Source organism: Polistes fuscatus, unplaced genomic scaffold (assembly GCF_010416935.1).
Source record: "Polistes fuscatus isolate 324 unplaced genomic scaffold, CU_Pfus_HIC Scaffold26, whole genome shotgun sequence".
NCBI lineage: Eukaryota > Metazoa > Arthropoda > Insecta > Hymenoptera > Vespidae > Polistes > Polistes fuscatus.
Genome location: NW_025113103.1, coordinates 1207544 through 1350773, shown reverse-complemented (window position 1 = coordinate 1350773; position 143230 = coordinate 1207544). Strand labels below are relative to the sequence as shown.

Here is a 143230-nt window from a genome sequence, read left to right as displayed (position 1 = left end):
TTATAGATAAAATAATAGAAGGAAATATAAAAATTGAAGAGAAGACAAGAGAAAAAAAGAAGAACAAAAAAAGAAAAGGAAACCAAAAATAGACGAAAAAGAATTTTAGAAGAAACAAGATGCATTGCACCCAAGGTGTGGCAATGGTATTCGAAGACGCGTTCGTCGTCTTTTCACGTTTTTTGTCGCTCAAGTCGCGGGGCTGCGCACTTTTGGAAACACATCGGCAGCGCGAGACAACCGGCATCAAGAAACTGTACAACAGCTTCTTCGTGATGTTCTAAGGGAAAGTTATACAAATTTTCTTGAAAATATAATAATACTCGCAGCGCAAACATCATCACCACCACCATCACCACCATTATCACCACCACCACCATCAAAAGTTTTACGAGTTTGTCGGGTGATGCGTTTCCGTTCGCTTCCAAAGGAGTGTCCTAAGACCCGGAGGAAGAAAAAATCAAAGATACTCGAAATAATAAACGGAAGTTAAATCAAATACTCGATGTAATCAAAGTTGTAAGTAACTTTTGATCAAACGTAGAAAGACAGGAATAAAAAAGTAGAGAGAGAGAGATGCGACTTGGATTAATAATCGCAACTATATCAAAATTCATCTTCCTGGCCCCAACCTCGTTCGCAATAAATATCGTTGTGATGATAATCGATTATGTTGATTAAAAGAAAATACAACAAGACCAACGGATTTCTGCATTTTCTTCCGACTTATTCTTACTCTTCTTCTTCTTCTTTCAACTAAGTTTATTATATATCCTAGAGGATAAGCTAGATAAAATTTGAAATCTCGGGTATATTATCACGGTAGCATTGATATAATAATCCCTGAGGCCGCTTAATGGAGCTCCAAATCATAATGGATGGCGGTACGGAAACCCTGAACGAAGCCATGTGGTTTACCGGCACTCCATCGCCGTCTTACGAACAATTATCATCGCCTAATCACCCGAACAGATGCGATGGAGGAATCGTTGCTCAACAAGTAAGTCAACAACATCAAAATATTCTCGAAAAATATTATTTTTCTTAATTTGATATATCATCATTCTGTTATTTGTGATTAGACATCGGTCGGTTATAACGATTCACGGGATACCACGTTGTGGCAAGATAAGCAAAACGCGATGAAAAATTGTTCGGATGAGGGTGATCAAATAGACTCGAACAACGTAACACCACGTCGTCACGTGTCTTCGTCTTCCGAGCAAACTAACAATCGTCCATCACAACATAACAATTTAAAACGTCGAGCTGCTGCTGCTGCTGGTGCTGGTGCTACCGAGGAGTCTGCTGTTGCTGGTGTACAGCACGTTTCTGAGCTCGATAGGAAACACGCTAGAAGAGACGGTCAGTATGCTCAGAAAAGATTATTTTTATTTTTATTCTATCTAGAATGAAATCACCTGTATTGGCTTTATTGTACCTCCTCATCCTCCTCCTCCTCCTCCTCCTTCTTGAGCCTCATCAAACGGCTCAACATTGTTGAAGCATTTACGATGATGCTATCTTCCACAGGTCAATTATCAATTTACCGAATGACGATGACTACGACTACGTCTTAGCGTCATAACGTTCCAGTAATTCTACTCGCATCTATGAATTTACCAACGACCAGACGCTAACGTGTTGCATATGTATGCATGCATGTATATATGTTGTACGTATGTATGTGGGAACGTTTATCGACGTATCCCTGTGTATGTGTGTGTTTGTATACGTATACACGAGTACACGTGAAATCTCGTTTCGCATAATGGAAATTGGCATCTTCCTCCCCAACGCAATGCGATGCAACGCGACGAAACTAGGATGAAACATCTTCCTAAAATCCTCGAGATAGGATCATCGATTTTGACAATACGAATAATTATATTTCCTTTATAGAAAATCATTATATTACATTATTCATTTCTTACCAACTAATGTTCCATACAATAGCTTCGAGTCATTCGTCATTATCTTTAAGTTGTTATAGATACATCATCTTAAAGGTCGTGGCCAAACGACCCCAATTGCATTGTCGTAGCAACAGTCAATATTTTATAATCACTTCTTTGCATTATAACAGTTAATCGGTATCTCAGATACACGAGATACGTACGAATTCCAGTTACAATTTGCAAAAACTTATGCGAAATTGAATAAATGTATTAACGTGTTAGTATAACTGTTTGTCCATGCTCGAAGCTTTAATCTCTTTGAACTGTTTGAAAAGTATCGCAGTACTTTTTGGTATAAATCCGACGCCTTTTCGCCCACGTGGTCAGTCGTAATGATAACTCTTGCTTCGAGTACATAGTGTATCGAGCAGATTAGTTCACTGTTGAAAGGAGAAAGAGAAAATCCAACGGGCAGTTTATATTTTCTAATTGTGATCAAATTTCTCCCAAAGGGTTTAAAAATTATAAGAAAAATTAAGTACATTATTTTGGTGTTGTTGTTGTTGTTGTTGTTATATTATTATCTTGCTATACGGTGTCAAGTAGAATGAAGTGGAGTGAAGTTGAAAGATCAAGGGTGCCGTATTTCGATAGTCGACGTTATTCCCCGATAACATTAAAAAACAGACGTCGTTACCCCCCCACTCAAGATATCAAAGAGAGAATCGGTTCAATGCATCATCAATATCATGCTCCTAATTGCGATAATAATATTCAAATCGGTATGATTCGAGTTATAATATTTGGACAGATGCTCGTTAACTTTTTCATTTGCGTGATCATTTTTTATTTTTATTTTCCCTTAGATTATTTAGGCTGAGAAAACAAGACGAAGAAAAAAGAGAAGAAAATATTCAAATAAACCTTTCTACTTGTAGGATCTATCGGAAGCAATGGTTCCGGTCAAGGTTGGTCCACACAGGTGGAAGAACTCGCGGAACATCTGGCTGACTTTGACGGATCATTGTCCGCTCTTGCTGCCTCGGATCTGGCTACAGCTGTTGCCTCCTATAACATGAGGTAATATCATCTAACTTTTCGAAACGTTTCGAATTTCATTGATAAGATTAATTGATAAAAGATTTCAAAATTCGCGCGATCGTTTCTTCCGCGGTCGATATGTTACCGACGATGGATAAGTAATACTGTAGGTCGATAAGGTAGATTTCTGACATATAATCAAGGTGGAATCGAATCTTGATCGAACCGTGTGCACAGAGAGACGTCAAAACTAGCTTTGAGCAAGAAATCCGGTTTAAACCAGACGCAGTCGTTGGCATTACGTCGTACCGGCGACATAGTCACCAAATTTTTTAATCAGGATACAGCAGCCATTATCGGAATGAGTATATTATCATTTTATAGACAATCGAGCGTATAGAAAAGAAAAAGATAAACGAATGGGGGGTATATATATACATATTTATGATAATAAAATATTTATATTACGTCGAAGAAGACACGTGGAAAATTCTTTTATTTTATTTTTTTTATTTTTTTGTTTTATTTCGTTAACAAATAAAATGTGTTTTGTATGCATATGCACCTTATACACGTTTCTCATGAACACTTAATAAAAATCATTTGATTAAATATTTATATAATTTTTTGAAAAATATTTACGTACGTAGAAAAAATGAAACTCGAATCAAAGTCCTCGTATATAACTTTTGTTATTTAAACAAATCATAAATCGTCTGAGTATACAGAGAGAGAGAGAAATAGAACGAGTGTAAGAAAGAAAATGTGTGCTGTGTACGAAAGAAGAACTGTCAGTGAGATCAGCTGATGTGATGATAGAGAGTGCACGTGGAAATCTAACATTTCCAAACGTTTCCCATTATTTCGATAATATTCGATAATAATATCGATTTATTATTAATTGTCACGTATTTTTAGTGACATAAATAATGATCATCTTCGTATAAATAAATTTTCGGAAAAAACACTACATGTGTGTATGTATATGTGCGCGTGTGCGTGATTCTGATTACAAAACGATGAGATCTCGTGAAAGAAACTACTATTAAAAGTGAAAACAAAAAAAAAGGTCTAATCGATTGGAAATAATTGTTCATAAATACGATAATAATCAATCAATCAATCAATCAATCAATCGAGAAAGATAAGATAAAACGAGAATTCGTTTTAATTGTTTAGGGGTGGGGGTGGGATAGGATGCATCAATATATAAAAAATGGGTAAGTAATGGAAATAAGAAAGAAAAAAAAACAATCGATTCGTTTGTTATAATTCATTCAGATTAAAATTATCATCGAGAAACATGCGCGTCAACTTTTGTTTTTAACACTAAATTTATGGGCTGGGCAAATTTGACTCGTTTGTGAAATTTTTATTAAAAACCAATATGTTGATTTTTAGTATAAGTAAATATTAATAATAATTTAGTATAATTAATATTAATTTCTCTTTAATTTACTCAACCCTTTATTCAAGCAATATTTGTAAGTCATTAAAAAATAATGAACAAAATCATCCTGTAAATCTAGTGTTAAAGGGTTTTTTATTTTATTTACATTTCGTCGTAGAAACTCACGCGGGTAGAAAATAAATTTTCCTATTTTTACCTGATTCGCAAATTATATTTATCTTCGTTACGTTAGCATTGTTTGCTATAAAAAATCTTTTACAGGGTTTGCGATACCAAAGACGGTAAAACACACCGGTGAACTAGTGCGTTCCAGTTTTGACTGACCTTACTGATTCCAGTTTTTATCACATCGATTCCTTTCTCTCTCTCTCTCTCTTTCTCTCTCTCTCTCTCTCTGATTTTGTTACTGACAATTCTTTTTTTTTATCTACATTCTATCGAACTAAGGATAAAAACGTTAAGAGAATTTTAATTGATGAATTTTCTAAGGTGACTCGCTTAAATCAAGTTCATTTCCATTTACAACGAGTTAAATTATGAAAAAAAAAGAAATATACGGATAAAGAGAGAGAGGGAAGGGGAGGGGTGATAGATTTACGATCATTAGTCGATAGTTAAAGTCATTTAAAACTAAAAAACCATATATATATATATAAAATAATCGTTAATTTTTTATTAGAACGATTTTTAATCCGCCATTATCGACTTTCGACTTCGCACCTTGTTCTTATTTTCCGATCACGCGACTGCAAATATACGCGTTCCCTCGTAATTTCTTTTAATTACGCCATTTTACTTCTTCTATAAGAGATAAAGAAAAAAAATGATAAAAATAGAAAAATATTATTAATATTTTCAGCGAAGCTTTACTCGCCTTTCCATCGGTCTTCAAACAGGAAGCACCGTCACCGGAAAATCAACACAACAATTCTAAGTAAGTAATCAAAATACTCGTTGGCAAAATATGAAAATGATTATGATAAGATTAAGAAAAGAAAATAGTTTACTGAAAGAGAGAGAGAGAGATAGAGTGAGAGAAAAAAAAATCAGAGAAAAAATCTAACGGAATTTACCAAGAGCGCGAGCTCCCCTGCAAAGTAAAAAGAAACTGATAAATAATTTGATAAATACTCGAACGAACTAACCCGTTCGTTGTTATCATCGTCGTATATTTCTGACTCCTTCGGGTCAACTCTTTATTCCTCCCCTCTGTCCCCCTCGCCATTCCACGCCTCGTCTTATGAAATTATCTGCGCTTCGAGAAAATGAGTTAACTGTCATTAACTTTAAGTACTGTTAGTAGTAGTAATGTTAAAAGGAAAAATTTTCCCCTAGAATTCTTCCTAAATCATCTAACTTGCCAAAATCCTAAATTAATCAACTTCCAAATATAATTTTGCTACGTTATATTATCTGAACGAGATAACTGATAATCAGAACAAATCGTTTTAAAGATTAATTGTATATAGGATCCTGTGTAAAATGTGAAAGAGAAACTATGAAAACAAATTTTTTGAATTTATAGTGAGTTGGTGTGTTAGTTGATAGAGATCGTGACAAATTGTTGTCTTGGATGATTATAGTAATTAACAGGAAATGTCTGTTGTTGCAGTTTAAATCACGTGACTCAGAGAGCAATAAACGCAGGAGGACCAGTTACGAACAATGTTGCGAACAACAACGTCGGTGCAATCAAAACGGATAATAACAACAGCAACAATGGACAAACAACATCAGCAGAAGCAGCGGCTAGTCTTCATCAGTTGCTTTATTCGAGTAACGAGGAATATCCGGCGACTTCGACCTCCGGAAATCACGTTTCTTCATCCTCCCAACAAGGGAACGAATTTAACGAGGATTGTCGGTAAGGAAATCAAATGTCAAAGCTAAGAAAAATAATCAACATTAAAAGAGGAATGAGAAGAAATATTTGTTCTTCGTTGACACGTGATAACGAATAAAAAATTGTCTTTTTGTCAGATTCCAATACGTCCTGGCAGCGGCCACTAGCATTGCAACGAAGGTTAACGAGGAAACGCTTACTTATTTAAACCAAGGTCAGTCGTATGAAGTCAAATTGAAGAAACTGGGGGACCTATCGGCCTATCGTGGAAAAATTTTGAAGGTACTCGGTCGCGAGTTTATTTGATTAAAAACCCATTAGGTACATACACTTATGTTTGGGTAGCGGCATCTTCAAAAACGATTCGGTGATATGCTTAAGAGATCGGCTGGTTTTGTACCTGTACCATATTTTATAATTTTAGCTAGCTTATTCGTTCTATCATAAGATATATATTTGTCATTACGTTTCGTTAAGTGAATTTAACGGCGTGTCATCGACGTTCGAAAGATGTGAGTCTCCCAAACGGTACTACAACGCCTCTGAAGGGACATACGAACTTTCTGTTTCAGTCGACAATTCGTATTTGTTTTCACGAGAGGCGTCTTCAATACACCGAGCGTGAACAAATGCTCGCCTGGCAACGTGCTAGACCAGGTGAAAGATTACTCGAGGTAGACGTACCACTTAGTTATGGTATGGTAGACGTTTGTCAACCATCTCCGTCCAGTAATAGCGTTGAATTCATGTGGGATCCTACCAAAGAGGTTGGCGTTTATATCAAGGTAAGATGAGACAACGTATACGGGAATCCTATTATATTTATCCCTATACTTTATATCGCAGATTTTGTTTCCCTTCCTTTTCTTCTATCCAGGTTAATTGTATTAGCACGGAATTTACACCAAAGAAACACGGTGGCGAGAAAGGTGTACCGTTTCGAATTCAAGTTGAAACACGATTACCGGGTGGACCCAGATTGCATGCCGCCTCTTGCCAAGTCAAAGTTTTTAAATTAAAGGGAGCCGATCGTAAACACAAACAAGATCGGGATAAAATTCTACGACGACCACCCCACGAACAGGACAAATATCAACCTGGTTACGATTGCACTATTTTATCCGACGTAAGTTTTGTTTTCGTCTTTGCACCCCTATAACTGTGTACAAAGAAAACCATCAAAAAGTTCGGTATCCTGTCAACTTTGATTATCTCTACCTACTTTTCGCACAACAAGTATTGGCAAATGTTTAAAATTAAAGTATTTACATACTTTAAATAATATTATTTACATACAGTGAGACTCACTAACTGTATATCATAATCTCTGACCATTCTCATAGAGATAAAATCTTTATTCAATTTCTGTTTAAAGATTCCATTAGAAGCCCTATCGTCATCGTCATCGTCGTCGTCAAATTTGATAATGCAAAATGGAACAAGTCCCTATTCGTCGACCGAGGCAATGTAAGTGTACTGTTTTTCTTGTCCTATTTTATCTTTGCATCTATAATAATTGTAACTACGTTAAAAGTAAATTTGTCCTCGTTAATCGTACGTGTCTTGCTGCGAACGTTTAATATATATAAGACCGACGATGAAGTTAATTCAATCTGCAAAAATTACGAAACCAGAAAAAGTCATATGAATATATAAAACTGGCTACGATCTTACATTTCCATAATTCTTGCTTTGACGAAATCAATCTTATTTCTATCTTTCTTTTTTTTTATTCTTTTTTGTTTTATCAAGATTGCGAAACAATATGCTAACTATCCAATGTAAAACGATTTCGTATTTGCTCATGGAAAATAATCTTTAAAGAGAATCATCATCGTCATTTCGGTATTCCCAAGCAAACCCTATAATAATATACAGATGAAAATAAACGGAAATTGGTCTTGCATACCAATCCGATAAACCACAACCGAAATACCTAAGTCATACTTTACGTAAGTCTCTTTTAAACATAACGCGAATTATACTTATATAAATTATAATCTAACACAAATTGAAACCGAGATATATCATTTCCTGACGATCTTTATCAGAAATACAATGGGGAAGAAAAAAGAATACAAAAAATTCGATTATTTTTTCGTCGAGATCGCAACATATTCGCGTTTCGCAAAGTATTCCTTTCGGAACCGTTAAATTCGAATTCAAAATAATACGAAAGCTATGATTGGATACTCGTATAAAATGATTGACCAATCGGTAATGGAGAAAAAAAATAGTTTTTATCGCACTGGCATTAAAATTTGCGTGTAAATATAGACTACGTGGTGGGGGGGGGGAGTAGGGACGCATAGAAACGTGTTTTTGAAAAATCTGTTTAACATCATCTAGAAGCTAATAAAAACGCAGTAGCAGCAGCAGCAGCAGCAGCCACCACCGGGTGTCGAATAGGAAAAATAAAAAGAAAAAGAAAAAACAAGTATGTTTTGGTAAGGAAGCGCTATAAAACAAAACTTGGCATACAATATAGCGCATTAGAGAATAGGGTGGGGGGAAACAAGAGGGGAGTAAAAAAGCGAACATGCAAGCAAGCAAGCAAGCAAGCGCGCCTCCTCCCCTCTCCTTCTGTCTTTCCCTCCCTCCCACCGCATGCACTCGAGCATGATAAAATAAGGCGAATGCGCACAGCGTTGCCGGATCATTTAGAACCGTTTGTGATGGTGGTGGTGGTGATGGTGTGTGGTAGTGGTAGTGGTAATAGTCAGAGAGAGAGAGTATAGCAACAGAACAGAGACTGAGGAGTCAAACGGAAGGAAGAGAGGTGGTGAGGTTACCAACCACACAACAAGCCAAGAAGCAGCAACAGCAACACGGGAACGTTGTATTCAGTAACTGTGGCTAATAAACTGGCTCGAACTGGCGCAAGCCGGCATCTGGTAGAGCCGGCAGCGACGCAACCAACATCGTCGTCGTTACATAGAAAGGAGAGGGATGTGGAGAAAGACAGACAGAAAGAGAAAGAAAGAGAGTGAGAGAGAGAAAGAGAAAAATCGCACCGCACCGCACGACGGACAAATAAATTCAGAACGTCGCGTCGTCGTACGACCCAAGCACGCGTACCGTCCGATATCTGCTCTCCTCTGCTTTGCTCTGGCCTGTTCTGATCTTTTCTGATCTGTTCTGATCTGTTCCGATCAGCTCTAGCCTAGCCAGTTCGTTTTCTTGCTGTTTTTTCAATTTTTAAAAGGAAATATTCAGCTGTTTTCTTTTTGGCACCAAGTCCTTGGTTGAGAAAGTCTTGTTGTTTGCTACGATTGAGAGGGTACCCCCCGCCTTTGAGGAGACCGTGTTGAGGAGACATTGGTTGACTGACTGACTGACTTTAATTAATCGTGGGAGAGGAAAGAATCTAAGAAGAATCTAGCCAAATTGTAAAGATGATCTATCGTTGAGAAATTAAGAAAATAAATCAATGTCTCCCATTGGTGGTGGTATCGGTGCGTATACCAATCGGAAGTAGTGGTGTTACCAACGAAGTTCAACGTTGGTGGTGGTGGTGTGCGCTGTTATCATCATCATCATCGTTATCTTTCAAGGAACCTCGAAGCAAATCAATAGACGGTGAATTTCTATTGTGTTTTGTATTCCATTTGCAATTTTTGTCCATCAAATTGATTTGAAATATTTTACACAACGAATAATAATTATCTTGGAACGGTGGTGCGCGTGTGAAGAAGTCGAGTTGCGAAAAGTAGAAACGAGAGAGGAGTTTAGGAGTAGATAGTGTAGTAAGAGGAGGAGGAGGAGGAGCAGGAGGAGGAGTAGGAGGACAAAGAGTATATAGGAATAATCGCGAATGGTCGTACGTGCTAAAAGTTCTCTTACGTAAGCCAGCGAGAAACAGCAACACAGAGAAAGAGAAAGAGATAGAAGAGGAGCAGTTACGAGGGGGAGGAGGAAGAGGAGGAGAAGGAGGAGAAGAGGGAGATACGGAAAAAGTATCTCGTGCGTGTCTCACCAAGTGAAGTGGTGAAGTATTGTTGCAGTGCGGGGTGTACGTTATATTGTGCATCATTCTAATGTTGTGACCAAACACGAAGCTCTAATCATATTATCGTTATCGTTAATCGTAAAAGTTTGATATATTTTTAAACGCCTACTTTCGTCATTACGAAAATATTAATAAAAAGGAAAGAAGAGGAATAAGAAATAAATAAATTTAGACTTTAGTCGAGAAACGCAAGGATAAAAAAAAAGAAGGCAACAAAATCAAAAGAAAGAAGCTTCAGCAAGCACAGGCCTTTGGAATGCCCCCGTTCGTTGTTTCAGCGGCACGATCACCGCTATTATCCTTGTCCTTAGGATCGATCGATTATACTAACTTCATCCCAAGGGTCAACAACATAGATCTATCCTCCTCACCTACTCTAGCTATCGTTGATAGAAAAATATTATTTTTGTCCCGAGAAATCGTGATTATCGGTAACGACGATAGATCTTTGTCAGGAAAAGATCATCTTTTGAGATGACGAGCGGCCTGACCGCCGGAAAGCTAATGCCAGGGCGGTTAAAAACGCTCCACCACCACCACTACCACCATCACCACCACTACCATCATCTACTTCTTCACCTGGTTTTATGAACATAATTAAATAGGATTTATCAGCACCCCTTCTTCTTCTTCTTCTTCTATTTTTTGTATGGCGAAATTCGTTGGAATCAAGTGGATCTTTAGAAACAGGGAGATGATCCTACGAAGAATGGACGATCGATAAAGATAATAATTAATAACCATCAACTTAAGAAGAGATTCGAGAGGAACAAAATAAAAACACGAGTTCAAAATCTTATCCCAAAGATATTATTGCAATTTCTTTTTTCTTATTCTGAAGTATCGATATATATATATATATTTATATATCTATAAAAAGATAAAGCAAGAGAAGACAACGACTAGGGAGAAACCAGGACGACTGCTCGACCCGATGATGATATATTTTTTTTATATTCATATTTTGATAAATAGGAAACGCGATTCGCGGCAGACATAACGAAGGCCAAAGAAAACGATCGCGCCGGTAAAGACAAGGCCGGTGATATCCGGTTTGGGGCAAACATGCGTGAATCTGAGAACGATCGTTCGATTCAAACCGATCGGGACAGCTGCCACGACGAAAGCTGACGTTCGTTTCCCTTTTTTTCTTTTCTTTTCTTTTTCTTATTCCTATTTGTTTTTTTTCTTTTTTTTTTTTAAATAAAACGCCTAATTTCGAGAAACAAACAGGCGTGTGTCGCCCGTTGTCTTCGTTCTTTCTTCCTTCTTCTCACAAGATTTTGTGATATATATTCGATAACATCATCGTTTGCTGCTCGGTAAAGATTTTGTATTTTTTTGAGTGCCAGAGGAGGAGGAGGAGGAGGAAGAAGACCCTAAAGAATTTGTTAGAAATTTGAAAATCAAATAATAGGACACTCTATCTGAGATACTCGCGAAATGTCCAAGAGCTTCTCGAATTGGGACTTGAAGAGTTGTTGGACTGTTAGATCGTCGATTAATAATCCTCGTGAAAGATCATCCTCAACGATATTGATTTTTGAACACGAGGTTACAATCAAGGGTGGTCCTTTAGGGATAGAGATCGTAGCCAAATTCATACACGGTCTTACCGATCCTCGTGCTAGAAGGAATCATCATCTTTTTCGAGGTGGATTGACGAGTCTTACTTTGAAAAGATGTCAAAACGATAACAAGAGGATTGCTGCTGCTGCTGCTGCAAGCAAAGCGTCCAAGCTAATTTTTCGTCTGAAAGCACCACCTATCATGTAAGAAATAGAGAAATAATATCAGACTGAATCAAAAGTTCGTGCACTTGTTAACATTAAATATTTCCAAAAAGTACATTTTACAATAACAATCCCGTTATACAGTTTATAACAACACAATTTGATTAACACAACGCAAGAATATTTGGTTCACTCTAATAGAGAATTGCATTTCAACTATTTCCCAAGTCCAATCATTTTGTTTTTGTTATTTATTTATATTCCCTACTTTATCTTACTTCCTAAGAATGTAAACGAACACTGACTAATCGTTGTTATATCGTTTACCTCTTTCTCAAGAACCACTGTTGAGGTTCAATTAGTTAACTGCATATCAACAAATGTCTTCTTTTCGTTCGAATCCTTGATGAGCTAGTTTCCCTTTAATTGTTCCTAATAAAGTTGATTTGCTCGAAACATGAGATTATAAATCTCTCTCTCTCTTTCTTTCTCGTTCGTTCTCGTTTACTCTCCTTTATCATTCTAATTGAGAATCATATAAATAGAAATGTAGAAAGAGAAGTTATGTTGCAAGTGTGTCCAGTATTGTAAAAATTGTCTTAACAAAATGTTTCTAGATCACCGCAAACTCGAGCAAGCGTAGGTGGAGACGCATCGCCCATTAGAGCACCCTCGGCCCTATCAGTTTCCGCATTCGATGGCGTTGTCCCTTTGGTAGCAGCGACGGATGCTGCTAAAGAAAACGTTGGGACAACTGCACCGGCTCTTCCATCACCAGCCGCTGCCGCCGCCATTTTGCCGGATCAATCTTGCATCGTTGAGAACGACAATGTTGTTGGTTTTCCTAGAAAAATTACAACTAATTCTCCGAAGCAACAATTGGAATCTATGAAAATTGTAATTGTTTCCTTCTGTCTGTATTACGTTTCATAGAATAAGTTATTTACGTTAAGTTTAATCCTTATTAATATTTATTGGATTTCGTTTTCCTTATATTTTTTGTCTCGATCGTACACAGGGAACATCTTATTTCACCGAATTGGCACCTGACGCAAACACTGCTCAAACCAGTGCCTGGCTCAGGGCGAACAGATTCAACGCATTCGAATCAACATTCGCTAACTTCTCAGCTTCCGACATTCTACGGCTTTCAAGAGACGATTTGATACAAATTTGTGGTCTTGCCGATGGAATACGATTGTTCAATGCTTTACACTCTAAACCACCTACGCCAAAACTCACCCTTTATTTTTCCGTGGAAGGTAACGGGTTACTTTGGAGAGTAGCTTATCTCGATAATTTAACCAGCAACGCTTTAACGAACAAATTGATGAATACTTTGAGCCTACCTCAGGATCGTTTGCATTCCGTGCTTTTTCTTGGTCCTCAAGGAATTCATGTTTTGGTTACCGACGAATTGGTTGCCAATATGAAGGACGATAGCATGTACTTTGTGGAAACTATCAAAGGTAATTTATTTTCTCAATGTACACGTGTTTTCTAATATCATACTATAATACGATACTTTTTATCTTATCACAATCGGTTTAGATTTTTTTTCTAAGTTTTTCATTTTTTTCTCTCTCTCTCTCTTTTCTTTATATAGATACAACCAGCGATCGGTACAAATTACTCTTGAAATCATCGTCACGTTGAACATCACGTTTATTTAGTATACTTATCGATCTTCTTTTAAATCATTATAAGAAAATAATCAAATGTGTGTGTGGGGAGGGGGGCACGTTAATGCTTCGATTATTCCTCTTACTCTCTTCGTACAATATAGTTTATATTTATATATATATTGTTGTACGAAAAAAATGCGACTGGGGAGAGGGGGAATTTACAATAAAATTCTCATATTATATTACACATCGATAAATAATATTATTATTTTGTGCATTAAAAGTCACACACGATTCTATCTTTTGTGACAATAATTAACGACAATACGGAGAAAAATTGTGCTCGAGTCTTTTTAAACGAATTTGTTGTTGGTTTTTTTCTTTTTTTTTTTTTTTTTGCCATATTAATTTATATCATCGAGATTATTTAAAGAATATAATGTGGATCTCGAAAATAATATAGGTGCCAGAAATATTCAAAAGATGGTCTCATAATAGAAATAATAATCTTGTTTAATTTATAATTAGTTTATTTGCTTGTTTCTTTCGATAAAAGAAAAAGAACAACAAAATTACATGTATTATTATTAAAAATGTTGTATTTTTTTTTTCGATTACGTCAGAGTTTTTCGTTCTAATATTTTCTTATTTATTATCAGAGTTAACCTACTATTATAAATTTAGTTAGACACTGATTATTTTTAATAAACCATCAAATAATCAACGATTATTACACGTTGGACAAAAATATACACCGAGGATAGATAAATAGAATGAAATTCGAGATGAATGAAATCATTTCTTCTTCGTTTTTTCTTCGCGCAAACAACGGAAAATATTTATCATAATTGGGACGATTAAATCGTGTTAATGTGCCTTAATGGTCTGCCAAGCATCAAAATCTAAATGCTTCCAAGAAAAATGAATGATACGATAAGCGTGTAAACTAATTTGAATTGTAACTATTTTCCACAATTTTACGTATTTCCTGTATATTAAAAACTTATACAAATGTTATTCAGTCTTACATTAGATATGTTTCATGGACAACTACAAAACAAACAAAAAACTTATCTCAAGTATTATATCTTTCTGTTATTTGTTATATTGTAAGAGTTTATACAAACTATCATTGTTAATAGGATAACAAATTAGAAGCTTATAAGTATAATGATATATTATTGTTATATATTTACAATGAAGCGTACCTGTGCGTTGAAATGGCATCTATTTCGTGCCGTATTCATTCTTATCGCGTATGATACAATTAATAACTTTAATAATTTACATCGATACGTACAAGTAAAGGATACCTAATAAGAAATTGTAATGAGAGTGTATGAATATCATTATCTGTTATTACATATAACGCGCTATTATAAATCGATTATTTTTTCACTAGCGTATGTTAAGTGCCACGTAGAATTATTATTATTGACTATTACTAATTTTTATGATAATATTACACACTTACTAATTGTACATCATCATTTGATTGTGATACATCATCATTAATGTAATTACAGTCTTCGCAAAATGAAATAACGAATCGATATATAAAGATTAGTAAAAACAAATAGTAATAATCGTTAAAAATTTGTTTGTATCAAAAAAAAGAAAAAGAAAACGTCGAATTTTTGTATAAGATTAATATTTAATCTGGCGGAGGAATACTGGTGTACGCTCGTAAATGATCTACGCGTCTATATAAAAATTATTGTGTGCGTGTGCGTAGTCGCAATTTGCGTACAATCACTCTGAATAAAACGTAATAAATATTTTTCAATGAAATCTTGAACAGACATTTTCAACACAGTCAAAATATCAATTTACCAAGGTGATAATAACTGCATATTTATTTTGTTGGAAAGAACAAAACCAAATGATATATTATATATTCATAAATATATTACTTTATTTAGCAAAAAACATAATAATGACAATAAAATTTCAATTGACTTGATCATTTGACACGTTAAAGATCAAATATGATCATTCGTAAAGCAACGTACACGTAACATTATATTTTGTTTTGTTTTTTTTTTTTCCTTATAAATCATCACTTTAATTCGAGTAGAAAGCAGGATTTTTGTACTCTTTCATTCCAGTCATAAAATTTAATGATTATTTTCCTATACGCTACTTTTTCTTCTTCAACTGTTTGTTCTTCTTTTTCTCTTCCTTTTTCTGCTCGCGTTCCTTCAAGCACTTGAAGAGTTTATAGACGAAGAATACTGAAAATATATATTACACCGATTTGTTATCAAATAAATCTATCGTGTACGAGTTTTAAACGAAATTCATGTTATTAAAACGAATGATTATATGACGCATGTTGTGTTATGGACAAGAAGTGGACAAAGAATAACGTGGAATTGGATTATTGCAAAATTGTGTTCTACATTCACCACACTTATGTTCGCATACGAGTTTGAATCATTTTCGTCGTCATTGAAGTTTGCGAAATTGCGCTGTACCCATTAAAAAAAAAAGAATGAAACATGTCGAAAAATAAAATATGTAACGTTCGATATATCATCGATGAAGAAAACAAAAAAACTGTAGTGGTCTAATTTGTTAAAGATTTTCTTCGAAAAGTTCATCAGCATCTTAAGTGAAATCTTGTTTCTCGTCTTTGCTTAGAATTTTTCAATCGTAGAAACAACTAGATATCACTTTTCCTATCTCTTGTTACCGCAAATATTCTACAAATGATTGAAAAAAGAAAAATGCAATCGTTTGATCAGAATTTGTCAACGAAGAGAGAATTGAAAAGTCAAAAAAAGACTCGAGATGATTTGATAAATGATGATCGAATAATTTAGCTTTGCGTTTCACGATATTTACCAAAAATTAGTGCCACGATGGCGAGCAAGGACAACAAAATGAGAGTTTGACCGGTTAGATCGCGAGTAGCGGACATTTGTTGAAAATCCGTGCCACGACCTTCGATAGTCTTCATCAATTCTTCCCTTAAGTTGTTTTTTTCTTCCTCGGAGATGCCGGTCATCGAGTCGAGCATTTCTAGCAGCTGTTGAGGACTAGGAAGTTTTCCCCCAGGGAAACCTCCCTGATTTGTCTCCATATTGTCAACATTTTCGGATTCAACTTTATTATCAGCAGCATAAGCGCTAACGAGCATCTCAAGCCCGCTAATTATCGACATCCACATCCTAATTATTGAACATCAATGATTAATATACTCTAAACTCTTTTTTCTATCTAATTAATTAATTAATCATTCAACGAGGTTTTCGTTAAATCCCCCTACAACGCTGATTTTGTTATCGTTATTGTATTTATCTAATATATTTATAGATAATTCGTGTAATATTTTAGACACCGATCTCGATAGTTATAAAAATAATTAGACTTTTTATTGCTCATTTATTGTTCTAACAAATTGTTATTAACGTACCTGTGATTTTAAATGGGAGAGATTACTTTGTTGAGAAAATTAACGATTAATGAACAGCTTTTCGAGAAGCAGCATGTGCTTAAAAAACAGAACGATTATTACTGATTACTGATATTATAAATGAGATCGGTAGCGCTTTAGTGGGAAGATATAGTCGACTCATAAAGACTTCTCGTCTTATGATTGGTAGAATCTGGATAACAGGGAGCCAACGTGGCTTCCAACCGACGACGCGTCGTCTGTCTTTCAACCTTGCACACGAACTACTTGACCTTTTCCAAGGCTCCGATAAAGAGGAAGCTTCGTGAAAATTCTCTCTCTCTCTCTTTCTTTCTCTTTTTTATAATACATGCATATGCGTGAGAGAAAAAAATATCGATAGACGGAAAAAAAGACGGAGACAAGGGAGAATCCCTTATCACGAGCTACTGAGCGACTCATCAAATTGACCTTTTTCCCCGATCCCGTCTGTATCGGTCAGTTATTTTTATTACAAATAAAATAAAAACCTATTGCATCAATTTCATAATGTATAATAGAATAAATATATACGAGGAAAAATGTTGACCATCCCAAATAAGACTTAAGTTTCTTAAAAAAGAAACTTTGTCAAAGATATTTACATAGACATACACTTGATGATTAACTTATTATCCACGTGAACGTGTACGTCTTGTCTATTAACAGCTGTTCAAATTTCTCCTGTCGTTCTCACATTAAAATATTTTTATTATGAAACAAACGTACGAAAAAAATTAATTAATTTTTATAATGAGAATTTTTTAAAAAAATCGAGCATTGAAATAAATTACAATATGATGATCTAAACGTATATTCCTAAAAATCACTGAAGAGTACAACAGATCGAACGGATAAGAGCACAAGCCGGTCATCGACACTTGCATTATGCATTTTCCATTATCTTTCCAGGATAAAGACAAAATTGAATTGACATCGAAGATGTATTAAGTATAGAAAAAGTTTCGGAAGAATGGAACAGATTTGAAGGAACATGTGTGACTCGTAGAAAGGCATATGTTTCTTTTCTTTCATAATAAGGTTGAAAGGAGAAAATGAAATATATAAAAAGGAGGGGGTAAAAAGTATACAGGATATGTAACGGCGCTTAAAAGTAACAATATTCTTACCGGATAATCCGACGATTATTATCCCTGGAATAACAAAGACGACGTTGTTGAAGCCGTGTTGATACGGCGTGTCTGGTCCACTCAATTCCACCATCCTTTTGCTTTCTTTCTCTTTCGAATAAATGAAAGAATCTTCAAGAAAATTTCATTGCACTCGCGGCGACCGTGCTGGGTGAGAACAGGTGTCACCGAAACGCCATCTGCAGAACGATTAGAGAAATAATAATGAACACGCGTCCCCTTTTTATCCCTACTTCTTTAATTATTTCTTATTCTTTTTTATTTCGACACACTCTATATGTTATGCATAATAAAATATATGACTCTAATAAAGACGTGTTCAATTTACCGATTAAAAATAATAATAAGAACACGAGAAGAGGTGGTTAAAGCAAGGTATTCCAAGTTCACGAACGATAGTATCGATTTTTTGATATTTTTGATGTCTGCGCATATTATTTTATAAAACATTTCAAATTTTTCTTCTCTCCTTTTACTAACATTATATTTAATTATTTATTAAGGATTGTTATAAATTAATGGATATTTTATATCATAAAAATGATATTTTTCTATCTCGTGAAAAGGTGTATCCCCTCCTTCCCATTTATAATGTAATGATACAATATTTAAATTTCCCGGGTTAATTTTTATAGGGGTTACTACTTTAGTCAATAAAGTATTTATAATCAAAGTAGTAAACTAAAGACGGTAAAATAGCCGATAAAATGTCTTGTTTAGTTTCACAAAGATAATTTAATATAATTTAACGAAGAAGAAAGGATGAACAAAATTTTCTTATCGACGGATAATAAAAACAACGGTTTAGGCGGGCTTGAAGTACTACTAGAAACAAATTACGCTGGCAAGAATAGGTTTTAAATCTCATTCAATTGAAAAACGTTGAAGGGAGCACTAAATTTTCATCATGGCTGCTACAAAGAATAGATGCATTTTAAAATTCGCTAAATTATCAGACAAAGCATTCGCACCTACGAAGGGTTCTGAATTTGCGGCTGGATTTGATTTACGAAGGTAACAATTATTGTTTATCATTACAAAATAATCAATGCAACAAATTATTTAACATTTTTGTTGTCATCCTTAGTGCCTATGAGTGCACTGTACCGGCTCGAGGCAAAGAATTAGTGAAAACTGATATACAAGTCCAGGTTCCCCCTGGTACTTATGGCAGAATAGCTCCTAGATCTGGTCTAGCATGGAAAAATTTCATAGATGTTGGCGCAGGCGTCATAGATGCGGATTATCGGTAAAATACTTTTACTCTTATTCAAAATTTAAATAAGAATTTAATTGACCCATTTTTATCCTGCTAAGTAATTTGCTTCGCTTGCAGTGGGAATCTACAAATATTAATGTTCAATCACAGCGAAGAAGATTTTAAAGTAGCACCTGGAGATCGCATTGCTCAAATAATTTGCGAAAAGATAGAATATCCTGAATTAGAAGAATTGGATACCTTGGATGAGACAGCAAGAGGTGAAGGTGGATTTGGTTCTACGGGGAAAAATTAAAATAAGAAAGTTAAGACTTCCAACCGATAGATGAAACAAACTGATTAAAAACTTGTTCCTAAGGAAAGTACAATATTTTTATATTACCACAGAATACTTTTATATTCATTGTGTGTTTTTCTACTATAATATGTGTGTGTTACTATTTTTATAAAATATTAATATAAAATACAATTGAATGTGTGATATATTTAGATTTAACTCTTTTTTAACAAAATTATATACTTCATATCTTTGATACTGGTACAAGTCCTGTATAAAATGTAGGCGTTTTTATAAGTTTTTGAATATTCTTAAATTCTTGATGATTAGCATCCTTTAGTAATTTAAAAATAACAGTCTCTGAAGTAGACACGTGACATCCTATTGCTTTCATTCTCTTTAAAAATGATTAACTTCATTAATATATATTATATTTTAATAAGCTACAAGTATCACAATTTACTACCTCCAATGCCAATAATCTATCTTCTTGTGTACGTGATGTACAACAATCTGCCACAGTATGAACTTCATATCCATTCATTCTTAAATCAATTGCGGTATTCTCGACGCAAACATGAGTTTCAAGTCCAATAAGTATAATGGACTCTGGACGAGATCCACAACAAATGGTGGAAAGAACTTCAGTAACCTATGTGCATATCATTTTATAAATAATTGAGAATTCTTGCTACAAGTTAAGTGTTTAAAAAAGAATTACTTACATTAGGAGTACACATACTAAATTGAGTTTTTTCATAAGGCCCTTTAGCACAAGATATTTCTAGTTGTGATACAGTTTTTCCTAAAGCTTTTGGATTTTGTTCTGTTACAAGCATAGGAATTTGTAAAAGTTTCATGGAATTTACCTACATCATAATATATATACACACATACTTTAATAATAATATTTATATTTTATATATGTGATATAATGAGTATAAGATTACGATAAATGTAATTACCAGTTTAACAGAATTTTGAAGAACTTTATCAAATTCAAACATAACCTTAGCGAACCTTTCTTGGAAATCACATATGAATAATACAGTTTTTCCTTGTTTAAGAACCGCTTTTGCTGCATTTACTGCCATTATGTTAAAATATTTATTAAGGAAAATAAGTGAAAGTATAAAAATAGTTCTAGACAATGTAATAATATACTCCAAAGATAACTGTTACATGTGAATATTACAAGATGAACGCTTGTAATGATAAAAGCTCAGGGACGTCATTGTATTTCCGGTTATCTGATATTCATTATTGCAAGTTACTGCATTTCAGTAATACCAAATGTCTTCATGATCCAGTATACAATTTCAAAATTATTCAACGTTGCATTATCTCTTTACAATAAGAAATTGCAAAAAGTTTTTGTAAAAAATATTGCACACGTGTAATTTTAAATATTTTTATTTTATGAATAAAAGATCAAAGGATAAAGCATTTATTATAACCACTCCCACGAGTCTAGATAGGAAAAAAAAGGAAAGGTAAAAAGTTTTGCATCAGTTGCATGGTAGGATTTAAATCGTATTGACGTGAAAGAGAAAAGAAAAAGAAAACTCTGTCATACTGTTTGATGAACGTGAAAAATAAATAAAAAAAAAAACAGAAAAAGAAGCAGAAGGCGTTCAATAGAAAACATCATCATCGATGCAAGTATTTTCTTTTTTATCGTTTCTCTTTAATAAAAAATAAAATAAAAAAGAGAAAAAGAAGATGAGAACGCAAGAGTAATATATATATATACACACACATACACATTTCTATCGGATAAGCAAGGAAGGTCGCATTATACTCGCGTAAATTCTCACGGATCGATCATTGGAGAATATATCCGAGAACATCATCGGTTTTGTAGTAGGAAAATGTATATTTACGAAGGGTTGGGACGCGCGTGTCTGATAGAATAGAAGAGATAAATAATAGAACTAAAGGGGTAAAGATACCCCTCGCAAACATCGCTTAATTGATAGTTTAGTTTTACTAACAAAATTAATATGTGCATGTACATTTATTAGGATGAAGCAAAAGTTCATTGCGTTTATTGTTGCAGTTTCTCTATTGTAAAATTTACTTTAGAAGTATTAATTGAATATTTGTATCGGTTCTAATCTAATTATTAATTGGCATTTGTAATATCGATCGCAAATAGATTGGTATAACAATTAAAGAGAACAATCCAAAATGAATCATCGAATCGGCGAGTAGAAAAATATTAGCGCATAAGAAAAACATTGATAAGATTTAGCGGTTGATATTGTCGGATATCATTGATATCTCTTTAACATCAGGTTCTATCCTAGTAACGTACTTTTTCTATCTATTACTTTCCTTCTCTTTTTATTCTTTTTACAATTTATTTTTTCATCCGTGTAAAATAGGCTTTATTAATAGTACAATGATAACGCGCGCTCGGCCTTACAAACGCTCGTCGGTGTATGGATGGAAAGAAAGAAAAAGAGAGGGGATAGTCAGAAAAGGGAAGGGAGAAAGATGTAAAAGGGTGGGAGATAAGCAAATCGGCGAAGGGGAAGGGGGAAAAGCACAGCACGCAGTCGCAGTGTTGTGACACCCCTGGCGCGGGTCGGATGTCAAGAGAACGTAGTTACATTCCCGAGTGAGACGCAGTGACGGAAGAATGTTCAGGATCGTAGGTTGCACTTTAAATACACAAGTTTAGTCGAATTTTGACCGAAACCGAAAGAAAGGGTAAAATAAATACGAGGACGACGACAACGACGAAGACGATGATGATGAAGTTTGCGCGAAACGAATTTGTGTTGGTAACTATGTAGTACTTTGAAAGAAATAAAAACAAAAAAATAATATTCACTCGCGAATTTAATCGAAGTGTGAATAAGAGAAGTTTGAAAGAAGAGAGAGGAAAGGAGAGAGAGGAAGATCAACGAGAGTTTCGAATTATACGAAGAGTTTGTAAACAAAGAATGGCAGTGGAACCTCGTGTCCCGGGAAACACCAAACCCCTGGTGCCGCTCTTTACCAAGTCAACCGATTGCATTTACACCAGCTGCTATTGGTAAGAATAAAGACAATTCGTAATATTAATTTATATTTATTATTGTTCGTCTTAAGAATGCGGAGGGGAGATCGATTTGAAGGAATAAATGTGTCGTATTGCGGTATATTCCGCGCGCCTGGATCGATACGTGTTGCGGTGGTGGAACATGAACGCTGCTGATACGAAGCGCCGCCATTATCGAGAAAACAAAAGCGAAAAAGAAAAAGGGAGAGGGTAAAGCGTGCTACCAATCAGGAATGTCTACAGGAGGGTATTCAAAAATTCGCGCATCGTCAGTTACACGATTATTGGCCGGAATTCTTCTATTTCATATTTTTCCCTATTTTTTGTTCGTTTTTCTCGAATGCATTCATGCACAGTAACGTCTTATTTACGTCTTCCCTCTCTCTCTCTTTCTTTCTTTTATTTTTTAATGCTTCGCGAATTAATGATTTCTTTATTATAAAACAACTTCTTAACGTGGTTATCTCGTTACAATCTTCCAAGTTACATCTGATAAATCTAAAGGTTACTCGTATCGCGTGCACGCAAATATATAACGCTGTTATAGATTATATTTATTTATTATTAGGGTAAAACATTAACGGGGGATATTTTGGATGTATGTTTTCAGCGAAGAAAATGTATGGAAGTTGTGCCAGGACGTCGCTACTAAACACGGATCGGAATTGCAACATTGTCACGTTGCTTTTATAAGTAATTCTCGACGTAGCGTACCACTTTGGCGTCAACGTGCAGGAAAGGACGAAGACAAACTCGTAGTTTGGGTTAGTTGTTTGTTAAATTGAAGCGTCATCAATAATTTCATTGGTAATCAATTTCTTCTTCCTTTTTTTTGGTTCGTTTTATATTCCTTCAGGATTATCACGTTATACTGATCTACGCGCCCGACGAGAGAGCCGTGGTTTACGATTTGGACAGCGCGTTACCTTTTCCAACTCATTTCTGGAAATACGCTACGGAAACGTTCAGATCTGACGAAGCTTTGCGACCGGAATATCACAGAAGATTCCGATTGGTACCGGCTAGTATTTATTTGCAACAATTTGCGTCGAATCGTCAACACATGAAACGCGAGGACGGCACATGGATCAAAACGCCGCCCGATTATCCGCCAATTTCAACGCCAAGTACGTATATCTTTTGATATTTAACCGTAACATTGATCTAGATCACGAATACGTACGTTTTAGCGTGCAAAGACAATTTGGATTCGTTTATCAACATGGACCCGGGTACCGGATTAGGAAATGTCATGAGCCTGAAACAATTAGTGAACAGATTCTATAGGCCAAATGTTAACACCCCGGCATCACCCTCACCTCAGACGCAAGCAACTCCGACTTAAATTAAAATTACGAACTTACGAACTTACGAACTTACGAACGAACGAACGAATCTCGATAAACGAGTATTTACTAGGCGTGCTCGCTTTTTAATTTCCCTCGGAATAAAATGAACCAAATTTTACTATCGTGTGGCCTAAGAAAGAAAAGAAAGAAAGAGAGAATCGATAGGTGCTTGTTTGTCTCCTCGTATGTGTCGTATATCTAAAAAATATTTAACTCTCCAGCTATGGCAAACTTTGATCGCAAATTTGCGTGTAAACGAAAATATAGATCAAATTCAAAAATCTATTAGGGGGATGAAAAAGTAATCTTATCATTTAATCACTGATTTTTCGCTTTTTAATATATAAATACAATGTTGAGGATAAATTTGTGGCTTTTGAAAAGCAATGAAAAGGAAAACAATGCTAAGACAAATTTAAACAATATGGCGTACGATTAGTAGACAAAATTATTCTAGTTTAATAGCTAGAGAATTAAATAATGATTCTTTATCCCGACGAGGGCTCGATGATGATAAACCTTTCGAGATTCATACATACCCCCCTCAACCCTCTTCCAAAATGTCTCGTTGTATATAAAACTGTCTCTGTCGTTTAAGTTTTTGTTCATCTTCTTGTAAACTTTCTAATGTCCTCGATTAAAAAAAACATATAGTAAGTCAAATCAAAAATACGAGATTACTGTTGATCGAAAGGATAAAATAAAAGAAAAGAAAAGAAATAAAGAAGAATAAGAATAAGGAGCATTATACTAATCGTTGGCTCCTTTATAACGCACATACATTTTATCACTGATGATTATTCGTCGGTAAGTATAAATAAACTCCGACCATCGTACAATTTTACGAAAAAAAATACCTTCGAAACATATTTCTTCTATCACCATCCTTTTTTCATGAAAATATATATATATACCTTTTTTCATCTTTCTCTTTAATAAAAATATTTCTATTCGAGCCTTCTAAATCCCGCTATCTATCGCGCACAACGTTACCAACGTATTTGACCACGCATCCAAACAAAACAAACAAAAAATACTTAAAGTCGCCTTTTATAAGTGTTCTCTCGTCTACGGTGAATAAAATGAAAAATGAAAAATGAAAAATGAAAAACATTTAAAAAATTATTATATAAATAAATTAAAATAAATATATACATATACATATCGTACGTATACACACACACATATTAACAAACATAGATATACCATACAAAAAACACATACGTGTGTATATGTATATGTACATATATATAAATTTATATAAATAAATTAAAATAAATATATATATATATATATATCGTACATATACACACACACATATTAACAAACATAGATATACCATAAAAAACACATACGTGTGTATATGTATATGTATATATATATATAAATATAAATATAAAAGATGATCTTTCAAGCTCAGCTTTACTCTCTCTCTCTCTCACTCTCTCTCTCACTCTCTCTATCTCTTTCTATCTCTTTCTATCACTCTATCTCTATCTCTCTCTCTCTCTCTATACTATATCAGTGGTATTATTATAAATTATTGTGTCAAAGACTGATGTATTTACGGGAGAATCCCAAACACACGAAGATAGAAAAATTCCCCTTTGGTGATACTCGTTGGCGCGTATGTTCTCTCTCTCGCGTATAACGAACGCGATAATTAAAGCGCTTATAATTAATGTGTGATCGATAATGTTAAGAAAAAGTAATGGTCTCGCTCTCTTGCGAGATTATTCTTACTATTATTATTATTATTATTATTATAATTAGAATTATTATTATTATTATTATCATTATTATTATTATTATTATTATAACGATTATTATATTATAATCCTTGTGATACTTTACACTTTCTACTTTGAATACTTACGCTGGTATTTAAACGTCGTTTGTACTATTAATCACTGAGAAATTTCTTAAGATTCTTACGAACCACATTTATTACGTTCGCTTGCCGATGAAAATAAATCCTATTTTTTTTTGTTTTTTTGTTTTTATATATATATATATATAAAATGTTTATGGATTAATTATATCGGATATAATGAAAGAAATCAACGAATTTCGAAACGTTTTTCAAATGATCGTTATTAACGTTAGTTTTTATCGATTATTGGTGAAGCAATTTGTCTCATTCGAAGTTTGATTATTTTTTAATAACGTATGTGTTGGTTTTTAGTATAAATAAATATTAATTTCTTCCCCGTCTATTCGAATCATTTCGTTTAAACAATGTTTTCGTATGTCATTGAAAAATATAACGAACAAAATCATCCGTAAATCTCGCGTTAATTATTTTCACGCTACGGAGATATTTAATTCGGAAAAAAAAAATATCTCTTTCCATGTATACAATTAAATCGTATTCGATTCCAGTCAGAATTTTATTTCCCTTTTTAATTAATAATTGGAATCCAATTAGTGGACAATTAAAGATATATTTAATCGTGAAAAAAAATCAACGTACTTTAAATAAATGGGATATACATATAAATAAAAAAATAGGATTAAAAATTGTGTTCGTCGGCAAACTGCGGATTAAAGAAAGAAAGAAAGAAAAAAAAAAAAAAAAAAAAATCAAAGTACACAAAAAAAAAGAAAAAGAAAAAGAAGTATTCATTTTCTCGTGTAATAATAATCGCGAGTCGGCAATCTTTGATATAAAAAAAAGAAAAAAAAGAAAAAAAAAAAGTTCGTAGATCAGCCACTCTTTGCCTTCCAAAACTTCTTACTCGCTCGCTTTATTATCCTCTCCTTCATCTAAACAATGTTTTTTAATCTCTTCGAATCTTTTTACATTACGTAATATACATATATATATATAAATAATATATCATGTTATAAAATACGACCAAAACGAGCAGGAGAACAAAAATTTAGTGTATCACTGCTTATCAAAAACATATTCTTGATGTAGTCAAAGAATATTTCTAATATAAATATAAATATATATATATACACATATATAATATAATTTTATATATGTGTGTATATATATATATATATTAAAAATTATTAAAAAAAAAAAAAAAAAAACAGAAAAAAAAAGAAGTAAATTCCTTTTCTCTTCTTCTTGTTATTACATACCAAAAGAATTTATTGCCTTTATACGAAATGTCGGGGAACCATGCTACGCATGATTCAGTGATAGTAGTATCGTGTTTCCTTTATATATACATTATAATAAACATTGTTACACTTATCAAAAGAAACAAGACGAGAAAATCTAGAAAAAATTAATACATTATCTCTTTTATCGTTCAGGTTTGATATGTGCGTGTGTGTGTGGGTGTGTGTGTGTGTGGTATTGTTACGTATATCGAAAGAAAGAAAGAAAGAAAGAATTATTATTATTGATTACTATTATAATATGATAATGTTACAGGATGTTCCTAGTTCTTTTTAACTCACTCCCTTTCTTTCCCCATTTACCACAAATTTTGATCAGTATACTTTATGGCTATTAGTAAATTAAAATAAGATGTTACAATTGAATACTTTTTTTTTGTTTTAAGTCACGAAAGAATAGATTGTTGAATCTAATTATAATTTGTTAATCTTTGAGGATTAAAAAGTTGGTTCTCCAGGACACCTGTTCAGGTAATAGTTAATTAACCATTAAATTTATGTATAATAATAATTAATGAACATTGAAATAGATGTCAATGAACTATTAAATCCCATTATAATTTTATATTTTTATTATACCCTTTTAAAGTATTTAAGAGCCTGTTTTATAATATAACATCCTTCTTTTTTTTCTTTTTTTAATTTTACCCATATCATGTGCCGATAAAATTTTGCGGAATAAAACTGGAACACCCTGTATCTATATAAATATATAATATTTATACATTACAACAGTACGCATATACATACATATAACTTAATGCATATATATATGTATATCTGTCGCGTGATATATATTTCATATTTATTATATTGATATATTGTAATTACATAATTTTTTCTATATGTATATATATATATATATATATATATATATATATATACGTCAACGTTCGGTAAAACGTATTCTATCAATCTCATTATCAATTTACGATTTAAATACAAAAGACCGTGGATTCAAAAATAAAAAAGAGAAAAGAAGAAAAAAAAATATTTTCTCCCTCTAACTCTCTCTCTCTCTCTCTCTCTCTCTCTTTATATCTCTCTCGTCACGATTTTACGCATGTTTGCAGAAAAATAATAAAAAAAAAAGAAATCTTATATAAGAAGAACTTATTTCAAATAAAATGTTCTCTCTTTTTTCGAATATCAATATGTTATATTTAAAAAATATTAATAATAAATGGGATGCTTTTCTCTCTCCGTTTTTATTTTAGCTTGAACAACCCAATTATAAATGTAATTGTAATTCTACGCGAATCGTCGCGTGCCTCAACCCCCCCTCCTTTTTTTCTCCCCTCGACGACCCTTTTTTCTTTTCTTCTTCCTTCCTATCCCTTTTCGAATATATATTTTTAATCGTAATTAAGTATTCGTCGCAATTAGAAATAATTTGAAGGAAATTTATACCGATGTTTGTTATTCTCCGAAATATAATTATTTTCAACGGCCGTAAGTTTTTATTTATTTTTCCATAACGACGATATAATCTTAGAAATTGTTTAAATAATCATATATAATAATAATTTGTATAACGAACGAGTAAGCAACGATTGACGCGTGTTTAACATTTTTATTTTCATTTTTACGACAAATATTACAAATATTAACAAAAAACATTGTGCGTTACGGCCGAGAAAATCAATAATTATATCAACGTTTAAAAAGCTTTTCACAATGTAATTTCTTTAACTCGTTCGAGAGAAAAATTCAAACGCATATACGAAATGTTTATAAAAACCATTAATTCGACAATTATGATTATTATTTAATGCACAGGGGGCAAATGAAAATGTGTGATGACGACGACAACTTGATTGATACTTTTTCAAATGTATTATTGTATTCAACTTGAAAAAAGAAACAAAAATTAAAAACAAAACAAAAATAAAACATATATATGTATGATATGTAATTACAAAAAAAAAACAAAAAAAAAAAGAAAATAATTACATAAATGGATGATTATAACAATTAATTATTCCAATAGTTTTGGAACTTTAGTGTATCATACTATAGTCATTTAAACTTAATCGAAATAAGATTTGTAAGTTAATCATTTTCCCAAAGGGGATGACAATTTAAATAATCTTACTATGTATAAATAGTCTCCTTTTTTCGTTTTACCCCACGTTATTTGTTTTTTTCTCTCTCTCTCTCTCTCTCTTTTCATTTCTTTTTTATTTTACAGTTGTCTTCATTTTTATGCAGAGAAAGAAAGGACACTTGTCACGAGCCACAACCGATTCTTACGTTTCTTTTCTTTTCTTTTCTTTTTCTTCTTCTTCTTCTTCCATTTTTTAAAGACTATATTAACTTGACATTTTAAACAAAAAAAAGGAAAAGTCATTTTCCAAATTTCACGTTCTATAATACGGTCTATAGGTTGACATTGGTATATTATTTTTGGACAGGTGCTGAACGTCGCCTTGATCGTATTCAACGTCGTTGTAAATTCCACTTTGATTCTAAAAATTCGAACATTAGAACAATTACTAGGTATGCAATGTGTTATTGTGAAAGATCGAAATTGGATAATGTCAAGATTCGCACGTATATCCGAAATATTATATTGTATAAGAATAAAATCAGATATTCGGTCTTTCACCATGTGAGTCTTGACATTATCCAATTTCGATCTTTCACAGTATATACATATATTTAATATTATAACGTAAATGAATGATGTTGTCATACTAACCGCCAAAGACGACCTGGATTTTGGCCTGGGCACGTGGAACCCGTTGCTGTGTGGTATCAAATCGGCTCTATCCTTATCCTGGGGTTCTGAATCAGAACTGTCTGGATCCGGTTGGTGTCTTTGTCTTGGTCTCGGTGGAGCTTGTAATCGTGGCAGAGGAACCGGTGGTAAAGTTCCGTGAACGTTGATTGGTGGATAACCGAACATTGCTGAGCTGGGTCTTGTTGGGCCCATAGGTTCGGTCTGTTTATGGGGAAAATTTGTAGTAATAATATCTTTATCGTTTTTTTACGTTTTACGATCGGATGTATAATACTTACGGCATAGATATTGGCTGTTGCCATGTGATCACCAAAGTGTGCCAACATGTAGGGTGGCAGGTTAGGTGGTGGCCCTTGTTTTACCGATGCCAAAGTCCCAACCGAGCCAACTCTGGCCAATGTACCTATGATATATCATAATTATATAAAATACGTATATAAAAATGAGAATGATGTCTAAAGATTATATTTTACCAGGAAGCGTTCCAGGTATTCCACCTTGAATGTAACCATAAACGGGTGATCCTACTGATTTTTGTTCGCGTGACCATCTACGACTAGAATATAAATAAATGAATATCAAAGTAATTCTTATATACAATTAAACTAATTGTTCATTAATCAAATGTTTTACCTCCACATCACGAGACAAACGAGTGTTAATACTATGATTATTAAAGCAGCGACAGATGCACCTATAGCAACGCCTAAAACTTCACCGTCAACTTCGCATTGGGTGCCATAGTAATTGCCGGTACATCTATTGAATAAAAATATATATCTTATATATATATATATATATAAAATCAATCACGAATAAAACCAATGACGTTTCAACATACGCGCATTGCATCTGGTCGTTTTGATAGGAACACGTCCCACGATTATTGCAATGAGTCGATGGACAAGACAAACACGATCTACCAGACTCGTTGGAATCATCCTTATGAGGATCTTTTAATCCCGAATTGCAGGTACAGGTAAAACCACCCCATGAGTTCGTACAGGTTGCATAAGAATGACAATCGTTTAATTCCGAGGATGCGCACTCGTCCAAGTCTAGAAGAAAAGAAGTTTAGTTTCATAAAAAGAGAAGAACCGTCTGTTTTCTTTTTCTTTTTTTTTTATATCTAACCTTGCAAATTGGATATCGATCCACGAGGACTGTCCACGTATAACGCGCTGTTTCCAATATTATTGTTTCTCCTATGAATGACACCGAGCAGTTGTTTCTGCAACTCGCCAGCCAAACTGGGTCGCACAGTTCTCGGTTCATAGATGAGCTTCAGGGTTGCGTTAACAAATACTCCACCTTGTCCTTGACTGACGTCACCTTGATATACAGAATTAATAGACGATCCCATATACTCGTCCGAGAATGGCGTCATAGACATCGCAGACTCAATCTGTGAATCAATACACACACACACATGGGTATTACTTTATTATTAATCGAGATAGAATATAAAACATATGAAGTATCAATAAAAGATCCTTACAGCTCTGTTAGCTTCGAAAGACAACGTTTGATAAGATTCTGTATCCTTGTCAGCTAATCCACGATCCCATACAACCTTCCTATCATAAAATCTGTCTATCCTAATGGATACCACGATACTGACGATTTCTATAGGAAAAACAAACAAATAATATTCAGTTTTAAAGTAGATTGATTTTAAAGATATTCAACTTATATTAGAGTGAATCAAAAATTCTTTTAATATTAACACCTTAACTACGGATTGAATACTGTTATTTAACATACAATAAACCCATGAACCTTGGATTCATCCTAATAGAAAATCTTTCGATTACGTACTTTTACACGGTAAGGAGTGTTGTAATCTAGCAAATCCTGGTTTGCAATGACATGCTGATACACCTTGAATCGTGGCACAGGCTTCGTGTTGACTCGCATCGCAGGTACTACTATCCCCAACTATACAAGTATCAATCCTAACGGGAGGCTGAGTTGGTCGTTTGGGATAATTTGGTCTCGGTGATAATAAGCTAGGACGTTGATTGATGTTCGGAGTATCCGGTTGTGGTATTGCTAATCTAAACGTATTCGAATTGATATTTATTTAACTGTACTTCGTGTAATTAATGCTGTACATTGGTGGTATATTTAAAAAGAAGAAAATTACTAACCCGGTGCCAACGACATGAGGAGGCTGAGTTCTGGTTGGTTGAGGTATTGCTTGGGTTGATGTCGAAGTTCGATCAGTATTATCGAATAAATTTAAGTAGGTCCTTTTACCATCGATACTCACAAATCCTTGACCTTCAACTGCAGAAGTTAGAATGACATCAGCACTTCCACCGTTAATGGATACCCTAACACCGTCACCTGATTTATCACGGTAGATCAAATTAGATTTTCTTTTTGTTCGCATCAGTTATATGATTAGTACAGAGATAAAAGGTATACTTCTTACCAGAACTTCCACCTGGACCTTGAACAGCGGAAACCGTGACGTCGAATATATCGACCAAGGATGTGGGTCTTGGTGGAGGGTAAGGTCTTTGCGTAGCCAATCCTGGTGTTCCCGTGTAATCCAAGGTATCATCGAGTACTATTCCAGGCCGAGGTCGATAGGAATATCGATCGGTAGGTACTACAAAAATAAATGAAAAACTTTGTTAAATATAAAAGTTAACAACGCTTAGTTTATCATTGCTTTTAGCAACGTCTTACCTGTATTTTTCGAAAAGGTGCTGCTACTCATCGAAGTATGACTCGTAGTTTTCTGAGTGTTAATCAAAGTTTTTGAATACGTTGTAGTTGGTAAGCTTTCAGTTGGCATCATAGATGATGATGTTGATGTTGTTGATGTTGATGTCGTACGAATTTCTATGATTTCTGATTCGGTAAACGTACTACTTGGTTCCAATTCCATCCTCGTCGTTGTAGTTTCGAAAATTTGACTCGCATGGTCCTTCGTAGGGACAAAAGTGGGCTGAACGTTCGTCTTGGTTGATGTAGGTTCGATCACGCGTACGGAAGAACTCGTTTCTATGTTTAGAGTACTCGTTGAAAATGATTTCGTAGGTTTGACGTTACTCGAAAACGTGACGTCGAGTTTGCTGCTGTCTTCCATCTTCGAATTGATAATCGAAGATTCGACAACCTGATTGGTTTTCGTAATCTTCGTATCCTTTGTTTGACTGTTCAAAGGTATTACAGGTTTAGGTGAATCCGTGTATCGTATCACACTGCTAGCTTGATTATCGTTCTCATCAGATTCGGCACCTAACACTAGTGTATTCTCATTATTTATTTTATCCTTCATATGTGATTGATACTTGTGAATCTTTTTCGTAAAATCTTCGTGTTCACCTTTCTTCATAGGATTATCCTGATCCTCCTGATTATGATTATTTCCTATTTTATTTTCTACAGTTTTGTGATTAGTCGCAACTTCCTCGTTCACGTTCAAAGATTCGTTAGTGGTGTTGAATTCTATTTGTTGTTGATCGGGTTTCAAATCAAAATGTGGCTTTTCGATATGTTTATCGTTGCTTAGATGATCTTTGTCCCGATGAAAGCTAGAATCCAAGTTAGGTGGTAAAGGTTTGTAAGCTGGAATCGGTCGTCTATGAATACCTGGATCGCAAGGAATAATACAATATTTATTTAAATATAAAATCACGAGAGAAATATATGTATAATTAAAATATATACCGGGCCTGTTCCAGGACCAAGGACGATTTCCCGAAGGTACAATTTGTTCCGGCAAAGGTACACCATTTAAGAAAGGCCTGACCGGTCTTTCCGGTGGTAATTGATTAACCAAAGGCCTATCAAGACTTGGTGGCTTATCAAACGGATAAGGTGTATCAGGTGGGGGTGGGGGATTCATTCCAGGTGTATCAAAGTCCGGTGGCAAAGGTGGAACGTCAGAAATTCTCGGTGGTCCCCTATTGTTGATCCTAAAATATCAAATTTGTCGTACGTGTACCATGAGTTTATCGTATATCCTTATACAATTACTAACCTCGTAGCTTGGATTGGTCTCAAAGGTCTTACAGTATTAGCAGCAACATTGACGTTGCCGTTCAACAGTTTAACTATACCCGTAATGATGTCCTGAATATCAGGATTGGCTTGTCTACCAGGCAAGGCAGTTTGTAGAATAGGCGGTGGCGCATGTTCGCTATAAATCTTCTCTTGGCGTGGTTGTCTTGCTTGGTCTATTCCTTGCAAATAGTGTACTGGTTGGTCTTGGATTCCAACCGGCAGCTGTTGGGGCTCCGTCAAGAGATTCCGTCGTCCCTGCGGAGCCCCCTGTCCTTCCCCCGAAATCGAACGACTTGTCGTTGGTATTATATTGCTAAAAAGTAATTCCAATTGGGATTTAACAGATGATACATTATTATTATTATTATTATTATTATTATTTATTACTCGTAAATGTTTAATCTTCCTAACGTGAGATAACGATCATTACCGATAATATTCTCCAGATTTCACTTCGATGTTATTACCGTCTATGTGATCGACGTGTTTAGAAGAAGTTAACTGATCTATAGATTCATCGAGATAAGATTCTCCCAAATCATTTTTGTTATCGTAACTATAGACACTCTTAGAAGTTTCCAATCGAAATGCTGGTGAGGTTCGTTGAAATGTCAAAGATTCTTCTCTCCGATCTAAACCCAAAGTGGTCCTTTGAGGGGTCCTGTACGAGCTGGCGCTTAGTATCAGATCATCTTGCGACGATTTGGAAGATGTTCGATCGTTTTCTATGGCCAAGGTTGCTGAAAGTATCAATAAGATATCATTCCTAAGTAATGAATGTGATAACGGAAACGTGTAAGCGAGTCAGAACACCAAGAAGAGAAAACCTGATCCTCCTGCCCCCCCCCTTCCCCCTATATATCTTTCCGTCAAAGGGCAAACGTGGACGAGAATCAATCTAAAGGTGGTGGTGGTGGTGGTGGGAGCAAAAAATCGATGAGATCGAGGAACGATTACCGAAACGAACGGTACTCGAGCGGTTGACATTCTCGAGGCCGGTGTATCGAACTCTTCGAACTACCGCTTTGACGTTCTGACGTCTTTGAAAGTACGACTACTCTGGATTCTTTCTTCTTTCTCTCTACGTCTTCCTTTTTTCCTTTTTATTTAACCCTTTTACGGTTCTTTCTTTCGTTCATTCGTACGTTCATTGGTTCATTTTTACAACAATGCATATACTGTATCAAAAATATGTCGGTCGAATATATATATTGTATATTGTATATTATAATTTATAATATATACTTTTCGTGTGAAATTGTCGTTATTTTTATACTTTTAATTAGAAAGATAAAAAGAAATGTTATTTAATTATTTTAATTGATTACAAATTTAGTATTCTCTATTGTACTTTTAGTAATTAAATATATCAAAATAATGTGGAGGTTAGGAAATTTTGTTAAATACGACTGAGTCGATAAAATATCGGTCAAGTTATATTATCTATGATCATTTACAGATAGTTATTTTACCGACAGTTATATTTATTCAATCTGTCGGTAATATTTAATCCAATCAGTGATCAACAAATAAAATGATTTATTTTAATTAACTTCCTATATATATATATATGAAATAAATTTTACAGAGAAACTCATAATTGCAGTCCCTGGAAAGTGTGAATATAAGGATAAGAAATTTTAGAGAACAGGCCTGTCTCATCATTTTTCTTAAGTTCTCTCTTCCATTCCATTCAACGAAGCGCAACGCAATTTAAGTGAAACTAAAACTTTGCTATAGGATCCGTTGCACATACGTATACAAGATATGGTTGTATACCGCATGCATATATTGCGATCTTGTCGATAACATCCAATCCTCGACCTGAATTCCACCTTTGAATCTATTTAATCCATTCAACCCCGTTTAATTAACCGTTTCTACGATACACCTTGCCAACAAATTTGTTTTTTTCTCTTTCTTTATTTTTACAAAGACAGATATAGAATGAATCAAATACCGAGATTAGGAATCTAATCTAATTTATTTATTAATACTAATTGAATCAAATTTTAATTCGAACAAAATCACGAAGCGTTCGTTTCTTTTTCAGTTCTGATTCCCTCAGAGGTTAGGTTGCTACGATCTAACTCTAATTGGTCATTAAGATCCAATCATAGTCCGCGAATTAAACTTACCGTATATAATCCCGTTTTTTATTTAAACAAAATATTACGTAACTATTTATTTCAATCAATAATTTAATATTTTTCTTTTGTCAAACGTAATCGATCCTACGTAGAAAATTTATTCCTATTTATATAGATATATAATTAAAATTTTAATTCATTATAATATTAAGTGTAACACCGAGAAATATAACGGTTAGCTACGTAGAGTATTAAACATTCTTTCTATGTTTCTTAAGACATATATATATATATAGTAGAACCGTGAGAATGTTAAGCAAATTGCAAAGCAGACTGTCTTCTTGTGTCTTCTTAGAACTGCATTCCATTATCTAGTACTTCAAACTTTACGTAATAGATACTTGCATGCAAACCTAATTTACAGATATATTATTCTATACTCGATAATTATTACAATCATTATGTTGTTGATCTCGTACAAATCCTACTATAAATATATATTACTCATGTTAGATTATAAAAATTGAATGAATTTATAAACTATATTATTTTATACTCGATAATTATTGCATTCATACATGTTGTTTATCTTACAAGAATCTTACAATATATATTACTCGTGTTAGATCGTAAAGATTCAATGAATTTATAAATATATGATTGATTTCTTATTGTTGTTACTGTCGAAAGGGTTTTATCCGTGGAAACGTAGACAAGGTAGTATGTACCGTGTCTCTCGAGGCGGTAACGGCAGAGTTAACGGTACACCCCATTCTCCAACCTAATATTTATTCTTTTCATTGGTAAACGCGACATTTCGTTTGCCCCGTGTCAGATAACTTCGTCAACTCAATCTTGTATTGACAGATTCGTCACGAAGATCTAGAAGTAAACTCAAACAAAGATATACTATACTTTGATATTCGGTGACTATTTTTACTTCATTTTATCTTCCCTACAAACAAAATATTACTTTCCATTGATTATGTTTCTAAAATTCAATACTATTCATCTACTTCATCTATTCTTTCTCTGTTCAACTACATAGAAAATTGAATATATGTAAATTAGTATACAGGTGTGCGTTGATGCTTTGTAATAATAAATATAATATAAATAATTTGATTATTAATAATAAATTATTAATAATAAATTATTAATAATAAATAATATAAATTATTAATAATAAATAATTTGATTATTATTCATTTAATTTAATCTTCCCTAAAAAAGAAAAATACTACTTTCCATTGATTATTCGTCGAAAGTTTAATATTATCGATTTATACATTTCTGTTCAACTACGTAGAAAACTTGATGCATATAAGTGTATACAGGTATATTTGTCAGGTGCGTTATTGTCGCGCGATTTCGTGACACTTTCATGGTTTAATGCGGTTGAGCGAAAGTCGAGAAATGACGAAACCCTATTCCGGATATACCTTCTTGGTGTCGTTGATCTCACATCCTTGTATATTATGACGTTGAAAACGTTCATTTATGCTAATTTATCTCGGAATGTTCTAACGTTATCTATCGATCTTTCGATCGTACGAAAATATCTCGAATGAAACAACGTTGACGAGATAAAACCGTTTCTTTTTTATTTTCCATACGGGCTTGGGAAAAAAACGGTAACGTTGCAAGCATGCACGCACGTTGTTAGAATCCTACAAGTTTCCTAAATGTTTTTTTTTTCATATTTAAGTATTCTACGAAGAGATGAGTAAATCAGTCAGTCAGGTATAGTGAAGAAAAAATAAAAAAAAAAAAAAAGGATCCTCAGAGAAACACGGTTTACGTTCTATGCAGCTTTCACCTCGTCGTTTAAAGAGACTCTTTTAAAACCATTGATTTCCTTTCTAACATACCTTTTGTTCCTATAAAACAATCAACTATTTTGCATATCTCATGCAGTTGTTTTTTTTTTCTTACAGAGATATTAATCAACTTTGTCGAAGAACGATTATTATTCAATTTGATTTTTCTCGATTAATATTCTCGTTACATATTATATTATTATCTATTTTCAAATCCTATTTTAAATATGATTCGTTTGACGTAAGATGATCATCATTACGAATAGAAAGTGTTTGTCTTTTTGAAGCGGTACGCACCATTGTGCCAGATTATCCGGATGCGGATACGATCCACTTACGGGTTTGAATTTCGCCTCGTATTTTATACTACCTTGCATATAAATGATTAATTAAGGATTTTTTTTGGAAATTTTCACGAATGATTTACATTTATATATATTATATATAAATTTTGTTGATTTCTTTTATAGAATTCTCTATTAGAGTCCAATAAAATGAGTAAACTATAATATATTATATGTATAATAAAATATAATACATTATACACAACATATTACAACAAATTAATTAAAATTTAAATGAAATTCATATTCCCTACTATTTCCCTATAAGATCCATGGCTTTCGATCAGCCGTTCAACCGCAACGATTGCTATAACTTACCGGTAGTTACGAAGAGAATGGTCAAGGCCGATAAGGCCTTGGGCCCGGTCAATCCCGACATGTTAGTTCTTCGTCGTCCTGTTAGTTGATACACTCGAGACATCAAAAAAGAAAAAACAAAAAGGAAAGAAAGGGAGAAAGAAAAAAGGAACAGGTAAACGGGGTTCCTTCTATCGAAGGTCGTTCTTAGGTATATCAAGGTCAACTGAATGATAGTATATTTTCTTGAAATATTAAGTAGCTTTATCAAATCCAATGAAATTGTCTATGCGAAAGGAATCGTGTAATCGGTATAGGGTCGCCATTTTGAATCACGAGCCTTAAACTCGTCATCAACAATCAGCTACTACCGCAACTTCACAGGCATCGTCCGCCATTTTATTTTTCCTTCTTCTTCTTCTTCTTTCTTTCTCTCACTCTCTCTCCCCCTCCCTTTCTCTTGGTGTATCCTTATTCTTCCACCTCTTCTTCTTCTTCTTCTTCTTCTTTTTTTCCCTCTCTCTTTTTTTCTTACGTATTTTGTTCTTTCTCAGTCCTTGCACTCTCGCAACACACACACACAAACACACACAGACACAACACAACGTTTGACCTACTTGCCGAGGAACAGTCTGGTGTAAAGAACCAAGTTTTCGGCCAAGACACCGAAGACGTCCTTTGCTCTTCTTTCTCTTTTTCTCTTTATTTCTTTTTTATTTCTTGCTTTCTTTCCTTTTCTTTCCCTTTTTATCTTCTTCGTCCTTACACTATCAATAACTTCTTGGATATTCTTCTTCTTCTTCTTCTTCTTCTTCTTCTACTTCTTTTTTACATCCTGCTACAAGTTTGAAGGATCCGATAATTATTATATTATTTTATGATCCTCTTTGAAACGCAAACTATTTCTTTTCTTTTTTATTAATAATAAAATTACGAATTATTTTAAACACAAATTACAACAAAAATTATCAATGATTTTCACTAAATTATTTTTAAATGTGTGATTTAGATTTTAGTTTCTTTTTTTTTATTTAAATAATATTTTAAACTGTTATAGAATCAAATGAACACCGTTTCTGTTGAAGATACTATTCTAGTTTGTAATTTGTTTTTTATTTTTGAATAAATAAAATATTATCCATCAGGCGCGAGGTGAGAAATGTTAAGGTCGGATTCACGTTTAGTTCGAGGTTTACTTCACGGTCGTTCACACGGTACTGGCCGACGAAGATGAGGACGGTCATACACGGTTTCTCCCACCATGACTATTCCAGGGCCGCGCCATGGTGTTCCATAGGTTTATAATACTCCCGTAAAACACCAACGTCATTTCTTCTTCTTTTTCTTTTTCTTTTTCTTCGCGAGTCTTTTCTAATTTTCTTCTTTTCTAATTTCTGATGTTGGTTCTAACCAACATCAAAGTTTACTATGCTTTACCTGGACTCCTCTCTTTTTGTCTTTCTTTTTTATTATCCTTATCTCATTATCTTTATCTTCTTTCTGGAGATTCTCCATTGTACCTTTTGTCTCCTTGCGATATGCAAAACATAAGCGATATGAAATTAACAGGATGAAGTTTGTTGATATTTACGATGCGCGCGCACAGCGATATGAAATTAACGGCATGAAGTTAGTCGCGTCATAGCCAGCTTGGTGCTCAGGCTGAAAGAAAGAAAGCCGGTCGCCCGCATAATTCGATATAGCAGAATTATCTTATAACAAATTCATTGATCGACCTCACGTATCATCCTAGAAACACACCCAATTCTTATACGAATTGTCTTTAAAGAACTTTGACGAGGAATTGTCCTCGTTACAACCAACAACTTGTAACTGCGCGCGACGCGAATTAAAATCGCATTACTATTGGGTTGACAAATAAGTGGGTGCGGTTATGTTAATCCAAAAAATCCGCAATTACTTAGTTGCCAAGAGTTGCCGAGCTAAGGCAAGGATCGGTAACCGATAGTTGTGCTATTTAAAATAAGCTGTTAGCCCTGACTGATTAACATCTTTTTATTCGCTTTATTTTTTATGTATATCTTCTTCAGAAGGATTATGCAACTGTCGTGATATAATAAAAATAAAATATAATAGTAGTTAATGCGCGAAGTCAGTTATTAAACAGTTACCCTATATAAAAAAAAGTTCGTATGTTTTACGTAAAGATTCCTTAATGATTAAAATATAATTTTTCTTAAAAATATATCATACATATATATACTTAAACATTAACATTTCACTTAAATATGAATAACTATGAAGACGATTATTTAATCCAAACAGTGAGTAAGCAAGCTACTCCAGTGAGCCACTATAGTGGCTCATGGACCTGAAAAAAATAATCGCTAAAGCCACTTTAGTGGCAGGCCGGCTAAGGACCATATCGGTAATTGCAGTGCTCTACCTTTATCTTATCGAGCGTCGGTAATAGTAGGTTCCTATTTTTAAAATATCAACCGATGTTAATGAAAATTTGTAGTTTAATAATATTGACCGTCAGGAACCTAAATACAAAATATTAACGACGTAGAGAAAAAAAATTTTTAAGTCTACTATTACCGACGGTGGCAGTTACCGACGGTGGCATTTACCTACAGTGGTAGTTACCGACGGTGGTAGTTACCGACGCTCGAAAAGATAAAGAAAGCGCACTGCAATTACCGATATGGTCCTTAGCCGGCCTGCCACTAAAGTGGCTTTTGCGATTATTTTTTCCAGGTCGATGAGCCACTATAGTGGCTCACTCGAATAGCTTACTTATTTACCGTTTAAATTAAATAATCGTCTTCATAGTCATTCATATTTAAGTGAAATAATAAAGTTTAAGTATGTACAATATATTTTTGAGAATAATTATAATTTAATCATTAAGGAATCTTTACGTTACGTCAATTAAACGATGATTTTCTTTTTAATTATCTTTATAGATATTAAATATTACACCTGAATTTAGGTAATACACCAGACAATTGTCATTATCTATCGTGTTATACATTACTGGTACATTATCAGCAGTTTGGTAAAGAAGTACTCTGCTCTTTAAGTCCCTGATTATTAATTATTCCTCAATTATTAATTCGAAAGAATGCCAATGCAAAATAAAGTTAAACGTAATTATATTTGAAAGGATAGTTTTATAATATATTTATTTATAGAACACTATGATGTTTTCCTATTCAACTCGATCACTAAAAATATGATTTTTTTTGTTCTATTTTCATTCTAAAGCAGATTGAACATCATGGTGAAGGATGATGGTGTAGTGAGGTATGGCAACTAAATTGGGCAGAAACCAGTCTGACGTCTACCTCGTTGAGGTCGAAGATATATCTAACGAAACAGCAGCAGCAGCAGCATCAGCAGCAGCAACTGGTTCAAGGAACGCATAAGCTATCAAAAGGGTGGAAGGGAGGAAGGAAGGAAGGGAATGAAGGGAAGCCAGTTGTGTTGAACTCGACATAATGCCTAAAGTTGATGCTTGCGAAAGGAAGCTTCGATACGACGAGGCCCTTCGACAATCCTAAACTCCTTTTCCATCTGACGCCAATTCCGTCAGTTCGGTTTTTTGTAAGCCATTAAAAAGAAACAATGCGTGAAAACGAAATACTAATTAATCGCTAGACATTAAAAAAAACGGTGAGAATAATTTTATAGATCATACATTTATAGGTCAGTTAACATTTATTTGTAATATACACGGTAAATGAATATTTTCGATGAAATCATAAACGTATGCAACAACAACAACTGATCCCTTAGACAGATTAATATGGTGAAAACGTTTATGATGTAGTCTAAAAAGTCAAGACTATTTTTAGCAATTCGAATCGGGATTGTAAAACTGTTTTTTTCTTTATTCTTTACGAAGGATGTAGAGCACAGATCCAACGAGGGAACACGCGACGAGTGCATCTTTCCGCCATATTACGAGAAACATATGTGCACGTAAACATATGCGTGCAGAGAGAATCGATTATAATCCATTTGTCATGGCTTCACGAGTCATTAGATGACTAACATAAGAACAGGTAAAATTACATCGTATAAATTGTTCTCATTTTTTTATAAAATAATATTTTTATAATAGGAGTGAAATAGAGAGAAAAGGAAAGGAATCAATCCTATTCGTCGAACGAATCATAATATGACTATCTAACGGATAATTTACCGACGATTCATAGTTCTGTTGTATTTTAGCACGTTCGATAAAATCCATGAATCAGCCAGCGAGTTGTTGTATTATGTGTTCTCAAGAAATTTGACTAAACTCGTGTACAAATAGGTATACTCTATACAAAGTAAACCTAAATAAAAGGAAACGTTTATACGGTATAACATATGTACATATATAAATATTTTTTCTAGAATTCGCGATTTAAATTACATTTTGTCTCTTGGAAAAATACGTAAATGGGAAGACCAAGAAAAAGATAGAAAAGAAAAGAAAAAACACGCACCCATAAGGAAATAATGAAAAACATTGTAGAAAGAGCAGTTGTTTACGAAGATAAACGTTCTATTTTCTACTCTTCTTAGATACTTTTGTAAGCAGTTATACTAGTTCGAAATAGAGCAAAATTTATCTTTGTCCCTTCGAGTCAACATGCATGCGTCGACTCTTCTCAAAACGATAAGAATTGCGTTCTACCACGATAACGATCGATATATATCTCACGTTTCTCTACTTTGTTCACTGAGAAAATCTATCTTTAACATTACTTCTTACTTCTTACTACCCTTTTGCTTCTTCCCTCTCGTTCGTTCCTTTTTATCCCACGTTCCTTACACTTAAAAAATCACACACAGATGCTACGAACATTGTTCATTCGCTGTAAGAAATTTTCTACGAATTTAAAAATCGTTCATTCGTGATCTATTAACTCGATTCCAAATTACCCGCCCATAGTCAAAGAATAAATCCGATTGGTTATAGGGAATACATTCCAAATCCTGTTATCTATTTCTCAATACTAGAAAAATTTCGAGTGGGGTTTTATTTATAATACGAAATAATATGAAAGGGAGTTAGAAATGGCGACGATATAAGTAAGAGAGAGGCCCTTAAAGAAGCCCTTGAAAGGGCCCTACGATCGATAGCCCCAGCCCTGATCTGACCGACAAATTTCTCCTACCCAATTCCAGAACAGTCTTCTTCTGTGCTTCTTTCCTTACTCTTCTATTTCCTTCTCCACTCCTCTCACGTTTCCGTATGTATATGTGTGCGTAAGTTTTGTGTAAGCAATACAAACAAATACACACACACACACGCGCGCACACTTGTGCGCGACGAATCGAAATAAGAGAGAAGCATTTCCATTCATGTTTCGAGACGTGAGATACGAAACACCGTCAATCGTTTGTAAGTGGTAAGAAAAGGAATTTCAAAAGCACGAGACTTCGGGGAAAGAAAAGTAATAGGAAAGTAGAAAACTAAAGTTGTTCGGTGTAAGACAGAGAGAAAGAAAGAAAGAGAGACCTTTAAATAATAGCGTCATCATGTTTTACTAGCGCCGCGGGATATAATATTCGTCTAGACTCGTCATCGATGCGTGTCCAGTTAGCTCTATTCGTGATCAGCAAACAACAGCAGCAGCAGCAGCAGCAGCAGCAGCAGTAGCAGTAGCAGCAGCTAGCAGATGCCACGTAACAACAGAAGGACACAGAACATCAGATACCAGCTCTTCTTGGGTTAGAAATAACACGTGGCTTCCTTCATTGTTGACTGGTGAATTTTTTCCTTCATTCCTTTTTATTATATTTACTTGACATTTCTTACAAAAGTAACCGATACAAATCGGACGATCGTCTGATAAATATTTCAAAAAGAAAATCTTCGATCGAATGTAAACTTGTTGGGTTAGAAATAACACGTGGCTTGCGATTGTTATTGACCGATGATGAATATTTTCTCTTCCTTTCATACACCACTTTCTCTGACATTTCTTACAACAGAATTAATACAAATGGGAATCCTAATAAATGTTAAAAATACAAATGTTCAATTTGATGTAAGTAAATGTATCGTTGAAAAGATACAAAGATAAGAAAAAAAGGATGAAGGTTATCGAATAGGAAAAATAATACGAGGAGAAGAGGGCCCTTAAAGTCTAACGTCAGTGCTAACGAATAAGCACCTTCTACGGGCCCGAGACTAACGTATCGGTCCTGTTCCCCCCACTCCCTTCCATTCCGTGCTCCGCCCTCGGGAAGAACGTCGTCCTCGTCGTCTCGTCTCTCAAACAAACCTCTTTGCTTTTACACGATCGAGTCGTCGTCGCCACGTCGAGAGAGTCCGTCTCTCTTTCTCTCTCTCTCTCTCTTTTCTCTCTCTCTTTCTCTCTGTCTGTCTCTCTCTTTTGCGATTCTATCAACAAAACCAAAAGATTTGCCAACCGAGAGATCATCAACGCGGAATATCCTCGCTCAGTCACGAATCGTGTAAGCTCGGTAAAGTGTCAAAGGTTCTACGTTTGTCTCTCTGCCTCTTCTGCCTATTTTGTGTGTATATACTTGTGTGCGTTGTGTGTGTGTGTGTTTTGTGTATCTCCGTGTGCGTGTTTCCCTTTCTCTCTCACTTTGTCTTTCTCACTCTTTCTTTCTATCATTCTATCTCTTTCTTTCTTTCTCTGTCTGCTGGTGTATATCTTTTTCTATTTAAGTATGGCTGCCTACGATCCTAAGAAGTACAATAATCGTGCTACTAACGCGAGTAGGAACGAGGGCTTCGAAGGGAATGCCAGTGGATAAATAAAAATCGGTGAGGTATTCAATTCTTTAACGTATATATGTATATATTTTTTTTTTTTAATTTTTAATAGACCCCTCCCCTCCCTCAACGGGGAAGAGACTAAGTTTCGTTCTAAGAAAAGGTTTGGGATCTACGAGAAAGTACCGGATAGCATGTGTGTGGCCACAGCTGATCGTTTGATGTGAATCATTCTCTCTCTCTCTCTTTCTATCTTTTATAAGAAAATGACGAGTATTATAGAAAATAAGTTAAAATCGTTTCCACGTAAGACGCGTCGTCGTTCGTCATCTGATGATTCGTAATAGTCATCGCGTGCATGGCTTATTCCTCTTATAAAACTCGATCACGAAAACCGGTGGCGTAGTTTCAAGTTCGACGTCCCGTCGAGCACGCGGCCGGCCCATGGCCGGCACCTCTTCTCTCTCTTTCTTTCTTTCTCTCTTTCTTTCTTTCTCAAGTTCTCAAGTTCTCAAGTTCTCTGAATTTCACGAGCCGACAGTAACTTTGTACCTCGAACATCGTAGACTATTTAGTATAGCAAACATTTCGTCGTTAAGTTATTATTTATAATCGTTATTTCGTGTTTTCGAATTGTTCGTCATACTCTTGAAATAATTTGAAGTATCATTTTTGAAAGGATTGGGAAGAAAAAAAAGAAAGGTGTCATCCTAAGTGTGTTTTATTATTCAACATTAAATTCCATCGTGTATCGTTCCGGATCTTTAAACGATATATTCAGAATCCTATTACCTTAGTTTCTAATTTCGTGTGATCTCTTTTGAAAGAGAGAAAGTGAAAGAAAGAAAGAAAGAAAGAAAGAAAGAAAGAAAGAAAGAGAACGACGATACCGTTTCCGGTGGTACGCTGTGCTCGTTTTGTCGCGGCTGGGTTGCCTAGTTTCGTTCTTTCGTCCCCTCTAATTGTAAGTGCTTCGTAGCCTCAAGAGAGAAAGAAGAAAAGAAAAGAAAAGAAAAGAAAATAAAAGAACAGAGAACCTCGACAACAACGTATAAGTTCTTCTTTTTTCGTGGGAGACACCCGAGGTATTTTGGAATAACCGCTTTGTTACGGTAACCCACGCGTAACATCGGCACTTAAATTTATTTTACATAGAAAAAAAAACTTACCACACTTATACGTAGAATCGTATTTAGTATGTGTCAATGATGGGAAAGAATTACTTTCGTAATAAATAAAAAAAAAAGTAGGGAATAAACTTTGAAGAGAAAAGTAATTTTACTTTTTTTGTTTTTGATTTTCAAAATTCCCGCTAGGTGCGATTGAGAAACTCGACGCCATATTTTTTTGTTGTCATTCCACGATTATCGTTATTCGATGATAACGTTTTGTCGTTCGCACGTCGGTAATTAGAACTAAACAACACGCATTTGGAATTTAACGATCTATTCGATAAAGGGATAAGATATTTTATATACCCTTTGTTAAAAAAATATTTGTGGAACGAATGATGCCAATCAAATCGAGTCAAGTGAAAGACTATATTTCTATCTCTCGAAGTAATCATACACATATACATATATATATATTTTATTCGTTCTCTTTTCGGTATTTGTTTCCTTCAAACTTACGAACTTGGAAGAAGGATCATAATCAAGGGTAGAAAACCTTTGTCGAACGTTTATACATCCCTTTAATTTTCAAATGTTGATGATGATGATGATGATGACGATTCTTAAAAGTTTATCTACTAAAATCTAATATAATGAAGATTTTATCGTTGTCATATCGATTTATGTCGTATATTTAACTTAATTATCACGTTGGAAAGATTATAAAACGATGGGATGTAAAAAAAGACATTTTTACGCAAATTGTCACTCGCCGCGAGAGTATGCATATGTGTGTGTATATATATTCATTAACGATACAAATCTCTTATTTGTTTCTTCGGTAGTTGGGGGGAGGGGAGAGTAAAAGAGTGAAAGAGGGTGGGGCAGGTGCTGCAGGGACAGGGGAATCTACGGTGAACGGCTTTTGTTTTGATAACAGTATGAATTTCGGTCTACGTTAAACAGGAACGAATTTAACAAATGTTCTTCGCAACTGTGTGCGTGTGTATGTGGGTGGGTGTAATAGTCAGTCGATATTCCTTAAACTACATTTCGTATTTTACTGATCTCGTAATTTTTGTTGTTTTTTTCTAGTATATATAATTATCGTTTGATACGATAGCAAGAAGAGTATCCAATGTCCCTTGTGCCACTACTATCTATTTTTCTTTTTCATTCATCGTTGCGGTATATTTTTTCAGGTTGTATTGCACAACGAGTGAACGCTCGCGCGTGTTACTGGTTGATCATCTCATCCATACAAGTATATATATATATGTGTATTGTAGATAGATTAATCTTTTGATGACTATCAATCAAACGCGCGAGATTCGAACGATTTAAACGGGAATTATATTTTGTTTAAATCGATATCCTTGTTACGAATATAATAAAATAATTCCTTGTTACATATTACATATATATATTTGTATATAGTGTGATGTTATCGATTGAACATTGCATTAATAATTAATATGACGTTTGAATCAATAAGCAGAGTCTGTTTTTCCTTTCGTAGTGATGCAATACTTTTTCATTCGAAAGAACAATAGGATCATAACCTATAAAAATGATGCGACATTTTAATTAAATGATAAAAGAAAAAGATGAATAAGAAAAAATAAGAAAATTGGAACGTCGTTTATCGTAAAACGTATACAGCTTCTTCTTCTTTTTCTTTTACTACTGCTCTGTCACTCGAGATACCAAATAACTCCGTTGCGCAACTTTTCAACATTTAGTTTTGTCACAGTTATATTATATCGATATATATACTTCTTTTACTTTAACATTTCCCCCGTTTGTCCCTTAAAAAAAGTTACATAGAAAAGTATCGTTTCTTTTGTGTGTATCCTAAGTACAAAAACAAAAAGAACAAAAAAGAGAAAGAGTAGGGGAAGAAAGTATTTGAATAGGGACGCCATTTTCTTTTACCGCTGTAGGATCAACGAACAAAAAAATGCATTCCACGTATATATTCATTATTTTTCTCGTCTATTACGATCTTTACCGAATAATTCTTATTTCCATTAGTACAGAATATCGAAAACTAACATCGTTTGTCAAGAAAAATCGATATCACGATAATGACACGCGAGAAAAATCGTATTTTTGTGTATCCTGCATAAACTCGTTAGCTTTACCGGACGCTTCTCTTTAGGTTTCAAACACTTTTCCATTCTTCTTTTTTTTTTCTCTCTACCTCCTACCAAGCAACCTTTCCTCCTTCCCCCCCTTCGTTCTTCTCTTTTACTCCCACTGCATCTTTTCTCTCGCACTCCGAGTAGAAAAAGTCCCGGATGCCCGGATACTGTTCTCAGAAGGCGCTATCCCCACTCCTTCTTCTTCTTCTTCTTCTTTCATTCTTCCTTTTTTTATTGAAATTGTTCCACGTTTTTCCTCTCTCTCTCCCTCTTTCTGTTTTTTTCTTAACACCTTTTTTCCCCCTTGCGCCTGCATTTTCGTTGCGACCAGAAACGCGGATGATATTCTCTTCTAAGATTATCCCCTACCACTCGTAGCGAGTTATTTTATTTCTTACTTTTTTCTTTTTTTTTTTTTTTTATGTTCTTTTTTGATCACATTATGACTTCTTGTTTTCTTTCTCTCTTTTTCTCTCTCTCTTTTTATTTTTTGTCCTCCATGTTTTATCACGAGAGGAAGTTGATAAAAAAAAAACATATATATATTTTAATCGAGTCAAACGAACAAACTTTGTGGACCGCAAGAAACACTTCATTCTAATTATAACATCACTTTGTAACATTGTATCGTATTATCGTAGTATCGTTAACAACCCCCCTACCCCACTCACCTCTCCCTACCACTCGTCACGATACTTTTTCATTAATAAAAATCACGTATACGTCGAGTAAGCTCAATGAATTTACACATACACATCTATGTGTGTTATAACAGAGAAAAAAAAAGACACAAAAAATAAAAAAGAATTAAAAGAAATCATCCGAGATGCGATTACGTTGTTCAGAAATTTGGTTATATGTATTTTTTTTATTTCCGTGCCAAGAGATGGTAAAGGTCTCTCTCTCTCTTTTTTTTTCTTTTTTTGGATATCAATTTCTATTTCTATTAAAAAAGAAGTGTAACTTCAAAAATATTTACCATCGTTATCCTACTTATTTATTCAACTTTTCTTGACCTTAGATAAAAATTAAAGGAACATTGTATATCTACTTTTCATTTTTATTGCATTATCGCATACGAATTAGAAAAAGTTTCTTTTTTTATTTCTTTTCTTTTCTCCTCCAACTGTTTTTTAATTGATTTTTTCCATACAAAGAAATTCCTCTCCTTAGAGGAGGTAAAAATACTAATATAAAATTTCTCATACGTGTTAGACAAAGGAATAAAATTTCGTAGGGTATAATATAAGGGCTTCATTACGTTTTACAAGATGTGTTTCGTAAAGATGGTGAAGGGCGACGAGGGTTCTTCCATTATACGAACGCAGGTGTTCGTGCAGATGTCACGAAACAGACGGTGTGTGCCAACGTATATACTCACGCATACATGCATAAGTGTATACATATATGCAAGCAACATTTTCACTGTTCCAGCTTGAAAGAAAAAAAGAGAGGACAAATTTTTGTTGAAAGAAGAGTTCTAGAAAACTATATTTACTTTCCCACTTAGAATAAAAAGTTACTGTATCATCAGGGAGCATCTTCTATTTTTGTAATTTGTAATTTTTCAAAGTACATATTTTATTCTTAAACACCTTATAGATTTTACAATTAATCAGAAAGGTAGTAGGACAGGGTGAGAATGAACTTCGTATTTTTCTTTTTAACAATTTGTTCAAATATATTCTGTGGTTTCCTAACGAAGGAAAAAATGAGTAACTTGTAATGGTAACTCTGGGAATGTAAAAAGATATATGTTATGTATAAAATAAATAAAATGTATTATTGGTGTTTCAGAAAATTGGCAAAATGTGGTGATGGCGGAAAGATCTAGACGTCCGAGCTCTGAGCTCGGACCGGATCTCTCATCTCCTACGAATTCGAAAAAGTCTAGATTGTTGGAACCAACCGAAGAGGTTGCATCTTTCGTCACGGTCGAGGAGGAAGAAAGTTTGGAAAGTAGCGAAAGAATAGACTCACCTAAGGACGCTGAAGAAGAATCAACTAAATCTATCGAAGGTAGTAGTTCAAATTCATTTTGAGATACAATACAATTGTTACAATTGTATTTTATTTACAGAACATACAAATCCAACAGAGGAAGAAGCAATAGCAGGACCATCCAGAATAAGAGACATTTCTGAATTAAATTCAGACGAAGATAATACCAATCAAGAAACATCCGACATGAAAGCCATCGAATTAGATTCCACTGTAAATATGCAATCATCTTTAATGGGTGAACGCGCGTTATACATACAATTAATTTATATTGGTAATGGTGCCTATGGTACTGTTTACAAAGCAAGAGATTCAAATACCGGTCAAGTTGTTGCACTTAAAAAAGTTAGAGTACCATTGACTACTGATGGATTACCCATGTCTACAGTAAGAGAAATTTCAACATTGAAACAACTTGACAAATTTGATTATCCACATATTGTAAGTATTTCTCAATTAGATCACAGCTGCCCCTTTTATTGAATTTATTTGATTAATGTCTTCCAAACGTATCTCTTTAAATCAGGTCAGATTATTGGACGTTTGTCAAGGCAAACGTCAAAAATTACCCTTTAGTGAAGTAATATCAAATGCATTAGATGAAAGCTTAACTCTCTGGTTAGTCTTTGAACATGTGGAACAAGACTTGGCATCTTATATATCATCATGTTCAGAGACAGGTATACCTTCCGAAATTGTTAGACAAATGTTCAAGGAGATTCTTCATGGCATTGAATTTTTACATAGTCACAGAATTATACACAGGGACTTGAAGCCACAAAATTTATTAGTCACGGCAGAACGAAGAATCAAAATTGCAGATTTTGGTTTAGCAAAAACCTATGCCTTTGAAATGAGATTAACATCTGTGGTAATTTCAATATTTCTTATATATATATTTTGTTTTTTTTTTATTGTAGTTAAATAATTACTTTACTTTCTATAGATTTTATATTGTTATATAGGTTGTAACTCAATGGTATCGAGCACCAGAAGTTTTATTAGGTTGCTCATATGCAACTCCTGTAGATATGTGGTCAGCTGCTTGTATACTAGCTGAGATTAGTAAGTTGAAACCATTATTTCCAGGTACTAGCGAGGGAGACCAATTGGATAGAATTTTTCAGTAAGCCTAATTATAATTATTATTTTTAATTATTAAGAATATGACTTATATATAGATGCAATCATATATTTATATACATTTTTGCACGTGATATTTTAGAATTATTGGTACACCAAAATTAGAAGAGTGGCCTGATAACGTATCCCTTAGTTGGAATGCATTTCCTTATAGACGATCAAAACCTTTGAGCGAAGTAGTACCTAATCTCGTTGAAAGTGGATTAGATCTCTTACAAAAGTTGCTTACGTTTAATCCACATTATCGTTTAACCGCTGCTCAAGCTTTAAGGCACAGATACTTCACTGGAAACTTAACTGGAAATCAAACATAAATTTATGTTTTATCATTTATCAAAGCAGAGAAGTATGTTTAGACTGATAGAATTATTTCTATGGAATCTTATTTATCTATCTATCCAAAATTATTTGTACATATAGAAAATTTTGGATAATATCATAATTATTATTTTTAATCCTATATTATAAACGGAGTTTAAATAATTTTACAATGTATACAACAAATCTGAGCTTAGCTATTATATATTATTTTAATCTATTCTTTATATATATACATATATATATATCAATTTATTATGCAGTAGTTATAACGTATAGTATTTAAAAAGGTATTTTATTAGTAACTCATATAATGTTTAAGCTGTTTAAGATATATTCTAAGAAAAAAAAAACAACAATACAAAGGCACACTTGATTTTGTATTTTCAATGAAGTGACAAATTTTTAAAGATAAGTTATTAAATGAATTATATACTTATATATATTAGAATAGAATAACTTTGATAAGACTGGGGCCTTTTAGACCTATTAGAATCATTGGAAGATTTAGGATCTTCCTAAAAGACCAGAAAAGACACTGCCATATCATGTAATTGTAAATAAGAAGTTAGATATTAATATTATAATTGAATTTTATATAAGTTATCCGCTATTAATGTATACAAATCAGCGATATATATATATACATATGTATATGCACATCTAAGATTAAATATTGTAATGTTTTATTACAAAAGTTAAAAAAAAGACTGTATAATAATAGAATAAAAAAACATTTTATAATTTTGTAAACTATTAAACTTAATATTAATAACAATTTATTTATATTTATTTAAAAAACTTCAATTCTAAATGAATTTATGATATTTTGTTAAACATTTCTAATGAGAGTATGTCAAATTTCGCGCCCAAGTTTGAAATCGGCCATTTATTTTATATTTACGACCTTGTTGATAAGTTAAAATCTAAAGCGATATCTTAAAACTAATTACGCAAATTTCATAGCTAGTAAATGGGCATTTCATTGAAAACATATCTTGAAAAATGTTATTCCTAAACCTTGCATTGAATTCGTCTAAACGTATCGTATATTCGAGTGTCAAATTATCGATAAACTCAACGTTAAAAAGAAAAATGGCGACCGAAGTGGAAAAAGCACAAACCGCAACTCCCGGTGGTGATACAATATTTGGAAAAATATTGCGTAAAGAAATTCCATGCAATTTTATTTACGAAGACGATAAAGTAAGCTATTAATAATTGATAAAATAAATGAGTATATTTATTTATTATCTATATATATCATCCTTCATTATTCGGCATGATTCTCATTGATTTGTATTTTTTGTTATTAGTGTGTTGCATTTAATGATATTAATGGACAAGCTCCTGTACACTTTTTGGTAATACCAAGAAAACCAATTCCCCAATTGTCCAAAGCTGATGACGAGGATGAAGCTTTGTTGGGACATTTAATGTTAGTAGCACGAAAAGTGGCGAAACAAGAAGGTCTGGATAATGGTTTTCGTTTGGTTGTTAATGACGGAAAGGATGGTGCACAATCGGTGTTTCATTTGCACCTGCACGTACTCGGTGGTAGGCAGATGCAATGGCCTCCAGGCTAAAAATTCCAATTATTTGATCTGATCTTATATTTTGAATTATTTGAGATCAATAGATTATAACCATTTCTTTTTTTGACTCCTAATAAACGAGTGAGATCATCAAATATTTATTACAAGTGAACAATTTATTTCTATGATATAAAAATATATATATATATATAATGTTAGATGCATTATAATGAATTTTTATCTTATTCTTATGGAAAATGACAGTAGTATTTGTACTTTAATATCTTTTTTTTTACCCTCAGTAGCTTGCTGAAAATTACAGACTTTTATTTGTAATTCTGTTTTTCGTAAACTTTATACTCGAATTGAATTCCATTTTCTTCCTGAATTCCATCAGGAACATTGGGATCCCTAAATGAAAGATTATAATTATAAATTTCACGATACGATAAGATTATAATTATAAATTTGACGAAACTTACTTGACCGATACGAGATCAGTTGGAAGTTCCGGGAAAAATACGTCGCAATCGAAATGTTTCTTTATTTTGGTGAGATATAAACGATGAAAATGCGGTGATTCCAATGCGGCCTGTGATTAAAATATGAATTTGGTAGGGAGAAAAAAAAGAAAGTAATTTAATGAAGAATGTAAATGTACTTTGTAAACAGAACTTCCACCTATGACCCATATTTTGTCCACCTGTTTATACAATGGTGATTGAGATATAATGTCCAGTGCATCTGTAATACTTTTGCAAGAGATCGCATCGGATCCAAAGTTTCTAGAAATGTTGTTTAAAACATTTATGAATTCTTCGTTAAAAGTTTCGTTTTAAATTGGAATTATTTATGCTCGAAATAATTACAGAGATTGTCTCGTCAAAACCATGTTAATACGATTGCTCAAAGGTTTATACTTTGGTGGTATAGAATCCCAAGTTTTTCTACCCATTAATACAACATTTCTTTTATTTTCATTGTTTGTTTTTGACGTCATACGAGAAAAATATGCCATTTCGGTTCTAAATATAAAATATGATAGGAGATAATGGTATTAAAAGAACGTGAAAGTTACCATAAGATATAAGAATGAAACTTACTTCAATTTCCAAGGCAAATTTCCATTCATACCAATTCCTAAGTCCTCGCATGCAGCTGCGATTAAATACAATTTTAACTGCATCTTTTAAACAAAATACAAACTTTTGAAAATATTCGAATAGCACGCAGACGCTTTTAGTAAACCATAAACCCACGTATATATGATTCGAGAGTTATTCATAAAAATACCTAGCCAAAAGTGAATTTGCTTGGTTAGTCACTAGGTGGTGATAAATATACACAGTCGAAATGATTACCTAAAACGTAATTCAGGTATTTCCATGTCAATTGTATTATATTACATGTAACGTACAGTTTCCTTTTATATTTATAATAATAATGTCTTTTTTTAATTAGGAGATAAATAATATACTATATTATAAAACAATATATATAATTATATAATAATATTCATTATATATATATATATACTTTTACATAAAACAAAATACATCTATTTCCATATTTTAAATAATAATTTTCTTATAGATATTTACACACAGAATACTATTATTACTTTTAATTAAAATTTATTTATGATTTCTGTTTCTTATTACTCGGACCGCTATCTTGTTCATCAGTTTGAAAAATAGTTTTTGGTTGAGTCTTTTTATAAGCTGGTGCTATCCAGTATGGATTTTCCTCAGCAACTTTCGCATATTTCAAAATTGCCTCTCTAGGATCCTGATCATCCTCTATTCTCTTACTGAGTCCAAGATTACGAATAACATAAGAACTTAATGTACCACCGGATGATGCTACTCTTCCACCTTGACCAGAAGTAATTGGTAAATCTGGACGTCGGGATTTAACAGGATCAAGACGATCCTTTTCCATTTGTTTTCTAACAGATTTAGGTCTGTCTTGTCTAAAGAGTGGTAGAGCGTGCGGTGTAATAATTTGTTGAGTAGACATTACTTCCATGTGCTTATGCTTGAAATGAGATTTGACAACGCACAATTTAGCACCTCTCATACTTCTGTTGATATCGTAATAAGCTTTAACAGTACCATTTCCACAACCAACGAATAATTGATTTAATTTAGGATGCCATAGAGTTTTAATAACGTGCGAATTGGTCACGGGTATTTCATTAACGAGTTCAAACGTTTTAGTATCGAAGAATAAAATTTTACCCATTTCTTGACCTTTCCTTAAAGATTCTCCAGTAACCACCATAGAATCGTCCGGACTAAACATACAATCGGTTGTTTCATATCGAGAAAATAAATCTTTAACTTCAAATATTGGTACTTTGAATGCCCTCAAGTCCCATAATTTCAAAGTGTCATCGCAACTTCTCGTTGCCAAGGTTTGCCCAAGGTAAGAAAAACTTAAACTGGATATTTCATTATTAGAACCATGGGCATTTCTTAATGTCAAGGATGGATTGACAAAGTTTTTTCTATGATCCCACATTTGTATGGAACCATCTATACATCCGCATGCCACAACAGTTCCCTCTCGACTATAACTACATGTAGTTGGAATTGTTTTAACGCCGTTCTGCGCTCTACATTTGATAACATTTTTATGACCGCGTGGCCTATGTAACAACCAAATTCTACAAGTGCTGTCTTGCGAACAGGTCAAATATTCCTCTTTATTAAATGGATGCCAACATCCACAATTTAATCCTGCAGTGTGACCCTTTGTACGTGCCATGTCAGTTATGTATTGGTCACCTTTTACGGTTTCACACTTTTCAAAACCATCTCTATCTAATACTTTAGCTTGCGCTGCTCCTGATATAACTAATATTACATCTCCGGTAGTAGAGTATTGTAAACATTTGACAGGATGATTTTCACATGGTTGCAAAGTTCGGAAACTTCTTAAGGACGAATCCATACCAGCGAAATCCCAGAAACAAACATCGTAATCGATAGACCCTGATGCAAGCCGTGCACCGGATGGATCTGCAGCAATAGCTATAACTGCTTTAGTACCATGGGTCATAGTTACCTCGTGTGTGCAAGGAATTTTATCTTTTAATAACATTTCCTCTATCTCGGATTCATCGTCTTCGTCTTCCTCTTCCTCTTCCACTTCTCGTTTTTCTTGTTCTTCTTCTTCTTCTTCTTCCTCTTCTTCATCTTCTTCCCTTTTGTCCTCCACAATATTTTTGGAAGAGAGTATTTGAGACTCATTAGCCATCTTATCCATGGTTCTTATTTTTTAATAACGAAAATAAAATTATAAAACTGAAAACGTCATAGATGTTATTTGTTTATTTTTTAATCGTACGAAATAGCCAAGAATATTGACTTGTGAAAGTATACAATGCAACTATGATTACATACCTTAACAAAGAATAGAAACTACGAGTTCATGCAACTCAGTGCAATGCATCCAAATACTAACGAATAGATTTGCAGATAAGATTAGCAATGTAAAACTTTGAAATAGATTTTACTTATTTATTATAGAAAAAGGATTATGTCAAGAACATGCAATATTTTTATTGCATGAATAATATATTTAATGAATAAACTTTTAATGGTCGTTATAGATTCTTTTTACTAACTATCTATGTTTATGTGTTGACTAGATTGGAAACTTCGAGTCGTCTTGTAGATAAGAGCTTCGTAGTTTTGCCGTTGGCGCTTCGATCGCGTCAGCTGTTTAATCGGTAAAGAAGGTAACTTATCTTCGGATAACGCAAAGTTTAGTGTATCATTTGAACGTAAGAGGGTGTTAGTATCTTTTCGAAAATTTAAAAAAGATTTAAATATTGAAATGATCAAATTGCATACTATTAAATTAATACGATATTTACGAAAATAATTTGTCAAATATATCTTCGTTAGAAAAAATGGTGTCTCTAATGTTATCTCAAAAGAAAATAAAAAGAAATGTAACGTTCTAAAAGAATAATGAATGCGTATGAATGAATTTTATATGGAAAATATTATAAAAAAAAGAAAAAAGAAAACTATGGAACGTTTTATTTGCAAATATAAGTATGTGTGCGACCGTATGTGATCCACGTTGGCATGCGTTCCTTCCCGAGAAGGGTGGAAGAGGAAGGGGGTAAAGAGGGAAAGGGGGAAGGAAAAGGACACGCCGCGTGTGCACGGCCGACTGCCTGCGAGTGGCTGCTTTATTATTAGCAGTTCTTGCTGGTTCCTTTGATGTTAGCCGACTCGAAGCACTCTACGCCACTCACACCTGTCCGACTGCCGTTTCTACTTCAATCAGGAAAGCAGAAAAATGTCTCTATCTTCTTACTTATTCGAGAAACAGAGAGAGAGAGAGAGACTTACGAATAAAAAAAAAGGAAAAAAGATAGTTTGTTTCAAGTTTTAAACTTATACATTTACATTAAAGTTAAAAATAAACGAATCAATTTCTTTATTTCCATATTAGTAGATTTCTTTTAATCATTTCGTTGAACGTGTTCAAAAAAAATGTGTTCATTTAAAAAAGTATTTACATGGATTATTATAATAAATATTATAGTTGACACATATTTCATTAAAAACGTTGTTAATAAATGTTTTGAGTATTTAAATCGAGAATCACTGGCGAGTCGGCTGGAAATCTTAAGAAGTTGAGTACCACCGGAGATCATTACGTTATGGCGTAGGGCCCGCAAGGGTGGGACTAGTGGGTCAGCCAAGCGAACCGAATCTCCCCTTCACGCCTTAAAAAGGTCAGTCGAAGCCACTACCCTCTTCTCTCTCTCTCTCTCTCTCTTTCTATATATATATATATATACGCTTAACTTACATTTCATTTTCATTTTTCTTTTATATTCTCCTTTAAATTATCTTTTATATTTTATACGTTGTAATATATTTCTACGTTTGTAATACTTTTGTTGAAAAAAAAGAAAAGAAAGAACAAAATGAAAAGTAATATAAAAAAGAAATTATTTGTCATCGAAATAATTTGCTCGACGATCCTTAAAGCAAAAGAAGACAAAAAAAAAAAAGAAAAAAAGAAACTGTTAGACTGTTAAGGTTGCGTCTTTCTCTCGGTATATAAGCTTAATTAAAATGAGAGAAATATAATAGGTACACGTTCGGATTAAAACGAAGGAAAAAGAAAGTTACGTGATCGTTACAGGAAATCGCGATGTGGAATGCCGTGTAACCACATGTCGCGCAGATGCCCAAGCGTAGTAGTACGAGGGGCGGAGGGAGGGGTGGGGGGGGCAGGGAGGGGGCCTTAATAATCGTTGCTTTCGTCAATTAGCACATTTGCGGTGTAATTGACATGGAAGAGAGAAGAGACGTATAAAAGATCTTGTTCCTTTTCTTTTCTTTCGTTTATTTTTTTCTTTTTTTGACGGCGGCGACGGCGGCGAAATTATTTTTGATCGTGTTTTCTACGACGGGTCGGTCAAAAGGATACGTCTCGTTTCTTAAAGTTAAAATAATACAAAAAAGTATTTCGTTTTAAAATACGAGCCTAATTGCTAACGATTTTATTAACAAAAAGTTTCAGAATATTTCTCGAAGAGAAATTTATTAATTGATCTTGAAACTAACGAATGAAATTTCATTGCACGAAGTTAGAAGATAGGAAAACAGAAGAGAGGAGAGAAAGTGAGTGAAAAAAAATGTTGTTGTATTTATTATTATTATTATTGTTATTATTATTATTCTTTAATATAAAGAATATTCTTCAAGGTGCAATTCCCATATTCATTTTTTTCTCGTTCCTTTTTTTTTATTTCAGACCGCAGACTTTGATAGTACATAAAATCGCAAAGAATTAAAGGCCCCGATGTCGGATCACACCTTCGGGATACGTGAGTGCAGAACACCCGTTATTACGTTACAGAAATGAGTATCTTGGGGGCCTGTAAACTTCTTCTACGTGTAAGAGAACGTGGACGAAGAATAAGAAGAATAAGAAGAAGAAGAAGAATAAAAGAAAGAAGAAGAAAAAAAAAGGATAACAGATATAGGAAAAGAGATAAGATGATTCTTGGAAGGAGAACCTCTTTCGAGCCCTTCAAATATAGCCACCTACTTATATAGCATCTACATTATCCATACTTCCAAATGGGCAACTGGTGGGGAAGGAAATCATTCCCTTTAATTTGATCCTACCAGATCTTGCGCTACCCCTTTTGAACTTAAGAAATGCTGCTTCTGGCCTTTGAAGATGTAATAAACTTTGTAATAATCCACATACATATCTCTACTTTGAAATAAATAAATATATATATATATATATAAAAGAACGTTATATAAATTCAAAACCAACAGATTGAATATTGTCTTATAAAAGTAATATCACTTAATATCAATTAACTGTAAATAATACAATTTACATATATAATACATTACAATTACATATATATACAATAATACAATTAACTGTAAACAATAAACAATAAATCAAATCACTATATAATATCAATATGTAATACATTACAGTTACATATATACAATAATACAATTAACTGTAAACAATAAATCAAATCACTATATAATATCAATATGTAATACATTACAATTACGTATATACAATAATACAATTAACTGTAAACAATAAACAATAAATCAAATCACTATATAATATCAATATGTAATACATTACAATTACATATATACAATAATACAATTAACTGTAAACAATAAACAATAAATCAAATCACTATATAATATCAATATGTAATACATTACAATTACATATATACAATAATACAATTAACTGTAAACAATAAACAATAAATCAAATCACTATATAATATCAATATGTAATACATTACAATTACATATATACAATAATACAATTAACTGTAAACAATAAACAATAAATCAAATCACTATATTATCAATATGTAATACATTACAATTACATATACAATAATACAATTAACTGTAAACAATAAACAATAAATCAAATCACTATATAATATCAATATGTAATACATTAAAATTACATATATACAATAATACAATTAACTGTAAACAATAAACAATAAATCAAATCACAATATAATATCAATATGTAATACATTACAATTACATATATACAATAATACAATTAACTGTAAACAATAAACAATAAATCAAATCACTATATAATATCAATATGTAATACATTACAATTACATATATACAATAATACAATTAACTGTAAACAATAAACAATAAATCAAATCACTGTATAATATCAATATGTAATACATTACAATTACATATACAATAATACAATTAACTGTAAACAATAAACAATAATCAAATCACTATATAATATCAATATGTAATACATTACAATTACGTATATACAATAATACAATTAACTGTAAACAATAAACAATAAATCAAATCACTATATATATCAATATGTAATACATTACAATTACATATATACAATAATACAATTAATTGTAAACAATAAACAATAAATCAAATCACTATATAATATCAATAATAAAATACATATAATATCACTAATATTATATCATATAATAAATTATTAAATAATAAAATCACACATTTAATAATAATAATAATAATAATAATAAATGTTAAAGCTAAAAAGAGGTAAATAAGATTGGAATACGAAGATACACGGGTTTCGAGTTTGCAAGCTTACGGATAGGTGTCAAAGTTGCTACAGATGAGATCAAATATCGGAGAGAAGAAAACGGGATTTCATTTGAAACGGGAGGAGAGAGATATGTAGGGTTTGCCAGACAGAAGGGAAGAGTTGGTGAGAGAGAAGAGAGATACTGGCGGATACGTAAATGGTGCAAGGGAGCCTCTCATTACTCCGGTAATAGCCAGTAATAACATGGATTTAATGCGCAGGCTTCAAGTAGAGGCTATAAGCTATAAGCAATCGTTCGCCGCCTTCGGCACTTTTAATGAATAGTCCCCCACTCCCCTACCACCTCCCCACCACCTCCCCGCCACCTCCCCACTACTCCTTTCCCGGATGTTCATTGGTTCTTTCTTTCATCATCATTTTCTATCTTCTCTAACGAAATCTTTTATTCAATTATTCCAGCTGATAATTGATTGTTATATTCTCTTATTGATAAAAAGAAGAAAAAGAGAGAAAAAGAGATTTGATGAAAAGGACAAGTTTCTTTTTTATAAACAAATGACAACTATAGTCATATTCGAATCACCAAGTATATATATATATATGCATATGTGTTCGAAGGCATAAAATTGCGGTGAGGATGAAACTTTGAAGAGGAAACCCAAGGGCTAAGAATGGTTGGTTGGTTGGTTGGTGGGCGATCGAGGGTCCTGAAGGCAACTGCAACAGCAAGCATTTGCCGTGGCGGCAGCGGCAAATCATCAAAGGGAACTGTAATTAGCTGCGCATGTGCCGTCCGGCCAAGCGGAGCACCGGACGCGGGAATTCCCCGCTTTTTGCTCGCGATCTTCATTGCTCGGACGCTCTGCTCTTGCTGGGGACTAAAACCCCTTTCGCCGATCTTCTTCTTCTTCTTCTTCTTTTCATCTTTATCTTCTTCTTCTTCTTCTTGACTTCCTTTTCACGAAGAAATTCACAGCGATTATAATCTTACCGTAAACGATGCGACCCTCTTTCTATCTTTTTCTCTGTTTTCAGACGATGATTCGAATGAAAATGTATGGAATATATTTGAAAAAGTATGATTACGAGTTTACATTTATATTAAATATACGGGCAAAATATCTATACGTTTTTCAATGAAAATATATATAAAAGAAGTAGGAAAACAATAATAAATAAAATAATTCATATTTTCAATGTAACGAATCTCACTGAACAAATATCGTTTGATAGTTTTGAACATGACACGCCACAGTAGTGTCAGCAACGTTAGCTCAATTTTTTTGAGCACGATACCAATGTGTATATCGTCATAATGTTAAAATTTTGGTACGTTAACCTTCGTCATCATCGGGCCCGGTTCTTTGAGTAGAAAATTCGCAATGCTCGAGTGAAAGTAAAAAGCGAGAGGATACACGAGGCATTTGTTGGGAGTTTGAGAAAGCACCTAAAGAACCGAGAAAGATTGGCCGGCCACCGCACCGTTCCCAAGAAGACACGCCAAGATTTGAAACTTTTTCTACGTCTGTCGCTTGGAAATCACGATTCGATTCACTGGGATCGTTCGAGGGAACGAACGGGGACGAGTTCTTATGTTAGTCGTCGTCGTCGTCGTCGTGGTCATCTTCTTCGACGTTAGGGCCCTTTCCACAATCTCTTCCACCTTTTCTTCTTTTATTCCCCCTTTAAACTCGTGTCTTTCCTTTCCTTTAGCATCAGGGATCATTTCTCTTTTTCGTTTCTTTTGTTATACGTTGAAAGGATCGAAATCAAAGAAATATGCGACAGAGAGATTCCGCTATATACGTGGAACATAATTATACGGGGATTATCGTTAAAAAGAAACTTTGTTTAAAAACTTAACCTATTCGAGATTTAATATATATCTTATTCTTACCGTGAATGGTCAAATGACCGCTTTAGAAAAAAACAGATATTTTTATATAGAAATTTCTTCAACAGTGAACAACGTATCTTATTTTATTTAGAAATACGTTTCCATCGAAATTGTTTTTTACAAATTATCACATCTTTGCAAATTACAGGACGTAATTGTCATTTGAGGTTAGGTTAATGGTTTAGTGTTAAATTGATTCTACCTAAATAAAGAGACACCCTTTTTCTTCTTTTTAAACAGGTAAACGTTTTAAAGACAATTTTTCTTTACTTTTTCCATACACACATCGTCGAAGTATATTAAAAAGTAAATTATAACCTTAGCATAGGAATCGGGCAACTTGATACAAGTTTTTCTACAGGACGGTTTAATAAATGCAGAAAAGTAGCTTGGGTTTGTTCGAAATATCCAAGGCACGTTCTTCTCCAAGGAGGAACCGCCGATGGATCTCTTCACATCCATCTTTCTTTTGTTTCTCCATTTTTCTTTTTTTTTCTTTCGCGTGGCTACTATTGGCCACGGCCATTTCTTCTACCGTCTATTGTTTCTACCTCTCATCGTTGCGTCCATTCTTTCATTCATGAACGACGAATCAAATCGACGTTGATGAGGCCCCCGATGTGAGAAGAGGCCCCCTCAAAGAATCTCACATATATAGTTTAGTTATAGTTACATATTATAATATAGAAATAGTTTATTATTAATACGATTGTTTCCATTGATTTATGATATTATTTATAACCAAATTCTAATAATAAATTATATATTTAATAATTTAAAATAATTAAATTAAATAATTTAATAATTTAAAAGAATTAAATTAAATAATATAATAATTAAAATGTTTTTATTGTTTTCTTAATATAATTTGCAAACCAACATTACGTTATTTTACACGTATAACCGCGCCGGGCAATTTGTAAATAAAATTTTCATTTAATTCGTTTATATAAACTACCTATACCAGAAATTAACGACAGTTGTTCTTATATATATATAGGGAGATAACAATTATTTCGAAATAATAGCCGACGCAGGAGTTCATTAAGATCTCGTATGCAACATTTTCTCATCCCCCCCGGTCCCCGGAGGAAGACAGTGCCGTAAATCTTTTCAGACGCGACCGGTCGAGTGCACAGAGAGAGAAAGAGAGATGCATGAAACATTGCTGCTGCTACCCACCATGAATCATATCGATTCGTTCCTATCTTTTTTGTTTTTCCTTTTTATTCGTAAAAAAGGGGAGCAGAAGGGGAGAAAGAGAAAGAGAAAGAAAAAAAAAGACAAAATATATATATGGTGGTATATACGAAATTTTATATGTATGGTGGACAATATATGATGGTATATACGAAATTTTATATATATGGTGGACAATATATATATATGTGGTGGTATATGTGAAATTTTATATATATGGTGGACAATATATATATATATGTGGTGGTATATACGAAATTTTATATGTATGGTGGACAATATATGGTGGTATATACGAAATTTTATATATATGGTGAACAATATATATATATATATATATTACAATACAATACAATACAATACAATATATATATATATATGGTGGTTATGTGAAATTTTATATATATGGTGGTATATATGAAATTTTATATATATGGTGAACAATATATATATATGGTGGTATATATGAAATTTTATATATATGGTGGACAAATATATATATATATATATATATGGTGGACAATATATATATATATATATATGGTGGTATATAAAGTGCATTAAAAGTGCACACTTAGGTATACGCCCTTATGGGAGGAAATGGATTTATAATCGCATTTGATAATACCGTTGGTGGCCGCCAAGAAACGTAGACGGTGAAATGCGGACGCGATATTATGGTGTATCATCGATCATTATCTTTTACAAGAAGGAACATTAACGTACATTAACTTTCCCTTCTTCGATGTGAATTTAATACGTCGTGATGTACAAGCGCGTCTAGGTTTGATTAAAGAGAGAACAACAATCTAAAAGGAAGTCCGGCAATAATTTATATGTATCCCCCCCCTTCACTCCCGTATCAATTATTTTATTAAATCTATCGATAATTATGACAATGGGGATTAACGATAAGACAAAATTGAGAATACAAAAAGAACTTGCGTGAGATGATCTTATGATTTATTTAATCAATTATTTATCTTATTAGATAAATCATATTATAAATTATGAAACTTTATAATATTATTTAAAATAAAAAAAATATATTGAATGATTTTGTCCATTATCATAATTACCCATACAAATATTAGCTACCGTATCATTTAATGATTAACCCGAAGAGAAGCACGCGCTCGATTAGAATAAAAGAAAAAAAAAAAGAAAAAAAGAAGAATAAAAAAAGACCGCAAGAATATAAAATGAAAAAAAAAAACCGGAGTCAGGAGGAAAAAGTATGAGAGTGCGGGGTTTATTGAAGATCTTCGTTACGGGCCGGGTTCCACCGCATTAACACGATTTTCAAGTTTCTCGACCCCATACTCGGAGCCGCGTGTGCTCGGGGCCTCTTTTCATGTCTGTCGGGGCCAGTCGCAACGGTCTGTTACGCCCATCGAAGGACGACCAAAGGGAATAACAACGATAGAGCTTCCAAGCGGTCCCGGGGAGCTTTCAAAGCCAGAAAAATAAAGAAACCGGTGAGACAGGTCGTGTCGTCCCCCATGCTTTTCTTTGATGTAATCCGAAACGAAGACTCTCATTTTCTTTTAAACGCGAAAGTACTAATTATGTTTCTCTTATACCTTAAATGCATTCCGTACCATACTCGATTCTTCCTTTCTATCGACGATTTAAAAAAACCGGGGTGTATATTATCTATTTTTTCTGAATTTTAATAAATATCAATTTCTTAAAGTTAATTTGCTTCGGTTATTTTCTATTGAAATTCTTAGAAAATAAATTAATGTATCTATATGAAATAATAATCATATATATATATATTAGAATACACTATTACATGTTTACAAATGTTTAACAAATGTATTATTTTTTTATATATTTATATGTAAATATATTTGTTAGAACAAAACCGTGTTGTATGAAGAAAACTATCTGAATATGAAATATCTGAGATACGATTAGTAAAGATAGACACGTATGTTTTAAAGGATACACGAAATAAGTTATAAAAAAATATATTATTGGTAAAGCAACGAATAATGGTGGCGTAGAAAATTAGTATTTCGGTGCTCGAACGGCAAAGGCTTAAAGTCCATTGTAATGCAGTAATGAAATCATACAAAAGGGTTGTTGGCCGTGGATACTGGAGGAGGGTCCCTGTTGGAGGGAGAGAGATAGTAAGAGTCGGTATCATGAAAAGAAAGTAAAAAAACTGAGAAGTGGCGAACTGAGAGAAGGGCGAAAGAACAATGAAGAAAAAAACAAAGGGCACCCTTCCTCCAGTTTGCGGGGGGAAATATGAATCCCACATCCCATGGTCAGTTGGGCTAATCAAAATCTACTTTGTAAAAAAAAGCTTCTATATAATATTCCTACCGATCTATAATACGTTATTATAATACCACTTTGTGAGGCCTTAGAAAACTGTCTGTGTATTTCGTGGAATCGATTATTTCTTCAACGTTTTATCTTTCACCTCGGTAAGAGTTATTCTTGTCTCTCAGTTAAAAAAAGAAACTGAGAAGAGAGAACGAGGAAGTTAAGCGGAACGAGGGATTTCAAGATTTCTTCCTAATCTGGATGATTTAAAAATAGAAAAAAAAAAAAAACAGTATTCAAAGTTGTTCGACCGATCATCCTGTTAGAAAAGAAAGGAAAATAAAAGCATTCTTTGAATACATAGATATTTATATGTATATATATATATATATATATACCTGTTCATCCCGTTCATGTCACAAAGCATCGACGTAACCGTTTCCGGGAATTCGGATTGAAATTCATTGCTACGGGGATTAGTACGGGACGTACTTCGTTCGTAAATCCCCTCTCCTTTTTCCCTTTGTTCCTAATTGTGCTTGTGGGATTGGTTCGATGACTAGCGGCGGTAGAGCCAAAATAATAGGTACTCGTGTAGCCGTAAGGGTCGAGGCGAGGCGTGGAAAAGGGAAAAGAATCCTTTAGCAAGAAGAAAAAAGAAATAAATAAAATAGAGAAAGAGAAGAAGCAAAGAGATGTTTGAAAGAGGAAAGCCGACCCAGGTATGTGATCTGATGCCTATAGCATGTAGTTAAGTATACGTATATAGAAAGGCCCAATCTCATATTGCCGAGTATGACCGAACGTTGCCGAATATAAAACGAGCGGAGTGGGGAGGCGTTTAACGAACGGTCCGAGCTGTTCCGACGATGCACGAGAGTTTGTTGTGAATCCCACGAGTTCTATTATAGGCCCAGTCTCGCGTTGCCGAGCACGACCGAACGTTGCCGAGTATCAACGAACGGAGTGGGGCAGCGTTTGACGAACGGTCCGAGCTGTTCCGACAATGCACGAGAGTTTGTTGTGAATTCAACCAGTTCGAGTATCGACGCTCGACTGTTCGGTTCGATTCCTTGCGACGCGCGATATATTTTATCTATCAACGTGTTACTTTTTTATATACTATATAATATTATAATTATTATTTCTTTTGTTATGAGACAAAGGTGATTTAATTTTACGTCAAGGAATATTATCTCGATCGAAGAAGAATCAATGATTTTTTCGAATTTCATTCAAATTTTCGAGAAGGAGCGCGCCGAATTTGAATTTAAAATGAATCATCGACATTGTTCTTGTGTAACGTGAGATTGAAATATTATTTCAAGAGAAGAAGAAGAAGAAGAAGAAGAAGTCATCTCTCTGTGTGATTTACGATATAAGAATATATTTTCTTACGAATCCTAAGAAGATAAAAGGATAATGAAATATCTTTGGAGACAGATCTCCTTGTTATTGGCAATTTTTGGCCTCGCAAAATCGTGGGGCATTAATCACGCTGGTCAAACTGGACAGAATAAGAAATGCGAAAGATTAAACGTTTCATTTTGCCATGGATTGCGTTACAATCTTACCGCAATGCCGAATTTTATGGGACACGAGGATCAGTTGCAAGCTGAACGTGGCGTGAGTGTTTCTTAATTAATCTTTACTTTCATTTTCATATTTATATATTAAATTTGCGTTCCATTAAATATATTACTTATTGAGAAACAATATAATTCTTCAAAAAATAATTGCCAATCCCTGAAAAACGTTTGACATCTGTAAACGTGCTGAGCTATTAAAACAATAATAATAATAATAATAATAACGCGTTAACATTTATCTATCTTTATAAAAGATTTGTAAAAAAAAAAGAAAGAAATAAAATGATTAGAGCACGATGTCGCAATCGGTCAGATTAACGAATCTATGGCACGAAGTTAGGGGGCTTTGCTCTGGTGTAGATAGCAACACGTTCAAACCCTGATGTGTAAGAGAGAGAGAAAGAGAGAGGTAGAAAATCCATATACGTGTGTATGTGTTTCTACGACGCAGGTGGCTTTTATAGTCCTGTCGATAAGATCAAAGGGAAGCCGACTACTTCAGCCTTTTACTCGCGTCGCGTCTTAGCGTCTCTGTAAATCATTTTCACGATAAGCCAGCCGGCTTCGCGATAAACGCCGTTACCACCAGCTATATTCATGGACATCGTTTTGCGCCAACTCGCCCCCCACCACCACCACCCACCCCACCCCATCCCCATCCCATCCCCATCCCCCGACTACCATCATTCCCCATTCCCATCTTCTCTCATTCGCCGAGAGATATAATATCGAATTCCTTCGCGTGCATTCGTTCGTCGGTATCCTTTTAATATTTAAGAAAAAAAAAAGACGAACTTTCGAGGACTCCAATTATAAATTTTACGATTAAAACTCGAATTCCTCCTCCCCCTTCCCTACAATTTTCTAGGACAGTAGGATTATTATTTTATTTATATATCATTTATATTATAAATAATATAATTAAAATAATAATATAATTAAATAATAATATAATTAAAATAATAATATAATAAATAATAATATAATTAAAATATTACAAATAATATTTTTAAATGATAAATAAATTATATTATATTATTTATTTATCATTTAAAAATACGAATGAAGAATTATTCACCCATATAAAATTACATTTTGTTTTCTTAATTACAAATCGTTTGGAATTTATTGACGTATTACGGGGAGGGGGGTGGTGGTGGTGGTGGTGGTGGGTGGGGGAACTTCTTTTTTATTTTCTAAAATTTCTTGACTCAAAGGGTTAAATTATTTCCTCCAGTTCATCCAGTCCCGACCGACGATTGAAAAGAAACAAATAATAAAAAGAAAAGATAGGGGAAGTGCAACGATATAAAAGTTTATTCGCGTTAGCCGCGTATCTCGCGAGCTCGATGTCAGACATGAAAAGCGCATTAAGACGATCGGATATCGCAGAGGATATGGAGGGGGGCCCCCTTTGATGATCGCCGATCGAGATAGCTCATCACCACACCGAGAAGAACCCCCCCCACACACACAACACACACAGATGCTTTTTTTTTCTAAAATTTTTTTTTCTAAACTCAAAACTTTACTTCGATATCGCGTTATTAATTAATTTGGGAACTTGATTTAATTAGTTCTGTTCTTTTCTTTTCCCTCTCTCTCTTTTCTTTTAATAATAAACGATATGTTTTTAATCATAATTTTTAATAATAAAATTTTTTAATAATAAACGATAATGTTTTATCGCGTAAAAAATTTTCTAGAACCTGTGGCGAAGGGTGGGGGGAGGGGAGGGGAGCTAGCTAGGTAATATAATTAATAAAATTAATTAATAGAACTAATTAATAGAATATTAATAATATAAATTAGTAGAACTTTTTCAAAAAGCAACAAAATAATTGATTTTTAAACTAATTACTAATTTAAATAATTAATTTGCTTGGTGATCATCAATCGTAAATCTAAGCTAGTAAAATTTTAACAAGCATCCCCCTTTAGTTGAGTAACTCGTTGTCCCTTTTCTTCTTGAACAATAGAATTAAAAAATTGCACAAATGAAAGGTTAATGAACGCGTTGAGAGCAGTCTCGAGGACGAACGAATGAACGAATGAACGAACGAATGATCACAGAAGCGTGGATGAAACGCGACGGGACGCATCGTGGATAAATTAAAGACGATCTTTTTAGTGGGTTGCGAAGGACGCCAACAAAAGAATAAAATGCATCGTTGTTACAAATTACCCAGTACATACACGTGTGCACGTGTGTGTGTATGTGTGATTGAGCAACACTCGCGTACATAAAATGACGTATTAAAGTGAATGAAATTTTATAGAAAAAATAGAAACAGAAAAAACAATTCATTTATACAGTTTACGAGACAATAAATACACCGAACTTTTGATTCATAAATTTTGTTTGTTTCATTCAATTAATTTCTTTGTAAAAATTCATTCTCAGCAACACTCGCGTACATATAATGACGTAGTATTAAAGTGAATGAAATTTCATAGAAAAAATAAAAACAGAAAAAAACAATCCATTTATACAGTTTACGAGACAATAAATACACCGAACTTTTGATTAATCCTAATTTTGTTTGTTTCATTCAATTAATTTCCTTGTAAAAATTCATTCTCAGCAACACTCGCGTACATAAAATGACGTAGTATTAAAGTGAAAGAAATTTCATAGAAAAATAAAAACAGAAAAAAATAATTCATTTATACAGTTTACAAGACAATACACGTAACTTTTGATTCATCGTAATTTTGTTTGTTTCATTCAATTAATTTTCTTGTAAAAATTCATTCTCAGCAACACTCGCGTACATAAAATGACGTAGTATTAAAGTGAATGAAATTTCATAGAAAATAAAAAGAAAAAAACAATCCATTTATACAGTTTACAAGACAATACACGTAACTTTTGATTCATCGTAATTTTGTTTGTTTCATTCAATTAATTTCCTTGTAAAAATTCATTCTCAGCAACACTCGCGTACATAAAATGACGTATTAGGGTGAACGAAATTTCATAGAAAAATAAAAACAGAAAAAAACAATTCATTTATACAGTTTACGAGACAATAAATACACCGAACTTTTGATTCATAAATTTTGTTTGTTTCATTCAATTAATTTCCTTGTAAAAATTTATTCTCAACGTTATATAATTAAGATGAAAAATCAATTCACTCTTAAACGATGATGATAAATAAAAATAATATTTAATAATACGAGCGTGAGTATGTATATTACACGAAGGAATAATAACAATTGATATCTCTTGTCGTTGCGTTCAAATCTCCAGCTGCGCGGGGTTCCCCCTACCCGGCACCACACTCACTCAAAGAGTGAGAGAAAAAGAAACGAATAAAAGGACGAACAGACGAAAACGAAGCACGTGGATTGTACTTGGATATCTTTGACATTTAATGGGAATCTAAACGACAATTCTATCCCTCCTAATAAAAATCATTTAATAAACATTTTTATGAACCGCGTTATAACAAAACCGTGTTGTACAAAGGTAACCCCTATATTCAAATTTCAAAAATACACCAAAAGGACAAAATACACTTGCGTAGAACAACAACATATCCTGCGTACTTGGAAGAATATCGAAGTCAAGCCAATGCAATGCAATGCAATGCGATGCAATGCGATGCGATGCGATGCGATGCAACGCAAGGCAAGGCAAGGCAAAGCACGCGGCTATAAAAGCTGAACACCGATCCGAACGAGAGGAACGACCCGAGGCTGTTGAAGGAGCTCTCTCAGGAGAAGGGGAAACGAAAGGGTAAAATGAGGAGGAGAGAAGTGGAGGAGGGGGAGGGGAGGGGGAGGAGGAGGAAAGAAAAGAGGAAGCCGCTGCTCGAATCGTGCAAGTACGAAGCAAGAAGAAGCAAAAAGAAGAAAATAAAAGAGAGAAGAGAGAAGGATGATGAAAAGGAGTAGAAGAAGAAGAAGAAGAAGAAGAAGCGGACTACATCTTACCACTACTAATATACTGGCTACGTAACTCGCAAAAGTCCTTCGTTGTCTCCGAGAGAAGGTCTCTCTCTTTCTTTCTTTCTTTTTGTTTTTTTGCGAAGCCATCTCGGTTGTCTGTCAAGACACTTTTAAAATGCTATCCTCCAGCAAGCAGCAGAAGCAGAAGCATCGACGTGAAGCAAACAGGCAAGGAAGGAAGCAAGCGAGTAGGGACCCCTTTCTTTCCCTTCAAGGTGGATATTCCCTTCTTTCTTATTCCCTACGGTGTGTTCTTCTCTTCGGCGGGCCATTCTCGGAGAAAAACGCGAAATAACGAAGGAAGGGAAGAAGAATGCACCGCACCATGCGGAAACCGGTCTTCCTTGCTTGCTTGCTTGCTTCCTTCATTTCTTTCTTTCTTTCTTTGCTGATTTCTCTTCTTCCGAAGCAGAAGAAGAAGAAGAAGAAGAAGAAGGAGAAGAAGAAGGAAACATAGTCTAGGTGTATCGTTGTTCCACACGAGGAAGAACTTTTTATCTTCGTTCTCCTCTTCCTCTTCGTCATTGTCATCGTCCAATCGAAAAAAAAAGAAAAAAAAAGAGAGAGAGAGAGAGAGTTAGACCGTGACAGGAACGAGCATCCGTCACCGAGACCGATGCAATCCATCTTCCAATCCCGACGTCCTTCTCTCTCTCTCGTTTTTTACTCCCATTATACTCGAAGGGTGCAACGGGAACAACTAGCGCGGTCAAACCTTCTTTACTTTCCTTTTAACGAAAACCTAACCACCATCTCTATTGTATATAATAAGTTTAGTTACTATAGTTTTTTTATTCGATATATATACGCGTGTCAAACGATGCACTTAACTGATTAATCAATTGAAATATTTTGCAATAATTTATTTAGCCGATATTCGAAATATTTCGAAAAAATGGAAGAAAGAGAGGAAAAGGGGTGCGTTTTGGAAATGCAAGGAAATCCTAAGAGAAGTTGAATAAGAGGAACGAAAATAAGAAGAAGAAAAAAGGAGGAGGAGAGGGAGAGGGAGGGGGAACTTTCCTTTAACGAAAACTAACCACCCCATCTATAGTATATAACAAGTTTAGTTACTATAGTTTTTTTATTCGATATATATACGCGTGTCAAACGATGCACTTAATTGATTAATCAATTGAAATATTTTACAATAATTTATTTACCCGATATTCGAAATATTTCGAAAAAATGGAAGAAAGAGAAGAAAAGGGGTGCGTTTTGGAAATGCAAGGAAATCCTAAGGGAAGTTGAATAAGAGGAACGAAAATAAGAAGAAGAAAAAAAGGAGGAGGAAAGGGAGGGGGAACTTTCCTTTAACGAAAACTAACCACCCCATCTATAGTATATAACAAGTTTAGTTACTATAGTTTTTTTAATTCGATATATATGCGTGTCAAACGATGCACTTAATTGATTAATCAATTGAAATATTTTGCAATAATTTATTAACCCGATATTCGAAATATTTCGAAAAAATGGAAGAAAGAGAAGAAAAGGGGTGGGTGCGTTTTGGAAATGCCCTAAGGGAAGTTGAATAAGAGGAGCGAAAATAAGAAGAAGAAAAAGAAGAAGAAGAAGAAGTAAGAGTAGGGGGAGGAGGGGAGGGGGAGGGGGACTAGGACGATCGAAAATAAGGGGGTAATGCACCTAACGGGGCGGAGGAGAGACGGTACCATGAGATATAACGAGCGGTGGGCATCACGGGCAATTATCCCGCCCATTCTTCCCGCCTCTAGTCTCGATGGACGTTTCGTTTTCTCTTCCCTTTACTTCGAGAAAGGGCCCCATCGGTTCGAGACCCTCCTCCTCCTCCTCCTCCTCCCTTCTAGCTGCTTGCTTGCTTGCTTGCTTGCTCCCTGCTCCATTACACCGAGTCGAGAGGAAAAATACTACTCCCTATTCCTCCTACCTTTACCTCTCCACCTCCACGATGTTCCCTTCCAAATTATAGCCTCGTGAAATTACGTGGTCACCCATAACACCCGAGAAAAAGAGAAGGAACCAACCCCCCAACCCCCCAATCCCCCCCCGATTCTCTCAAAGCTCGATCGCTTTGAAAGAGAACCTTTCGATCCTCTTCTTCTTCTTCTTCTTCTCTGCTAAAAATCTAATTTAATCTTTAAGAGTTATAGAAAATATTTCGTTTTCTTTTTTTACTAGATATATCTAATATACAGGTAATCACCTCTTACAACACAGAATCCTATAATATACGGTTTTGTTGTAACATGATTCGTGACTTAGTACAGCACTGGATAACGCAATGGTTGTTTAACATGTTTACTAAATTAAATTACCTTAAAATAATGAACTTTGGGTCTCATATAAAATGGAATTTTCTATGAAACTATCTAACGTGTTCTTGGAGAGTTATCTTTAATATCTTTTACGAAAAGATCTATAAGTTTATTCTAAATTCATTCGGAGGTGGTGCCGATAACTTTGCAAACGTTTACAATTCGTCGATGAATAATTGAATTATTTTATATTTTGTTTTGTATTTTGTGTTCTAGCTGGCTACTTTGATGCCTCTGGTACACTACAACTGTTCGAAACACTTGAGGCTATTTCTCTGCGCAGTATTTGCACCTGTATGTTCCGAACATGTAGCCATGCAGATACCAGCTTGCAAATCTCTCTGTCTTTCCGTTAGAAGAGAATGCGAACCTGCACTGACCAGTCTCACTCTTCCTTGGCCACATATGCTCGATTGCGATCGATTTTTGGATCGAGGTAATTATTATATAAATTCTTTTACTTACTAGTCTTTTAATTCGATCAAGCTTCGACGATTTTAAACATTATTTTTCTTATTTCGATCTTCTAGGTAATACACTTTGCGTTCAACCACCCGAAGAAACACTTTCCGATCCTGTTCCGCCTGTTCAACAGCAATGGCCAACGCAAGAACAAATTCAACCTGTACAAACGTCTACGGGATTGCAGAATCATCATCAATGTCCACCTCACTTCGTAGAAACACCGGACGTACAAACGGTTAGTTAGAAAGTTTCAAATGGATCATTGAACAATCGTATTTCGAATTGAGTATCTAAATTGTTTGTAATTTTTAGATTTCTTGCGTACCACGTTGCGGTACCGACGCTTATTATCGTGCCGAGGATAAAAAATTTACCGAACGATGGATAATAGGATGGGCATGGCTTTGCTTTTTGTCGACGCTTTTCACACTTTTAACATTCTGGGTAGAACCATCCAGATTCCGTTATCCAGAAAGACCTATTGTATTTCTTGCACTTTGTTACAACCTATTATCGGTGAATTATATCATCAGAGGTGCGATTGGTACCGAAACTCTCAGCTGTGTTAGTCAAATCGATGGACCGAGTTACGTGCCAGTTCATGATGGATTAAAAAGTATTCCTTGTACGTGTTGGTGGATCATCAAACATTATCTGAGTTTAGCTAGTAGCACTTGGTGGACGATATTGTGCGTTTGTTGGTTCCTAAGTGCTAAAAACGAGTGGAGCAGCGAAGCTTTGCACAATATTGCTTCGTATCTGCATGCAGTTGCTTGGGGATTACCACTCTTTATTACAGGAGGTAATATTTTTGGATTATTCTTCAAAATAATGTCAGTTTGAGAAACGTTCTAATAAATATTCTATTATTCCTTTGTTCACAGGCAGTTTACTTTCTCGTCAGATAGTTGCAGACGAGCTTACCGGTCTCTGCCAAATAGCCGATGAATCCGCTTTGTGGCACGAAGTTTTACCACATGCAATATTGATGTTTCTCGGTTGCATTTTAGCAGCCGTGGCAGGTGGTGCATTGATTCGCGTAAGACGTGCCATTCGTTCTGCCGGTCGTAGCGCAACGAAATTGGAAAGACTGATGACTCGTCTTGGAATCTTTGCGTTACTTTACGTCTTGCCAGCACTTGGTAACTTGACGTGTATTTTACAAGAATCTTCGACGAAACCTCGCTGGCGAATGCTCGCACTTCTCGCTGCTCTCGATTGTCGATCAGCCGAAAATTGTGCACCGGGCCCCGTTTACAGAGCCGCAGGACTCGAAGTGGCACTTCTAAAACCATTTTTGTCTTTGGTCATTGGCGTCACCTCGGGTATGTGGGTCTGGTCTGGTAAAACTTGCAGAGCTTGGAGTAAATTACTTGCAGCTCCTAGCAAACCTACTAGAACTATACCAACTGCTCAACCTCTGACACAGAATGTTCTTCGAAATTTTAAAACTGATGTAAATATCGTGCCATGAGGTATTCAAATGCAAAGAAATACTTTAATTGTACATAATATGTAAATATTACGAATGTATTATACGTTTTTGTTAAAGACCGATGATCTTTTAAAGATGTTTTAAAACTCATTTCTTATATATATATATATATATTTTTTTTTTCGTTTTTTTTTTTGTTTATCAATTTCCATTTGTACTATGTATGAAGGTAAAACGATACTGTACAGAAAATTTATCTTCATTATGAAATCATTGTTTCTTAATATGATGTATTAATTTAATATAAAAATAAAATAATTTGAATTTTTGTCAATATCTCAATTACCTGTTTCGAATTATTTCTTATGGTACTGTGAATTTCTTCCTTACCGACATGGTAATGTATCAATTTCGTGTTCTACATTATCTCTTAATGGTATTGTGAATTTCTTCCTTACCGATATACTGTTTAATTTATTTGGTTGATCCTATTGGTTGTCGTTTAACGTGCGCTATCTATGTTTTTTAAATAGAAATTATTGACATAACTATGTTTTCTCAACTACACATACTCGACTTTCTTGAAATGATATATTCGATGCATACATCCCATGTGCTTGCATGGTTAGGTTATGCACACAGTTGATGTAGAAAAATCTAACAGTTTTTTATTACTATTAATATTATAAAAGTAGTTAAAAGAATTTATTTTCAATAATAATGGGTAAAATAGTGCGATTAGGTAGTCGAAAAAAAGCAAAGCGTTGGCCAAAGGGTCAAAGTTCCAATTCTAATCCAGAAACAACAAAACATCGTGAAAAAGCTACATGGATGTTTTTTAAAGATTTTGGTGGTATGTTTTCTTATTCAATATAATTTAATATTAATTATATTATCCATAAGAGTATTCACGATTAATCAATTTGTATACTTTATATAAACCTCTTATTATCTTTCACTTCATGTAAACAATCTATTTAATATATTAGGAACACCCGGTATAACAACAGCAGACTTGCAGAAACATGATGCTATGCAAAGTATTTTACCTCGATTAAAAAACGTAGATATTGATGATGATGATGATGATAAATCGGAAAGTTTTATAGAAGGAACAATTGATACTGTAAAATCATTTGCCAGTACTTATAGTAATTGTACACATATATCTTTCAGAGGGTAACTATAATAAGCACCATTTACTAACATTCCTTTATTTTATCTTTTTTCTTTTTACTTATGAATACATATTCAATATGTAATATTTTATAGATTTTTAGAACGCTTTCAACCTAAATCGTTAATCCAAAAGGAAATGTTAGCTGTTATATCGGCAATTACAGAAGTTATTAAGCAAAATGGTGGAACTGGAACTACGACTGAATACTTTGGAGCATTGGTAAATATGACTAATTTTTTATTCTAATTTTTAATGCAATACGATGTTCAAAAGATGTTCTCTTTAGATGAGTACCCTCGAAGCAGTAGATACCGATATATCTGTTGCTGCTACTCTATCGTTATTAGAAATGGAATTTAAAAGTATACCTATTAATGTTCTTAATGCACAATTTAGTACAGTTAGTGAAATTTTTCTCCAAATATTAACAAAGTATATAGAAGAGGAACATTTTCTTATAATAAGACACGTAAGTTTACAATTAGTGATTTTGAATTTTTCTTAAGCCTTGTTATAATTTATAATAAATGTTATTATACTTTTAGTGTATTAGTTGTATTTCACTATTGTTACGATTTCAAGAAGCTGCAGTTTGGTCAAATTCTTCAACGATACAAATTTTAGATGCTGTTTTAACATTTACTGTTCATAGTAAACCTAAAATAAGGAAAGCAGCTCAATATGGAATATGTACTCTACTTAAAGGTATTATTCAATTATTATGATAAATTATTATCAATAACAAATTATTTATTTTCATAATGCATTTTATTTTTAATGCGATTCAGCAAGTCACATAATGACTCGCGAAGATTCTCCTGCATATCATCCAGCTGCACCGCATATTGCTAAACATTGTATAAATCAATTGAACGCAGCTTGTGAACCTGGTGGAATAACCAGTGTTCTTCACATTCTCGTATTACTTAAAGATATTATACATGTATTACCGAAGTCATATGTAAAGGTACATCTAATAAGATTATTTTGTTTCTTAATATGCATTCACATACATTCTAATATCACCAATTTTATTTGACGCAGACTATTTGTGAAGAACTTTTACGTATTATGGGATTAAATAATGTTTTGATAACGTCGTGCTGTTTACAAGCTTTGCATGGATTGTTCGTGTCTAGGCCATCGGAAACAATATTACCATCGCAAAGAAATGCACAAATTATAACTGCTCTTTATGATTATCAACCTCCTGCAACTGATGCACAACCAACTCTTGCTTGGTTGACTGTTATGCAAGAAGCATATTGCAATCTCATTGAGTAAGCAGAAACTAGCTCAAAGAAATATTCATTATCAATTCTAATAATACAGAGTACACGAAATTTAAATATACGTATATTATAATAATTGTAGAAAATCTCCGGATACGTGCGCTGCCATTATGCCTCGAATATTCGGAAAATGTATTGAATTGTGGCTCTCTGACAAACAAGAAGTCGTATCGGGTACTTTTCATACTATTAAAGTACTTTTACAGGATTGTATTACCCCATTATGTAATGATGAAGAAAATGCTAAAAAGTATGTTTTATAATGTAACGAATTTATCGAAAAAATGCATAATTTAATGCAAATCAATCTGTCTATTTACAGGTACAAAATAATACTGGATCAAATAATATCTATGATGCATGGATCAATAAAGGATCAGTATCTTGATAAGAGTATACCATTTGATAGTATTCTTCATTCAATTGAATTACTATTTCAGGTAATTATCTTATATTTAGAAAAAAATAATAATCTAAATAAAATAACAATATGGATTTTAATTTACTTCTATTTTATATAAACTATTTATGTTACAGATAACTGGAAAAACAAAAAATCCACATCTTTTACATATTTTAAAAACTTTAGGAATCTTATGCGATTCATACAATTTTACGCATATCTCAGCAGCTGAAAATGCAATTGGAGCAGCTATAAAAACACTAGGTCCTCGTGTAGTTTTAGAGATTCTTCCTCTCCAAGTATGTTATAATAGATTTAATCAAATTCAATTTAAAAATATATGTATAAAACTCTATTCTTTGTAGAAAGCAGAAGGTGCTTTAAACCTAGAAAGAAGTTGGCTATTTCCATTATTGAAAGATTCCATAACTAGTGGATCACTTTCCTTCTTCACGGAAGTATTATTACCATTAGCAGTGATCTGCAAGTAAGTATAAATAATCTCACTTTATATACTTTAAATATAAATTTGTATTTAATGATTTTTATTTTAGTGCCAAATCCAAAGAACCGGTAGGAGGTAAAACTTACGAATTGCTTGTAACGCAAATATGGGCAATATTGCCAAGTTTGTGCAATGATGCTGATGACGTTAAAGAGAATTTCAAGGTATGCATATAAAATATTTCACATTTAAATGTATATTAGAAAATTATATATAATATTTTTATATCATTTATATATATTTACAGAATATTGCTAAATTGTTGGGATCAATTATTACTGGAGTTAAAGATATAAGATTATCAGCAATGTCTGCTTTAAGAAAGTTGATCGTAAGAGCAACGGAAAATAATAATACTGAAGATATATCTGAGCTTGCTCGTTTTGCTAAAAATTATCTACCAGTTTTGTTTGCTTTGTACACGACTAAACCAAGTGGAACAGATGAAGAGGGACATCGTTTAGCTGCATTTGAGACGATTAAGGTAACATTAAATTCAAATCGAATGATAATTTGTGTATAATAATTAAATGTAATATTTATATCGTTACTATTTACAGATATATTTGAAAATAACACAACAAGAGTTGATATGTGAACTGTTTGATAAGGCATTGACTAAATTAAAGGACACTGAAGTAGATGATTTTACAAAAGAAAGTATATATGATTTGATAAGATTGTTAATTGAATTTACTGATGTTTCTAGAATTAAGCAATTCTATGACATGTGTGTACCATATATCCAAGATAAAACTAAAGGGAAGGAACAGAAAAAAGCATACAAGTAATTTCTTTAATTCGTTATATACGTTTATATATATATATATATATGCCAAATATGTGAAATTAAATTAAAAAATATTTGTAGATTTTTGGAGGGATTATGTGGCAGTGAAAAAGAAATATGTAAAGATTTCCTACAAGAACATAGACGCGAAATTCAAAATCTAATGACTACTTCTGCAACTAAATTAGTTCAAACGAGTAAAGGAGTATGTATATTATTATATTTTAACTTTATATTAAATTATTATAATAGATGTTTTATTTAATTTTGTGCGTGCACGTGTTTCTTTTGTAAAAGGCTCGTATAAGATGTTTGGTACATCTTGTAAAAGTTCATCCAAAACTTGAGAAATCCAAATTTTTGCAAGCTATCATTCCAGAAGCAATATTATGCGTGAAGGATATTAATCAAAGATGTCGAACTTCAGCATATCAATTGATACATGCTATTGCAGATGTATTTTTAAAAAAGAATTCATATCTTGAAGAATATATACAAATGTTAATAGTAGGTTTAGCTGGCGAACCAAAATACTGCAGTTGTACTCTACTTGCACTAGCTTCTATCGTGTTTCATTATAACGGTAACTACAAAATTCATTATTATTTTCTACGATTATCTATCTCTCTATTTGATATTATGTCACTGTAATAATATAATATATATATATTTTTTTTATAGATGCCATTAATCGAGAAACTTCAGAAGAAATAATAGGACACGCATGTTCGCTTGCAATTAGTCCTACAAGAGAAATAGCAGAATCGGCATTATCATATATTAAAGTATATATTAGTATAACGCCAACTGATTTAATTGCACAACAATTACAGAAAATAGTAAGTGAAATTGTTTGTAATATTAATCATTTTTATAATGATATACTATAATAATATTTCTATAAAATCGAATTTTGTTTAGATGGCAGCTCTGACCGATATGAACGATAATTGTAAAAGATACTTTAGACAAAAAGTTCGAGATATCTTTACCAAATTGATAAGGAAATTTAGCATAAAAGTAATATCCCAAATGGTGCCAGCGTCAGATGTAATTCTTCATAAGAGATTAAAAAATATTAATAAAGTAGAACAACTTAAGAAAAAGAATAAGGAATTGAAAAGAATGAAAAAAAGTGAAAAAGACGAAGACAATGAATTTAGTGCTAAAAGAAGACCAAAAAGGTAGGTAGCCTCTTAGATATTCGCAAAATACAATTACGTAAAAATATCTATGTAATAATTTCTTTTTTCTTTTCTTTTTTATTAGCATGGAAGATCTCTTGGCGGATAGTGAAGAAGAATATGGTGATAGCGAGGATGAAGAACCGAAGAAAAACAATAAAAAGAGAACATCAAGAAAAGAAGCTTGGATTAAAGAGAACGAAGAAAATATTGTTGATTTGATTGATCCTACAACTGCCAGGAATATAACTAGTTAGTAGTTTCTTCTTTTTCGTTTCACACTTTAGTAACATTTGTAATGTATAAAATGATTATATTATTAACAAACAATTTCACGTACTTTGCAGCAACACAACCTGGGAATATTAGCATGAACGTGCCTATAAAAAAATCGAAAGAACCAAAAGATTATGGATTTAAAATTGCTCCGGATGGACGAATTATTATTAAAGATGATAATCAAAAAGATGATGAGGATAATGATGCAGAAAATAGAAAAAGAAAACATATGTTATCTGAAAATGATTCAGATGATAATTATGGTAATTTTATGATATATATATATAGTACTTTTTTATTTCTTAAGGATTAAATATTTACTAATTGTTCTGGTTTTCTTTTTCTTATAGAAGAAGACGAGGAGGACAAAAAATCATTAGCGTCGGTGGATCCTGCAAGTCGAAAGCGAAAACGTAGTGCGAATTCTGATACTACAAGTATAAAGAGTTTTGGTTCATCGAAATATCGAGGTACGTATTAATAAAAAATTCGTAATAACTTAATAATTTTCGTACGATCATTAAAGTTAAGTGACGATAGGAATTAACAGAGACAGTCTTTGTGGAAAGATATTAAAAAGAAAATTAATTAGTAATTTCTAATAAGAGTAATTTTAACTTTATGTATAGCTGGAGGTTCAGGTATTCATCGACCACTAAAAGTAAAGAAGGTAGAACAGACACCTGGTTCTGAGTACCGTGCACTTAAAGCAGGAGGTGACATTAAAAAGAAGGGCAAACCGGATCCTTATGCCTATGTACCATTAACAAGAGCTGCTCTTAATAAACGGTATATAATAATATCTTAAAAAACAAATTTTGAATTCATTAAATAATGTTCGAGATACGTTAATAAAAATATTAATTTTTAGGAAGAAGAAAAAGATGGCAACAAGGCTTCAAGGTATTGTCGCTGGTGCTAAGAAAGGAGCACAATTTGGAACAAAAAACAAAAGAAATAGAAAATAATTAATCAAAGACATATCTTTGATTATTAATTATGTTTGATAACTTAATTTTGTTAAGAAATCAATTAAATAAATATATATGTATGTATATATATATTGGGTTGGCAACTAAGTGGGTGCGGTTATTTTAATTGAAAAAATTCGCAATCACTTAGTTGCCAAGTTAAGGCCAAGATCGGTAACCAAAAATCTACCTTACCGACCCTGTAGGTAAAGCAGATTTGGTTGCTTACCGACCTTATAGGTAAAGTAGATTTATTCGTTTACCGACCCTGATCGGTAAGGTAGATTTTGAATTATATTAAAAAGCTTTAACAGTTTTGCTACCTTCAATTTGTACTATTCTAGTTGGGAAATGATATTGTATTTAATATATATGTGTTACTGTTAAAGTGTCTGATTATTATATCAACATGATACATTGAAAATCGATAATATAGTGCGACTAACAGAACTTTTGTTTTCAAAATACAAGCTGATCCTAAAGCAGATCTAATTTCAATTTCATACTTTTCCTGATTGGTATAATTATTTCATGAATTATGGTAACATATGGTAACATATATATAAAATTGCCCAGAATGCAATTTATATTCTGCAGTTGAATTCATAAATAAACAGAAAATTAATATTAATTTTGTTGTATTTTTGTATTCATTATGTTATAACAACAAAAAAAAGATACAAAATCATAACGAACGATCCATAGTGAAACGTTTCAATTTTATATGACAAAGTGAAAATGACATTTTTAATTCATTCTAGGTAAAAAAAACAAATAATGACGCATTATAGAATATTTCTATTTAAATTCGTAAACTCGTAAATATTGTATTATTTAAGTAAAAATTGTTTCCAGTTGAAGATAAAAATGTGGTATTAGATAATTCTAGGAAATATGGATATAATTAGTTAGCTGTGATCCTATTTTAACTTCTGTAACAAAAAACATAATATTATCTTCTTATTATAACTTAATACATTTATAGATGTTTTTAAATCTTTTCGATACTACTGATGCCACCACAAATATTTTGCATCGGTTTACAATGATTAAAATCTAAATAATTTTAAAATGCATTAAATTGTGATCTTCCATCGTTTATCTAATTTGCATATCATTACTTGTGAATGACATAGTTGTATCAAAAGGATTAATCTCGTTGATTTATTTACCTATTTTAGGAGGTACTTTTTTTAGGTAACATACTGTCTAAGACACCCGAATTACTCATTTCTTTGACTATATCTAATCCGCCAATAAGTTTACCATTAATATACATTTGTGGATAAGTTGGCCAGTCGCTAAATTTCTTCAAACCTTCTCTTATCACATCGTCTTGCAATATATCAAAGGTTTGATATTCTGCTCTATGAGAATCAAGAAGAGCGAGCATAGTTCTTGAAAAACCACAGCGTGGATGTTCACGACTTCCTTTCATGAAGACCATACAAGGTGCATAATTTATAAGCCTTGTTAATCTGACTTCCAAAGTTAATTCTCCCGTTGGAGGAGCCGAATCGTCGTTGAGTATATGATATTTTACTCTATCGACTAACAATCCTGTATTAACCCCTTCAATTTTATCTATTATTTCCTCATTTTTATACAACAAAACTGTTGGTATTGCGACAATTCCAGCTTTTAAAGAAATTTCTGGTAATTCCTCAGCTTCTATCATTGCAAATTTAGCTTTTTGGTAATCTTTCAATTGTAGCAATTCTTCTAGAACATTGGTTACTATTTGGCATTGTTCTGCCCATGGTGCAAAGAAATGTATAACCGATAGATCTTTGGACCTTGGATAAAAAAATAATATTTATATATATGTATATATATATATATATATGCATACCTATTTATATATGCATTTATTTAAAAAAATTTATCGCTCTTTGCTCTTAGAAGTATACAAAAATATACAAAAGAAAAAAAATATTAAAATACGAATAATATCAATGAGGTCAATAGAGAAGAAATGCATTTAGATAACGATAATACGCTTGAAAACAAATCGATAAATTTACGAATAACGCAATAAATTATGACCGTGTAAATAATAAAATGATAATACTAAAAGATAGAAGAAAATTTAATACATATATAGTGGAAAAAAGAAAAGAAAAAAAAGAGAAAAAGATATAATAATACGTGTGATAGCTTACTTGATAAATTCAACGTATTCTGGTGTAGTTTTTAAAACGGTGACAGACATCCTGTCACCTGTTAATATTAAATTAGAACAATGAAAATAAATGTATTAATCTAAATAAATGTTAACCGGTAATTGTCTCTTTCTTTGGCACACGCGATGAACAACCACGAACATCACGACATTCACGACTACGCGACCAGAGTTATCGCTTTCATGGAGGTTTAGAATTAGCAAGCTTTCTGATTGGTCATTTAAGATCCAATCAGCGACAAAAATATGGTAGACATTTGCGCGGTAAATTACAATATATTTAAAATTACTCAATGATTTGATTATAGATTAATATATTATAACGATATTATAGATATTATATTATGTTAGATATTATATTATGTATTATATATAGATTATATATTAATATATTATAGCAAGTTTTGTGATTGGTCGTCTAAGATCCAATCAGCGACAAAAATATGGTAGACATGTTTTCGCGGTAAATTACAAAATATTTAATATTACCCAATGATTTGATTATAGATTTTTAATATTTTTCTATTATATACGACCAACATATATTTGTTTAGAATATAAATAATAATTGATAAATTCATATAGATTTAAATAGATCGTAAAACATCGACAAAAGTTTTAAGAAGAAGATTGGAAAATTGAATACAATGGAAAATTTCTCGAACCACACGTAGCGTATAAAAAAGGTTACGTAGCTTTGTGAACGTACCTTTAACATAGTAGTATTAGGTGTGCCAGTATTATAAACTGACCAATCATAAGAGCCTATGGTCAGTATATAATACTATTGTAGGAGAGGAAGGGAGAAGTATTTCAATGTGTAAGAAAGATATCAAATGAGAGAAGGAATGAGAAGGAAACGGGAGGAGGAAAAATGAAAAGAAACGAGGAGGACTGTCAGACACCTCGCCCACAAAAAGCCGATGCAGATGCGCCCGAGCGGTGAACACGTGCGACGCTTGCTGTTTTTGCAACAGGCGCGTTCAAACGCGGTGAGATGTCCAAAAAATTGCCTCGAAACGTTGCCCTCGAAAACATATCTACATGGAATACAAACGACGTCTTGTGTCTCCTAAGAAAGGTGAGTAAACTCTGAAAGTTGTCGTTGTTATCCATTCTATGATATATTTTACCTCGCGGGAAATTTTTACTCGCGGGTCACTGCACTTATCCAACATACCTGGTTTCTCTCTACGATTGATTTATTCAAATGTTCGATATTTGTTTGTCTTTTGGAGAAGGGGACAAACAAGAGAAAAGAGAAGAAAAAAAAAGAAAGAGAAAATTTAAAAAGTAAGCAGAAATATTCAAAAAAGCCGGAAATAGAGAGATAAAGAAAAGGAAAAAAAATCAAAAGAAATATGTATTATCTAAAAGATAAAAAATAAAATAAGTAATGACGAAAATAAAATAGAAAATTCATAGAAGATTTATCTTAATTTTATTTCTAATAAAAATCAAGTTTATTATTTTTCATTCTAATTTCATTTTTCTCTTTCCTTTTTCTTTTTCTTTTTAAATTGCGCTAATTTATGGAATTCGACTAAAGCAGTACTCTTTTGTGTATTCGATTAATTAAATTTAAAATACGATTAGAGACACGTATATTTCAAGATTACATTCCTTCGCGTTTAGTTTCAATTTCGCACAAATATTTCGGATATCCGAATACGCACGGAAGTAATTTAATATCACGATTTATTTAAAATACACAAATTTCACGACTTATAGAATGGCTTGGAAAAATGCTGTACAGCAGTTTCGAAACGGCAAATCGAAGGTGAAGAGTTGTTAGTAAGTATAATATAATCAATTTTTAATTATGCAATTTTTCCATTTTTCTTTCTTTCTTTTTTTTTTCTTGCCAGTTGCTCGATATTCATTTTGAAAATAAAATAAATTATCACCTCATTTATTATGGATTTAAATGAAATAACGCGCAGAGATATAAGATTGAAGATATTTTTTTTTTTTAAATTCTCGATATTTTAATAAAAAAAAGTCATTTTCTTTTGTTTAACTTAAGCCGTACAATTGTTTTCGGTTAAAATTGCATTTTGGGTACTCAACTGGCACGCGCCCTCTTTAGAGACGAGATCTTAATTGATTCTAATTATTCCAGCACTTGACTGAAGGGAAGTTGGCTCTATGGAAGAGTGACCTCACTCCTTCTTTGATATGGTAAGAAAAACGAAGCTCTACACGATCTGAATTTTACAAGAGACGCGTTTAAAATACGCGTATTTATTTCCAATGAACTTACCAACAGGAATGTGAATTTGAGACATCGTGAGACATAGCGGATTAACGGTATCTTCCAATACGGTATTTTCAAATAAAACGTAACAGTTCTATCATTGTTATGTCTTTTTTTTTTTAATACATTTTTCCCCACTAGCTTTCTATATATTATTCGTACGAAGCCACGTTGGCAAAGCTATTGTTAATGATATTGTAACGACATATATATGGTATCCTATAGTGTTAATCGATTTTGGTTTCATTGCCATTGTCTCTCTTACGTGCTGCTTATATTTACAAATCAATAATGTTGCATATATGCGTGTAGGTATTTTACGTTCATCAACGGATCTTAAATATATATATGTAATTCTATCTGTGTATATAAAAAGAGCGATAACATTTTATCGCTAAATTCTACTTGAAATAGTATCAACGAGAGAAAGAGAAAGAGACACAACACACACACGAGCTTAAAGTAATTGCTTTTGGTATCATCCAAGAACGTGTTGTAACAATTTAACACGCGTTTGTTTCGTTAAGTTAGTTCGAATATTTCTAAATCGAAATTGATGGAGAAACACCCAGGTAAACATTTCCAAGTTGCGTATTCGATAGAATGAAATTGCAATTGATGCATTTAACTCGATAATCACTCACGAGGCATACAAGATTTACATAAGTGGTAATTGCATAGCGTGTGGGTTGTACTTGTATCCTTTAATGTAACATCCTCAGCTTTACGAGTAAAGTGTTTATAAGCGGAATATCCGTTCTCGCGTACGATAAAAATAGCTTTGTTAAATAAAAAGAATAAAAAAAATAATTATTATTATTTCGTTTTCTTGCCACACCATTTGTTTATATGTGGAATATCTTTGTAAATATGGTGTAGTATATATATATATATATATATTTTTTTTTGTTTCCAGGGAACTTTATACGCTAGTAGAACAAATCAAAAAATTCCCGGAAAGATATGTACAGGACAAAAATACTGAAACGGAACTGAACGAAGATCACATGAGCGATACCAGTTCGTGGGACACAGATTTCGAAGATGAGATAACGGAAGACCATAATTCCGCTTTCACCGATACCAAGAACATTTATGACAATCAAATAAATTCCAATCATGTTAATGACTGTCATAATATTTCGACAAAAATGAAAAATATCAAAACTAATGAGCAAGTGGACGAAAATACGGTGGGAAGTGAGGAAGAGGAAGAAACTACTTACGAGAATTTCGAATCTACCTTACCACCGAACGAGAAAAATATTTACACTAATTATAAATATAACATGACTAATAAACCACTTAAAAATGTTTCAAGATTGCACGGAACGATAGAAAAATCATTGGCCGAACAATTGAAGGAACAATTGGAATTGAGAAATTCGAAGAAACCAATGGTAGGACCAAAACCGGAAGGAATCATTTCGAAGAGGCCAACCAATTTTACGACGATTTCCAAACAACTACAAAAATCATTTTTACACGATGAGTCGAAGACGAAACTTCGGCCTCAGAACGATCTGCAAAGTTAGTTTTAATATCGTACCTTTTCATTCATCAGAACTATTTAATCATTTAAAAGAAGAATCGTTAAATAAGATCCATCGAATTCTCACCAAAAAATATAAATTCGATGGATATTTTGTTGAAAACAATTTCATATATTTTCAATTTCAATAATTACTTGTTTATTTATTTTTACATTGGATATATTTTTTATTAGGAAGAATGGCTGTTCCACCTCCACCGACGCCTAAAAAAAACGTCGATCAAATTTTGACCAAAAAAAGAAAAGACGAACAGGATTTACCTAAGCCGTCCATATCGATTAGAAATTTGGATCTAATTGCCAATTTACCTACCAGGCAGGAGGAAAGTGAGAGCGAATACGAACAATTTGACGAGCAAATAATAGAACAAAATCAGAAGTCGGCGATGTCGAGAATCGGCAGCAAACAGTCGTTGAACAGCGGAGCTCAAAGTTCTATTGAGAGCATTTATCAACCGTCTAGTACGACCAGCTGCGAAGAGGAACAAGAACAATACGAGATTTATGAATCCATTAAGGAACCGGTAAGTTATTTACGTTCGCAATTTACTCAATTGACTTTTTTTTTGTAATAATTGGCCATTCATCTATTTCATTTACATTCATTTTCGTTCTTCTAGCCTGAAGACAATGATAATTATTTAAGACCTATTCAAAAAGCACCAAACGATAATATTCAGCCACCGCCATTACCTATCAAACCGGCCATCTCACTACCCTCAACGTTGCATCTAACAAAATCGAACAATGCAAATGGTTAGTATCTATTATATTTCTTACGAAAGTTACCTAAGAAAAGAGTCTTAGTCTATGGGTTAAGAACACTCTCTCATTATTTTAATATAATGTTTTATGAGATTATCCGAGGGGTAAAACAGGAAAGAAAGAAAGAAAGAAAGAGTCAAGAATAATAACGAAAAGAAAAGAAAAGAAAAGAAGAACAAAAAGAATCATCATATTACGTGACAAGAGATAAAAACTTTGTAATACAGTCGAAAGGAAAGAACAAAAAGTATAATGTATTTATCTTCCCACGAACACGTGTGCAACAAATGGTGGTAATAACCGATCTTACTACGACTCTCTCTCTCTCTCTCTCTCTCTGTCATGCAACAACTTGACGATGCACTTTGCAATTTTCTGTCAGTCGATCACGAACTACCGTACTGTTTATTTAAATGCATATAATACACGAATGATTTTTCTTCGACTCTAATTTTTTTGAGGGGAGGGGGATCTTTTATTTATGATCGACACAAAGATGTCGATCGATACGTCGAGTCTGATATCAAAAATATCGGTAACAATGTATCACGATTTGCAATACACGATTTGTATTTGCAAATACGATCGCAAGATCAAACGCATAACAACAATTTACGTGAAAATGTGAGATTAATTTTTACGATCAAATGTTTATTATTTTACATCTGTTATCCTCATATCCACGAAATAGTTAAATAATCAAAGTGTATAGAAAGAAAGAAAAAAGTAAAAAATTGTTGGGCTTGACAATAGGAAGAATCGAATAGTGTGATGGAATGTGTTCCTGCTTTTATCTCAGGCTGAGCAAACATCTCTTAGGAGGTTTAGGTGAGCGTCTGGCCGATGAGGTCTCCGATATGATAGTAAGGATCAAGAGAGGTCTTTCTAGATGTTGCTATTCTCAACCACCAGATCCCCCAGGTATATGAAATTATTCGCAAAAGCACGTTGCAACTTCTTCCTAAGCATGTGAACGAATAAATTCTTCTAAACGTGCCCACGCATTCCGTTCTTATGAACTAATAAGGACACCGTCAAAGAATCAGATCTATTTGGAAGCTATTTCTAAATTACTCGTGAAACTTATATTGTACCCCATGCCGAGAGAGACCAACGGAGAGAAGAGAGAACGTGTCTTAACTTACTCGCCATTATTTTCCGACGTTTAAATGCATTCCGTCGCAACGTCGCGTCCTCAGTCTCCTGCAGTTTCTCGTGCGATACACTGGAAGATTTCTGTGACAAGTTTTATATCAGTGTTGGAAAAATAATATAACTAGTGTAAAAAAAAAAAGATAAATCTTCGTACAACGCTTCACGTCGTATTACTGATTTATTCGTTAAATAAAAGAAATAAGTTTTTTTCGTATAACTTGGTACAATCGTCTCACTGCGAATTAAGATTAAAAGGGATCGTTGTGACTAACGATAATTCCAAGCATATTTAATTTTTATAATAAAAAGTAATCAAATCTATATAGAAATTTACTATGCTAAGTGATGAGTAAACTCTAGAAGTAAACTTGTTGTTTCTCTTGAAAGCCTTGAAAGCCTTGAAAGCCTTTTAATACTTTAATAAACCGGATTCGCGTGATTTATTTTTCTCTCAGCCTTGTTTTTTCTCCTATTGGAATATATTTCATTGTTATTCGAGAAGTTGATGATAATACACGAGCGTCAGTTGTGCGACGACGACGTATAGAGTGGCAAGAACGTACGTCTGATATTTTCTACAAGCTCCGATAATAATTAAATATGGATGGAGATAAAAAAAACGATGATGTATACGTACACGTACTTTTGTTAAATGCATGAATCCATTATTGTACGATATTGTTCTATTTAATTGACGAAACCATGGCAACCATAATAACCGATAACAAAAGAAATGTATCATTGAATACTCCGACACGTCGACAAGCAAGCCTATCCGAGTGTCTGACTCAAGCTACTCTGACACAAGCACGTCTAAATTTAGCAAGTTAGTGTGTAAACAAAATGAAACAAAAAGTATATAGTTTTGAATATTTTTCTTTTTCTTTTATACTACAATCTTGTTATATTTTATAGCAACGATATCGATGAACGATTATATATCTAACTTGATGATTTAAATAATTATTTTTGACTTTTGTCAATTGTTTCAGAACGTTCACCGGACAAAAAATCAGCGACCCTGCCACATTCTGGTAGCAATACTTCATTATCATTAAATGAAAGAACTACGAGACCATTACCACCACCCCCAGATCGAGTATCTTACATCAACAAGCCTTGGTATCACAATGTTACTCGATCTCAAGCCATAACACTCATTTCGGAACGTACGTATTATGTTTTAGAAAAGAATTTTGATTAATTATCTAGCTCGTTAAGTTGCTCATTAAATATTGATATTATTCATTTATAATTACAGAAAGTACTTACGGCACTCCGCAAGATGGTTACTTTCTTTTCAGACCTTCTACGACGAACGTAAATAGTCCATTGGCTCTTGTACTTTGGTGCAAGGATAGGGTTTACAATATTCCCGTTAGGAAAAGATCTGACAATAGGTACAATAGTTTACAGTTTTTACAGTTTTACTTTTTTTTTTTGTTTTTTTTTTTAACTTAATGTTTCATTTGAATAATGAATTCCAGGTATGCTCTGGGATCTGAAAAATTAAATGAACAATCGTTCTCAAGCATTGAAGAAATTGTAACGTGTTACACGAAAACAGAATTAGTTCTTTATACGGGTGGCGTGCAAACGGGAAGTACGAAATTAACAGATACGCCGAAATGAAATAGAGAAATAAAAAACGTCTCACGTAAAAGATGAATTTATACTTCTCAAGAGGAAATGTAAAAAAAGAAAATGGTGTATCATCAAAAACACGTGTTATTTTAATAAGTATACTGCCGAATAAGGGAACGCGTGTCCGTGTCATGGTTAACATAACAAATACTTAACAAATCTCTGATCACATTTTCAAATACATTTAATTCTGAAGTGCCTCGATCATGTAGAATAGACAGAATCTCTAGTTTGTATGTATCATATGTGTAAAACTGGTTGCACGTTGCATTTAGTATATATATACATATTTTATATCCATATTTTATGAATTTTTGTGTTGTTGTTTACACATATCGTAAAGCAATAACTTTTAATCTAATCATGTGTGCCTTCGATGAACAGGATTTGTCTATTAAACCAAATAAGATATGTATGTTTATACACAATTTTCAATGGTATTTTATATAATAGTATTTTTTATGAAATAGATGCGAAAACGTTCGTGATATAAACTAATATTTTTAAGATCGAGATTTAAAAAGGATATAAATTTATGAATGTATAAGTAAAATTGTAATTTTAGAAAATATTTTTATATTTTGAATAATCGTATATAAAATATTATTCTTTAATATATTTTTTTGAACATACACCATTGGATAAACGAAAGATATGGAAAGTATAAAACTTGGCATACGTTTTCTCGAATTCATTTACTAAATTAATCTATTTATTAATGAAAAGAATTTTTCAATGTATTTTTAATTGTTTTTAATTTACTTATTAAATGCTGAAAAATAATATTAATAGTTTTTTAAAATATTTTATCGTATATGTGTGTGTGTATATATAAACGATACGTATTCATTTTTATTGAACGTTCATTCGTTGGTTTTGTATTTATCTAACAATAAGTTTTATTTTCAGAATTGAGTGATAATGATATCAGTGTTGAATAACACAATGATAATTAAATCGATTCAGTTTTTGTAACATGTTGTCGATCGTTTAGTAACAATGCCGCAAAAAAAAAAAAGAAAAAGAAATACATTTATATGACTATACCCTTTTAAAATCACGGAAAGCGATTGTACAAATTTAGATATCTTTTATGTGATAACCAGCTGTGCGTACTTATAATAAAAAATAATAAGTAGTCTGAATTTTATAACGAACTCTTATATGGTGGAAACGAAAAGATATCATCCATTTGAAATTGCAACATTCAGTTATTGATAAAGTTGGAAGTGCATTGCAACATATTATTATCGTAAGTTTGTACACGTCCTTGTATATACTATTACATATAATGATTTTTTAAAAGTTTCATATGCGACAAAAAAAAAATCGATAAATTTGATTATTTTGAGAAAATAAATAATTTTACACAAAATATGCATATAAAATTGAATCACAAATTAATCGAAAACGTGTAAAGTAATACGACTATTCCTTTTTTTATATCGCCTATCTTCATTTTTATATTTATTTTTTCGATATCTCTTTTTCCGGTTCATTGTTTTCATTTCTTTTTTTTTTTTTTTTTTTATAACTATGCACTATTTTACCTTAACAAATCAATTCGATGTTAACCTACAAATTATCTGGAAATATCGATGTAATTAAATTCGACGTAAGGCTCCAAAGGTTCTCCTTTTTAATTAATAACCGATTGTTAAAAAGATTATATAAGATATACATCGTAAAGATACGAGATGAATAAGTATACGAAATTGATAAAATAGAAGAAAACAAAAAAAAGAAAAAATACGCGTCGTACATCACACGCATACACACGTTCGACGATAAAATACATCTGTTTTTTTTTTGAAACGACGAAACTATTTCACGAGAGGTAACACACAAGTTTGGTATATAAAAATAGTTCATTATTCATTAATAAATTGTTATTAAATATCACAATAGATAATAGATTATATTAACCAATGCGCGTGTAGATTTTTTATCGACCTATGCACCCTTTACCGATATCATAATACGCCCGAGCTGCGTAATATATCGAAAAAAAACACATTTGATGCGTTTGATAGTAAAAATGAATTAAAAAAGAAGATGGCGGAAAAAAAAATGGAGGAAAAAAATAAATAGATAAAAATGATTGGTGGGATTGGGAGGGGTGGGGGGTAAGAGAAGTAAGCGAAGTGGCAGAGAACTGGGCAGTACGTGGTATGACAGGTTTATGCGCACCGTCTCGTTAATGACTCCCAAGTGACTACCAATTGAGCACTTTATTTGGTTTATCACTTAAAGCTTTTCAAGTCAGCATTTCATAGATCCGGGGCGTTGTGGAGCAAAGATGATCCCAGTCTCCTGAAGAAAGTAATAAATAATATAAGAATTGTCGCAGTTATGCGACAATAATCAGAATAAATATCTAATCCATCATGTTTGACATTAATCAGTCAGTGAAAAAACAAGACTCTTTCAAACAGGGATAATGGTGCATTAGATAAGAGGTGATAATCGTTTGGTTTATATTGTGCATTACCTAAGAAATGGAAGATGAACAACCAGCGAGAGAAGCAAACAAGATATGCGGTGTTTGCGGCGATCGCGCCTTGGGATACAATTTCAATGCAGTTTCCTGTGAAAGCTGTAAAGCCTTTTTCAGGAGAAATGCTCTTAAAAACAAGGTAATTATTTAACGTTTAAATTCTTATCAATTAATGATCTGTTCATTCAATTCTGTTCACGTCCTACTCTATTTTCTTTTGTTATGCATTACCTTATAGTTCTTCATTTTTATTTTCTTTCTTATAGGATTTCCGGTGTCCTTTTACAGAAAATTGTAGCATCACACCAGTGACCAGACGTTTTTGTCAAAAATGCCGTTTGGATAAATGTTTCAGTATTGGCATGCGTAAGGAATACATTATGTCAGAAGAAGATAAGGTTTTAAAGCGTCAGAAGATTGAACAGAATCGTGCTAAGAAGCGGCCTCAATCGGATAACATTAAAGCGTCCAAAGTTAAAAAGGACTGCGTAGAAGATTGTACCTTTGAAGATACCGTTAACTCGGTTGCATCTAATGTATCTGAGACATATTTTTGGGAATCAGATAAAAAGTATGCTGATTTAGATGCGGGTAGACAAAATCCTATGGAGAATATGAGTCCGGTTACTGCAGCTAGTGTTCCTAGTCCTTCGAGTCCACCTGAAAGTGGAAACATAACAGGATCTAAAACTTTAGATATGCTAAAAGATTCTTATAGTACTAAATGTAATTTTGTTAAATACGAATTAATCTCCCAATATGAGGAACCTAACACTGATGTAGACTCAAGAAGAATTACTTCTCATTCACCAATACCAAATAGAACAAGGTTTAATGAATTTGATCTTGCATCTCAATCTACTGGAAATGACAAAAATATTTCTATAAACTCAAGAAAATTTGACCAGAATTTGTTAGAATTTGATTCCAATTTTGGTAATACAAGTAATCAATCACCACGTTATCCGCACGAGTATGAAGATAGTACAGCAAGTTATTGCAAATATGAACAGAGTCCTGAAAGTGGTCCTTCTACATTTATCGACTGTACTTCGAATGTAGAAACTACACAATTAAATTTAAGTCCCATTTCTCATACAAGTGTACACACGTTTACTGAAGAAACTACAGCATGTCAGAGACAGAAAGAAATGTGTCCTAAAGGGAATGATCTAGTTAATAAATTTACACAAAATCCAGAACTTGTTATGAAATTTGTCAATAATCCGCATTTAGTTGCAAAAATATTTCAAGATCGAAATTTAATTTTAAAGATTATGACGGATCCAGTATTGGTTAATAGATTAGCAGCGGATCCACAAATTTCACAATTTGTTAAAGAAAATAGTATTGATAATAGTAATACTGATACCTTAAAACATTCGAGTCCTGAACTGGAGAAAGATGTGATAGAAGAGCATTTATCTGCTACTACAAGTAGACAACCATTTAAGATCAAACAAAGTCATGTGGAAAATCCTATTTTAACGGATTTAATAACGTATAAAAGTACTGAAAATTATAAAAACAAAGATACTGATCAAAGTACAAATAAAACGACAGCCGATGTAACTAAAGATGTACTTCAAGATGTTCAAAGGTATAAAACAATTTCATTTGATTGAATTATTTTTGAAAGATGTTATATATATATATTAATTTATAAATTAGTAATAAATAAAATACTTTTTAGAATACCAATTGCTGCCAATTCGATCGAATCGATCTTGTATGAAGCTATTAAATTGGAATTTTCAGCATATTCAGCTCTTGGTGGGAATCAAAGCACCAGAGAATTAAACGACGCTGAAAGAGCAAAGTTAAATGAATTAATAGTAGCTAATAAAGCACTATTAGCTCCATTAGATGATGATATAACAAATTTAGTTGGAGAAGAATGCAAATTTAAAGTAATTTTATTATTAAATTTTAAAATTAAATTATTCTATAACATTCCTTAGTATTCTAACAATCTCTATTTGTGCAATTGTTATATGCTATTTATTTTGTAGGGAAGTTTTGGACAATCCGATCCTATGTTGTTGGATGTTATCAATTTAACAGCTATAGCAATACGACGTCTTATAAAAATGTCGAAAAAAATGAATGCTTTTAAAAATATGTGCCAAGAAGATCAATTAGCTCTCTTGAAAGGAGGATGTACAGAAATGATGATCTTAAGATCGGCACTCAATTATGATCCGGATAAAGATATGTGGAAAATACCGCATAGTCAAGAAAGAATGTCAAACATTAAAGTTGACGTATTGAAAGAAGCAAAAGGTAATTTGTATGCCGAGCATGCAAAATTTGTTAGAACTTTTGATCCACGATGGAGAGATGAAAATATCATTTTAATTCTAAGTGCTATTGCTCTGTTCACACCTGATAGACCAAAGGTTGTACACAGTGATGTAATTAAATTGGAACAGGTAAAAAAATATATATTGAAATTTAAAGAGAGAACTAATAACTAAGTATATTCAATGATTTTATAACATCTTTTTTCTCTTGTTTATTTTTTATTTACAGAATTCTTACTATTATCTTTTGAGACGATACTTGGAAAGCGTTTATCCAGGTTGTGAAGCTAAATCGACTTTTTTAAAATTAATTCAAAAAATATCCGAACTTCATAGATTGAACGACGAAGTTGTTAACGTTTATTTAAATGTAAATCCATCTAGTGTAGAGCCATTACTTATAGAAATATTCGACTTAAAGCATTGATATTAACATCTTGCATATACTTTTACTGATTCTTACCTCATAGCTTATTATCTGAGATACAGAAAATAAATGAATTCTACATATATTCTTAATGAAGCCTTATATAAAAATACTGTGATCAAATTGAGTAGATGTCATTCTTATTAAACTGGTTATGACTTATAAATAATTTTTTAAATTATATAACATTATTATAAAGTTAGCATGTGCAATGTATTTTTGTTAAAAATACAATGCTCACATATTTTTGAAAAATATGCAACCAACTGTTTTAAACGTATTATATAGTATTAAGTTCAATTACATTCAAAGAATGAAATAAGACGAATGTAACAATGTAGGGAAGCATTGCTCTGGCTAGTCACTTAACAGGATGACATCATCAGAAATGTAATAAAATTTTGAGCACAAGTGAATGTATCTTATAACATTCAATGGCAATGTCTTATTTATCTGAATTATTCTTTTTTTACCGAATAAAATGATGTATCGATTAATATTTTTTACATAGCGCGCAGATACAACAAACAAATTATAGTATTTTTATAATTAATGTTTCTTTAAATATATCAATCTTATGATATTGTATAGTCACAATCAAAATATTTATTTGTCTGTGTAAAAAACCAAATTTGTAATACTTAAGAAAAATAGTTCACCGATACAGCTTTATAAATTTGTTGTATAAAGTAAACAATTATGAGATATGCCAGTTATCGCACGAAATAATAAATGAAAACAAATTGATAATGTATTTTGAAGAAAAAAAAAGAAAAAAGAAGATATTTAAAGTCAGTCAATATGACAAACTTGTCGTTATTATAGAATAATATATAATTATGGTACTAAATATCCAATAATATTATTAACAATGAGAACGGCTTTGAAAAATTCTAAGTAATCCTAAAATAATGAAGAATGATTTTATTAAATATAAATTATTTTTTTCTCGCGTATCGGAATCTACAAATTGTTATATAAATCTAAATAGAAATAAATAATTTCTTTAAACTACGTATTTATATGTATCTAGAAAATTGAACAAAAAAATTACAACTATTTTATGTAGTTATGTACAAATTAATTTATCATCGATTCTTTATATGAATTTTAATGGAAAAAAGAAAACAACAAATTTATATTTGATATGAGAGTATTGCGAAAATTTACCAAGACCTGTGTTCATAAATACATAGCTGATTCTATTTGTTCAGTTATAATGTTGCTGCTATGCAGTTAAGAGAGAGAAAAAGAAAGAAAGAAAGAAAGAGAGAAATAGAGAGTATAAAATTGTTTGAACTCGGTCCTTGGTATAAAAATGAAAGTAAAGAAAGAAAAATTGTAATACTTAGGAAAAAGAGAAATGAAAAATTATAATAATTAAAATGATATGTGTACAAGTTATAAATGTTCTAATGTACACGATAAATTGTGATATGCTTATATGAATATATTTTTAATACAATATCATTGTTGACATTATTTTCAAGTATTATATATAATAATACGTTCTTATTATGTCGCATGTTTAGAGTAATTTTCAAAATTCGTGATAATTATTAACAGTATTCTCAAATACTAGCCAATATTTGTTTATATATTTTATCGTCAGCCATTTACACGTGTGTTTTTAAAGTTACACATACAACGAAGAATTACTTTTATTTTTTTTTTTCACTGGTATATAATTGTTTCCCTTTATTATATTTTTTTTTCACATTTATAAGCTGAAATATTTTTCGTCTCGAGTTTTGAAAATTTCTCTAAAAAATGTATTTATCAATGTAAATGCATTTGAACTCGATAAAAATACACGAATTATTTATTTACATAGCTTTTAACCGTTACGCGTACTACAATTTACATATATATAGTACATACCTGTTTTCTTTTTCAGTTAATTTCATTTATGATTCTCTACGTTCGTTATCTGTCGACATATATCCGAGAAGATACAGGATAAAAAATACGGTTGCACTAGTTGACGCAATGAAGAATATTAAACTGAGAAAAAAAAGAATTAAATAGCATACGATTTTAATTACAACTGCAGCCGCCCAAAATAACCAATTCCAAAAGGTATTCCATAGTGTTCTTATTCCCATTTCCTTTTACAAAAATTATCACAAAATTATTAAAATTTCGTGAATAAAATCAATCATAGGTTAAAGAATACATTTCAAATTTTAAAAATGTTTTTGTGAAAACGTATTTCTAATCGCGTTTCAATTTTTTTTTCGATTGATTTCTTTTTTATATTTTTATAGATTACGATAAAATTATTACGTTAATAATCTCTCTCTCTCTATATATATATATAATTGATAAAACGATCGCAGATAATAAATTTGTATTAAAATGTTTTATTATTTGCATTTCTGAAAAAAAAAAATTGTTTAACAGGTATCAATTAATTCGTACAATCTTCAGGCATTTTTTTCAGGCAGGAACATTAATTATTCTAAACGTAATAAATATTTATCTATAGCTACTTTCACGTACTTTCATCTTTATCATATTTTATCACACGCAACGTGCCCTAAGGTATCCATAGTCCTACTTGATTTAACGTTAGCATCGATATTTTCAATTTTACCATAATGATCACGTTTATAATGGAAGAATACTTGCACGTTTTCGTCGTAAGGTTTAACGAAAGGGCAATTAATTTGTTCAGCAGCTAAATAGGACGATCCCAACGCGGAAGTGGCTGTTAAATTGAGAAGACTAAGTTCATCTAAGATTAATCCACTATGAATCTCGTCAATGAAACCCTCTTTCATGAATTTCCACGATTTCCACACGGATCCAACGCATATCACTTTAAGACCACCATCACTCAGTTTAAGATCCTAAAAAAGACAAATGTATGGGATTCGATCTAACATAAGTAAGAATATATTTCTGTTAATTGAAACTCACGTTATGAGCTTTCTTGGAAAGTGCAACGACGTGGCGAGCAAGTAGTCGACCGGTTTCTTTGAAGATCGAAAGACAAAGAGAATCTTCTCTCTCGCAACCGATCGCGATTTCTTTAGCGAACATGGCGAATTTACTCTTGTCGAAGTTGGAATACAAATGTGGTAACATGCCTGCTCTGTCAGTTATTTTGAAGAAATCTCTCATCGCTGGCCAAACGTAGGATATGGGATAAGGAGACTTTACTAGGTCGTCCATGTCGTCGAAAACGTATTTGCAAGCTCGGTATGCGATCCAATATGCTTAACAAAATAAGAACTATCAGGATTCTTCTTGATAATGCATATTCATAAAATATTGATGAATATCTTTTAAAATATCTTTACCGCTGCCTTCATCTCCCATCATATAACCCCATCCACCGCATCCGTGAGTTTTACCATCTGGATTGATAAGTAATGCATTGCTTCCTGTTCCAGCTATCAATACGACCCCACCAACCTCCAGACCAGTTCTGAGACTACCCAATGTATCGGAACTAACGCAATAATCTTTAGCAGCATCTGGGTATTCCTCGAGAAGAGTATTAGTTAATAAACGATTGGTAGCTTCTTCCTCGCAACCGCTCAAACTTAAACCCTACAAATATATCCAATTAAATCTATGTATTATCGATAATCAACATTTTGATTGTAATACGATTAAATAAATACCACGCAATCCAAGGGAACCGTTTTCGGTATGTTCAGTAATTCTTTTCCACGTTCGATCATAGCGTTAATCCTAGCGGCCGTTTCTTTCATTCCCAGAATCTATTTTACAATCGTGATGTGTAATAGTTTATCAGGACAATAATCAGATTATTATTCTTTTTTTTTTTAGATATGTTTATGACCATAATTACCCAATGGTTGGTGTCGGGGCCCTTAACTTCTATCAATTTCTCTCCTTTCTGATTGATTATTATAAGGGTGGAATGTGTACCTCCTCTATAAACGAAACGAAACGTAATGTAATTTATTTATTTCGGATACGATAATCTTTCTCTTCTATTATACTTTTCGACAGGTATTCATTTAATCTTTAAATATTAACACGTATACTGGGTATGTATATATTCGTTTCTTCGTTTAATAAAAGATAAAGCAGTGTGCATACATGCGTGAACATTTGAATATCCAGCCTAGTTATGCACCACTTAACAAGTACCGATCGTTTTTATTAGTAAATCAGACCACATTTAAAATGCATTTGTAATATATATATATATACATACATGCTTTGCACGAATAAATATAATACTTATTATGTTAACGAAAAAAAAAAAAAACCAATCGTTTTAATCGTGGAAGTTATAAAATTATATTTTACTTTCCATTTCTTTATTGTCAGATAAGGTATAAAAAAAGAAAAAAAAAAGACAAGAAATTTATAATCTATTATTCCCTGTATTAATAAAGGTACGTTTAAAATTCGAGATAGTGATTTTAAAAGTGTAATACGATAAGAACATTTCAAAGCTACGCGAAGAAGAGTTATTAAGTATACTTACGAGTATTTCAAGATAACAATTTTGTCAGATGAATTGTTTTTTTTAAAGCAATTACTATCATTCCTATCGTAAACGTGTAATTTTATTTAAAAAAAAAGAAAAAAAACATAAACTTACCCTTCTATACCACCGATTCTAATTTCCGATGAAATTTTGTCTATCAATTCGGCGTCTTTTTCGGATAATTTGTCTTCGATCAAATTTTTATCCTCCATGTCGAAAGAATCTTCTTCCCTTTCTTCCGTTCCCGCTCTTAAATCGCGACGAAGTTGATACTCGTCGATTATTTTCGATTCTTGTTTCCTTCCTTTCCTACCTCTTCCACTTTTCTTTTTTCCTGCCATTTTTAAGTTAGACGAATTATAATGTTTTTCTTTTCTTTTCTGTATTTTATACGAATTAATGAAAGTTTAATTTTTTTTCGGCCATTTTTAAACGTCAGGAGGAGTCAATTAAATATTTCAATAGGATATCGATAAATTTTGAATGAAAAATCGAAATATAATATACGAATCAAATTTATGGATACAAATTTGGATATAAATTTTTCCGAAATAATTTAGACGGAAAATTTTTCCGAAAGATATGCCGAAACGATTGACCCAAAATTTTTGTTTATTATACAGTTTAAACTGCGACGTTCTTTTTTTTGTGTTTTTTGTTTATTCGTAACGTTGCATATTTCATTTATAATATGCACACATATATACGCGTGAAGTCACGCGGAATTGAAAACGATATGCTTAAATTGAACTTACGATAAATGTTCCGACGTCCTTGTGAAAAATATGTTATGTCAAATATGTTCTTCGTTTATATATCGTGATCATTTTTTTTATAATAAAATCATTCTTTTCTATTTCATATTCGATTTTATATTTTTAGGCTTCTCTCTGGTGGAGCTTAAGAAATGCTGGATAAGTAATTAATTACCTACGAAGAAAAAGAAGAAAAAGAAGAAGAAGAAGAATAATAATAATTCATGTGTCGTAAATATGATCGCGATAAGTCGATTGATTATAAAAGCGGTAAAACCAACGAGAAAACGACGTGCTCGAGTGGCGTTCCTTTCATTACTGGCAGCATGTTCTACTCGAAATCGTATCAGAAAATTCGTAGTAGTGGTGGTGGTGGACTGTTCAATGTAGACGACGTGACATCATTTATTTCCGTAAAATGTCAAAGAGAGGCAGCTCGCCGGAGACCGGTTCAATTACATTCGATTGGTCCAACGAGTATCGATACGAATAACGAAGTTTGAGGATCTTCGTACGTGTCGGTAAGATCAAAGAATAAAGAAGTAACGTAAAAGCTCACAAGTCTATTTTTCGCGTAATTAAAATCACTTTAGTTAGTACCGGGACCACCAGTGGACGATAGTAAGTAGAATACTGTATTTCTTTGATAGTATTACACCGCCATATCGTTGAGTACCAATTCCCACCCATTGGTGGTCAGGGTACTAACTAAGATGATTTTGGTTACGCGAAAAGTGGATTTGTGAGCTTCAATGTACTTCTGTATTCTTTGATTAAAAATCATTCTTACATTAGTTCATCAATCGATGATAACAAATGGAAATTAATCGATATTGAAAAAAGGATTAGAGAAAATAAATCGAAATGTTCAATGTCTCTGCTACCACCATAGGCAAATTACAGCGAGGCCCCGCGATTGTTAGCTTTCTTCAAATTTCACTGACTTGTTTATACAGACGGTAAACAAACAAAAAATCAGATAACGCGATGAAAATAGATCCAAAAATTCAATGAATTTAGAAGTGTTCGAAGGATTTTAATGAACATCCTAACTGCTGGTGCAAGAGAGTATTTTTTTGGTGTTTAACTGACTGTAAAAGCGTTCCTAACAGACTGAACTCCGGAGGCTGACTGGCCCCGAATCAGACCCGTTCTAGTAAAAGTGGTGGGGAGTATCAGACGGAATATAGCGGATTCCCGACTAACGGTTCTACTGAAATAACTCTGTTCTACACAAAGTAAAGGTAGAAGGGAAGCATTAAAAGAAGGGTGCATACTTACTGTTCGTGTATGACACGGTCCAGTAGTATGCTCGTCGCGTTCTCACAGACTGCAACTTCAGAACTGTTTTGAAATACGTTTTACAAATTTGAAAATCATATTATCGAATATTTAACGAATTTTATATGAAAGAAAAATAAAAAGCAGATAAACAAAAATAGAATTATGTTAAGATTGCAAATGTATTTCCCCCTTCTTTTAATTAAAATCAAGGAGAGAGCGCTGATTGGTAGTTGAGAAGCGCTGTAGGTAAAAAAAATGACGTGTACCGATCGGAAAGCTTCGGGATTGTTCGAGAGTGTTCGTATTTTATAGAGGGTGCTCGTGAATGAGTGAAGGGGAGAATCGTCGTCGTCGTGGTCGTCGTCGTTCGACGAGACATACAGCATGCACAGCGACAGACAGCACTATCGTGCGAAAGTAGAAGGGTCGGGCGGTTAAAGCAGAAAAGAGAGGGATAATAATCCGCGACGAAGCTTTCTAAGAGAGAAAGAGAGAGAGAGAGAAATATAGAGAAGGGAAGAAGGTGTGAACAGATAAACGTAAAGGATTCGGGAGGTGTGTTAAAACGAAAACGTTTAAGAAGTGTGCGGTGTGTTACTCTCTCTTGAGAGAAAGAGAGAGAGAGAGGGAGAGCGGGAGGGAAGGAGGGAGGGAGGGAGAGAGGTAAAAGTGCGTTCCTATCCCGTATGTGTCTTCTTCTTATTCGGTGCGTCGCCGTCGGCCATTGTCTCTGACATGGAAGCCTATCAAAATGGCAGAGATCGTGCAGATGTTTTTGTTTCTTTATAAATCGAAGTACCGTCGGAAACGTCGTAGGCAACCCTTTCGACAAGTAGAACTGACTAAACGGTTTAAAGAGTGCGGTGCTGGGATCACGGTGCCATGCTTGCCTCCGCTCTGGTGGGCGGTGTTGCTCTGCTGTTGGCTCCTGCACCTTTCGGCTGCCTCCTCCTCCTCATCTACGACGACGACGACGGAATCGAGTTGCGACACCGAGACCTGCATCAACGGGGATTGTGTCAATGGTACTTGCTTGTGTCGCGAGGGATGGCAGGGTCCAGCTTGCCAATTTGCGGTGGCAAAGTCAAGTGTGTATATATAACTCTTATTTCACATCTTTTTTTTATTTCTATATATTATTAGACCGTGAGGATTTGATTTCTGATGGTCCCTTAGGGGGACGTGCCTCTTGCTCTCACTGAATTTCTAACTAAACTTCTATATTCTCTAAGTATTTCTCTTTCTAGTTCGCCCCCTTTCCCTCTCCCTCACCCTATATCTATCCATCTATCTATCTATTCTCTCTTACTCGCTATGGGCAACGCCGTCTACGTGTCGCTACGTGTCAAGTGCACAAAACGGGACTCCCTGGAGTGTTCTGCTGGTTCTACTTCCCTTGCTTGCATCCTTCTTACACTTTGGTCCTCCTCTTCGATCGTTCCTTTGCTCAGATACTTTTAGAGTCTATCTCTCTCTCTTTCTCCAACTCTACTATATTCCCCTTTAATTAGAGTTTCACGTTAGATTCCGTAAATAAACTTGCGACACACTCCAGTCTAATCGCCCTACTCCTCCTCCTCCTCCTCCTCCTCCTCGTTCGTATATATATCATGTCTATGTTTTTCAAACCGTGCTTTTCGAGTGGGAGGAAATTAAAGGGGTAAAGAGAGAAAGAGGGAGGGAGGGAGGAGATCGTAGGTCATTGTCTGGACTTGCTATACTCGGTTTTGACATCCTCGTAGCTGGGAAATTATGCTCGTGGCATCGTCGGTTAACAGTGACACCGCGCCAAATACTCTCACCACCGGAAACTTTTTTTTCTATTCATCCGGTCTAAAAAAAAATGCGATATTTTATCTCAATTAAAAAAAAAAATCCGTAGATAAATACTCGGGTATCAATTTAATTAATTAGGATTGCTTTTTTCTATTTCTTTTTTTTTATCTTCTTTAACGTCAAATTAAAATGACCAAGAGAGACAAATGTAAACTTTAGGATACACATAGAAACTATTTATACAAAGAGATTAGATAAGATCGGACCATCGATCGATCGTTTTACGGTTTTAAAGTTGACAAGAAGAGTACGGTTTCGTTAGCTGTCAAGGATCGTCTGCGGGACACGTTGAAAATCCAATTTTCTATGAAGTCACGAAGTCAGACAGACAAATTTCATCGTTCTATTATCTGAAAAGGATTTAACGAAATTCCTAGGTCGTATATTTTAAATACTCGAACATTTAATGTTAACCATTAAATCTACCGGATTATTTAAATATACTTATCTATTCATAACTTAACTGGTATATACGCTTAAAACCAGTTTTTAAATCAAACATATATGTATTTTTTGATTAAAATAGAATGTAAAATAAATAATAAATAAAATAATATTCATAATATATGAGATGTCGTAAAATAAAAGTCGGGGGAGGGGAGGGGGGTATCCGTTATAACATCGAATGTTGAATTTAAATGAAAAATTTCAAACCGGTCGTTGTACGTTTAATATTATAAAACACCCTATGTATATGTATTATAAAAAAAAAGAATCTTATGGCAAAAACTTGAATTGTAAGATAATTAATTTCGTATCGATTTCGTATACGATTTACGGAATTTATCCTTGCAATAATTTTCTAATCAACGGGTCAAGAAATTCAAGAGTACACTCGAACGATTCACCAATAAATGATGATGATGATGATGATGATGATGATGATGCACTTTGCAATACTCAAATAAGACTTTTAAATTCGATAAATGAATTTCATTGAGGCTTCTTCTTCTTCTACGCTGGTTGGTTGCTGGTAATATCTATTTTCAAGACTTATATATATATATATATACATACACATACACGTAAAAAGGAGCAACATATTACTAGATTTTCTCTACACATCTTTCACGAGTTAATCCAAGCTTAGGATCCTGACTCTGTGACATTTCGGTTGACGGTGATTGATCGGCACCGAGCGTAATCGAAAACTCTCGACTTTACCTATTTCTCGGATATATATGTGTGTGTGTGTGTGTGTATATTATTGTATCTATAACGTTCATGCATATCAACTTATCGCGAGAAAATCAGATTTTTCTTCAAAATCTTGTTTGCATACGCTTTTTACCTTTATCACCAATCATTTTACTTTTCATTTGATTAATTATTTATTTAAATTCTTATATGTACCGATGATAATTATAATAGTAGACTGATAAAGTTTAAAGTGGTTTTCAAAAGTCTACGTAGAGAATTGTTACAACATTTTGTTTCATAATTTAATTTTCTATTTTTAATTCGATGTGGTAAGATGCGAAAGTAGAAGACACCTGGGATAGAAAACCTTGAGGAAACCTGGGTTCAGCGAGTGGTGCCGAGAATACAGAAAAAAAAGTTTGGGAATCATTTGGCTAGATATTTTTGTACGATTAAGTTGATCAACATTTCAAAAATGTACATTTATGTGTTCTGATAATTGTAAGCTACAAAAGATTGAATTTTATAATTATTAACATTTGTGAAAGTAATTCATAAAATGAATGTTCTTAAATTTTTACCTTGTTCCTGTTTACTGTTAGAATTATCACACAACACATATATTTTTAGATGTATATTTTATACATTGTAAAATTTATCAACAATTTTTAAGTTCAAAGATTACTTTTTAATAAGAAAGTTGACTCACACGACGATTTTTCAAATTTTCTTAAGAATAATGGAATGGGAATAAGGGAATGCAGGAAATGCGATAAGCCACGTATACTTATGCATCGAATAATAAACGATTATTTGAAAAAAAAAAAAAGGAAATGGTAAGAGACCGCATAAAAACATGATAAAATAAAATGCATTTAGGTAAAGGTTACAAGAACAAAAAATTGTTTATTACTTGCGTGTACGTATTATCTTGTTCTGTGCACATACGCGAATAATTCATTAATTCGAGTTGTTATATAATGAACACAAGTTTTTACATTTGATTCTTCAACTAGTAAGAAGGAATATTCGAATCGATCGTATTACACACGTACCGTTCTCTTCTAAAATATTTAAGAAAGACAGATTCACAATGTTATCTATTATACACGAGGGCCAGGAAAACGTTGAACGAGAAAATGTTTAGAAACCCCGAGTATAGATTCTAGAGAAACTTATCTTGATTTCTTTTCCAATCCGTTATTATTTTATTTTATTAAATGAATTAGTTCATTAGAAATTAACCAAGACATATATATATATTATAATAATATATATATTATTAATATATAATTAATATATAAATTTTTATAAGTATATAAATTATAATTAATATTAAATTATAATATTATAATAATATAAATAATTATATTATAATAAATATTAATTAATTATAAATTTATATTAATATATAAATTTTTATATATATAAATATATAAATTATAATTAATATTAAATTATAATATTATAATAATATATATATTATTAATATATATATTTTTTGGGTTACGAGGGAGAAAAAGAATACAAGAAATTCACATTATATGAATTTCGATCATGAAACACGAAAAAGAGGGTGAACGGATGGGTTGAAACATTTTCCGAAGCTTATTCTTTCCAACAAGTTTCGAGACTACATCGACAAATAAAAGGGAAGGAAATTTTTCAAAATGTTTCTATGTTAGGACCTGGAAAAACTTTTCCAACCCAACCCACGTGATAGACTTTCGAAATAATACTGATCGTTTATGTTTATTCCTGTTCAGAGAGGGGAGGGGATTTAATATCATTTGATTTCACATTTTTATTGGTAAACTTTGTCATCACTTTTGTTCGAATAAATACCACCGTACGTGCGTGTTGTGACGAAATTGGAAAGTTCGTTCTAAATGATAATACAAAAAATATAACACCAATGTTATTTTTTATCATCGTTAAACTGTACTATTAAAGTATTACTGAATTTAAAAAGTTAATTTAAAAATTTAAAGTATTACTAAAGTATTATATATTCTCACGTTGTTTGAATTTTTTCTACAATACGATTATATATAATTATTTATTTATCATATTTAATTAGTTACCTGTTCATACAAATTATATTTATCACCTTCGTTATTTGATTTTCTTCCTCTCTCTTTCTTTCTCTTTTTATGTTTTTGTTTGTTCTTTTTTTTTACCTAACAGAAACGATCGATGTTCACAATATAACGGTACGGTATTACGTAAAACTTTGATTTCACGTAAGTTAATGAAATAATAGGTTCGCAAGTATCACGACATCGGAATAACCTGGATTTTCTCTTCGTATAACGAAGCTTTAAAAGTGTTCTCATCGACACGAGGAGGACATCGGCGTTTTATACTACGTCCTGCTTGCTCTCCTTTCCAACGACACACTTTCTAAGGATCGTGACTCTAGGAATAGGCTCGTCAACGTGACAATTATTAACCAGGATTATCTTCTTTTTTTTTCCCTCTTGTTACTTTGTTTTTTTTTCTTTCTTCTTGTTACTTAATTTTACAAACCCGTTACAGGTAATTTATTTCGAAAAAAAAAAGAACAAAGTCATCTAACAATTAGATCTAAATTAGAACAATGATTTTAAAAAAACAAAAGAAAACATAATAAAGAAAATAAGAGGAAGATAATAACGACGATGATGTTGCTCCTTTGGCATTCGTGAGATTAATGAAAGTCTCGTAAAAATATTTTAATAACGAGCAAGTATCATGACAATTGAAATTAACTCGAGCGAAATATTATCATTGTTTTTGATACAAAAATATTCTTACGAATATTTTTAGTCTTTTTTTCAAAACGTTCTATTTTATTTTGATTTTATTTCTTCCCCTTCTTCTCCTCCTTTTTTCTTCCCCCTTTTTTTTCGTGATTTTGCAATGAAGTCGCAACTAATTAACTAACTAACTAAGTAGAATTGTTTTACCTAACATGTTGTGTATCATTGTGTTTCTTATCATAATTTCGCGGTTTCGTTTCCCTTTAACAATCCAATTTCCCGCGCATCGTTCATTTACTTCTATACGATATAACATGAAATGAAACCGGTAGGTCGTTGAACCTGTAGCAGCCCGTTATGACTCACTCACCTTCTACATTCAGTCGAACTTAGAAATATCTTTTAGACAATTTTTCGCGATCATTGGGATCCATTTGTTATTTAAATCGATTATTTTCTTGAACCGATCAATAATAATAATGATGATGATGATTATGATGATCGTTTATTCAACTATCCCGAGAATGTATTCTCGTTGTTCTTAGTTAGTGATATTAAAAAAAATAAAATAAAATTATTCTATTATCGTCATCCGAGATACGAGTGCATCCTTTTCTAAAAAAGGGAAACTGTTGATTTATAAATATATTTTCTTGCGATGAGAAGATGCAGGTGTTTAGTAAATTTATTCTTATTTAGCAAAGTGTTCATCAAGGACTGCCGATATAATCGCATTATTTCCTGCCTTTTCTATATCTTTTTCTTCCGCAATTATTCTAACTTAACAATGTCTATCGATGTAATAATCAGATACCGTTCGATTAAAGTATTCTCTCTCTATCGTAATTTATTTATTCTCGAGTTTCCAATCGATTCGCGAATAAACGATTATCTTCGAAGATTATTCTTTTAATATTTAATTTATCATTCTTATATCACCAACACAGAACACACATTAATTATTTACAAAGCCTGAACGTTACTTTTTGTTCTTTGATACGCGTAAGAAAATAATATGTAAAGAAAAATAAAAGAAAAATATTTATCGATAATAAAAGAATAATAAAACGCGACACGATATTTTACGTAGACTTTGATCCATCGATTAAAATCGCAATATTAGACGAATCGAATTAATTTTTAGATTATTGTATACGTTCATTGTTTAAGATGCGTACGTGCGACACGAAAAATTTTTTTTTTAAATTATTAGCGGAATTTATTATAGCGGAATGCAAGTCACTATGACTGGGTTTGATAAGCGTGATTAATAAAAAAAAAAAAAAAAGAAAACATAATTGTCAATGTGTTTCTATCTAACATAATTGTTTGTTCTCGTATATGTATGCGTATAGTAATCGAAAAAAATGGATTGTTCTTTTCAAGAAAATGGTTTATTACTATTCTTTTTTCTCGTCGTTTGAAAAATACTTTTTTTGTTTTAGATTGACGGAACCAAGTGGAAGCATTCACGATGGTATCGGGAACTACACGGCAGACGTGAGGTGTTCTTGGTTGATCGAGAGCAGTCCAAATTCCACGATACGCATGCACGTGGAACTTTTTGCAACGGAATGCGGTTGGGATCACCTGTACATTTACGACGGTGACAGTGTCGAGGCACCTTTACTTGCAATATTCAGTGGTCTTATGCACAAAGACGGTTATCACATACGCCGAGTGCCCGAAGTAATAGCACGATCTGGTAGCGCCTTGTTACACTTCTATTCGGATGTTGCTTATAATATGAGCGGATTTAATATCACTTACAAGATTAATGCTTGCCCGACTAGGTAAGGAAGACCTAAACTATTCGAGGGGAAGAACTAAGTTGATAGGATACCAATTTTTTTGTTCAATTCTATACAGTTCTGGGGGGGGGGTCCATCAGGATGAACAAATTTACAGTTAAATAGTCTAGTTGTTATGATAATTACACCGTAGTATTATTGTAAAGATTGTAAATAGTTAAAATATATTCGTTAGATAAAAAAATAATACAAAAAGAATAATTTAAATATTTTCTTTTATACGTTGTATAATTAATCGACAGTTTTTATTGTTAAGGTTTACTTATATAGTCATACGTGTTAAGTGTTTGACGATTGATTTGTTTGTTTTCTTGTTAAATCCGACAGGTATTCCTACGCCGATTGTTCTGGTCACGGTGTCTGTATAGATGGTACGTGTATATGCGAAGACTTATGGACCGGAAAAGCTTGCGACGTCACGGTTTGTCCAAATAATTGTTTCCACCATCGTGACCAGGGCAAATGCAATCGATTAAAGAATCGTTGCGAATGTAATCATAGTTATAAGGGTAAACTATCGATCTATTATTTTGTTTCTTTTATTCCGTATATATTTTATCGTTAGATAATTTGATTTGATATATAAACGTTTTACCAGGAGTGGACTGCAATCAAAAGAGAGATCATGGATTTTGGGAGAGCATTAGTTACAAGGACTTTTCACCCGAAGGTTCAGCCAGTCACTGTTCTATCGTTTGGAAAGATTCACTTTACGTGGTTGGTGGTGAAAGTTTTCATCGTGCCAAGATGATTTACGTTTACGATTACAATGGTAATGTTTGGGAAACTCCTCACGTAGAGGGTAAGCTACCAGCACCTCGATATGCACATTCATGCGTACTATTTGGAGACAAGATATTTATGTATGGCGGTGTTGTGCAAAATTCTACCGTAACCAACGAGATCTGGGCATTCGACGTGTCGGCTAAAGTTTGGGAAAATGTTACCGTGCACGATCATTGTCGGAATAAAACAATGTGCGGACCGTTGAAGGTAAAATGAATTATTATTTACATGGAAAACTATTTCATTATTTTCTTTTCTAACAACGGTGTAAATACTTCTAACGTCATTTTGTACAGGTAGCCGGGCATACAGCGACACTCGTTCAAACTTATGGGGAAAAAGAGAAAATGGTTGTGATCTTTGGATATTCACCTCAATATGGTTACTTGAATACCGTCCAGGAATATTACTTGGGAACTCGAGAATGGCAAATCGTTGAGACAATAGGTTTCCCCGTCAAAGGGGGATACGGTCATAGTTCATCTTACGATCCTTTGACACATTTAATATATGTCTATGGTGGCTACGTGTCCGAGTCACAAAGCACTCAGGTTTTGACGAATAGACTCTACTCCTATCATCCAAAATACCGAGAGTGGAGGTTGTTAACAGCCGCACCTTCAGCAAGATTCTTTCACACCGGTATCTTTATTTCTGGCGGTTTAATGCTCGTATTTGGTGGGAATATGCATAACGATACTCAGCACTCGCACGGGGCTAGGTGTTATTCCGCAGATACCATCGCTTACGACGTTACGTGTGACACGTGGCAACATTATTTTATACCGAGGGAAATGACCGACCTGCCGAGATACGGACATAGTGCAACCGTTTTCGAAGATTCTATGTATATTTATGGAGGATTCAACGGTCAGATGTTATCCGACATGTTGAGGTATTATTTTTTCATCTACATCTTATTGTTAGATTCATCAATGAAAAAACCGTTCAAGGATTATTGTTAATAATTACATTTTATTCGATCACATAGGTATACACTGGGACACTGTGAATCCTTGAAACAAAATGATTGTTTGAACGCGAGGATAGGTGTAAAATGTGTGTGGGACAAACATAACGGTCGGTGTATTGCAATAACGAAACTATCGCGGCATGCGTTACTCGAAGACGATATGCATGATGGAAAATATATGAAGTGTTTGGACGACTTGCCACCGCGAGGATTGACTTCGCATAAGGAATTGTGCAAGCTCTTAACCGACTGCGTCGCTTGCGTGCAAACGTCGTACAATTGTGTTTGGTGTGGTAAAAGTTGTTCGTACGAAATATGTCGGGATAACGCTAATTCACCGGCAACCGAAGTTATCAAGGATTTAGAAAAGTGCGATGCGCATACTGGAATCGAGTGTTTGCAATTGCATACGTGTCACGCTTGTTCGAGCAATCCGCGTTGCATTTGGTCTTGGTCGAATGGTCCAGATCGTTGCAAGCCGCAATCTAAAACACGCGAGGTGAGAAATATTTTCTTCACGAAAATCGAGAGTCTTTAATTTATGACAATCTCCGATCGAATAGTACGATTATGCGATTTGTCTTTTTTTTAGATTATAAATTTAAATGGTACCATTCAAGCTCAACGTTTAACAATGGAAACTTGTCGAAGTCCGTGCGCGGAATATACTTCCTGTAGGAATTGTACAGAATCAGATTGTATTTGGTGTCAGAACGAAGCTAAGTGTGTCGATAAAAATGCATATCCCGCTAGTTTTCCTTACGGTCAATGTCGTGCATGGACAACGATCGAGGCAAGGTGTCGTGCTACTGGAAATGGAAAGGAATGGTGTAGCTTTTATTTATCTTGTTCGGCGTGTAGATCGGATCCTGGTTGTGGATGGTGTGACGATGGATCTGGTACAGGGAAAGGACATTGTTTGCCTGGTGGTGCTCGTGGTCCAAGCAGTAGGAGTTTAGAAACGTGTTCGTTTGATCATTGGTACTTTACCACGTGTCCCAGTGAGTTTGATCATTTTATTTATATTCCTTGATTGTTGTTGAAACGATTTTTTTGTTGTTTTTTTTATAAATTAAATTATATTTATTTTATTTTAGCTTGTCAGTGCAATGGTCATAGTAAGTGTCTTCCAAATAGCAGCGTTTGTATTCAACCGTGTGGAAATTTAACTTCTGGACAGAATTGTGATAAATGTATTCCTGGCTATTATGGAAGTCCTTTGAATGGAGCAACGTGTCAACGTAAGATATATGAAAAATTCTTAATACATAACTTACTGGCAGCCAATTAATAGCCTTTTACACTGTAAACATTAGTAATTTACTGCCGGTAAATAATGTTATAAGAAGTTAAGAAATATGCAAAATCTAATTCAGAATGTATTTTTCTATATTTTAGCATGCTCTTGCAATAATCAAGGGACGCAGTGTTCCAGCGAAACTGGCAAATGTTTTTGCACGACTAAAGGTATCGTTGGAGATCATTGCGAACGATGCGACGTAACAGGTCTTTATTATGGCGATCCTGCGAACAAAGGATCTTGTTTCTGTAAGTAATATTAATCTCTAGAAATATTGGCTTTTCTCTCATTTACATGCTAATGATTTTAAATTGATTCTTATATTCCTTACAGACGACTTGGTTATCGATTATCAATTTACCTTTAATTTAAGTAAAAAAGAAGATCGTCATTATAGAGCGATCAATTTCAAAAATTCACCACCTAAAGCTGATATCGACGCCGAATTTTCTATAACTTGTTCAGTTCTCGCAAAAATGAACGTTACTATTAAAAGACCAAACAGTCTAGAGAAGCCACTTCTATTGGGTGCCAATTGTACGACAAGCATGTATAAGCATCGCTTTAGCAAAGCGGACTACAATTTTGGTAGCGAGGAGAACAATACTTTAACGACGTTTTATGTATACGTTTATGACTTTCAGCCACCATTGTGGATTCAGATTTCATTTTCTCAATATTCTAAATTAAATCTGCAACAATTCTTCATAACTTTTTGCACGTGAGTATCCAGATCTAGAATAATCTACGTTCATCGTCATAATAACTCACGTAAAATAAAATGAATACGCGTGAAAATGATATAAGTAACGCTATTGGGAATTTTTTTTGATTTATTTTGTCCAAATTGACTATATACTTTTTACTATTTTAAATCTCAGGCAGTACTTACTTGTAAACTAGAGATTATATGCCACCACACAGGTGTTTCCTTGCCCTCCTTCTAGTAGCTGCGATTTTATGGAAGATCAAACAAAAGTATGACATGTATAGAAGAAGACAAAGACTTTTCGTAGAGATGCAACAAATGGCCAACAGGGCGTTTAGTCAAGTACTCGTAGAAATCGAGAGGCGAGATGTCGTTGACAACGATGCTGACAGATGCGACAGCGAATATAATAGTAGTCGGAAAAAGAAAAAGGTCGGTAGTAGTACTAATTTTTTGTTTCTTCTGATAAAAAGAACAAAGTGTATTATTTTAATGAAATGTATAATATATTTAGGATGCACCTAGTCCAATTGCTCTAGAGCCCTGTTGCGGTAACAGAGCAGCGGTTTTATCCTTGCTAGTCAGATTGCCTACCGGTGGTGAACCGTTTACACCAGCTGGACAAAGTGCTGGCTTAGCGGTAGCCTCAGCCTTAGTCACATTGGGTAGTCCTCGAAGACCTTCCCAGGAATTAACTACGAAGGAACCGAAGAAAACTAGAAAATCTGCAAGCCAACATCCTGAATCAACTTGTATTTAGCGGTAAACCGAAGAAAGTAGACAAAATGCAATGTTTGCAACGCGACTACGAGCCTTAGAATCGTTTCTGTGATCTTGCCTGTATTAGTGGCAGGACAATCGATTAATCTTATTAATGGTGACAGAGTGCAAATGTCAATGCCACACACGATCTATAATCCATTAGTAGTTGTGTGTCACATGAGAGATGAATTTTGATGAAACGTTGTTAAAAAACCTTTGCTACGAGAAAAATGACCGAGAAGAGATCGTTTTAATCAAGAAAAGAAATCATTTTTGTATTATTGTCTCTCTCTAAAAAGAATTTTCGGTAAGTAATATTCATTTTAAAAATCCGTTTATAAATATTCCATGCGGGACGGTTTACCAAGTATAAGACAGTTTATTCTAGAATAATTCTTCTTAAATTGTTGTTTCTCGAATTTATTATTTACTTAGCGAGTTAAACAAGTATTATCCGCGTTAAAAAGTTATTTGGTTTTAAATAACGCGTGCGTACTCGTTTATTCGCTATAGTCCCAACCAACGATGTATAATCTTGTATATATATATAGTATTGTTAAATAACATTCGTTTGCTTTTATCGTGAAAGATACAATATAATTGAGAACGTGTTTATTTTATGATTGATAACGTATGCAATCAATGAATTAATTTAGCGCTTTTGTTACCAACCAAATGTGGTTTAACTGCGTTTACTCGAAACGAATATCCATAATTCATTTAAATTTCGTATCTTTTATATTCATCAAACACATTAACGGCAATAGTATATCATAAAGATAAATATATCATGACTTCCAACATAAACTGGATAAAAATAGAGGATTTTTAATATCACACTTACTATTATTACCATCATCGTCATCAACATCGTCGTCATCATCATCATCACCACCACCATCATTTTTACCGTCGTCATCGTCGTCATCGTCGTAATTGTCGTTGTCGTTATCATCATCGTCATCATCATCATCAATATTATTATTATTATTATTACTATTATTATTATTATTATAATTATTATTATTACTGTTAAAATAAAAAAAGAATTTTTTTTATATATATAAATGCAAATCTTAACTAATTGAAATAAGTAGATAATTTCGACACCGAGAGAAACACAGGTTTGCCACGAGTGCTTTGAACGTGTATTAACGTAACTTATAAATACAACTTGTATTTATGTTAAAAGCAAAAGTTTTTATCGATAGGAATCAAAAAATCATGACAAACAAGAGGATAAATTGTATATTTTCATTTGAGCTAGAATGGAAGAGTATCACGGTCTGCAAAAGAATGAAAAAAAGGGAACGTATATAAACGGTACAAAATTACCGTTTGTACTTTCCCGTTTTTATCCTAAGATATATGTGTGTGAATATTAAATTCTAAATTATTGCAAGCGAGTGTGGAGGTTCGCGTTAAGAAAACAGAACATTGTAGATAGAACGATAAATTCTCTTTATCCAGTTTTGTACTTGAGTGGGTTGCATATTGTGCCAAATCAATTTCCTATATTGGTCTAAAGTCAAATAAAAAGAGAAAAAAAAAGGTAATATTTATTAGTATAAAAATTTTAGCAGTTAAAGAGAGAAAGGGAAAGGGGGAGATAAAGAGAGAGAGAGAGGGAGAGGAAGTGTGTATAAAAAAAAAGGATAAACATGTATAAAGATAAGGGATAGGAATAATCCAGGATAAAAAATATATTATCGATTTTTTTTTTCTTCTTTTCTTGCGGACAAATATTTCAATGAAATATCCAACGTCGTTGCTAAATAATTAGATTACTTTCTTGGATATACCAAACAAAAAAGATTGTCAATTTTGTAATAAATTGTTATCGAGATTGTCTTGTCCAAGAAACATGATTTCTATCTTATCGAATTTTAATTAGTGCTGGCTTTTATTAATCTTCTAACCGAATGTTTTCTCTTCCAATGTTTCAAATAACAATATGTACAAATTTTTATCGTCTTTTACTTATTATAGTTAATTGCTTGTAGTAAAGCAAAATATGATCTCATGTCCGTATTGCTTTTATTTTTACTCAAGCGTGTATTTTATTAATCTCGTAGAAAAAGAAAGACAATGATCCAATTCGATCTTTAGTTTCGTTCTATAGTAAAAAAAGAAAAAAAAAAGAAAAAAAAAGAAAAGAAACCTCCAGCACTGAGAAAATAAATTTACGATATTTTTATTAATTCTGTAATTAATTTGTTGAGAGAAAGAGAGAGAAAAGAATGAGAGAGAGACAGAGGGAGAGAGAAAAGATAAAATATTTGTTTTGCAAGATGCATTTTTCTAAGTGGTTTTAAAAATACTCATATACGTATAATATTACTTTTTCTTATTTACTATATTTTTTTTTTATTTTTATTTTTAATTTTCATTTCCTATTATTTTCTCTTATTTTGTTTGTTTGTTTTTTTTTATTTTGGTTAATGGGAATGTAAATTTATAAAAGGTGCTGCCAGGAAAATATGTACGAATTAGAATTCGTTCAATGCATAATCCTCTAAGTTGCTGTTGCAGAAGAATGATGTAAGTCAAAAAAGTAATTTTTATCGAAACACACTGAGATATTTCTTTTCTTTTTTTTAAATATAATTTCGATTTAAATAAACTTAAGTGCAATTTTCACCAATAAAAGTGTAAATAGCAGATGCGATTTACATCATTCCTCAATATTAGCTCTTATAGATTACAAATATTTTATTAGTATTATTTTATTGTTTAATGCAACGTAAAACTGCACTAAAATACGTTGTTTTTAATATTGTGAACTGGTCTATAATGTATCTAGTTTCATTTTGTAATTTATCTGGATTAAGCATTTTTTACTTAGCTTAATGAGTACTACATATATATATGTATGTATATATATATATATATATATATATGCCCTTTCGAAGTCCTGAATATTTTGTTTTTTCAATCATCCTTACAATTAATATTTTTAAGACTAAACAAAAATTTCAACTAATGTTATCAAATGCGAATTGTTTAAATGTTATGTATATAAGTACGACGTTTTTTTCCTTTTTTTTTTTTATATATATGTACTCCGACTTGAATATTATTTACCATGATTTTATTTAAGATATTATATTGTTTTAAATATAATACTGCAAGGAACGATTCAACATGCAATATGTTAACTGTTATTTTTCTGGACAAACATTTTCACGCAGCACACATTGTTATTTCATTACTGCCAAATCCCGTATAGTTTATTTATCAACCTTATTATTGAGTTTTATCGTGCGTGCTTGTCCATTTATTTACGTGAATCAGAATTTCATTTTAAAGAAAAGAAAAAGGAAAAAGAAAAAAGATTAACATAAGTAATTATGTCGCAACAAACTTGCTATCTTTGAAAAAAAGAAAAAGAAAAAAAATAATCCTAACTTCCTCAGCGATGTCATACACCATTGTTGTTCATAAATCCCGATCGCATTAGGATCTTCGAGCAGCCGTTGTTTCAATTTCATATAAAAGTAATATTTCTTTCTTTCTTTTTGATCGATTAAAAAAAGAATAATGGCTGGTGGGTGGATCCTATTGCGATTTTAATTCGTCCAAAAAAAAAATAAGAGAGATTATTAAAGAGAAATAAAGAGCAGAGGAACAATCTTAATAAGAAATGATAATTCCTTCGCTTTTTTTTTTTATTTCTCTTGATACCTAGGAGTCAAATAACGCTAATTCAGTCATAATAATAATCTCTTTCTATTATTAGCCCGAAGTTTTTAGATTTAGCCGTATAAATATATATTTCATTTTGGGATGGCGTGGTGTGCGTGTGCGTGTGTATATATATATATATATGTGTACACATTAAGAAAAAAAGTTTGTAAATGAAAAAGAAGATATAACGATATATCTATAATTGTAAGGAAAAATTAAAATAATAATAATTTGTGTAAATGACGTATTAAAAAGATCTAATTTAACAAATAAGATGATCACGACGAAAATTGGAAAGGAAAATTAAATGAAGTTTAAGGGCCGTAAACGAAAATTTAGGAAAAAGTAATTGTATACACATGTAATAGGGTATTACATAAGTACATACATATATATATATATACATATATATATATATAATATCAATTTGAATTTTCATTCGCAGGAATAGAGGAAAAGTGAAGGGAGAGATGTGAAAAAAAAAAATAAAAATAAAAAAATACTTAAATAATTTAGCTAGATAGGTAATATTATACATATTATAAATATTATAAATACATATGTGTAACTTGCAACAATTTTTCTAGGAACACAATCGAAAAATATTTATTTTTATTCAATGCGTAAACGTAAGCGTGAAAAAAGAGAGAGGTGTCTTTGATAAGAAAAAGATTTAAAAAAAAAAAAAAAAAAAAAAAAAAAAAGCCCTTATCGACGTTGAGAAGGTTATAGTAGTATATGAATGGAACGTGTTTAGTACATTTCGACGAAAACCCTATTGTATATTTACTTCTATCTTCTCGGAACACGTTTGCATACATACATTATATAAATAAAATGCATAACATCTAACAAAAATATATCGTGTATGTACATATTACGTATAAAGAAAAAAAAAAAGAAAGGTAATGTAATTTGTAAGCAGAATAATAATTATTATCATTGCCTTGTTATTATATTAATCGCATTGAAATTTACAAAGATGAAGAAAGGTTCTAAGTGTCAAAGAGATGTCTAAAGTTATTGAGAACAACACAGAGCGTCTTACCAAAGTTACTAAAAATTAAAATGTAGGAAAAGAAAGAAAGAAAGAGAGAGAGAGAAAGAAAGAATGAATGAACGTGTAATTTCTGAATCTTTTTAAATAAATATAATTAAAATAAAAAATGTAAATATATATATGTATAAGTAACGAACGCGTGAAAATGATATTTTCTTTGAATTTCGATACTTAGCACCTTTCGCACTTTGCCTTCCTGAAATAATAGCTTCGAGTATATAAAAACATTTCCGTTTCGTACGTATGCAATACCTATATACATACATTCATACATTCATACATATGTAATTTTGAATTTGTATGTAAGTATTATATATTATATACATATGTGCGTGATCGCGAAACGTTCGGTTAAATTCGTAAAGAAAAATAAACGAGATTTAAAAACATTCTATACGTAAAACGTTATTCCGTTTAGAAATGAATTATTATTTTCAATGAAAATACTTGTAATGTCAGGGATGTTCTTTAACAGAAATATAGACTTGAAAAGATAGCATCTTTAATAAAATTTAGAAATATGATACACTAACAGGAAAGCAACTGTAAAACATATTTTTCAAAAAATTTCTCGTTAATTTGTATAAAACGTATATAACTTTTTATAATTTTTGTTTAATTTGTATAAAACGTTTAACTCGACACACGGGTTATACGAATTTATACGATTTACACGCATACACCTATTAACATAAATACATACATACATATACATCTACATATGTCAGAGATATACTTTTTGCACATTAATTCTCACTCGGTCGTGTATATTCAGCTTTATCTAGTCTTTTAAAAAAAAAAAAAAGGTGTGGATGGAATTTTGAGTCGGTTGAGAGAGAGCCTTGTAAATTCCGCAGAACATATATTTCTCGTCTTTTTATCGAATGCAATTTTTGCCTATCATCATCATCATCATCATCATCATCATCATCATCATCATCATCATCATCATCATCATCATCCTATTGTTCATATAATAAACCTTTGATATTTTCTTAAGAACAAATTCATAAAGTGATAATAAATTTCTCAATCGTTTTTTTAGTAATTATTTTATTCGTTCGAATTAATTAGAATATTTTGAAAGACTGGCGAGTGGTATTGTTTTTCGATCATAGTTCAACGGAGGAAAAGATAAAGAAGAAAGTTGGATGATGAAATGATGTAGAAGGAGGAGGAAGAAAAGGTTATGAAAAAAATCATTTAGGTTTTGTTCGGCAAGAGAAATTCTTCTTTCTCTTTATAAACAAATGAACAAATTATAATTTCAAATGATTAAATCCCGTATTCTTTTTGTTAGGGAAGCGTTATATAACAATAAATAAATTAGAGAGACGTAGAAAATGAGCGTTTGTTTAAATAGAGACTTTGAATGAATGGAATGAGACATATATTGTATATATTATATTAAATAAAACAGAATTGTTTAAATAAAATTGATATACATAATGGTTAGTATTTTTGTCGATTTTTTTGCAGGTTTTTCCTACATACGTTGCCTATCCCCGTTGCTATAGTTTTATTTTCTAAAGGAAAGAATTAGACAATTGAAGTTTTTTTCTTACGTATGGATTGTATATAACTAGTACTAATTTTTTTCTATTAAAAAAAGAACAAAACTATTGGTCGATATTAGCAGAGAGTGACGTTATCTAAAGATCATGTACTATCTATTTATTTCATTTTATCGAAAAAGATGGCCCCAATTTCATATTGTCTCGAAGGTACCTATTATTTATTTATATATTGATAATTTTTGTAATAGTGGCCTAAGTCTAAACATTAAATATTATAATATAAATGATAAAATATGAATTTTTCCAATTTTTTCATTCTATTGTCATATTTGATGATTTTTATAAATAGGACACTGCAATACGACCTACTTTGTCTTCATATTTCGATTGTTTATTAAAAATATAAAATATAAAAATGTTAAAAAGCGAACCACCAATTAATTAAAATCTTACTCTGATGTATTTTGAATAATTTTTATTCTACATTTTATACATTTTTAAAATGAAATATGATATTAATAATAAGATCTATCGTTATTGCTTTATAAACAATCGAAATACGAAGCCAAAAAATATGTTTGAATAATACTCGTATACACGTAACACCAAGTAAAGTTATTAATTAATATACCTGTCTTGATTATCAATATATTTCCATAGATAACAAATTAGAAATTAGTCGAAGTGATCCAGGCAATCAGGTATCTTTCGAAAGATTCAAAAGCTTATTCCGTTATAGCAAGGTAAACGTTATCGCGTTAATTGGTTTGCGTTTTAGATCGAACGGGTCACGTTGGAGGTATTTGGCATGGATATGAAATTCAATTTATCTTAGATTTGCTTTACGTTATAGCAAGAAGTTCCTATCGAAAATTCTCTAATAGAAATGAAAATGAAAATGAAAACGTCTTACTAACGAGAAAATTTGTTCTACTCTTAGAAATTCTCTTAACCCTTTGAGTACTGAATACCTTTAACTAAAGTGTTTTGCAAATACGGAATAGTTTATTACTACTAGTACGTTTGTTTTCGTTGATTCATTTTATTTTAATCACATCTAATAATAAATTATATATTTAAATAATTAAAGTATTTGATTTCTTATATAATTTTGATGTGACAATTATTCGAAACAATAATCAATTTTTAAAATCAATTATTTTACATTCATATTACCAAACGCATATATGCGTTTACAGCAGTCAAAGGGTTAAAGATTTGAATTTGAATTTAAAAAATCGATTAAATACGATACGCAACACCTACCCTCCCTTTCTTTCTTTTTTTATTAAACTTTTAATATGATGTGTGTTTTTTTTGGAAATAAAATAATTAATATAATACCGAGATTTTAAAAAACAAAAAAAAAAGAATTTTGATCTCTGATGATGGTGGTCGTATTATATATTAAACATTTCATTTCTTCTCTTCTCATTTCATTTTTTATATTTTCAAAGTATTATTAATTAACGATTTATGTATGAGACAAGTTGACATTCCATTTCAACTGAACATCACCACTACTACCACCATCATATCACCAGGATAAATTCTAACAACGGAGAAATGTTCCCTTTAAAATTCTACACTTTCGAGAGCAACTCGAAAGCAACTAGAAAAGAGAGAGACGAAGATAGAAAATGGTAGGAGGGTAGGAGCTTTCCAACGTATATGTATTATACTATGGGAATTTAGGAGATTACGCGAAAGATGTAATTCGTATTCGAAAAAGTTTGTCGATGCGTTTCAAAAGCCGATTCAAAATTGAAGTGGCTTTTGTATATCTCGTGCATCATCATCCTCCTCTTTTCGAATCGATGCTCGATACTTTCATATATATATATATATATATATTTTTTTATTTTTTATTTTTATATTGCGATATCTATCCTCCGATTGCTCATTCAGTTACGTATCCTACTACTACATATACGTATGTATGTCATATTAAAACTATTATTAAACGAAAAACTCTATGCAATATAATCATCCTAAATCTTATGGGACAAGTTAACAAATATTAGGGTGAACGAAATGTTTGCGTGTTTATCGTGTTGTTTTCAGACAGTGCAATTTTTTGAAGTCAATAAAATTACTACTTTACGTGTCGGTGAAATATTAATTTTAAAAAAAAGTACAAACTTTTGGTTCACTCCCTAATAAATAAATTCAAAATAAATAATAAAACAAATGTGCTGGAGAATAACGATAATACGATATAGATAAAAAAAAGAGATAATGAAAAGAGTCGAGTAGGTGGGTGGGAGGATTTATAGGATGAAATTTTATAGCAATCGTCGATAATGCTTCATACTCCTGCTATTTTTCGTCGAATCAAAAGTGGTAAAATCGTGATACGATTATCCTAGCTTGAAAATTCAATCGACGTGCATTTAAAAAAAAAAAAATAAAAAACCGGAATAAGAGGAAAGAACCATCCCCCACGCTAAACTCTCATGAAGCATCAACTTTTTTCGCGAATCCGCGGGGCTGGAATGAATTTACGGTTGAAAATCATAGCAAACAAGAGAGTCCCGAGTTATCTCCAGGCTGTTTCATCTTTAGCAATCCGACTGAATACGTGTCTCTGGGTATATACACGAATATATATATCTATGTGTGTTTTATTTATGTGTATACGGGTAGAAGTACGTGTTTAATGTATATATGTGTGTGTGCGAACGAGCAATGAGATGAAGCTTTTCGAGTTGAATTCATAAGAGTGGATTCAATAATATACGTGTGAATTCGAGCGATTCACGTTTTACATGCAATACAATGTTAAGAATAGATACACGTTTATACACGCATAGATATACGTATAAACACGTGTATATATACGTATACGTGTATTGGTGCGTATACATACACGTGATTATTTTGCATACGTTTCGTTTATAGTACTTTAATATGATACATACATATATATATACATATACATAATATGCATGCATGCATGCATGCATATAGTATATATGTTTTCGAATATACCGAACAAAAAAAAATTAAAGTTGTCTCTGCTGCTGGTAGAACCAGGATTGTTCCGTGAGATATAAAGATAGTAGGGGAATTTCAGCAATGTTCTCATGAAATAGTAATGATACGTTTGTTACTTACGACAGAAAACCAACATTCCTTTCACGATCATAATCAAAATAAGGCCTATTCTTCAATATTCTACTTAAAAAATAAATAAATGAAGATATATATATATATAATCACGTATTAAATTCTAAATTTTGTTCATCCTAAACACACTATATCAATAATTATAAAGCAAAAAAATTTAGTAAAGAAATATTTGAAGTTATATTTGTTGTAAAATTTCCAATAGCAATGTATATGTAATATTTAGTTCTTGTGTGTGCCTTCAGGAATGCGTATTAATATAATATACAAAATACATATATTTTAAAAAATAGTCATGGCGTTCAAAAAAGAAAATATCTCCAAGATTTGTTGTTAAATCCAACGATGATCACCTGTAACAAAAAGCAAAATATATTAATCATACAATCAAGTGATACAATAGCCTAACATATAAATCGTCCAATTGGCGATGCACTTTTCAATTGAATTCTCTATTTACTTTTATCAAATCTCTAATTACCGTAGCAATAAAATTAAATGTAAACGCGTGATTTTACAATTACACAAAATAAATAGAAATAAAGAAATAGAAAGAGTAAAAATACTAAGTTACTAAAAAAAATAATATCTATTAATTATTGTGAAATACTATTGAACTGCTTTATATAGAAAAAAAATAGCAAATTTAATAAAATAAGAACACAGTGAAAAATTTTAAAAACGAAACAAGAAAGAGAAATTACTGTAATATTTACCGAACGTTATTAAGGCTTTAAAATTTATTAATACAAAAATTTTAATATTTCTGACCCTAACACTAAACACATATGCATCTGTTAGACGATATAGACACAAATTTGGTGTCCCAAGGAGATGGAATGGTCCATCATCTCCAATTACAACTACAAAATTAATGACGAGCAAGAATGTAATATAATAAAATATAAATATGACTAGAGAGCTATTCTCGAAAAGTTCGAATTTGAACCTTTGAAAATAACTCAACAGTCTGTGTAGTTGCCCTCTTCAGCCACAATTAAGTGGGGGCCTCTTCGGCATTAGCCTCTTCTTTCTTCATTCCCTGAAAACTGCATTGGACATTTTCTACGTGCAAGAAAGATAAGATCTTTCATACTACTTTAAGCAAATTACCTCGTATCTTTTTATGATTTCAATCATTAATTATTAAAAAATTAATTGACGTTCACTGTTCATTAGTAAAGCTCGTGAACCATGAATGAACTTAGAGTTCATTGACATATACACGAGTACAATTAATTATATGTCCAAGCAGATAATTATCGATGACCTAAACACACGTCGCACTTTTAATTTCAAGTAATAAAATAGAATTGAAATAAATAATGCAATAAATGTTATGCATTTTCTTGCAATATTTTAATTTCATTCATTCGTTATATTTCTAATTGAGAAAATCGCGATTGTGCGAAGTGCTAATATTATAATGCTTAAAACTAAGTATCAAACTCATCAAAGTATTTGCGAATTTGTTCGACTCTATCTCGTTCGAGATAGAATCGAAATAGAAATGAATCTTTCAATCGTTGCAAATCACTTTGAATCATGATACATAATGAAGATTACAGAAGAGTCACAAAATAAATTTACAAAACAAGCATAATGGAATGAAATGATATAATTTTGTAACAGTTCTGTATAAACCAGGAAGCGGAATTTCCACTCCGGAGTGGAAGCAAGCCTAGTGCCTTTCCTGGATCCTACCTACTTAAAATTAAAGTTTTCACATTCGCTCAAAGGAGTATGCTACCTGCCTGCCAATTACCCATATTTAAAAAGAGCAAATACACATACGTACCCACCCACTCACTCCACGATTCTCTCACATACCACCAGGGTGCAAAAGCCTAAACTAGAGAGCATGCCCCGGGGCACCTCCGACACCCTAGTTCAAACGCGTGTTTTCTAAACTTATGGGAGTACGTACCAATGCTGTAATCGTCTGTCAAGGCTAATGATTATTGCAAAAATGACTAATGCAAAAATACAAGTATACACTAGTATATATTGCATACTAGTTATATACGAGTATATCATAGTTTCCACAAATAAATGCGGTAACTCTACTATTCAAAACGATTTTATTACAAAAAAAAAGTAGAAAAATTTAATATAAATATAAAAATATAGAAACACTCGTATTTGTCATATCACACGTGATATGTAGAAGTAGTGTTCTCAGTATTAAATGATGTATCAATTAAAAATATCGCGAAACGATGTACAAAACACTTTACCTAATACGCACACACAGGTGTAAAGTACATCGTGCAATCACTAGCACAATGACAGCCGCCAATAGGGGAAAAACTTAAAACTAAACCTATACTAACCGTTTCTCTCACCCATACGAGTAGCACCTGGGCACACGCATAGATGAGAACAGAAAGTACAGGGGGGAGAAACGGGAGATTAGTATATTAGAAGCTGAAAATCCTGATCTAAAAAATATGATTAAAAACACATATATACATAAGACATCAATACATTTTTATAAAATTCATCTAAGCGGCTAAGGACTCTACAATTTATTTGATAAGTAAAACTTTTAATATTTTAATATAACTTTTAATATCTTTTAATTATATAAAAAAACCTCGGACGACTCCTTTCATTAAGTTGGCTGTTCTAATAAAAGAACTGGGCTTTGAGCCACCACTTAACTGCTAGAATCTATCCGTCGCGAATGAGTTTGTCTTCTTGCTCATTTATTTATAATATCGAAATATCGATATATCAAAATTAATCGCGATTAGATAAACTAAGTACGAAGCAATGCATGTAAGACATTTATTACATGCTTTTCTGGACGAAAACGAGTAAATAAATGCTCGATTTCACCACTACTAACCACGAACAAAACACGTAGTAAAAAAGAAAGTGCATTTATTAATTGCATTATTAATTAAATGAATTTAACCGGTGAGACAAGAAAACCTATCCTGAACTAATATAAAATATACAATACAATATACAATATAATATACAATTTTCATGAGTAACTCCTAGAAAAGAATTACTCATGTGCTCGTCACTAATTTATTTAAATAATTACAACCAGTAACTCGTGCCGATTAGGACCTTTCATCCTCGACATGATTGAGCACCGGAGGGACTTTAAATTTTAACTCACGGCATAAGAAGTTCTACGATGGCTCCAAAACACTCCTACTTCGCAGCAAGTATTGTAAATGCGAGTATCGAAGATCCATCGAAGATCCATCGAAGATCCATCGAAGATCCATCGAAGATCCATCGAAGATCCATCGAAGATCCATCGAAGATCCATCGAAGATCCATCGAAATCCATCGAAGAATTCATTCCACATCTTTGATAAGGTAAAAGTCGTCGTATCTGTAAAATAAAATAGAACAAAACGATAAGTTATTGCAATATAATCCAAAATCATATAAAATAAAATCGAATAAAATGTAAATAAAAATAGATACTTACAATGCATTCCAATGGGATGAAATTCAATTGCACCATGGCGATGCACCTCGCGTGAATCTAAAAACGCGGTATAAACGAAAATAAGAAACTATAGATGAGTTTCTTATCGCGAAACCGAAATTTTATTATACGACGAACAACACTGATTCTAATTCGCGTTTGATTTTAATTTGTTTTACGCCCGATCACTGATTCTACACAACTAATTCAAAGACTGCTTTGCACACAGTCAATGCAAGTAGAAAAATCTTCATTGATGCACTGATTCTAATACGCGAACAGTCTGTGCGACTGTTTAAAGATAAAAATACAACTTTACTCGAACAAACTCTAATGCAATTACTGCCTTGGTCGCAGTTAATTTAATATATATATTTCAAAAATAGTTCGCGAACGCGACGGAATTGAAATGAAAACGAACGAACGTGCTTCTAATCCGTGATTTTAATTATATTTAACGATACAACACTCCCGTATATTGCTTCGCGCACGATAGCAATGCACGAACACTTGCAACACTTCACAAACACAATTCACAAACACTTCCAACACTGATATATTCCCATGATGATCTGAAACAGAAATAAAAACAAAATTATAAATATCATTGTTGTAAGTAAAAAAATTATTATAATTATTGAGAAAGTGTTTAAAATAAAAATTGACTTACGTTTATTCTTCATTGATGAATGCACGATGGGTATCCTACCCTTAGGATGACGATGAGCACACGTTTAAACCGAATAAAAGAAACTTACGGAGTTTCTTAACCGAGCAAACGAAACTTTAACATGCGACGATCAACACTGACTTTACTTTCCGATTCTTTTGTATTTTATTTTTACGATGCAACACACGAGTACCTCATTGCCTACGCGCTCGATTGCAATGATGTTCTGAAACAGAAAAAGAAAAAGAACAATTAATATCATCGTTATAATAAAAAACCATTAAAGTTATCATAGAAACGTTTAATAGGAAAATATACTTACTTTTAGTCTTCATTGATGACTGCAGGATGGGTATCCTACCCTTAGGATGACGATGAATAAAATAAAATTAAATAAAACTCTGAAAAGCTGAAACATACTAAAAAGATTATAGAACAATATATCCTGTGAATCATTCCTGAAGGCATTGCACACTTTTAAAGATATTTTATCATAAAGAATCAATATAAATTCAAGCAATATTAATTGCCTTTATCTCACTACTTGTATAAAATTACATATAAAGTATTTAATATCAGTAAAAATTGTTAATAAAAATCGATAACGTTATATATATAATAGTTTAATACGTCACGTCGTTAGATCTTATTGTTAGCTCGTTGAAGGAACGATCTGGAATGAACACGTAATCGCGTCCTTCATGTCGAACGTTCGGCTGTCTTCGTTTTGTTTTCGGCTGTCTTCGTTTCTTCTGTTCTCACTTCGAGAAATTCCTGGAATATACGTACACATTCGTTATTGCCCGTAGATAGAATATTTTGTTTTCTTATTTTCTCTCTCTCTCTCTCTCTCTCACTTTCGTTCTCACTCTTTGTATACATTTCTGTATGGTTTAAAAAAAAGAATAACGCTTACCTCGATGAATATGAAGATAAAAAAGAGTAAACACAATTGTTAGACTGAGTATATGTATTCCTGCTGGACTCTCTAATGCTCGGTACCTAAAAAAGAAAAAAAAAGATTACATTAGTATAACATAAAGAAAATCAAATATATGAGTGTATGTGTACGAGCTACCTATACTTATGATATATGCTGTATGTGTGTGTATGTTACAGGAATCGAATTTAATACGAAATACGATCTTTGAATACATAATTATGAAAAATAATTAATTAGAGCATCATTAGAGATGGTAGTAAGTATCGATACCATGAAAAAAGCTGGAAATTAGAAGAAATATTGTTAAGTAACATTGGTGAGATTTGGCGGGATATCGAGATATATCGATGTTATATTCTCACAAATTTCTTACGAACTTTTAATATTTCGTTTTGAAAACATTCACGTATGAAAATCTTATGTGTAACTATCGTTTGATATGTAATAGAAAGGTGTAAAATACTTTTCAATTACCTGAATTAAACGAGATGACGCAGTACGCTGGAACATTACAGCTGACAGAAAATGGCGTTTCCTCTACCTTTCCCCTGCCCCCTTCCGTTGCCACTGCGTTGCCTCTGCTGCGCATCTGCTGCGCGCGGTAGTATGCGCGGTAGTCAACTTTCAAAAAAAGTAGCGAAATCCGTTGACCAATGGCTACTTGAGATTTTGCATTTTTTCCACCTATTATAGAAAAATATCGAATAGTTAAAAATAGGATATAGGAACATAAAAATTGTCGAAATATATACTTTATTAATCCAAACAATCAAAATTGAACATTATAAGTCGATATCCATAGAAATGATGCCGTAAAACAAGATATATATATCATTGCGTAGAAAAATGCATACCAATGTACATGGAATTTTTTTCTACGCAAATATTCTTTATCCTCGACATTATCGTAATCTTTCGATTATATCATTTGGAAGTCATTTGCTAGAAGAATCTATATATAGGAAGATTATTTACGTTAGAAAATATTTTTAATTACCTGAGATTAACGGGACGACGTAGCATCCGTCCGATCTCCAGCACCGACGCCGCGAAAAGAAAGAGGAATGATCAGCAAAGAGCCCTGATTGGCTGATAATTATTGCAAAAGAAAAAGATGACCAATCAGAAATTCCCAATTACCATATAGAAATTTCACGCACACAAGCTTGCCATGTCACATATACGTAACTTGGCTTTCTTCATGACCACGCTAGTCAAGCTAGATATGATAATTTATTTATTAAATAAATAAAAGATTTATTCTATTTTTCTATATATGTACACGTATCTTGTTAATATTTAAAAAATAACGAAAAGAATAAAGACAATATGCACTATAAACCTTATCACACTGCAAGAGAAACACATAATCTATTTATTAAATAAATCAAAAATCCATTTTATCATTAATTATATATAATTATCCAATTTATAATTATTATATATATCCAATTAATAATTATTATTATCCAATTTATTTTTCTATTAGATGTATACGTTCTTTGTTAATATTTAAAAAAACGAGTAAAATAAAGACAATATAGACTAAAACTTTATCACATGCAACGTTCTGATTTAAACATTCCTTCAATTTTTATGTAATCGTTTAAACTAATATACATTTGTTTTAACATCCCTGTGCAATGATAACTTTGGATAATAAAATTTTCATCCAGAAGAATATTATTAAAATTATTTTATATTCAAAGTATGTTAATAAGTATGTAATGTTTAAGCAAGTACATATGTGTTTTAACAATCTGAAATATAAGTAGAGTGTATCAGAATATTTAAAAAATTGTTAAATAATCGATAGGAATGTCTATTGTTGTCTAAAAGCTAGGAATATACGATCTATGTATCGTTCCCTTCGAAATCCACCGTTGAAATGTGCTCTTGTCCTCTATGAAAGTACTTTTATTAAACGTTGTTTATATGACTTTCCTAACGTTGCGCATGTGTATAAAGTGAATAATCCATCTAATCGATAAATTAAAGATTATAACGTTATGATTTTCGTATTTTTATCATTTTTATGTATTTTTTTTATTGCTCCTGCACAGAGATGACTTCCAGGATTACATTTAGCTGCAATATAAAAAAAGTTCATTATATAGTGCATTATAATAATTATTAATTAATACGTAATGTACACGTATATGTAAATGAAAAAAGAAAGTACATTTCTCTAAACAATTATACAACCAATCTATTCAAACAATTAATAAACAATATACTAATAGAAAATTTGAATTATTAAAGTTTACCATTATGATAGAAGAAAGCTGAGGTGTTTGCTCATTTAAATACCAAAAAAATTGCCATGATTCATTTTAAAATCTTGTAAACTCTTCTTTAATGTATGTACTTGATACACAAAACAATAAGAAAGCCTAATAGATGCTGTGCTTTTCCAAATCCTAAAATTCTGGCAAATCTGAAAATCATAAGATTGTATTAGTAAAGTATCAAGCAAACTGAAAGAGTCTCTATATGTATTTGTATGATATTTGTATAAGATGTCACTCACTCTCTTTTTCTCCTTCTTATACTTTTTATAACAATCTTCTTTATGTTATAAAAGAAAAGACATAAACTTATCACAACTGACATCAATATAAAAAAGTAAACACAATTAGACTGACAATGAGTATGTGTATTCATGCTGTATTCTACCAATGTTTGGAAACCTAAAAAAAAGTATAAAATAACTTAGCATTGGTATAATATAAAGAAAATTAAATATATAAGTGTTTATTATACGTGTAACACTTTCCTTGTTAATATTTAAAAAATAATGCATAGAATAAAGATAATATACACTAAAAACTTTATCACATTGCACAGAAAAACACAACTATATAGAAAAGAAACCACGTTGTTGATATTTTTAAGACAATTGACATCATATTGCACAGAGAAACATAATCGTATAGATAAGAAACCTCGTTATAGAAATCTTTAAAACAAATGACATAAAGCAATATAGCCATCCTTAAAGAATTAAAATAAATTGAAACAAAACAATTGACATCTCTCATACCAACGATGAAAGTATAAATTCCCATACTCTGTTTTGATATGGAAAAACTCTTGTTATTTTAATTCTTGAAGGATGGCTACAATGCTGTATGTCAATTGTTTTTAAAATATCTGCAACGTTGTTTCTTTTCTATATGATTGTGTTTTTCTGAGCGGTTTTTAGTGTATAACCTCTTTATTTTATTCCTTATTTCTTAAATATTATAAAAGAACGTGTACACCTAATAGGAAAATTAAATTATTTTTGATTTATTAAATAAATAAATTTTTTGTGTTTTTCTGTGCAGTGTGATACAGTTTTCGTGCATATTGTCTTTATTATACACATTTGTTTTTAAATATTAACAAGGATAGCTTGATATTATACTAATACAATCTTATGATTTTCAGATTTGCAAATATTTGAAGATTTGGAATTACACAGCATCAATAAGGCTTTCTTATCGTTTCATGTATCAAGTACATATATAAAAGAAGAACTTGGAAGATTTTAAAATGAATACATGCATTATTTTTGCTATTTAAACAAGCAAACACCTCAACTATCTTTTATCATAAAGGTAAACTTCACATTTTCCATTAGTATATTGTTTATTCATTGTTTTAATATATTGGTTTTATAATTGTTTAGAAAAATGTACTTTCTTTTTTTCATTTACATATACGTTAATAAATGCCAAAAAAGTAAGTAATTTGTTACATGTTAATTTATTAGTTAGTATTCATTCAATATTTACAATTGCTTAGCTGTAATTTATATATAAAATTACATCTTTTTAGTGTAGTTTTATTTAAACAATTGTATAAAAATTGCATAGACACTAGCATCGATTAATTAATAATTATTATAATGCACTATATAATGAACTTTTTTTATATTGCAGCTAAATGTAATCCTGGAAGTCATCTCTGTGCAGGAGCAATAAAAAAAATACATAAAAATGATAAAAATACGAAAATCATAACGTTATAATCTTAAATTTTATTGATTAGATGGATTATTCCTTTTATACACATGCGCAACGTTAGGAAAGTCAGATAAACAACGTTTAATAAAAGTACTTTCATAGAGGACAAGAGCACATTTCAACGGTGGATTTCGAAGGGAACGATACATAGATCGTATATTCCTAGCTTTTAGACAACAATAGACATTCCTATCGATTATTTAACAATTTTTTAAATATTCTGATACACTCTACTTATATTTCAGATTGTTAAAACACATATGTACTTGCTTAAACATTACATACTTATTAACATACTTTGAATATAAAATAATTTTAATATAATATTCTTCTGGATGAAAATTTTATTATCCAAAGTTATCATTGCACAGGGATGTTAAAACAAATGTATATTAGTTTAAACGATTACATAAAAATTGAAGGAATGTTTAAATCAGAACGTTGCAATGTGATAAAGTTTTTAGTCTATATTGTCTTTATTTTACTCGTTATTTTTTAAATATTACCAAGGAACGTATACACCTAATAGAAAAATAAATTAAGAAAGAATTTTAATTAGATTAATAATTAGATAATTATAATTGATAATAAATTGATATTTAATTTATGTAATAAATAAATTAGGTATGTTCTTCTGTGCGGTGTGATAAGGTTTATAGTGCATATTGTCTTTATTCTTTTCGTTATTTTTTAAATATTAACAAGATACTTGTACCTTAAATAGAAAAATAGAATAAATTTTTTATTTATTTAATAAATAAATTATCATATCTAGCTTGACTAGCGTGGTCATGAAGAAAGCCTATATGGTAATTGGGAATTTCTGATTGGTCACTTAACGTCCAAAGTGTAAGACCAAAGATGATTAGCGAATCAGCGCTCTTTTCTTCTTGGCCGTCGTGGAGATAGCACGGATACTTCGTCGTCCCGTTAATCTCAGGTAATAAAAATATTTTCTAACGTAAATAATCTTTCTATATACTAATAGATTCTTCTAGCAAATGACTTCCAAATGATATAATTGAAAGATTACGATAATGTCGAGGATAAAGAATATTTGCGTAGAAAAAAATTTCATGTACATTGCTATGCATTTTTCTACGCAATTATATATATATGTATATCTTGTTTTACGATATCATTTCTATCGACTCGAACACTATCGATATCGACTTATAATGATTAATTTTGATTGTTTGGATTAATAAAATATATATTTCGACAATTGTTATGTACCTACATCCTATTTTTAACTATTCGATATTTTTCTATAATAGATTGAAGGAATGCAAAATCTCAAGTAGCCATTGGTCAACGGATTTCGCTACTTTTTTTTGAAAGTGGACTACAGCGCATACTACCGCGCGCAGCAGATGCGCAGCAGAGGCAACGCAGTGGCATCGCAAGGGGAAACGCAGGGGAAAGGTATAGGAAACGCCATTTTCTGTCAGCTGTATATGTTCCAACGTTCTGCGTTATCCCGTTTAACTCAGGTAATGGAAAAGTATTTTACACCTTTCTATTATATATCAAACGATAGATATAAGCAAGATTTTTATACGTGAGTGTTTTCAAAACGAAATATTGAAAAGTTCGATAGATATCTGTGAGAATGTAACATCGATATATCTCGATGTGCCGCCAAATCTCACCAATGTTACTTAACAATATTTCTTCTAATTTCCAGCTTTTTTCAAGGTATCGATTCTTACTACCATCTCTAATGATGCTCTAATTAATTATCTTTCATAATTATGTCTTCAAAGATAATATTTCGTATTAAATAAATACACACACACATACAGGCATATATACATAAGTTAGGTTAACCACTCGTACACATACACTCATGTATTTGATTTTCTTTATATTATACTAATGTAATCTTTTTTTTTCCTTTTTTAGGTTATCGACCATTAGAAGTGCCCAACAGGAATACATATAATCAGTCTAACAGTTGTGTTTACTCTTTTTTCTATCTTCATATTCATCGAGGTAAGCGTTATTCTTTTTTTAAGCTATATAAAAATGTACAGAAAGAGTAAGAACGAGAGTGAGAGAGAGAGAGAGAGAGAAAAAGAAAACAAAACATTCACCTACAAGCAACTATGAATGTGTATGTATATTTGTAGAAATTTCTCGAGGTGACAACAGAAGAATAACCGTCGAAACGAAACGTAAACAGTGGAGCACCGAGCATTCGATACCTCTACGAGATATACGCAGGAGATCTCCATTCCCCTTCCGTCCTTCAACGAGTTATGATCTAACGAACGCGTGACGTATTAAACTATTTATTGATTTTATTTCTAATGTTATCTAATTACAACATTCGACAACTGCTGATTAGACAACTTTTTAATATCTAGCATTGATTTTTTATGATAGAATATTTTTTAAAGTGTGCAATGCCTTCAGGAATGATTTCAGGGAATATTGTAATATTTAATTGTATGTAATATAATTTTTAGTATGTTTCAGCTTTTCAGAGATTTATTTAATTTTATTTTATTCATCGTCATCCTAAGGGTAGGATACCCATCTTGCAGTCATCAATGAAGACTAAAAGTAAGTATATTTTTCTATCAAACACTTCTATGATAACTTTAATGGATTTTTATTATAACGATGGTATTAATTGTTCTTTTTCTTTTTCTGTTTCAGAACATCATTGCAATCGTGCGTGTGGCAATGAAGTACTCGTGTGTTGCATCGTTAAAAAAAAATATAAAAAATTCGGAAAGTAGAATCAGTGTTGTTCGCCGTTTGTAAAAGTTTCGTTTGCTCGGTTAAGAAACTCCGTAAGTTTCTTTTATTCGGTTAAAACGTGTGCCCATCGTCATCCTAAGGGTAGGAGACCCATCGTGCATTCATCACTGAAGAATAAAAGTAAGTAAATTTTTATATAAAACATTTTCTCAATAATTATATTAATGTTTTTATATGAATGGTCTATATAATCTTGTTTTTATTTTTGTTTTAGATCATCGTTGGAATAGTGTTACAATTTATTAATTAAATTCATTTGGAAATTCGTTTAACACTAGATTTTTTCATTATTGTTTCATTTACTATTTTTTAAAAACTTACAAAAATTGTTTGCATAAAGAAATGGGTAGAGGGGAGGAATTAATATTTACATATATTTCATTATGGTATTGAAAATCAACGTATATTTTAAAAAAATAATAATAAAATTTTATATATATATAGCGTATGTAGCAAAGAACTTTGATATGAGTCAAATTAGTTTATTGTTAATCCATTAATCTAGTGTTAATTGAATTAACTGCATGTAATGCAGTTGTAGAATCAGTGTTGGTGCATTGTCATCGTCATCGTCATCCTAAGGGTAGGAGACCCATCGTGCATTCATCGATTTTGATACAAAGTGAGTATATTTTTGTATTTAATAATTCAACAAACATTTTAATTGTTTTTAGTAATAGTAATGATATTAATAGTACTGTTTTTTATTTCTGTTTCAGATTGCAATCGTGCGCGAAGCAATATACGGGAGTGTTGCAATCGATTAAATATAATTAAAATCACGGATTAGAAGCACGTTCGTTCGCTCATTTTAATTCGTACGTGTTACGCGATTGTATTAGAAATTTTTCATATTAAATTAACTGCGACCAAAGCAGTAATTGCATTAGAGTTTGTTCGAGTAAAGTTGTATTTTTATCTTTAAACAGTCGCACAGACTGTTCGCGTATTAGAGGCAGTGCATCAATGAAGATTTTTTTACTTGCATTGACTGTGTGCAAAGCAGTCTTTGGAAGCAGTTGTAGAATCAGTGATCGGGCGTATAATAAATTAAAGTCATACGCGAATTAGAGACAGTGTTGTTCGTCGTATAATAAAATTTCGGTTTCGCGATAAGAAACTCATCTATAGTTTCTTATTTTCGTTTATACCGCGTTTTTAGATTCACGCGAGGTGCATCGCCATGGTGCAATGGAATTTCATCCCATTGGAATGCATTGTAAGTATCTATTTTTATTTACATTTTATTCGATTTTATTTTATATGATTTTGGATTATATTGCAAATAACTTATCGTTTTGTTCTATTTTATTTTACAGATATGACGACGGACTTTCTACCTTATCAAAGATGTGGAATGAATTCTTCGATGGATCTTCGATGGATCTTCGATGGATCTTCGATGGATCTTCGATGGATCTTCGATGGATCTTCGATGGATCTTCGATGGATCTTCGATGGATCTTCGGTGGATCTTCGATGGATCTTCGATGGATCTTCGATGGATCTTCGATGGATCTTCGATACTCGCATTCTACAATACTTGCTGCGAAGTAGGAGTGTTTTGGAGCCATCGTAGAACTTCTTATGCCGTGAGTTAAAATTTAAAGTCCCTCCGGTGCTCAATCATGTCGAGGATGAAAGGTCCTAATCGGCACGAGTTACTGGTTGTAATTATTTAAATAAATTAGTGACGAGCACATGAGTAATTCTTTTCTAGGAGTTACTCATGAAAATTGTATATTATATTGTATATTGTATTGTATATTTTATATTAGTTCAGGATAGGTTTTCTTGTCTCACCGGTTAAATTCATTTAATTAATAATGCAATTAATAAATGCACTTTCTTTTTATACGTGTTTTGTTCGTGGTTGGTAGTGGTGAAATCGAGCATTTATTTACTCGTTTTCGTCCAGAAAAGCATGTAATAAATGTCTTACATGCATTGCTTCGTACTTAGTTTATCTAATCGCGATTAATTTTGATATATCGATATTTCGATATTATAAATAAATGAGCAAGAAGACAAACTCATTCGCGACGGATAGATTCTAGCAGTTAAGTGGTGGCTCAAAGCCCAGTTCTTTTATTAGAACAGCCAACTTAATGAAAGGAGTCGTCCGAGGTTTTTTTATATATTAATTAAAAGATATTAAAAGTTATATTAAAATATATTAAAAGTTTTTACTTATCAAATAAATTGTAGAGTCCTTAGCCGCTTAGATGAATTTTTATAAAAATGTATTGATGTCTTATGTATATATGTGTTTTTAATCATATTTTTTAGATCAGGATTTTCAGCTTCTAATATACTAATCTCCCGTTTCTCCCCCCTGTACTTTCTGTTTTCTCATCTATGCGTGTGCCCAGGTGCTACTCGTATGGGTGAGAGAAACGGTTAGTATAGGTTTAGTTTTAAGTTTTTCCCCTATTGGCGGCTGTCATTGTGCTAGTGATTGCACGATGTACTTTACACCTGTGTGTGCGTATTAGGTAAAGTGTTTTGTACATCGTTTCGCGATATTTTTTAATTGATACATCATTTAATACTGAGAACACTACTTCTACATATCACGTGTGATATGACAAATACGAGTGTTTCTATATTTTTATATTTATATTAAATTTTTCTACTTTTTTTTTGTAATAAAATCGTTTTGAATAGTAGAGTTACCGCATTTATTTGTGGAAACTATGATATACTCGTATATAACTAGTATGCAATATATACTAGTGTATACTTGTATTTTTGCATTAGTCATTTTTGCAATAATCATTAGCCTTGACAGACGATTACAGCATTGGTACGTACTCCCATAAGTTTAGAAAACACGCGTTTGAACTAGGGTGTCGGAGGTGCCCCGGGGCATGCTCTCTAGTTTAGGCTTTTGCACCCTGGTGGTATGTGAGAGAATCGTGGAGTGAGTGGGTGGGTACGTATGTGTATTTGCTCTTTTTAAATATGGGTAATTGGCAGGCAGGTAGCATACTCCTTTGAGCGAATGTGAAAACTTTAATTTTAAGTAGGTAGGATCCAGGAAAGGCACTAGGCTTGCTTCCACTCCGGAGTGGAAATTCCGCCTCCTGGTTTATACAGAACTGTTACAAAATTATATCATTTCATTCCATTATGCTTGTTTTGTAAATTTATTTTGTGACTTTTCTGTAATCTTTATTATGTATCATGATTCAAAGTAATTTGCAACGATTTGAAAGATTCATTTCTATTTCGATTCTATCTCGAACGAGATAGAGTCGAACAAATTCGCAAATACTTTGATGAGTTTGATACTTAGTTTTAAGCATTATAATATTAGCACTTCGCACAATCGCGATTTTCTCAATTAGAAATATAACGAATGAATGAAATTAAAATATTGCAAGAAAATGCATAACATTTATTGCATTATTTATTTCAATTCTATTTTATTACTTGAAATTAAAAGTGCGACGTGTGTTTAGGTCATCGATAATTATCTGCTTGGACATATAATTAATTGTACTCGTGTATATGTCAATGAACTCTAAGTTCATTCATGGTTCACGAGCTTTACTAATGAACAGTGAACGTCAATTAATTTTTTAATAATTAATGATTGAAATCATAAAAAGATACGAGATAATTTGCTTAAAGTAGTACGAAAGATCTTATCTTTCTTGCACGTAGAAAATGTCCAATGCAGTTTTCAGGGAATGAAGAAAGAAGAGGCTAATGCCGAAGAGGCCCCCACTTAATTGTGGCTGAAGAGGGCAACTACTATTGAACTATTGAGTTATTTTCAAAGGTTCAAATTCGAACTTTTCGAGAATAGCTCTCTAGTCATATTTTATATTTTATTATATTACATTCTTGCTCGTCATTAATTTTGTAGTTGTAATTGGAGATGATGGACCATTCCATCTCCTTGGGACACCAAATTTGTGTCTATATCGTCTAACAGATGCACATATGTTTAGTGTTAGAGTCAGAAATATTAAAATTTTTGTATTAATAAATTTTAAAGTCTTAATAACGTTCGGTAAATATTAGAGTAATTTCTCTTTTCTTGTTTCGTTTTTAAAATTTTTTACTGCTATCGTATTTTATTAAATTTGCTATTTTTTTCTATATAAAGCAGTTTAATAGTATTTCACAATAATTAATAGATATTATTTTTTTTAGTAACTTAGTATTTTTACTCTTTCTATTTCTTTATTTCTATTTATTTTGTGTAATTGTAAAATCACGCGTTTACATTTAATTTTATTGCTACGGTAATTAGAGATTTGATAAAAGTAAATAGAGAATTCAATTGAAAAATGCATCGCCAATTGGACGATTTATATGTTAGGCTATTGTATCACTTGATTCTATGATTAATATATTTGCTTTTTGTTACAGGTATCATCGTTGGATTTAACAACAAATCTTGGAGATATTTTCCTTTTTGAACGCCATGACTATTTTTTAAAATATATGTATTTTGTATATTATTATACGCATTCCTGAAGGCACACACAAGAACTAAATATTACATATACATTGCTATTGAAAATTTTACAACAAATATAACTTGAAATATTCTTACTAAATTTTTTTGCTTTATAATTATTGATATAGTGTGTTTAGGATGAACAAAATTTAGAATTTAATACGTGATTATATATATATATCTTTATTTATTTATTTTTTAAGTAGAATATTTACATATATTTAAACGATAGAAATTAATGAAATGTAAAGCAATACGGATTTTGATAAAAAAAGAAACAAATATTTATCGTGACTTTTTTAACTGGGGAAAATGAAAAAAATATTCACTTTCTATACAGCGCGAAATCTTGGACATGAACGATGGGTGGTAATAAAAACTAAAAAGAAATATAACAAAAAATTCGTCCTCATATTTCCGGCCTTTTTTCTTTTTCTTTTTTTTTTTTTTGAGAAAATAAAAAAAAAACAAAACAAATAGCGTGAATCGATCGGCGGCTCGGCTTTCTTTAGTTATATTGGATTTTTATTGTTTTTAATTATAAAGGAAAACGTTTTTCATTGTTTTCATAGGTTTTTTTTTCGAGGAAAACGAGAAATACAAGCAATCAGTGCGGATATAAAAGAAAAATTTAATTGAAGTGAAGCTGTCCCCCGTTCTATTCTTTTATTATTCGAAATGAAATAAGATAGTGTTGTTTGGCTATTTTCATCCACGAATAACATATTTATTATAATAGTCTGTCAGTTTAATCAATGGAAACGATATTGAATTTTTATTTTCTAACGATGCGTAAAATATTGTGACAAATTGCTTTCAAAAGGTACAAACAGTTTTCAAAACTAATTGACACGTGTCAATAATCTTTACGTTTTCATTTCTGTTATATACAATAAATTACATAAATATTCGTGATACAACTTGTCAATTTAAATCTATCGATATTTTCTTGTAATACAATATTTCAATAATTTTTCTGCACGGAAACATATTTTAGGATTATTGAACTTTCAAATTGAGTTCAATCGAATTGTTAAAGAACATTTCTTTTATAAGATTAGTAAAATTGTGCACAACCGATCAAATAACTCGCCTTACGAGATATCCAATTGTTTCGAAAAAAAATTAAAATATGCAAAAGAGTGCGAATTAAATGCCATTTAGAAAAATAATAATCGTATTTTTATTACATCTTATATAAATGCAAATACTCTTGTATTTTTTAAATTAATTTTAATTTAATTTTTAAATTATATTTCTCTGACAATAATACGTTTTTATCGAATCAAATTAATATCAACTTTGAAAGTTTTAATAATCTTAAAATAGATTTCTCTGTTTTGGAAGGAATTTGAATACATTGCGTTA

At 32.4% G+C, this 143230-nt stretch overlaps 16 protein-coding genes and 3 long non-coding RNA genes across 35 annotated transcripts; 10 read left to right on the top strand and 9 right to left on the bottom strand.

Moving 5' to 3' along the window:
• The first annotated feature begins 34 nt into the window (after positions 1–34).
• LOC122518788 (transcription factor CP2-like protein 1) lies at positions 35–13646 on the top strand. 3 transcript variants are annotated; one of them, XM_043637887.1, is made up of 12 exons: positions 35–1000; positions 1083–1365; positions 2837–2978; positions 5210–5284; positions 5963–6214; positions 6331–6475; positions 6766–6978; positions 7071–7319; positions 7569–7660; positions 12553–12832; positions 12954–13404; positions 13542–13646. In XM_043637887.1, exons 1-12 carry the CDS (start codon positions 857–859, stop codon positions 13589–13591), a joined length of 2376 nt encoding a protein of 791 aa, XP_043493822.1. In that variant the 5' UTR covers positions 35–856; the 3' UTR covers positions 13592–13646. The 3 variants fall into 3 exon arrangements, with proteins under 3 accessions (XP_043493822.1, XP_043493821.1, XP_043493823.1); XM_043637886.1 differs by having other exon boundaries at positions 6742–6978; XM_043637888.1 differs by lacking the exon at positions 5210–5284 and having other exon boundaries at positions 6742–6978.
• Positions 13647–15457: 1811 nt separating this feature from the next.
• On the bottom strand, positions 15458–18208 carry LOC122518786. Its single transcript, XM_043637885.1, has 3 exons — positions 18127–18208; positions 16408–16733; positions 15458–15794 (listed from the first exon to the last, which is right to left on the bottom strand). The coding sequence occupies exons 2-3, from the start codon at positions 16730–16732 to the stop codon at positions 15700–15702; spliced, it is 420 nt and encodes a 139-aa protein (XP_043493820.1). The 5' UTR covers position 16733; positions 18127–18208; the 3' UTR covers positions 15458–15699.
• Positions 18209–18238: 30 nt separating this feature from the next.
• Positions 18239–18603, bottom strand: LOC122518787. The gene is made up of 2 exons (XR_006304150.1): positions 18476–18603; positions 18239–18326 (listed from the first exon to the last, which is right to left on the bottom strand). It is a non-coding gene; the product is annotated as an uncharacterized LOC122518787 (long non-coding RNA).
• Positions 18604–19034: 431 nt separating this feature from the next.
• LOC122518785 (protein N-terminal glutamine amidohydrolase-like) lies at positions 19035–25152 on the top strand. The gene is made up of 5 exons (XM_043637884.1): positions 19035–19161; positions 19235–19396; positions 23303–23456; positions 23549–23819; positions 23883–25152. Exons 1-5 carry the CDS (start codon positions 19055–19057, stop codon positions 24035–24037), a joined length of 849 nt encoding a protein of 282 aa, XP_043493819.1. The 5' UTR covers positions 19035–19054; the 3' UTR covers positions 24038–25152.
• On the bottom strand, positions 19689–20737 carry LOC122518784 (isochorismatase domain-containing protein 2-like). Its single transcript, XM_043637883.1, has 4 exons — positions 20609–20737; positions 20369–20512; positions 20110–20295; positions 19689–20040 (listed from the first exon to the last, which is right to left on the bottom strand). Exons 1-4 carry the CDS (start codon positions 20735–20737, stop codon positions 19888–19890), a joined length of 612 nt encoding a protein of 203 aa, XP_043493818.1. The 3' UTR covers positions 19689–19887.
• Positions 25153–29467: 4315 nt separating the features above from the next.
• Positions 29468–39033, bottom strand: LOC122518781. 2 transcript variants are annotated; one of them, XM_043637876.1, is made up of 16 exons: positions 38512–39033; positions 34370–34679; positions 33917–34252; positions 33604–33851; positions 32617–33525; positions 32357–32536; positions 32070–32268; positions 31738–31976; positions 31418–31545; positions 31054–31324; positions 30761–30977; positions 30553–30678; positions 30393–30475; positions 30198–30322; positions 29878–30120; positions 29468–29644 (listed from the first exon to the last, which is right to left on the bottom strand). In XM_043637876.1, the coding sequence occupies exons 1-16, from the start codon at positions 38612–38614 to the stop codon at positions 29537–29539; spliced, it is 3825 nt and encodes a 1274-aa protein (XP_043493811.1). In that variant the 5' UTR covers positions 38615–39033; the 3' UTR covers positions 29468–29536. The 2 variants fall into 2 exon arrangements, with proteins under 2 accessions (XP_043493811.1, XP_043493810.1); XM_043637875.1 differs by having other exon boundaries at positions 32617–33851.
• Positions 39034–41727: 2694 nt separating this feature from the next.
• Positions 41728–52501, top strand: LOC122518782 (cyclin-dependent kinase 4-like). Of its 6 annotated transcripts, none has more exons than XM_043637877.1 (7): positions 41728–42129; positions 42362–42521; positions 50253–50474; positions 50536–50897; positions 50983–51327; positions 51422–51582; positions 51682–52501. In XM_043637877.1, the coding sequence occupies exons 2-7, from the start codon at positions 42503–42505 to the stop codon at positions 51911–51913; spliced, it is 1341 nt and encodes a 446-aa protein (XP_043493812.1). In that variant the 5' UTR covers positions 41728–42129; positions 42362–42502; the 3' UTR covers positions 51914–52501. The 6 variants fall into 6 exon arrangements, with proteins under 6 accessions (XP_043493812.1, XP_043493817.1, XP_043493815.1 ...); XM_043637880.1 differs by lacking the exons at positions 41728–42129; positions 42362–42521 and adding exons at positions 44231–44940; positions 45153–45250; XM_043637882.1 differs by lacking the exons at positions 41728–42129; positions 42362–42521 and adding an exon at positions 44017–44218.
• Positions 52502–52820: 319 nt separating this feature from the next.
• LOC122518780 (histidine triad nucleotide-binding protein 1) lies at positions 52821–53609 on the top strand. The gene is made up of 2 exons (XM_043637874.1): positions 52821–53123; positions 53234–53609. Exons 1-2 carry the CDS (start codon positions 52923–52925, stop codon positions 53501–53503), a joined length of 471 nt encoding a protein of 156 aa, XP_043493809.1. The 5' UTR covers positions 52821–52922; the 3' UTR covers positions 53504–53609.
• Positions 53610–53721: 112 nt separating this feature from the next.
• Positions 53722–54915, bottom strand: LOC122518779 (dihydrofolate reductase). The gene is made up of 5 exons (XM_043637873.1): positions 54556–54915; positions 54322–54477; positions 54114–54237; positions 53935–54044; positions 53722–53863 (listed from the first exon to the last, which is right to left on the bottom strand). Exons 1-5 carry the CDS (start codon positions 54636–54638, stop codon positions 53779–53781), a joined length of 558 nt encoding a protein of 185 aa, XP_043493808.1. The 5' UTR covers positions 54639–54915; the 3' UTR covers positions 53722–53778.
• Positions 54916–55076: 161 nt separating this feature from the next.
• Positions 55077–57108, bottom strand: LOC122518778 (gastrulation defective protein 1 homolog). 2 transcript variants are annotated; one of them, XM_043637872.1, is made up of 2 exons: positions 56860–57108; positions 55077–56726 (listed from the first exon to the last, which is right to left on the bottom strand). In XM_043637872.1, exon 2 carries the CDS (start codon positions 56720–56722, stop codon positions 55091–55093), a length of 1632 nt encoding a protein of 543 aa, XP_043493807.1. In that variant the 5' UTR covers positions 56723–56726; positions 56860–57108; the 3' UTR covers positions 55077–55090. The 2 variants fall into 2 exon arrangements, with proteins under 2 accessions (XP_043493807.1, XP_043493806.1); XM_043637871.1 differs by having other exon boundaries at positions 55077–56760; positions 56860–57107.
• A 1806-nt stretch (positions 57109–58914) lies between these two features.
• Positions 58915–59434, top strand: LOC122518777. Its single transcript, XR_006304147.1, has 2 exons — positions 58915–59109; positions 59243–59434. It is a non-coding gene; the product is annotated as an uncharacterized LOC122518777 (long non-coding RNA).
• Positions 59435–67963: 8529 nt separating this feature from the next.
• Positions 67964–76326, top strand: LOC122518776 (frizzled-10-like). The gene is made up of 5 exons (XM_043637869.1): positions 67964–68075; positions 74509–74728; positions 74823–74992; positions 75070–75559; positions 75642–76326. The coding sequence occupies exons 1-5, from the start codon at positions 68028–68030 to the stop codon at positions 76229–76231; spliced, it is 1518 nt and encodes a 505-aa protein (XP_043493804.1). The 5' UTR covers positions 67964–68027; the 3' UTR covers positions 76232–76326.
• Positions 76327–76786: 460 nt separating this feature from the next.
• LOC122518775 (RRP12-like protein) lies at positions 76787–82615 on the top strand. Its single transcript, XM_043637868.1, is given in 23 exon segments — positions 76787–77045; positions 77182–77371; positions 77465–77591; positions 77659–77841; positions 77918–78077; positions 78161–78339; positions 78417–78652; positions 78747–78914; positions 78987–79104; positions 79202–79366; positions 79433–79554; positions 79622–79736; positions 79820–80056; positions 80133–80359; positions 80444–80567; positions 80660–80945; positions 81044–81201; positions 81284–81546; positions 81632–81798; positions 81894–82088; positions 82176–82295; positions 82455–82556; positions 82559–82615. Coding segments are annotated over 23 exon segments (3825 nt in total). The 5' UTR covers positions 76787–76912; the 3' UTR covers positions 82609–82615.
• Positions 82616–83971: 1356 nt separating this feature from the next.
• LOC122518774 (glutaredoxin-3) lies at positions 83972–85171 on the bottom strand. Its single transcript, XM_043637867.1, has 2 exons — positions 84959–85171; positions 83972–84592 (listed from the first exon to the last, which is right to left on the bottom strand). Exons 1-2 carry the CDS (start codon positions 85006–85008, stop codon positions 83974–83976), a joined length of 669 nt encoding a protein of 222 aa, XP_043493802.1. The 5' UTR covers positions 85009–85171; the 3' UTR covers positions 83972–83973.
• A 475-nt stretch (positions 85172–85646) lies between these two features.
• LOC122518772 (putative uncharacterized protein DDB_G0294196) lies at positions 85647–92519 on the top strand. Of its 4 annotated transcripts, none has more exons than XM_043637863.1 (9): positions 85647–86059; positions 86710–86772; positions 87101–87159; positions 88152–88765; positions 88962–89311; positions 89408–89543; positions 91700–91876; positions 91969–92107; positions 92195–92519. In XM_043637863.1, the coding sequence occupies exons 1-9, from the start codon at positions 85976–85978 to the stop codon at positions 92337–92339; spliced, it is 1767 nt and encodes a 588-aa protein (XP_043493798.1). In that variant the 5' UTR covers positions 85647–85975; the 3' UTR covers positions 92340–92519. The 4 variants fall into 4 exon arrangements, with proteins under 4 accessions (XP_043493798.1, XP_043493800.1, XP_043493799.1 ...); XM_043637865.1 differs by lacking the exon at positions 85647–86059 and adding an exon at positions 87248–87288 and having other exon boundaries at positions 86754–86772; XM_043637864.1 differs by lacking the exon at positions 85647–86059 and adding an exon at positions 87248–87303 and having other exon boundaries at positions 86754–86772.
• On the bottom strand, positions 89887–90752 carry LOC122518773. The gene is made up of 2 exons (XR_006304146.1): positions 90698–90752; positions 89887–90513 (listed from the first exon to the last, which is right to left on the bottom strand). It is a non-coding gene; the product is annotated as an uncharacterized LOC122518773 (long non-coding RNA).
• A 2015-nt stretch (positions 92520–94534) lies between the features above and the next one.
• LOC122518771 (nuclear hormone receptor HR96) lies at positions 94535–98164 on the top strand. Its single transcript, XM_043637861.1, has 5 exons — positions 94535–94987; positions 95115–96448; positions 96542–96758; positions 96861–97280; positions 97381–98164. The coding sequence occupies exons 1-5, from the start codon at positions 94850–94852 to the stop codon at positions 97576–97578; spliced, it is 2307 nt and encodes a 768-aa protein (XP_043493796.1). The 5' UTR covers positions 94535–94849; the 3' UTR covers positions 97579–98164.
• A 1761-nt stretch (positions 98165–99925) lies between these two features.
• LOC122518770 (N-acetyl-D-glucosamine kinase) lies at positions 99926–105491 on the bottom strand. Of its 5 annotated transcripts, XM_043637860.1 has the most exons (9): positions 105401–105491; positions 104891–105090; positions 102808–102982; positions 102167–102386; positions 101402–101486; positions 101211–101309; positions 100884–101136; positions 100501–100799; positions 99926–100430 (listed from the first exon to the last, which is right to left on the bottom strand). In XM_043637860.1, the coding sequence occupies exons 4-9, from the start codon at positions 102262–102264 to the stop codon at positions 100092–100094; spliced, it is 1173 nt and encodes a 390-aa protein (XP_043493795.1). In that variant the 5' UTR covers positions 102265–102386; positions 102808–102982; positions 104891–105090; positions 105401–105491; the 3' UTR covers positions 99926–100091. The 5 variants fall into 5 exon arrangements, with proteins under 5 accessions (XP_043493795.1, XP_043493794.1, XP_043493793.1 ...); XM_043637859.1 differs by lacking the exons at positions 104891–105090; positions 105401–105491 and adding an exon at positions 104089–104151; XM_043637858.1 differs by lacking the exons at positions 104891–105090; positions 105401–105491 and adding an exon at positions 103089–103184.
• LOC122518769 (attractin-like protein 1) lies at positions 104130–116969 on the top strand. The gene is given in 13 exon segments (XM_043637855.1): positions 104130–105158; positions 105161–105179; positions 111254–111601; positions 111947–112128; positions 112218–112612; positions 112702–113300; positions 113397–113877; positions 113971–114379; positions 114476–114619; positions 114777–114926; positions 115012–115399; positions 115582–115819; positions 115902–116969. Coding segments are annotated over 13 exon segments (3915 nt in total). The 5' UTR covers positions 104130–104842; the 3' UTR covers positions 116148–116969.
• Positions 116970–143230: the final 26261 nt, after the last annotated feature.

Bases quoted from the DNA above. Each gene is read 5' to 3' on its own strand.
- LOC122518780 (XM_043637874.1), top strand. From the start codon at position 52,923: ATGTTATTCCTAAACCTTGCATTGAATTCGTCTAAACGTATCGTATAT. The intron at 53,124-53,233 runs GTAAGCTATTAA...TTTTGTTATTAG, and splicing joins TTATTTACGAAGACGATAAA to TGTGTTGCATTTAATGATAT.
- LOC122518771 (XM_043637861.1), top strand. From the start codon at position 94,850: ATGGAAGATGAACAACCAGCGAGAGAAGCAAACAAGATATGCGGTGTT. The intron at 96,759-96,860 runs GTAATTTTATTA...TTTATTTTGTAG, and splicing joins GAGAAGAATGCAAATTTAAA to GGAAGTTTTGGACAATCCGA. The intron at 97,281-97,380 runs GTAAAAAAATAT...TTTTATTTACAG, and splicing joins ATGTAATTAAATTGGAACAG to AATTCTTACTATTATCTTTT.
- LOC122518778 (XM_043637872.1), bottom strand. From the start codon at position 56,722: ATGGATAAGATGGCTAATGAGTCTCAAATACTCTCTTCCAAAAATATT.
- LOC122518781 (XM_043637875.1), bottom strand. From the start codon at position 38,614: ATGTCTCGAGTGTATCAACTAACAGGACGACGAAGAACTAACATGTCG. The intron at 34,680-38,511 runs GTAAGTTATAGC...TGATACTTTCAG, and splicing joins CATTCTCTTCGTAACTACCG to CAACCTTGGCCATAGAAAAC. The intron at 30,121-30,197 runs GTAAGTATTATA...CCCCATAAACAG, and splicing joins CAACAGCCAATATCTATGCC to ACCGAACCTATGGGCCCAAC.
- LOC122518785 (XM_043637884.1), top strand. From the start codon at position 19,055: ATGGCTGCTACAAAGAATAGATGCATTTTAAAATTCGCTAAATTATCA. The intron at 19,162-19,234 runs GTAACAATTATT...TGTCATCCTTAG, and splicing joins GCTGGATTTGATTTACGAAG to TGCCTATGAGTGCACTGTAC. The intron at 23,457-23,548 runs GTTAGTTGTTTG...ATATTCCTTCAG, and splicing joins AAGACAAACTCGTAGTTTGG to GATTATCACGTTATACTGAT.
- LOC122518779 (XM_043637873.1), bottom strand. From the start codon at position 54,638: ATGCAGTTAAAATTGTATTTAATCGCAGCTGCATGCGAGGACTTAGGA. The intron at 54,238-54,321 runs GTAATTATTTCG...CAACATTTCTAG, and splicing joins GTTTTGACGAGACAATCTCT to AAACTTTGGATCCGATGCGA. The intron at 53,864-53,934 runs GTAAGTTTCGTC...TCTTTCATTTAG, and splicing joins ACTGATCTCGTATCGGTCAA to GGATCCCAATGTTCCTGATG.
- LOC122518776 (XM_043637869.1), top strand. From the start codon at position 68,028: ATGCCGAATTTTATGGGACACGAGGATCAGTTGCAAGCTGAACGTGGC. The intron at 74,993-75,069 runs GTTAGTTAGAAA...TGTAATTTTTAG, and splicing joins AAACACCGGACGTACAAACG to ATTTCTTGCGTACCACGTTG. The intron at 75,560-75,641 runs GTAATATTTTTG...CTTTGTTCACAG, and splicing joins ACCACTCTTTATTACAGGAG to GCAGTTTACTTTCTCGTCAG.
- LOC122518788 (XM_043637886.1), top strand. From the start codon at position 857: ATGGAGCTCCAAATCATAATGGATGGCGGTACGGAAACCCTGAACGAA. The intron at 1,001-1,082 runs GTAAGTCAACAA...ATTTGTGATTAG, and splicing joins GAGGAATCGTTGCTCAACAA to ACATCGGTCGGTTATAACGA. The intron at 6,979-7,070 runs GTAAGATGAGAC...TCTTCTATCCAG, and splicing joins AGGTTGGCGTTTATATCAAG to GTTAATTGTATTAGCACGGA.
- LOC122518772 (XM_043637863.1), top strand. From the start codon at position 85,976: ATGTCCAAAAAATTGCCTCGAAACGTTGCCCTCGAAAACATATCTACA. The intron at 88,766-88,961 runs GTTAGTTTTAAT...ATTTTTTATTAG, and splicing joins GCCTCAGAACGATCTGCAAA to GAAGAATGGCTGTTCCACCT. The intron at 89,544-91,699 runs GTTAGTATCTAT...CAATTGTTTCAG, and splicing joins AAAATCGAACAATGCAAATG to AACGTTCACCGGACAAAAAA.
- LOC122518770 (XM_043637856.1), bottom strand. From the start codon at position 102,393: ATGGCAGGAAAAAAGAAAAGTGGAAGAGGTAGGAAAGGAAGGAAACAA. The intron at 101,487-102,166 runs GTAAGTTTATGT...TTTCGTTTATAG, and splicing joins AGAATCGGTGGTATAGAAGG to AGGAGGTACACATTCCACCC. The intron at 100,800-100,883 runs GTAAAGATATTT...TATTTTGTTAAG, and splicing joins GATGGGAGATGAAGGCAGCG to CATATTGGATCGCATACCGA.
- LOC122518784 (XM_043637883.1), bottom strand. From the start codon at position 20,737: ATGGCAGTAAATGCAGCAAAAGCGGTTCTTAAACAAGGAAAAACTGTA. The intron at 20,513-20,608 runs GTAATTACATTT...ATTATGATGTAG, and splicing joins TTCAAAATTCTGTTAAACTG to GTAAATTCCATGAAACTTTT. The intron at 20,296-20,368 runs GTAAGTAATTCT...ATATGCACATAG, and splicing joins TTAGTATGTGTACTCCTAAT to GTTACTGAAGTTCTTTCCAC.
- LOC122518786 (XM_043637885.1), bottom strand. From the start codon at position 16,732: ATGTGGATGTCGATAATTAGCGGGCTTGAGATGCTCGTTAGCGCTTAT. The intron at 15,795-16,407 runs GTAAATATCGTG...ATATATTTTCAG, and splicing joins CATCGTGGCACTAATTTTTG to TATTCTTCGTCTATAAACTC.
- LOC122518774 (XM_043637867.1), bottom strand. From the start codon at position 85,008: ATGTCTGTCACCGTTTTAAAAACTACACCAGAATACGTTGAATTTATC. The intron at 84,593-84,958 runs GTAAGCTATCAC...TTTTTATCCAAG, and splicing joins GAATACGTTGAATTTATCAA to GTCCAAAGATCTATCGGTTA.
- LOC122518782 (XM_043637877.1), top strand. The intron at 50,898-50,982 runs GTAAGTATTTCT...TCTTTAAATCAG, and splicing joins AATTTGATTATCCACATATT to GTCAGATTATTGGACGTTTG. The intron at 51,583-51,681 runs GTAAGCCTAATT...GTGATATTTTAG, and splicing joins CAATTGGATAGAATTTTTCA to AATTATTGGTACACCAAAAT.